Raw genomic sequence first — 121,896 nt, 5'->3', positions numbered from 1 at the left:
GGCTTTTGCTTCTTTACTAAAAAAGGGAACTCTGTGTAATTTTCAAGAAATCCTTCCCGGGTGACTTTGGGTTAATTTGGAATCGGCATGTTTAGTAGCGACAGTGCGGCTGAAGCGTCTCGCATCGCTTGCCCATCTTTCTCTTTTATCATTGGATAAAGAGTTTTGCCTTCTGCTCTGTCCTCGTCCTCTATTGGTCGGGAGCCTTTTTGACAGCCCTCCGGTGTCCTCCCCTCTTCAACGGGCGAAAAAAAAAAGTTCCACTGGAGTGTGCAACCGTCAGAGCCGTGCATAGCAAGACGGCAAAGAAGAGACGCAAAAGGGGGGCAAAGGCAGAGATACCTTCGAAACAAACTCCTCTGACAGGTAGGAATGGCACCTTCCCATCACAACTGATGTGGCTCCATTGCCAGGCTGAGTTTCTGGATTACTTTTTTTGGAAACGGCTCTCGTCCCTTGAATTCTGTGCAAAGTTTTTGGTTGACTTTGGAAGGAGACTCTTTTTTCTCTCTTGGAGTGGCCGTATAAAATGAGTGACAGACGACGATCTGCTGCTGCTCTCAGTTCCAGAGCTCACGCTTTTTCAGTAGAAGCCCTGATCGGATCAAACAAGAAGAGAAAACTGAGAGAGTGGGAAGAGAAGGAGTTGGATCTTTCTATGGAAAATCTCAGCCCCAATGGGCAGCTAGTGGAAGGGGACGACCCAGCTCACTGTCTCGATATCCAGCCCGGTTAGTGCTCACATTTTAGTCAGTATATGTACATATGTCATGTGTACTGACAAATACGTACTTCTCCAATATGACCCAGAACCCTTTAACCCTTGGACAGAAATTAATTGCAAGTTGCTGTCCTCACACTGTTTTGATTGCTTTCTTGAACAAATGCACCATTTGTGATCAATAGGTTTTAATAACATGTTGATGTTAAGATACAGCAAATCAAATAAAGATGAACAAAATGTACCTGGGATCCAGACCATATTTGATTTTTTTCCGTTGGTTTCCAGAAATATATGCTATTGTCAAGTTAGCATTCATCAGTGCTCGTCATGAAGTGACTCCGAGTATTTTGTAAATTAAACGTTGTTATACGTCATTGTATGCAGCGAACGATGTTTTTCACATTTTTGTAAGTTGAGGCACTTAGGCTTTCATGTTTTTTTTCCCGTAAACAATTTACTGAATGATTTATCCATTCGCTGATTAAATTGCTAACAACGTTTAAACATATGAAATACACTCCTCACAAGCTCTGGATCAATCTCCTGAAACAGCTTTCAAATGAATTTGCCATCATAATTTTTGTTCGTTAAGTAGAGACATGCAACTGCCCGTCGTAACCACAAGTAACAAATCTGTGATCATTTTCTCAATATATATAATCACAGAATAACATATAAATATGTAGTATGTTGCGATTTATTTTGTTCTCTTTTCGATCTTGGGTTTGTTTTAGTAAGCGGTCTGTTCTTAAGGAACCTACCCTCCTGCTCGGCTCCACTTTTGGAAGGAGATAACGCGGATGTCAGCCCTGCCGTGATTTACTCGGTTAAATTCGCACCTAGCGGGTTGTTACTTGGTTTAGAGCAATTCGGAGAGTCCCGTAAGCCTGATTTGCATTGCACGATACAACATTTCGGCGAATTTATGGTCAGTATTTTCTGTTCACGCTGAGATGCTAAAGAGATCGCCTACCCAGATTATTATGTGTTACAGCAATCGCTAAAAAATTGGACAAGTGCCGGGACTCTTCCATTTGCGTTGTCGAACTTAAAGTCCCATGCTAAAAAAAAATGCCACCCAGTGCTAATTGTTGTTGGCTGTGGGGAGTCGCCATTAAAGTGTACACCGAAAGAATAAGATCGAGACAAAAATAAAGTCAAACGTATTCACGGAGATCATGTGTTTATAGTTTTGCATGGATATATAACTTAACATTATCTAGGGCTGTTTGGAAAATAGTGTTTATATTCAAAATATTACAGTGGGACATAACCTTATATTATTGTGTGCTGTTTGAAAATAAGCAACTTGAAATGTATATTTATGTATTATGGACCTGTTTAAGACGCGTAAAGTAATTCGGGAAATTAAAATTACTTTACCAGCCTGTAAAATCTTAACAAGAATAATATAAAGTGCATATTCCAAGTTTCGTTAACCAAAGGAAAACAAGAGTAAAATAAAAAATAATTTAGGCTGATCATATTTTTCAACCTAAGTGACAGAAGATAGGCTTGATTTTGAAGTCATGCACACTTTGTTTTAATGACCTGAAGTGTTCACTGCTATGGCAGATTATCTACTCTATAAAACATCTTAAAATACGATATTTCTGTGCAAAGTGCTATCTGCGAGCTTCCGCAATCCTGATAAATATTTCTGCATAAAATCTTAAAAGTGCAATTAAATAATTCCTCTTTATTCCGCGTTTGCCATTAAATATACTACACTCATATTGAAAATGACTTCCGATTTGTACAGTGAATTATGGATCACGGTGTTTCGTTATACAAAAGTTTACTTGGAAAAATAAAAGAATCACGAGATAAAGAATCATTCTTGAAATATACAGAGGCAAACTTAAATCTCCTTGGTGGCCGTTTTTCTGTCTGTATTTTTAGAAGGCCTTATTGTATAATTTTATTCCGGCTAAAGTTAATTTCGAAATCAATGCTTTACTCATAAACTTTAATATTATTATTGAATTGGATTATTGCACAAATGACATCTGAATTATTACAATTTATGCGTCTGCCGCGTATTCCGTGTGTTTCCTCTGATTTTTGGAATTGAGCTTTCCTGCCTGTAAAGAGCCATTGAGACATTTCAGTCGGTTAACACACTTATTCAGAGATTAAAATAAGCATCAAGAAAGTGTCCTAGTCCTAGATTAAGATTTTTATTTTTAAATTAATTTGATTTTTTTACACTTAGTTTTAATAGGATTATATATGTATATAATATATGACAAACACCTTCGGGACTGTGGAACGTCTTCGTTGTCAAAATTCAATAATAAGCATGTTTGTTTTTATCCTAATTATAACACCTTACATTTTATTGTTCTACTTTAGATAGATATATATCACACACATTCTATTTTAACAGCACTAAATGCTAGTGTGCCTTATTCGCATTTTCTTTTCGTTTTACAGGTCAAGGAGATAATAGCTGCAGTATGTGCCCCAAAACTGCAGTCGTATCGAGTATAATTAACCGTATATTACTGAGTTAACAACTCCAACTGCGAGAATGATCGTTTATTAAAACTCGACTTTCGACTCTGCTCGACTCAAAGCCCGATCTTTCAGCCTGTTTAGCCGAGAGTGTCTGCCCTGTTGGCAGTATAGGACTGACTGCTTCACGCAGCGCCGGAGTACTCAGGCAGGGAAAACGACAGCGCGCTTTACTCTGACTGAATGTGCAGAGATGCAGTGATATGGACGACACCATCCCGTCCAGTGCGTGGTCCTCCTCGCGCTCGATGCTTGCAGGGAATTAAATAGTGTAAGGCGATGGATGATTGAGCAGAAGAAAACGTCAATCATAAGCGTTGCCTGCTCTGAAACAGTTTTACCAGTGCGACGATCTTAGGTTATCAGCTACTTGGGGGTGAAGTGATTTTATTTTTGACATTATTTTTGTATTTGCCACACCGCTATGTTTTATTTAAATTTACTTAAGTTTCCATATATAATAATGAATACAGAATATAGTGACTGCAGGTATTTTTTATTGCCATATTCGTTTTTCAAATTGGTTTTTATCACACTAAACCTACCTTCGCAGTTTTTTTTCTCTCTTTCTAATTTCTCTTTCCCCTGTATTTTAAGACGCAGAAAATGTAAAATGTTGGCTTGCTAATATATAATCCACATAATCCATCTGGCAAATTATGTGCCGTAATAGTGTAATCTGATTTTTCTTTATCGAATTATATTTTTTAGATAGTAGGGGGAAAGAAATTTATGAGCATGTAACGCCTAAAAGAGGCAGAGCGAAACTGAAGCAGCCAGTGTGAGCTCAGGAAATGTCTTACTTATAGAGGGCACAGAAGTCTGACCTTTCTTTACATTTCTTTCTTTAGGGCAACTTACATCAGGTTACAGTGTACAAAACGCACAGGGAAACCCTATCCCACCCCTCCACCCCCCAAAAAAATGACTGGTGTGGTACTCGCCAGTAGAAGTATTGCGATTTACATTAAGGAGTCCTCATTTAGAAACAAAATTAATGATCCTGAGCGAGATTTGTTTAGATGTGCATTTTTAAGTTACTACATGAGGCATGACATATTACATTTACAGATGTAAGGTAACCGTTTTCGATTTCTTTTCTTTAAAAAAATATTCTTACTGGCTATATACACTGTGTGTGTTAATTATAAACTGTGATACAAATGGACTTAATTGGTGTTCATATTTATCAGTTTGTTATAGTTTAATTTTAAAAGTCTTTATGTACATATATATAATTCTAATACTGTGCAAGTGCACAAATAGTGGCTAGTTTCATTTTAAGGTGTGTTTCTTTGTTATGCAAATGAGCCACTACAGTAAATTGAGAACAAGCTTATGAAGTTTAAATTCGTTTAGAATTTGGTTAGTAAACCCTTTTTAAATAATTGAATTTATCAAGCAAAACTTCTTAAGTCAAAGATGATGGTTTGGTGTGCTTTTCTGCTTAGTGTGATGCACTCAGAAAAGTCCATGCTGTCATTTACAGTTGTGCGAATCTGTTAATCAGCATTACTTATTCTTTTATTGTTGAAACGTGCAAAAGATATTCTTGATGAATTTAGCCCAAAATATTCTTGTTGAGTTTCTCATATTGAAACTATAGAGAAAACTAGCTATAATGTAAGGCACTACACTTTCCTTTGTCATGCAGCTCAGATTGGAAATTATTCATGATGTCTGTTTCAGCCCTTCTAACTTTAATGAAGGTTTACCAGTATGTTAATGTTAAAGCCTACATTTACTTAAACTAATAATATAACTGAAATGAGTTTCTGATAGTACTTTAAATTTCACATTTCCTCGTTTACATGATGTTACGTTTACACTTCATTTGTTTGACGATTATTCTCAAGTTCAAAATCGTTCTCCAAGTCTGGGAGTATTTGCCATGTTCTTTGTGTTTTTGTGCTTTCTTATAATTTGGTATGCATAGAACAAGCAGTGCTGTGAAACAACGAAACACACACACACACACAGAATGCACCAACAGGCCCGCTTTCTCACACTCCTGTCTCAACCACAATCCCTTAAAACAGAGTTTATCCCACAACTCCGGCCCTGTCTCTTTTGAAACAAACATTGTCTGTTTCTGGTGGGACAGATCAAACGGATCTTGCTCCCCCTTTTCTGAAATGACATTTTTTTTTCTTAAAGTTCTTGATATATTTGGTGGCAGCTTAGTATTGAGTAAAAGAAAAAAAATGTCTCTTTTTTAACTCTTGCATTTCCCACAACTCCCTTATAGTTACAAACCTCAAAGATAAAAAATAAAAAGAAAGAAAAACTTTCTTTTAAGATGATGCTCAATGAGTACAAAAGCAGTTATTTAGTAGTAGTGATATGAATCATTAGAATGTTAAAAAAAAAAAATCTTAAAATTACAAATTAACTCTTTTCTGCAAAATGACTGAATGACATATTTGGCAGTTGCTTCTGAGACTGCGAGTTCACTTCACACCGTATACTGGAGCTGCTCCTTGTACTCCCTCGAGACTGTAACTCTCTGCTGCTGTTTACTGCACTGAACACAATTTGTTAAAGTGTATTTTAATATTTTACTCGTCAGATATTTTATTGAGTAAGCTGTTTTTAAAGGTGCCAATTCACAGCAGATAGTGCTGCTTGCTCGCAGATCTAGGATCCAATGTTCAAATCTCGGTTGTTGTGTATGTGGTCTTTGCATGTCCTCCCTGTGTCTCTGTATTTTTCCTTTTGGTATTCTGATTTCATTCCCAAAAAGGATCTGTGAATGGCCCCGTGTAAGTGTGTGGCCTTGTGGTGACCTACACTCTTAAAAATAACAGTTCTGTAATGGTTCTTATTGGGTTGTGGTGTTCCTCATAGAACCATTTCCTTCTGGGATGGGTTCTTTATGTATAAAGTTGGCTCTTTGGGTTTTGAAAAGGTCCCGAATTTGTAGACAAAGCAGAAATCCTGAATGTATTGCCTTCTACCAGGACACTGACAGAGCAGTAAAACCTGAACTTAAAGCTGTTGTTGAATGCAGCCAGAGACCTTTTAAAACCAGGAACTCGCTTGTATGTCACAGATCCATTATCTTCTTTTCTTGACTATTTATGGAATCTGTTATGGATCTAAATAAATAAAGGGTCTTTCTGGAGTCTGCATGTGGATGGTTCTTTTGGCAACCAAACCTGGTCCCCCTATATGGCATTGCTCTGAAGGACCACTTTGGCACCTTTATTTTTAGGAGTGTAGTGCCCTGTCTGGGTTTGGTTCTGACCGTGTGTCCATTGCTGCTGTGATAGACTTTGGCTCCCTTTGAGCCCAAATTGGATTAAGTAGCTTTGAGAATATTATAGTTTGTAGATCCATTTTAATTAACACACTTAAAGATTAAGGACTCTATATAATCATCTAAAAACAAAAGATCATTTTGTGCTTTAAAAGGCTATTAAAGATGTCCACATCCTAAGACAGCAGCAAATTCTATTTTGTTTTGTTGGGTCGTTCGTATAATGACATGTTCTAGCTGGGGTGCCTTCTTGTGTGGAATTTGGATTTTCTCAGTGTGTCTGCATTGGTTTCATTTAAAACTTCATTTTCTTCCTCTTACAAGATGTGTTGCCATTTTTTTTAATGATTCTAAATTGGCCCAGCATAAGTTTGTGATGGCCTTGCATCCTGTCCAGGGTAGGCTTTAGTCGTTTTAAACCTGAAGAAGGCTTTGGCTCCTAGCAGCCTTTCAGTTTATATTATTACATCTTGCCTGAAGAAGGGGCCTGAGTTGCCTCGAAAGCTTGCGTATTGTAATCTTTTTAGTTAGCCAATAAAAGGTGTCATTTTGCTTGACTTTTCTCTGCATATCAGTACAGTAGGAAGATATTTATCATCTGTAAGGGCATTCTTGATCCAGTTATATAGGGCCACAGGGATGGTAAGATGGATATGAACATAAGTGTTTTATTTTAAAACATTTTAAGTCAGAGATATTCTTATTTTGGTTATCTATTACCAATATTTTTTCTTAACATGTTAGTATTATTTTTTTTCAATTATCCTGCACCCCTGAATTAAACTGACAGCATTTAAAAAATCCAAAGTGTTTTTTTTTTGTTTTTTTTTACACAATAGATTTAAGAACTAAATTTTGTGTTTGTAACTCATTTTCATAGACACAGACCCTGTCCTGCGGAATTCTTGTGATAAATATTGAAAGAAGATGTCTTGAAATTACATTTCCTACACAGCAGCTAAATTAATCTGTTACTTCAGCTCAAACTATAAGTGGCCCACTCCCCAGATAAATACATGTGTATTTGGTACTTTACAGATAAATATATTTCATAACATCATAATAATTTTCTGGCTTTCACTTTGTTTTTGGCCTAAACGTCCACTAAATAAATGATGCTTAATATCCTATGTTTCTAAAAAGCAATGTGTTGGTTGGCTTATGATGGAACAAATTTACATTTCTCTGTTAATAACACAGACATTATCTGAATTAATATTTTATGCAAAACTGACCTTTCGTTCTATTTCATGTAAATCTGAAAATTTTAAAAATGTGATTTTTATGTTAAATCATACTGTTATCTAAACTTGTCGGGTTTGGTCCCTGGGCCTTTCTATTCGTTTAAATTAAGGTTAAGATGTTTTCCAATAAATTATATGACTTCCTGCATTTTAATTCACCACTTCTCATACATGCCGGCAACATATATGCTTCCATTTAATTCTGATGTTGGAGTTTAAATATACATTTGCAGTCAATCTGTTTAAAATATGTTAGCTCAGGCCAACTCTGTTTGAACTAACAGTAGGTCTTTTGTTAAGCTCACTTCATGTAGATTTTGGTTTATGGCCTGCTATTAAAAAAGGGGAAAATGCCTCTTATTTCATGAATTGCCAATAACATGGTAATAAAATAAATAAATAGATTTTGGGGGAGTTGGAGGGAGCAATACTCGTAACAGTTTCAGTTTCTGAACTCGGCACTACTAGGCTGCCTCTCTGTGACCAGAAGGTCCAGAAGGATTGCTAGAAGGAATATTAGTGGGCCAGGAACTTAAGGATAAATTCATTTTTTAACCAATTATGTCATTCAGCACTGCCTTTCATTTTTTTTCAAGGAAAGTTTAAAGTCTCTTCAGAAAATACAATAAAAAACAAAGTTTTCTTTTCTCAGGATATGGTGTTTTTTTTTAAGGTGCAACTGTGAGCAATTACTGGTGACAAAAATTAAGCAACACTATCAAAACCAAAAGGCATACAAATCAATTAGAAAATTAATAAATTGGTGGTCCGATATCTTAAGACATGAAAGTTTAGCGCCTGCTTCCTCGTTTAATTACGTTCACTTCTTTTTAATTAAAAACTAGCATTATGAATCAAAATTGAATTACGAATTCGCTGTGTGTAGATTTTTTTAACAGTTTTCTTCACTCCCAGTTTTAGCGGACGGTCGGTAAATTGTTAACAAGCTATTATACTATCAGTGACTCCACGGTCTTCAATGCAATGCGGTTAGTACTGCGGCAGTGACCTTTACCCGGGCCGGGGGTCAGAACTAAGAAAGTCTGTCTTTTGAACAAGTTCGTCCACCATTTGTTCAAATGTACCAATGAAACAAATGGCAGTTGACTCAGTGCTGCCGAAAATGTGACAGGGGCTTTGTCACGGGATCGCGCACGCGCGCACACAAAACATGCAATTTAAACTCCCAATCAGCAAGCAGGCAAAAATAAATTGATCTGAACTTCGGTGATTATTTTATCCTGAAGTCCTAGTTGGATTTTCTTCATGTCTTTATCATAAATAGCCCTTTAGGTTCCCTTTGATTTTATTTATAAATGTAATGAATTATTATTATTATTATTATTATTATTATTATTATTATTATTATTATTATTATTATTATTATTATTTATATAGATAAACTGTTAGCCATAAAAAGCGATTCGAATACCTTTAATTGAAAGCGTCATTATCATCATGATTTTTTCATTTTCTGAATTCCAATTCAGGAACTCGGTGGGCCTCTTCGACCAACAGCGGAAACTTATGTCTTGCAGAAGTTATTATTAGTACAATAATAAAGCCGATTTGTTCAACCATCCCAAAGATCCACTCGCACAATAAATAACACTCAGAAGAAGACTTCCTGGAATTTTCGTCGTGACAATAATTGTAATTGCAATATTTGTAATGTTATACTGTGTGAGTATAAAAAGCCTAGGGTACCAAATACAGCATAACACCCTCACAGCCGCTAAATCCGATTCAGGGTCACGGTGGGCAGGAACAAATCCAGGCAGCGGTGAGCGAAAGGCAGGAGCTCACTCTGGACGGGGCGAGCTCACACACGGAGCCAGTTTTGAATCTGCATCAACAGCAGGTTGTTGGAGATGTTGTAGGATACCCTAAGAAGCCAGAGAGGAAAGTATGAGTAATACCGATAACTTGCAAGCTGTGATTCGATCCCAGGACCCTGATCAGTGAGGCAGCAGCAATGACGTGGCGGGCCGTTATATATCTGAAATAAAAATCGGTAACATTTGATTAACAAGTATGAATAGCTGATAACCTGTGAAACACCAATGGGTTCATAATTTAAACGCACTCTTTCGGCATATAATCACGCAGTTTAACTTCAGCTCTTCTCGATCCGTACGGTTAGTCCACATATTAGGAGCCTTTTCAAATTCTAAAGAACCCCACCAAGAATGAAAAGGTTCTTTGTCAAGCTTTAGTTCTACAATTAACTACACACCCCAATAAAGTGCCATTTTAGAACCGTTATTTTTAGGAGTGTATACTCGCAAATTAGAGAAAAATAAATATATCATATTTTAGTCCCCATTTGTAAATATGAATCTATTAAATAACTGTGCACATCGTGTTCTTTAATCAAAATTACATTTTGCTGCATTCCTGGACGGATAATTTTGGATTCCCGTTTAATGATGCGTTATGTGTCTTGTGCATGCCTTTATTTATTTACATTTTTGTCTATTTTTCCTTAAGAACACGTAAAAAATACAATATTTCATCTGTTACTGACAGATGCTCACTAATAAGCACAGAACATCCTGTAGTTTTGCCATTTGCTCACTCCCCGATTATCCGGAAATGCTTTGTTTAGACACAAAGAAGAAACTATTTAAGAAGTAGCGAAACGAATAGAAGGAGATTAAACATTCTGATTGTTTGTTTTATTAACCATACATTAGTTCAAAATTCAATTAATTTTATCTGTTTTCATGGTGTTAAATTCTGTATAAATTAGCGTTAATTGTAGGGTGCGTTCGGTACAGAGAGCATGAGGATGTATGCCATGCAATGTTCGGAATGAGTGACTAAGAATTTGAATTTTAAACCATTAAAGTTTGGTTTATTTCCTTTCCATGATTTACTGTGTCGCCATTAATGAGTCGCTAAACCTGCCTATGGTCCTACAGGGCCAAGTTTTGTATTATGGTGGTTTGTGCAAGAAGTTCTTCCTAATTAAACACTACAATGAACTGATTAAAAATTGCGCCTTTTATTGTACCTAGTAGTATCTCAATTTCAACCTTAAAAATGACCAAGAATGTTAACAAACAGTATGCTGATCTCTTGGTACAACCCCTGCTGATGCTCTCTCCCTTGCAGAATCGGAGGCCAGCCCCAGTCCTAACAGTGAGGGTCTCACAGAAAGAACATCTTGTTCATTCGGCTCCCGCTCTGACTTGGCTCACACTCCCTCAGATGCCTCCCCGCCCTCCTCCATGGATGACATCCAAGTTGAGCTGCAGTGCGCGGACCTTTGGAAGAGGTTCCACGACATTGGGACAGAAATGATCATCACTAAAGCCGGCAGGTAATATGAAGAAAGAGTCTTCTGGTCATCTGGCCTTTTAAGGCCACCTGTACGCCGAACATGAATAATTGTTATCTTGGTACAGCACATCATTGTAGAAGGGTCATTAAATGTGACAAACAGTTGTGAGTTTTAGATATCATATCAGCCCAAAAAAAACAACATCAAATTGAACTGCATATATTAATAGACCCCATAAGTCTAGATGGTTGTCTTTAAATTGCGAGTGCATGCGAACCGCCCTCCCGATGGAAAGACATCCCGGCCAGGAGTACACCTCTTATCCTAGAGCTGCCGAACTCCCGCTGCGACCTTAACCATAATTACAAAAAATAACTGTTACAGTCAGAGTAGGATCTTCCATGACAGACTTAATGCAGACTCATTGTGTTGTTTACTTATTGACGTTTATAAAATTTAAATGGATAACATTTCTCAGTGACACATTCCCAAACTGGATAACACTTGAACAACCACTTTCCCCGGATTTAATTAACTTTCAACTATAATTAATTCGTGTATATCATACCAGTAAGATTATGAAGCAGAATGTGAGATAGGAGTTTTATTTGTTTGCTTATTTGTCAAATTAGAAATAAGTAAATGGCGAAACTCAACAACGACCGTTTTCTCAGTGGAGTTTGAGTGTTTTTTAAACCGTCGTTAAGAAGGATGTAGCCGGATGATTTTATAGAAGGGAAATGGAAAAGAGAAGATAATGTAAATGCTGTAATTACAGTTTTTACTCAACAAATCATATCTATCTATCTATCTATCTATCTATCTATCTATCTATCTATCTATCTATCTATCTATCTATCTATCTATCTATCTATCTATCTAGAGCGCAAACCCAGAAATTGCAGTTTTAGATTACTGAAGACTGAGTTCACAAATCTTCTAGCGCATTACGGGCTGTATGAATAGCTTATGCTTATAGCAAATGTTTCTCATTATATTTCACTTTTTTAACTTTCATGGGCAGTTGTTAATTCCCATGGTATAATGTAAATGGCAGGCATTTCTGATACCATTCAAGTGACCCATCAGTTATCTATCTATCTATCTATCTATCTATCTATCTATCTATCTATCTATCTATCTATCTATCTATCTATCTATCTATCTATCTATCTATCTATCTAATATTTTCGTGTAACATCCATTTTAAGAATCCGCAGATAGACACATTGATTGCAATACCAATGTAATAGGCCTACTGCAAGTGATAAGTCCTAAAAACACATAATATGCAATGAAAGAAATTTGTAATTTATACAGATAGTTAGATGTTTAAGTCTTTATGCGACGTTCTTCACTCCACCCTGTTTTTTTTTTTTATAATAATCTTATAATGCCTTCATAACATCATTTTTTCGGCCGCGTAAAATTAAAAATGCATTCACTTTTGTACAAGTGAAAGTGACTTTTCATCCAGCATTGCTTGAGTAAAATCTGTGCTCTGATGATTTGAATTAGCGAGAAAATAATAAAGTATCCACATGGAAAAGCAGTCAGGTCTAGATGAGCTAGGAAGCACGTAACACCTCACTCCGAGCAGGCTTTGGTATTTTACGCACAAAATTAATATGTACAGTTTGCTGTTTTATTATCACTTATTTCGCAGACGCCTTTAGCCACAGGGACTTACAAGATTAGGATGAATTACAACTAGCATGGCTATTGGGTGTTTTTTTGTTAGTTTAACTGCTAGAGCCCAGCGAGTTTTAACGACTTGCTCAGAGCCACATAATACACCGAAGGCAAAAACTGAACCTGCTGCCTTGTGGCCTAATTACCATAAAGCCTGTCTTACTCATTAAACTTTATGTATATTTGAATGATCTCTTACACTGTCGATGTAAAATCACCAGATTAGTTAAAAAGTTTATGGACTTGACTGGTACAAAGCAGATTTCGATAACGGATTAAAACCATTTCCCCTTTTTGGTAGTTGTTTTGCATTTGCTGTTAATACACTTGATAATTAATAGAGCCCAGGTCAAGCAGCAAAAGATGTCTTCGTCTGCATGAACTACTAGTCTTATATTTGACATTTGAATAACATTGTTTTATTTATTTCAGGTTATCGCGATTTCAACTGTTAGGAGTTATACGTTTTCACCTTTGTTTGTTTTGAAAAACCGTGCTTTATTCCTAACGTCATATTCAATTTTGAAAATGTATTACTAATGTCTTATTCAATTATGTCTAACTGTATTTACTCTGCAAAGAGTGATAACCAAGGAGCTGCTATTTATTTGGTTAATCCTCCTTCATAATTTATGGACGGTGTTTCTCGCATATTATTTCCGCTGGCAATGTACATATAAGTATACACTCTTCACAAATATTTATTACTGTTTCATTTTAACGCTGAGAAGAAAACAAAGTTTCTTGTGGGGCAGCCCCATCTATTTTTGGATGTATAGATTAAAACATATAAGACAACCAGAAAGCCAAAATCCATGCCAGCACTGAACAAGCAGAGTACAGAAGTACTTGTAAATCATCCCTTAAGCCAAAAAGCAAATGCTGCGTATAGAGCCAATAGTGTCTGCATGTGTTTTCATTAGAGATGGCGATTCGTTTTAACTTAATTTGTTCAGCAGAAATTAAGATGGCGACAGACAAGTCTTTAGCTTGATAAACTAGCTGTTGTCGCAGAAGTTGCATATGTAAGAATATATACTGTGTACGTGTAAAACATATAGATTTGATTTGTATGGACACCTGCAGCATCACATTCTCATCGCTAAATCCAATGCGAGAGGGGAAAGGGCGGAAGGAAGTTTTTCTTCTTTTTTCTTTCTTATTTTTTCGGACAGTTTAATTATTTCCTTTATGATTCAGACAAATGTATCTGCAAAAAACTGTTCGATGCTTAGGCAAAGCTTTTGTTTATTTTTACATCTTTTAAATCGAATATGCTAACAGTCACCTTTTTTCAAACCGTTAATCAAAATCCTGCGAAAAAGAGAGCTGCGGAAGGCATCACTGGACGCAGGGGATGTGCGAACCCAGCGGGCGTCAGTCCAGAGCCGGACGTGCCCTTGAACCCCCCACATTCGCGCTCTCACAACGGGCCAATTAGCAGCGAACAGCCTTAAAGTCTGCGCGATGTGGGAAGGAAAACAGAGCAGCGGGTTGGGGGTGGGAGTCGCAGATCCGCTTAGAAGGTACAAACTCCGAATTACTGATAGACTCTGGTGAGTCTGACTTGATGTCTCTGGACAATAATGAAAAATAAGCTACTGAATACAGTTTCAAAATTCGGACTTAATTGAAGATTGAAGTAATATAAGACCTGACACAATTGCCTACCATTGACTTTTTTAGGTGGGGTATTTTGAAGTCAGTGGTGAGAAATCACTCGGGTGCACAGAGAGGATTAAAGGCTGTGGTTTTTATTGCCAGAGGTCGGTGAGAGCTGAGACAGCATGTGCTCAACAGTTTCTCTCATGATAATCACAGCCGTTGCTTCCAAAAGTAACTAAATCCAACAGAGAAAATGAATAGGCGGACTAACGCCGCAATATCAGGTCAACACAAATACTTCCCTTCTTTCTTTAGAGGAGAAAAGGTTTAAAGTAAAAGTGCTGAACGTACAATTGCAGTTACGGAATATGAATAATCATTCAATTGCGCAGCAAAATACATTAGCAGTAACAACAAATAGCAGTTAATTTTAACTGGTTTAATAGATCCAGTTCGGTTCACCGATAGCATATTTCAACTGTAATAATTTATTTTAAATTTCTCTGAAAATTAACTTACACTGTGAAAGATTTATTTCTATAAACTAATTATTATAATCGCCTATTACTTTAATGTTTACACGCCGAGTTTTTGTTATATCTATATTAATAATGTATTCCTGTGTATTTATCTTAATCATAAACGTTCTGCGTCTTATAGAAAAAAGTACATGTTTGAGTTAGAATTGGTGAACGAATTCGTTGAAAGTTATTCTACTTTTGCTTTTAAAAGCAGTCCAAATATCGTTGTCATTTACATTTCTAACGTTTAAATCCTTAACACCAGTTAAGCAGAAAGGTTGTCTTTAATAATAATAATAATTTTTTGCATTTATATAGCGCTTTTCTCACTACACAAAGCGCTCAGCAATTGTAGGTTAAGGGCCTTGCTCAAGGGCCCAACAGAGCAGAGTCCCTATTGGCATAAACCAATCGTTCGTTTATTTATATAACGCCTTTTCTATTGAACGTCATCACACTTTTCATCAGAACCACTGTGATAATTCAATTAAATAAATTGACAATCTGCTCCATCTGTATTTGTAAGCACCACGGCTGTAGTAACGGTTTAGGGCTCAGTCCAAGAGCCAACCGTTAACTTATTCTAATGAGTTAAAACTGTTTTGTAAAGTGCGCTCTTAAAAAATAACGATTCTTTAATGGCACTCTATTGGGTTGCGTGAATCCACGCTGAAGCACTGCGTGACAAAGAATCGTTTCATTCTGGGTAGGGTTCCTTGCATATCAAGTTGGTTCTTTCCGCTTTGAAAAGGTTCTTAATGCATGAACAAAAAGGAAATATTTAATATATAGTTGTCTGCCTAGCGGGGAAGAAAACCTGAACGTAGTCTGTGGTTTTGTATGCAGCAAGAGTCCTTTTAAAATCAGGAACTCGTCAGTATTTCACAAATCTGCAACCATCTATTCGGGGTTATTTATGGAACTTTTTACTGAGTAAAATAAATAAAGGATCCTAATGGAACCTTCGTCCATCCATCCATTATCCAACTCGCTATATTCTAACTACAGGGTCACGGGGGTCTGCTGGAGCCAATCCCAGCCAAACAAACAAACAACCCCCGGGCAGGGCGCCAGCCCACCGCAGGGCGCACACCCCCACACATCAAGCACACACTAGGGACGATTTAGAATCGCCAATGCACCTAACCTGCGTGTCTTTGGACTGTGGGAGGAAACCCACGCAGACACTGGGAGATGGAACCTTCGTGTAGATGATAAATCCTCAATGACATCGCTCTGAAGAACCACTATGGCACCTTTAGTTTTAGAAGTAAAGCGCCCGTTTTCAACACGAATAATGCCGTTTCGAACACCTATTGATAAGGTTATACATTTCAGTTATGTCATTTGTGAAAAAGTGGGCATGTTTTTATTCATTCGTCCACCACTTTGAATTTGCTTACTTGTTTGTTGTTCGTTTATTTATTTTAGTCCTAGATAAGTATTTGTGCGGTGAATTAAAACCCGTGCTTTTTCCGCCAGATTTTCCTGTCTTACTGTATTACCTTTTCCACGCCAGCACTCCCTTGGATTGGATTTCTGATGACATTAACACATTTACATTTGCACTGCAGGTGTCGAGATAATAACGAAGAAGTAAACGAATTAAGAAGCTCTGTCGCACAATGTCGCGGCAGCTTCTCTTGCCCAGTCTTTCATTTCCGCTCCTTCACTCGTCCCACAAATTCAAAGATTTTTTCGCTCATCTAAATAACTGCGGGTGTAAACACCCGAGGGCTCCGTTTGGCTGGCATGACACCGTGAACCGTGAAGCCTTGTCAAGACCAAAACTACCCTTACATCTCTCGAACAATTCTGGCCTTCCTGATACATCTTCACATTTTTTACAGTTTCAGTTCGCAGTTTCTGTAATGATCGGTGGCCGCATCGCAGTTTCCTCATATTTTCTTTGCCTTACAAGACTTAGGCACTTTGAAAGGAAAAAATACATAATGTGCGTAAAGGGAAAATACTGTGTAAAGGTTTTCATATACCACTTGTCATTTATAACTAAAAAAGGTCCTAATTGCATAAGCTTCAGTTACATTTTAAAATATAATCGTCTTCTGTATGTGTGTGCTAGTGAGATTTTCTTTATGGAATACATTCTTTTTTCTTATTTACATGATTAACTGTTTTGGTCAGAGTCTTCCTTTTATACTGAAGCCTTGATAATCATGAAGAATATAAGCTCTTTATTACTCATTATTTGACTGATGCGTTTATCAAAGGCGACTTACAACATCTGAGATACAATTGGTTACATTTCAAGCACACACTAAGGACGATTTAGAATCGCCAATGCACCTATCCAACCCGCCTTATTCTAACTACAGGGTCACGGGGGTCCGCTGGAGCCAATCCCTGCCAACACTGGGCGCAAGGTAGGAAACAAACCCCGGGCAGGGCGCCAGCCCACCGCAGGGCACACAGACACACACCAAGCACACACTAGGGACAATTTAGAATCGGCAATGCACCTAACCTGCATGTCTTTGGACTGTGAGAGAAAACCCACACAGACACAGGGAGAACATGCAAACTCCAGCAGGGAGGACCCACCGTGCCGCCTGAGTAACAGAACACTGAGCGTTTATTCTTGTTGTCACTTTACTTGATCAAAATCAAATATTTATTTTTCATCTTAGAAAAATGGTGAGACAGGAATGCGGTTATACCTGTGCGTAAAACTAACAGCAGATGCCCGTTTTTGCAGATGTCGAGTCTGCACGTCTTTAACCCGAAATAGGTCGGTTATCAGAGGATTGGTGGAGGAAGAAACATTTCAACCCATGAATGCTGCGCCATTATTCTTCGTTATATTTTAAAGTGCTCGAAATAATTTTGATAAATATATTTCAGACAACCACGGAGACTAGCGAGCCAACTTTACTTTAAGCTGCTTTACCAATAAAATGTATACAAGGATAATATGAATTAATTAATGCCAGCAAATGCAAGTCATAGAGATTGGATTCACATAATATATGACTTGCATAATCAATTAATTTTTTTAGTCGAATAGTTCTATTTTTAAAATTCCAGTATCTCACAGTTTTCGTTTAACCGAATGTTAACATTATAAGGGTGATTAAAATAATTTCGTGTTTCATTATTTTTAAATTAAATTGAACTTTTCTGTTTCATCGAAAAACATCGAATCTAAAACAGCGTCATCAAACTTGATAGACTTGAACCAGCTGTGATCAGGGTGCCAGTCCATCGCAGGGCACAGTCACCCACACTCGCCCGTTAGCTCCAGATTGTGGCAGTAATAAGAACAAGAAGACAAAAGAAATATATTTCAGATAAAAAACCGAGAAAGCAGAAGAAACTGCAAAGTAACACCGGGCAGGGAGATGATAAAGGAGAAGGGATTCGAAATCGAGTGGTGGCGCAGTGGGTAGCGCTGCTGCCTCGCTGTTAGGAGACCCGGGTTCGCTTCCCGGGTCCTCCCTGCGTGGAATTTGCATGTTCTCCCCGTGTCTGCGTGGGTTTCCTCCGGGCGCTCCGGTTTCCTCCCACAGTCCAAAGACATGCAGGTTAGGTGGATTGGCGATTCTAAATTGTCCCTAGTGTGTGCTTGGTGTGTGGGTGTGTTTGTGTGCGTCCTGCGGTGGGTTGGCACCCTGCCCGGGATTGGTTCCTGCCTTGTGCCCTGTGTTGGCTGGGATTGGCTCCAGCAGACCCCCGTGACCCTGTGTTCGGATTCAGCGGGTTGGAAGATGGATGGATTCGAAATCAATCTCTTCGAGCCCTGAGGCACTGTTTATCATTTGAAATTATTTAAAAAGTAAAGAAGCTGATAAATAGCTGATTGCGTTATTGCTATTTTGATGCCTACTTGCTTGTTTGAATTATATAATCCTGCGCATTAAACTAATTCAATTATAAAGCAGTTTCAAGTTAAACGACTCTTCGGATTTCAATTTGTGCTTATACCTGACAAATCGGCTGCAGCCACATGTGTATGTGAGACACAAGTATCTGTATATGTCATATTTGTCCTTTTGAATTATGGCGTCTTTTAGAAATTTAAATAGCGAAACTATGACAATGCCAGGTTAGTGTGTAGACACCGCCAGTCTCTTCTTCTTCTTCTTCTTCTTCTTCTTCTTCTTCTTCTTCTTCTTCTTCTTCCCATTACATATTTTAATTTGAAAATATACCATTTTGAGGAAAACAGAGACTTAAATTATATCCATCTATTCGTTTTGTGAAACGGCCACAATCAGGACACCGCTCGAAATCAGACTGTCCCTCGCCTGGTCGTCCAGAGTCACAAACTCACAGAAACACGAAAACAACACATACGTGACCCCAAACCAGGGGTCCTGCCACTGCGAAGACAGCTGATTCACCTGCTCTCAGTGCCTTGCTGTCCCATAAGGTGACATAGCTCTGCAAATGGCTCGCGCCCAGTCCTGACTTGATTGCATTGTTGCGCTCCTGCGTGTTATTAAGTTACATTTGAACGAGCTCTTATGCCTCCACCTAACAAGCAATTACCTTCAGTACAATGCAAGCTGAATTCAGGGATACAGTATGTCGATGTACACGGAATTAGATACATTTAGACGGAGATTAAACTGAAGTGCAACAGAAGGGAAGGGTATGGAAACAGACACGAAGGCACGAAGTTCAAATTTGGTTTTGTTACATGGTTGCCGTAAATTTTTATCTTTCAGAGAAAGTTGATAGTTTTCGGTGCAACCTTTCCAAGAGTATAGATTAGCAGATTATACCTAGATAACATTTTGCCAAGAGTGTATTTTTTATTTCTATTCATTACACATTTTCCTGCTGCATCAGTTTGTCAAAACGCATTTCTGTGAGATCATTTTCCTAGATGTTACTTTTTAAGGGTGCAAAAAATGACAATACACGAGCTGGAAACGATTTATCGGAATGTGTTAAGTGGACGCTTCCCAACTCCAGATTTCTGGTTTCAAGTCTAAAAGGGGTTTAGCTCGGTTTTCAGTTTATTAATCCTTTACAGAAACGTTTGGCATTCATTTTAGACGCGCATATTAATACAGTATTATCCGATTTAAACGTGATGAAATTCTTTTGACGTTCGTGGTTTAACCTTATCTAATTGTAGCACCTTAATGTATAACTAACCAGAACCCAGAACTGCTTTAGCTATCACAACGTATTCTTAAAAAAATAAATAAAAATGAATAATCCAACCTTATGGTAGCAGCGGGATGCCGGGGCCGGTCCTGTTAGCACTGGGCCAAAGTAAGGGGGGCAACCCGGGAGTGGACGCCATGCAGTTCCTGGCAGCGCTACTAACGCGCCCACTCTCAAGGGAGCTGTGGCACTCTGGTGAGTGCTTCTGCCAGTGTCTTGGGTTCAAATCCTGCTGTCTGTCTCCACGTGAATAGTGTTTTTTGTGAATTGGCTTTCCTTTCACCTCCTATGACAAGTCTATTTTTAAGTGGGCTTTTGTAACTAAATAAAGGTTGCAAAAGAGAAGGGAAAAGGTTTGGTAGGTTTGCTTATCCCTAATAAAGAAATTTAAGTTTGGATCTTTAAAATGCTGCGGTGGTTTGGCACCCTGCCCGGGATTGGTTCCTGCCTTGTGCCCTGTGTTGGCTAGGATTGGCTCCGGCAGACCCCCGTGACCCTGTGTTCGGATTCAGCGGGTTGGAAAATGGATGGATGGATGGATCTTTAAAATGTAAAAGAAGTTTCAAACCCTGAAATAAACAGAGGTTTTTAACTTACTATTTTTTCAGTCATCATTGATGAGCTGAAACGCCTTTCCCCCTTCTTTACCTAATCAACCATGCCGTTTAAAAAATGAACACGGTGGTACTTCAACGCTCAAAATATTTTGATACCTTCTGCACCTTTTACGTTTGCATGCATGAAAATAAGAGCCGTTTTTATTAGGTATCGCTTACAGATGTTGGCTAAATTCCACATACAGTAATAGCAAAAAAAGTGGACTTCAGTGTTTTTTGATGATACTCCTAAATAACGCAATTTTCTGTCAAGCATGAATAACACTGAACAAAATGTGTAAAGACTTCAAAATATGTGACTAATTTCAAAGGTGCTTTATTATATTACTTGCTTTTAGAAAGACACAATCTGACGTGTTCTTAACGGAAAAACACATATCCACGATGTCCAGATTCCCCAGCATTTTGAGAGGGTTAACTTAGATAAAACAGATCAGGGAGAGCTGTAAACGACAGCATTTCATTAAACAATTTCGTTCTTTGAGCTATTGCATTTAATGGATTCTTCCCTACCTAAAGTCAGTGTGAAATCATTACAAGTTTTCCTAAAAAACAGTCACTACTTTTTGAAGTGTTGTTTTATTAGCTATATTATCCATATTACGAATTAATCAAAATCTTATGTGATTTGCAATTTTACATTTAAAAGTGCTGCGGTGATCAAATAAAACTTCACAGAGCTCTCAGTGGCTGGAGACTCGCAATATTTTACTGTTCACAGTAAATCCGTTATTCGGGATACGCAGGGCACCTCTAAAATACCAGCCTGTGATGCTGGGCAGGCGTTATGTCTATTCAATAGGTTACTGTAATTATTTCTTAAGTCTGCCTTAATTCGTCATTATGTTACAAGCTCCTCGGACCTATCGCTCGACCTAACAAGTCTTCTGCCTGTCTGTCACTCACCTCTTTAGGGGCGTGTCTGCCACGTCCATGTTAAGATCTCCCCTGCAGATCATCAATTAAAGTACTCCGCCCTTTCTACTTCCTCGTACTTCATAGGTGGCTGCCTGTACTTCATTTAAAATAACAAATCGTATGAATTTAAATGCTGTAAAAATATTTTTTGCTAATGTTTTCGCAGGTGGGAGTACTGTAAGCTTACGTGGATCAAAAGGTTTAACACGATTCTATACGGCGAATCATTAAGGGGAAAAATGAGAGTGGATCTGTTTTGTAACCCGATTATGACATTTAGGGTGGAGGAGAGCCGGAGCCTGTCCGGAATAGCATTGAGCACAAGGCGGGAGGCAACTTCTAACAGAGTAGCTGTTAGTAGCTTTACACTTCACAATCATAAGAAACAAAAACATATTTGATCGTCGGGTAAGGGAATGGATTTAAATGGTTGCCCGTTAGGTTCTGTTTTTGTTCATGTATTCAGAACAGATACAAGCAAAGAAAACTGAATTGAACACTTGATCATAATATTAATATGTTCTTTCTTTCTTTCTTTCTGTCTTTCTTTCTTTCTTTCTTTCGTTCTTTCTTTTTTTCTTTCTTTCTTTCTTTCTTTCTTTCTTTCTTTTCAGGCGGATGTTTCCAGCAATGAGAGTTAAAATTATGGGCTTGGATCCCCACCAGCAATATTACATTGCCATGGATATTGTGCCTGTTGATAACAAGAGATACAGGTACGTCTTATGCATGCAATTTTTATTCTGAATGGACAGAGTTGTGTATAAGTCTTTATCTATCCAGGAAAATTATTTTTAAAGCAATTTCTTATAAAAACACAAGAAATGTCTGTTACCATTTCTTGTATTACTTTTACAAAGGTATATTGAGGTTAAATCAGTAAATAAACACTTATTGCCCAAATGATTAGCTTTAAAGAATAATTTTCTTAGGCTTGGCTATAGACTTTTGCCCAGTATGCACTATGTGTCCAGTTTGAACCTTCTGCATCACAATAGCCTGTGCTTGCACATCCTTACCTGGTCATTTACATTTCAAATAGCGTTTAATTAACTCAAATGAAGGTAATCAGTTTTTTAATGTCTTTTGATCTCTGGGTATCTTCATTTCATTGTATGTTGTTTTCTGATGCAGTGCAAGGGCCTTTGCAGTTTTCTCTCACTAGCTCCATTTTCCTTCGTAGCTTCACTAGTGCATTGTTGTTACTGTGTGTTATTTAGTGCTGTATTTTGCGTGTTTCCTGACTCACTGTGTAACGGTGCTTTCCGAGGCAGATATGGCAGCTGCAGCACCCCCTCTTTCCACACGTTGCTCCACAGAATAACTGAGCTGCCTGTAGATCAAAGGCTTGCAGTGAAATTCTGTACACCTACCACAGAACATCTTTTCACATCAATGGTATAAGATTCTATATAAAATAAAGATTTATTATTTCAAGCAAGTATTAAAGTTATACATACTGTAGAAATGCATATGAGTTTAGCCACATTTATACTTTCTACAATCCAGCTCAGTAGTTATTTTTAATTTCTTGGGGTCCTACAAGGTTTGAGCATTCAGCATTTTCATGCTCCTTTATTTTATTCTTTATGCAGGGAATGGTGTTCACTCTTTGCTGATTGAGGTAACATTGTACAAAACTCTATGATACAAATAGAATTCACCTTTTTCCCTGTACATGTTTGAAATGTATTCATTTTTTCTACATTTTACTTGTTTATAATCATCCACTATCATTGCAACATATCAAAGAATGTTTGTTCTCATTTTTTGTGTTAATTTAGGCAATATGGTGATGACAGTTGTTGACTTGTGCATCCACATTCAAGTGCCATTTTCCAAGCCTTCATTTCCTCCCCTTTAGTTGTTTTCCAGAGTTCTTCACCACAAATTTCCAAGCACAATCTGCCAAGGCCATAGCGACTGTTATACTCGTGTGCTCCTACTGTACTTTTCTAAACTTATTTTTAGCTTTTGGTTTAATGCCTCACATATTTTTTTGTTTGTTTTGAATTAGAAAATAGGAATGTCATCATATTTTGCAAGGAATAGAACTGAGGGTGGCAAATACCCTTACATTATGCTTATTCAATAGCTCTACAGGACCATCCGTGCAGACGGCGTCAGTGTGATTTGTGAAAGGCACACATTTCTCCAGAGGTGTGACACAGAAACTCCTATCTTTACTAATCGGGCTAAGGCCATATGGTAGATTTATGAAAGATGAAAGAGGATAATCAAATTTCCAGTTCTGGTTTTGGGCTGGGTTTCTCCTGTAACACTTTTTTTCTTTCTTTTTTGTGCTACACAGGGCATAACCATAAACAGAACTCTAGGCAGGAAATTATCAAAATGCCAGAGATTCTTAGCAGGGGATCATTTGATGCATCGAAAGAAAAATAAAAAAAAAAAAAAGAGTGAGAGTCTTGACAGGTTTTCCCTCTAGTGATGGTTCTGCTTAAGAGTAGAGCGGAGTGTGTAAACTGTAAGATAGACTAGAGATAAAGTTTAACAGCTGCTTTGTTACTTTCATTCTTATGAACTGTGAGAGGAATGCTTTGCTTTGGTGTATTTCTTTTTCTACCCCTTGTGGAATATTATTGCTGTCGCGTAAGTGCCAATGATGACTTTACACTCCTTGTTTGTAGCCTAGAGCACTAACCCAGAAATGGCAGTTTTAGATTACTGAAGACTGAGTTCACAAATCTACTAGCACATTACTGGCTGTATGAATAGCTTATGCATATAGCAAATGTTTCTCATTATATTTCACTTTTTTAACTTTCATGGGCAGCTGTTAATTCCCATGGTATAATGTAAATGGCAGGCATTTCTGATATCATTCAAGTGACCCAGCAGTTACAATGAAGGTTTAATCTCTATCTATCTATCTATCTATCTATCTATCTATCTATCTATCTATCTATCTATCTATCTATCTATCTATCTATCTATCTATCTATCTATCTATCTATCTATCTATCAGCAGTGTAAAGAAAGTAAACACCCTGGCTCCACCCCCATTTAATTATCTGCATATTTTTCAAAATTAATTTGTTTGGATGTTTTGTTTGGTTGTTCTTTTGAAAAGAAGAGAGTTGGAGGAAAATCAAAAATAATGATGCAGGGCAGTTTTCATTTATTATTATTTTTGTTGTACAATTAATTAAACGTGAATCAGATGTGTACTCTTAATAGAGTAAAAAGCGCTTTTCCTTTCTAGTGAACTCGACTTTGGTTGACAATCTATCCTGATTTAGTTTTAGCCTGTGTTACATAAGTTCAATACACTTTAGCTCTTTTCATCAGAACAAAGTTGTCAGCATACTTTTTACAGAGACACGCCATGCCACAATCAAATGAAATTCATGAAAACATTTTGAAAAGTCAATGCTATTTTTTTTTGACTGTAAAGGGTTACAAATTCATTTATAAAGCTTTGGGACTGTAATGAACCACACTTTAACCGGTTCAGACTAAACTGGAGAACGTCTGGGACAGTATTCACTCTTCTTTGACATAGCTGTTCAGCCAAAATCAAGAATTTAGAACTTTTCAAGAAGTTAGAATTATAATGAGAAAACCATTTCGGTATTTCCAAACCCCTCTAACCTCAGTTAAGATCAGTGTTTATGGCTTCATCATCAAGGAGACCCTTAACCATTATGTCTGTGTCAAGGAAGTAATGATACATTTTTACTAATTAAAACTCATTGCAAGTTGGTTAATATGTATAACCTCTGTGAGTTTTGGAGCAATATTCTATGGACAAATAAATCAAAAGTCTACTATGTTCACTAAAATGTGCCTGTATATTTTTGTAAGAAAAAGCTAAGATTTCATTCCATTGTGAGGACCTCACACAAACAGTGTAGTACTGGTGTCATAGATTTGTTGATATTTTGCTAGGTCAACACCTGCAAAGTTACCCATAATTCAAGGGACCAAGAATCATACTTGATATTGAGACATTCTTCCAGGTACTTTTATGTTGTCTGTGATCTGGACTCACCCAGTAAGACAGCAATCCAAAACCATCATCTAGAATATCTAAAGAAGTTTAGAGTTTTGGACTGGAATTCAAAAATTCTACATCATATCCTCAGTGAGGTGTTCTTAAGAAAAGCCGTTCACACTTGAAAATATCATTGTGATGAATCGGTTTTCCAAGAAGCAGTTGACCAGAACTCCTACTCACCACTGTTAAAGACTAATCAGTAACAATAGGAAATGTATGTTTGCAGTTATTACTGCTAAAGGCAGTGTAACAAGCTACCACATGCAAGGGACCAATTAAAGGAAGTGAGATATACATTAAATAATTATCATTAAATAATTATCAATCTGTTATTTATTTAATCAGGTTCTCTTTGATCTGTTACTAAGTTTTCATTGAATATCTAACACAATTTACTGTATAACTTTTTCAATATGCAGAAAATGACATGGGGTGAATACTTCTTACACAGTACCACTTAAAAAGATTGTAATCCCTCACAGTAGTTCTTTAAATATTACATTTTGTACTAGGGAATTCTTGCTTCATCATAACACCTGTTTGATTTTTTTGAAGAAAGACTTTATAGCCAACCACACTATGTGCTGTGGAGAAGGTTCTCATTGCTGTATGTGGATTAAGTTGTGCCTATACAGTATGTGAGCAGGGTTAAATATTTAACTCCACCCGTAATTCATAGACATCATACAGTTTGGTCTTGTCAAGCTCCACACTAGACAGGAAAGACATGGCCTGCATTCAAATAGTGAAAACTGCACGTTAATATAACTTACTTTACTTGACAGTTGTCATTATTTGGGTTAAATAACCCTTCCACAACTCTAATCTTAGCCATAGTGTAACCAGGGGTATCACCCGTTACAGTCACTGCAGTCTGAACGTGTCACTTCCACCATGCAATATGTGGCATTATGCATGTGGACTATGGGTGGAGTTAAACCTTTAACTCGACCCATGTTTAGCCACGCCCACTTCACAGGCTGCAGCAAGGGGTACTTGGTGTTATGTAGGATAGTAAATATACACAATTGAAAAATAAATACATATTTATATTTACCAAAAGCATAATAGCAATAAGGATTATTAGCTCAATAAACAATTTAATTATAATAAGATGTTAAAGTAATATCAATCAATCGATCAACTGAGGAGATTGTTCCTCCCCCACACTATGCGACTCTTCGATTCCACCCGGGGGGTAAACGTTAACATTATACAAAGATATTGTCTGTCTGTATACCTGCATTGTTATCACTCTTTAATTTAATATTGTTTTTTATAAGTATGCTGCTGCTAGAGTATGTGAATTTCCCCTTGGCATTAATAAAGTATCTATCTATCTATCTATCTATCTATCTATCTATCTATCTATCTATCTATCTATCTATCTATCTATCTATCTATCTATCTATCTATCTATCTATCTATCTATCTATCTATCAAAAAGACAATCAATGAGAAATTTTGAGAGGGCCTCAACATTATTAAAATAAGAAACTTCATAATAGCGATTTTACCTATGCAGATTAATATACTACTGTAGATTGGGTCATGAGATCTCTGACAGTCCTAGGAAGAGTATTATAAAGGAAATATTTTATTGAAAAGGAAACGTGAAAGGTGCTATAAGTAAAATGTGTTATTATTAAATGTCATTTGTGTGTCATTTACAGTATTTTAGTGCTTATCATCCAAAAAAAACATCAATACAAACATACAGCATAAGGACAATAGTGATCATTATTCCCATACAGCTGCTCAATTTAATACAAACACATTTAGACTTATTCATCAAACTGTTCTATATGAGTCTTAAGTCAAGACATGAAGTCCATGCATTGTCCAGCTTGTCAATAATTGCTGGCTGTCTTGGTTTTGTTTGTCCTTAGTCATTTACTAGATGGAGTGAGCAGAGGGTTAATGAAGAGCAGCATGTCAAAGTATGATCTGAATTCCTTTATTCTTCAGGATCTCAAAGTCAAGTAAATCTTTACTAAACTTTTGCAAAATATTACATAACATTCAACAGTCTATTGCATCATAAACAGTTTAATTATGCAGGATTGAACTAGAAGTTGAGAGCCTTCAAAATAGTTTTACAGAACAAGAAAATATCAGATTAGATACTTTAAAAAAGGACATGGTTCTCATTATTAAGTTTGAAAAAAGGCTTTGTGGGTGTTCCTATAGATTATAAGAAAAGTTCTGGAACATTTTGAGACAAGTTGCTCACAGAGAACATTTTTGTGATGAAGATTGGGCAGATGTTTCCAACACAGAACTATCCAGTCATTATGGGAAAAATGTCCGGTTTTTATAATAACAATCAAAAGTTTTGCTGGCACTTACTAACTTCAATTTTTTTAATGTTTTTGTATAAGGCAGTTCTTTTACTCTTATTCCATTTCCATGCAATAATTCCAATGAAAATCTTTAGTATTTATGGATATAGTAATCATTTTTTAAAGATTCTATGTACCATAATCTGCGGTGGGTTGGCACCCTGCCCAGGATTGGTTCCCTGCCTTGTGCCCTGTGTTGGCTGGGATTGGCTCCAGCAGACCCCCGTGACCCTGTGTTCGGATTCAGCGGGTTGGAAAATGGATGGATGGATGTACCATAATGTGAACTAGCGTTCTCAAACCTTCTTAATATAAATTAGGATCACAGGGGCCAGAAACAATGTTTCCTCTTTATTTATGTGTTCTCTAGTTCTTTTTTTATTTGCACACATTGCTACACTATTTAAAATAACAGCTCTTTAATGACACTTTTCTGGGTTGTGTGATTCCTCGTTGAACCCTTGATTGACAAAGAACAACTTCTTTCTAGGAAAGGTTATTTACATATGAAATTGGTGTGTGTAGGTTCCTAACATGTGGAAAACTAAGAAATCTTTAATGTCCAGTAGGCTACCATGCAAAATACCAACAGATTCATAAAACTTGAGCATAGCCTTTGTTTACTGTCCTTTAAAAATCATAAGGGCACTTGAATTTTTCAAATCCATTGTCATCTTTCCACGATTATTTATGGAGCTTGTTATGGATATGAAGGTTTTCTTAGGAACCTTCTTGTGGATACTGTAGTTGTGAACCAAAAATGGTTCCCCTATGGCATCACTCTGAAGACCCACTCTGGCATTTCTGATGGTTTTTATAAAATTTCCTTTACACTTGAATGCACAATGTACATAAATTTGTATGTTGCATAATTTGTACATCATGAAACTCACACTGTTATTAAAACTTAAATGTAGAACCCATTATGAATGAAACTGTTGAAAGTACACACAAATTAGATAAAAATCTTAGAAATTATTTTAACCTTCAGGCCTTTACTTTGAAATAAAATTATGAGCAGTTAATTACACTGGAAAACAAAGGCCTTATTTCTTGAAACATTTTGGGTTTATCCTATAGATTTTGGTCTACTGATCACAAACATCCCCATTAAATCATTTACTGTTTTATTACAGTTACCCATTTTTATGATGTCCTCTCATATTATAAATATACATTTACAATACAACATCTATAGCTGGACCATCTGTGGTGATCTTAACATAGTTGCACTGCTACTAGGAATGCAGTTCAGATACACCAAGTGCTGCAAACTAATAAGAACTGGCCGCTCTGTAAGTATTTGGTAACAGGACAGCAAAGTGTGGCACATAAACCAGTGATCAACCCAACAAACATATTTTTGCCATCTCTTCATATAAAACATGGGCCGATGAAAAATGTCATGATAGTGATAAACAAACAAGGTGAAAGATTTACTTGTGAGACTGGAAGAAATCACATGGAAGGCATTTAACAACGTTTTTGAGAGAACCGGAGAGAACTACAGAAAACCAAATTTCATCCAACTGGTTGAACACATGCTTCAAGCATACAAAACCATCAAACGCAACACGTTGCTAACAATTCATTTTTTGCATTCACATTTGGACTTCTGCAGATAGTGAAATGCACGGTGAAAGGTTTTATCAGGACATTGCAATGATGGAAAAGTGAAATCAAGGCAAGTGGACTCCATCAACGCTGACCAGCTATTTTTGGACACTGAAATGAAAAGCGTCAGATGCTGAGTTCAAACAAAAGTCGGCAGCAAAACATTTTTAGCTCAATTGAACTAATGCAATGAGTCAACATTATTCAGCAATTAAACACACTAAAAGTTAATTTCATGTTTCTATCTGAGTTTATATTTGTGTTCAGCCTGAAATCGATCATAATCACCAGAATTTCTTCTAGGATGAAAAAGTTTAAAAAAACTAATTGTTGTCCAGTGTTATTTATTGACATTGCCACAGACAGTGTTCAGTTATTTTAAAGTTTAAATTATTTATTCATCTTAAAATTATCATTAATAATTTTAACTAATAAGATTACAATGTAAAAATGTGAACTGAAAAAGAAACCTTTCCTGTATAAATTAACAATGAAAAGAGGAGCACCAAATAATTGGATAGAATCATGATTCAGTTTTAATGTCAAATTAACATTAAAATATTTCAGCATTGCTTTGAAAAACATTTTCTTGTCAATAAGACAAAATGTAATGACAAGTCTTAGGATTTAAACATAATTTTAAAATATGAAGTCCTTCAAGATATTTGCTCAAATGTTTGTCTGATCCTCAAATATTGTGAAAAGATGAAGTGTAATTTGAAAGTTGAATTAAAAATGAATGCATTAAGTGATAATCAGTTTAGGTTTATATAAGGGTTTTAGCAAGAAGAATTCAAATTGAAAGTAGCACAAAATGTGTTGTTTTTATTGTGTATATTCAGTTTTCATTGAACTCAGCACTTGATCGCGAACTGCAGTGAATCAGAGGAGAAAACAAGCTGTAAAAAACAACAAAAAGGGATTTTGCTAAAGTTAGCTGGGAGGAAATTATGCAAATTAGCTTTTTATAGAAATAGTAAAGTAAACGAATGGAGTGTCTGCGTTTGTGTATCTTACAAATATTTTCAGGTGGCTTTAATACATAGAATTTCAATTATTTAAAGATTTACTTGATCTACTTTAAGGTGAATCTGTTTCTACTGCAAACAAGTGAGCTCATTGCATCACAATATATTAAACAAATAGTCCATTTTGATTTGCCTGAACAATGTATTTCTTCTTTCCCAGATATGTGTATCATAGCTCCAAATGGATGGTGGCAGGTAATGCAGACTCTCCTGTTCCTCCTCGGGTTTACATCCACCCTGACTCCTTGGCCTCTGGAGACACCTGGATGAGACAGGTTGTCAGTTTTGACAAACTAAAGCTGACAAACAATGAGCTTGATGATCAGGGACATGTAAGTTCAATTTCGTTATGTACAATATATTTATATTTTAGGGAATGCATTGTGCATGCATAAATATTGTATATGTATATAATCTGTTAATGTTAATGATCAGGTTAAATACAATACAGTATATAATTATGAAGATAAGTGATAATCATCCAATATACTTGCAAAATATGAATTTTGGGTCAAATTTAAATTAGTTTGTAATTGCAACATGTTTATGTTTCCAGTTCTTCAGCTTGCTTAATTAAATCAGAGGTTTGCATTCCTACCTATCCTTCCTGTAGTGGGATTTTGATTTAATTTCTTAGTTAACTTTTGAATTTCTTGCTAACTTTTATAATAAAAGGTATATTCATCATATTTTTTGTTAAAAAAAATGCATCTTGAGAACAAAAAAAAATTGTAACTGTGACATATTTTTATTCCTTTGTTTTTTTCTAAAGGACCAGCACTGTGGTGCAGTGATTTGCCTTAACTGAGTTTTACACTTAAAATGTATATATTTGTTTTTTCAGTCTTTGTGGTTTTTATGATTTTTAAAGATGAAAATTGATGTGAATGGTAACAGACTGTAATGTAAACTAAATTAAATAAAGGTGAGCTAAGTGAATAGTGGATGGATGTATGCAGATCTGTTCAGATTACAAAGAAAATTAGACTCTGCCAGCTCTGGTAAGTGGACGGCACAGTGGCACAGCGGTAGCACAACTGCCTTACAGTAAGGAGACCAGGGTTTGCATCCTGTGACCTTCCTACATGGAGTTTACATGTTCTCCCTATGGGCGCTCCAGTTTCCTCCAACTGTCCAAAAACATACACATTAGATAAATTAGTGAAAATAAATTGTCCGTATTGTGTGACATGCAGCTGTGTGTGTGTGTGTGTGTCTGTGTGTGCGTATGTGTGTTCATTCCACAATGGGCTGGTGCTCTGTCCAGAGTTTTGTGCCCTATGTTGGCTGGAATAGGCTCCAGCACCTCCTGCAATCCTGGCTTGGATTAAACAGGTTAGAAAATTACATCACATGAAAAACTGTCAATTTTGCTTGAAGTAGGCCAATTAGCAGTCCAGCTAGGAGAAAAAATGGGAGACAATATAATGTGGTATTTGGGATTGCATTAGAAAGTGGTTCATGTATATCATTATGTATGACTATGCCACATACATTAGACTAATTGCACTGTATTATCTGAAGAACTGGTATTTCTAAATACTGAAAAGTATGAAAGGTTAAAACAAGTTATTATATATATATAGAAATGATCATTTTGAATCTTAATCAGAAGCAATGTAGAAATTTAAACACTGAAGGTATAGGAGCATATATCTTATGTCTAGTTATAGTCCTTACTGTGGAGTGCTAATGGTGATGGTCATAAAACAATTCAATTCTGTGCCATGTCCATGTGTTTTATTCAGCACGTCTTTAAAAATAAATAGAGGAGAAGTTAAGTGTCATTTCAATAGCTTCAATTCAGCAGTTACAGTTGTCAAATGTTGTCTTATAATTTGCAGAATTTCCAGCCACATATAGGACTTTTGTTCCTTAGGTTTTCATATATCTTCATTAAAGCATTTTTAAAATAATACAACCAAACAAATTTTCTATGGTATTGATAAATTCAGCTGAGTGCCATATACATATGATTATATTATAATCATTTTGTACTAACTTCTCAAATTACAACACATTTTTTCCCATTTTTTAAATTTATTTTGTTTATTGTTTGTGTTCTTTTTCATCAAATTTGCAATGGCCTCATTCTGTTGCATTGCATTTGCCACACTTTGATGCTTTTCTGTGGCTAAATTGTCTACATGAGAATTAATGGATGAATGAAGGGCTACAGTAATGTTTTTTAAAACAAAATAGAAGATTTTTGAAATAAAGAAATAATTACTTCAAATTTGCTACATCCTCCAGTTTTGTGGATTTTGATTTGTGACTTTTATTCCAGTTAGGAAAGTTCCTCCAGTCTAACCACTTTAACTTGTCCTGTGGTATGATTTCTGTTATATATATATATATATATATATATATATATATATATATATATATATATATATATATATATATATATTATATATATATATATACTTTAACTTAAACTTTAAAGTGCCATATCATTCTAAAAAGCTTAATATCCAATCTATCTTATTAAAGATATATCTGTGTGTTGATCAAAAACTCTCCATTGATTTTGCAAAAAAGCTCTACAATAAATACTGTACCATTACATATTACACAAGTGAAATTCACATTCAGCCAGTGAAAATTTATTGTATAATAGCCTTGAGTCAGATGATAAAGAGTTTAGTTGAGCAGTAAAAACAATGTCAAGGACCAATGAGATGTTTAAGCAAACATACCATAGTAGACTGATGCAAGTGCAACACTCTGTCTCTTAATGTAAACAACACAAGAGAGATGATTGCTGACTTTAGGAAGGCCCATGCTGTCCACACCCCACTGCACATTGTGGGTTCTGTGGTAGAATTGGTCAAGAGCACTAAATTCCCTGGTATGCACCTGGCAGCTGACCATACTTGGTCAATCAACACCACCTCGAAAGCCAACAAGCTGCAGAAACATCTCCACTTTCTTTGGCAACTGAAGAAGGCAAGTCTACTTCCCCTGATTCTCACCACATTCAACACTGGCACCATCAAGAGCTTTCTGAGCAGTTGCATCACTGTCTGGTTTGGAAACTGCAGTGTCTCTGAATCTAAGGTCCTACAACAGATAGTACACACAGCAGAAAAGGTCATTTGAATCTCTCTGCCCTCCATCGAAGTCATCCACAAACCCTATAGCATTATGAAGGACCACTTCCATTATGAAGGAAGTGTCTCTTTGTCCCACTTCCATCTGGGAGAAGGCACTGTAGCATCTGAACCAGTTCTGCCATGTTCTGTAATATCTTCTACCCTTTGGCTCTCCAGACTCTGAACTCTGTGCTGCCCTCCTGCTCTCAGATCAGCTCCTAGTAACTTATTTATCTGCAGTACATTTGCAACACTTCTTAATACTATTGTGTTTTGCTGTTATGTATTTATTACTACACTGTACATAATTCAGACTATTACTATCTATTCTCTTACATATTATTTATTTATTTATACATTTATTTATTTACAGTATAGTTCTTTACCTGTCTCACAGTTGTTCAGTGTTTATGTATATGTTGCTTTGTAGTCGTGTAGAATATTTCAAGCCACTGCATGCTGCAATACTGTGCATGGATGGTACAGTTTGACAATAAAGCCACTTGACTTGACTAGATCAGTGCTGAACTCATGAACACTATAAGAATGAAGCAAAAAGTCTTGGTTGAATGTTTTTAGGTAAAATCTATCTATCTATCTATCTATCTATCTATCTATCTATCTATCTATCTATCTATCTATCTATCTATCTATCTATCTATCTATCTATCTATCTATCTATCTATCTATCTATCTATCCACTATGTTTCCTGTTTTTATAGTACTGTATATAAATCATAGTTGAGTAAAGTAAGACCATTGGAATTTACCCCATTTTAAATTATGTACATAACCATAATATCTTTACAATAATTTTCATACTCTTTGCCACCTCATGGTCATTTACAATTTTGTGTTTGAGATCTTCACATAAATCATTTTTGATTGGGTATGTCTGACCTCTATAAACCCGTATTCTACAGAGTAATGTGAGGGTGACACTTTTATATATAGCTGGGTACTTGAGCTTTCCTTCCAGTTAAATGAATTAGCAACTCAGTATGAGAGAGCCTTGGTCTAGGATCTGTTTCTGCCAAGTGTGTTGTTCTGGCAGGATAAGTTCTAGCCCATGATTTTGAGATAGACAAAACCAATAAAAAATAAATACATGATTATACATATTGAGGAGGGCATCTGAAACACACAATTCTAACAGATTCACAAATTGTTCCATTGCCATTGTAAATATGTTTTAAAATCCATGCACAAGGCACAACTTCCATCTACTTATTGCAATTTTGGATTCCTGAGCCTGGTAGTTCAGATGCACAGTACTTTTGCATTATATTTGATTATATTTTTTAAAACCAATTACCCTAAACTTTGCGCAAACTCTTTTTGCCTTGAACCCCATCAAAAACATATTTGGAAAGCCATTTGGAGAATTACTCTACAAATATGGTTATGACAAAGCCTTGATCACACATAGGTGTTATTATCTGTGAATAAAATATTCTTTCTTTTTAAAAAAGCTTTAATTATAATGGCAGAAAATATTGACTAATAATTTAATGGTTAAAGATGTGATCATTATTCAAAAGATAATTCAATGACCAGCAATTTGGCAGAGAAAGTGCTCTTGACTTACCGCGACAGTGATTGTGATATTAAGTGAGTCAATTTGACAGCTTAAGCCTGTATTGTAAAATGAAGGAAACTGGTGTCTGTGTGTGTAGTCTGTGATGCTCAAATATTAAAATGGACATAGTCAAGCATGCTTCTCTATAAGCTCCAGTGAAAAATGATGACATGGTCTGCATAAATGAAAACAAAACACATTTTCATTGAATAAAGGAATGAGATGACACCTCAAGAGTTAGCTTCTTTCTACAGAAAATGTAGATGCAGATTCAAGAGAAAAAGAGCTGACATTTTTAAATATTATGGAAAGGCTTTGTGCATGACATAATAAAAAACTAAAATAAAGCACAAAATCAAAATAAATTCTTGCATTTGAGTACTGAGAAAAGCGCTATATAAATGTAATGAATTATTATTATTATTATTACTGCAAATTAAAAAAATGACTGAATGCTTTTTGTTTTGATGATTACAAAGCAAAAATTAATAGAAAGATAATAAATCATGTCATTATTTACCAATGTATTTTAAAGAGATGTAGGGGCCATTTGTCTTATTGTTTGTTTTGTAGGGTAGGTCACATCTCAGTGATTTGGGGGTGTTTTGGTGTTTATCTGTTTTTAACTGCACAAGTGCAGAAATCTAATTTCCAGTGTTTAGTGGTCTAAAGAACACAGCCTTTAGTTTTTTTCTGCTTTTAATTTAGTCACTGCTTCTGGAAGTACAATTGTGAAAAGCACAAATGACAACTCTGTTTGTCTTTACACCTATAGACCTTGCTATAGAAAACCGGTGCAGATTACATAGTCTGGGGCATTTTTGAATAAAACTGGAGTGAAGTTCAAGAACATACTGGCAGAGTATTTAAATTAAGATACAAACCATACTATTCATATGTGTGGAAATAACAAAGAGAATTTTTTTTTTCCGGAAGAAAACAATCTGGCACAGCAGCTGGACTATATTTACTCTGCAAAAGTCAGAAAGTCAAGCCTCTGGCTTGGTCAAGACAAGATATTTTTGTTTGGAAATAAATAACCTTGTGTGTGACAAATTTGAATGTAACTTTTGCATCTGTGCAAAAAAAAAAAAGAACAAATAAATGCAAACAGATTTTGGTAAATAAGAAATTCTATACTGTATATTCACTGGGAGAAAGAGAAAGAGAAAGGAAAACTTGTAATGGTAAGAACTGGACTTCTGTTTTCTTCTGCTTTTTTAACTTGCGTTTTCTCTATTTAATCCTCCTTCTCCTACTACTTTTCTGTATTTATTATTTAAAATAAAGACAACTGTTTGGACACTTTTGGTCTCATTGGCATTATAACAGAGAAGGAGGCAAAAATTAATGAAATTTGAAATGCTTTCATGTCAAATGTAATGTTTGTGTATTCCTTGCTTATTCGATGTATTATCATTAATTAACAGAGCTGTCTACTTAAATAAATGGAACGAATGTCATATAGGATTAATATTTGATTTCAGATATGTATTAAAGCCTTCTTAGAAGTTAACTGATAGCAGCATTGTTACAATAATGGTGGCTAGAAAACTTTGTACAGATTTTTTACCTTTTGTATAGTAAGTTTAATAAACATGTCTTATATGTATTTTAAGTATTTAAAACAGAACTGCTGACTAAACTCTTAAGTTTGCGCCCCTATGACACAGCTATACTTGGGATGGCAATTATATTAAATTTAATGTCATTATTTTTATATGAAATTTAAAATGTTGAATGAATATTCACTTGTTCTTCCAAAAATGTGTATATTATGTTTGCACATTCCTTGCTTATTCAATGTATTATAATCAATGAACAGAGCTGTCCACATTATGTTTATTAAAAAAGAAACTGAATGAATGCTATATTTAATTAAAATTTGATTTCAGATATGTATTAAAGCCTGCTTAGAACTAAGTGATAGCAACATTGTTACAATAATGATAACTAGAAAACTTTGAGCAGATTTTTCCCTGTCATATAATAACTTTAATAAACGTGTCTTACATTTATTTTAAGTATTTTAAATGAACCTGGGGACAATATAATGTTTGGGCCTCTATGACACAACTATACTTGGGATGGCCACTATATTAAATTTAATGTCACTATTTTTGCTCAACTTTAAAATGCCTTTTTCTTTGACCTCTTGCACCTTGCCAGCACCAAGGGACATGTGCTCAGTTTCCATCTAATTAAAGCCAGAAATGGGGCTGCAGGGGAACATTTCAAGAGTGCAGGTCTAATGTGATTTTTCAAGCATGAAATGCTTAAATTAAGCACCCAAAAACCTACACTTTAAACTTTTCTTTGGTTTGTTTTTGCTGTTTTCAAAACATCTGAGCAATTCCTTTGTTGATAATAGCATATGTTAATTACTGTTCTATTAGTTCTTCAAAAATTTAAAAATGAGAAATAAAAGTATGTATTTACTACACATATTTTTGAAGTTTTTCATGTGTTCAAAATATGTGTATGCATATGCAGCCTATTCACATGTATATATATTATTATAGAGAAAGAGAGAGAGAGTATATATGTGCATAAGTAAGTTAATACAAAATTAGTAAAATTATTTTTTACTGTTAAATTTTGTAGATCATTTTGCACTCTATGCACAAATACCAGCCTCGGGTCCATGTGATTCGAAAGGACTTTAGCAGTGATTTGTCTCCAACGAAGCCCATACCTGCAGGAGAAGGTGTTAAGACTTTCAACTTTCCGGAGACTGTGTTCACAACTGTAACTGCTTATCAAAACCAACAGGTGAGTGATGAATGTTATCTATTTAAGCTGAAACATAAAACGTAATTCATTCTCTGGTGGCTCAAATTTTGCCCTGAAGATATACCCACTTAGTTCAAATCTTATCCTAGCAGCATTGGCACAAAGCAACTATTAACCAGTCCATTGCATAAATCAATCCACACACCCATACTCGCACAGGGTCAGTTTATATTTCCAAATTAATTTAAACTGTATGTCTTCAGCTATGTGAGAGGAACTCTGGAGTACCTGACGAAAAAGCCTTGCAGACACAGGAAAGTGTGAAGTTTCCATACAGTACTCAACCAGATGTGGGATGCAAACCAAAGACCCTGGATCCATGCAGCATCTGTGTTAACATCTGTGTCACTATGCTGTATTTTAAATACTTTTTCAATAATGTCTTTAAAATATCCTAGTTGCATAGCTTGATGTCGTAATTTGAGCAGCCCAATGTAATCATTTTGCTAAATACTGCATAAGAAAATTGTATATATATTTTTTTAAAAGTTAGTCAAAACTGAAATATTATTTGATAAGTTACTCCTTAAATATTTAAGTAGGTATGTAAAATGTTTTCAGACAGCTGATGGAGTAGTTGCAGGAACTCTTCCTATACAACATAATGTCGGAGTTTGCTATCATTACAGCTAAACTCATGGTGATAGAAACTTAGTTGCACATGACAATAGGAAGCTAGTCTTACAGTACACTCTTCAAAAATAATGTTTCTTTAATGGCACTATATAATTCTTTACTATGCTGTACTCTTCCTTGTAGCCCCATTGCTTGACCAGGCACCATTTAGTTCTGGAAGTGGTTCTTTGCATGTGAAATTGGTTCTTTGTGCTTTGAAAAACTTCCTTATATGTAGAAAAAAAACCTTTAATGTATGGTGGGCTGCAGGACACTAACAGATTAAGAAAACATCTTCTTAGCCTGTGCTACTGGACATGTTCAACGAGTGTCCTTTTAAAATCATTACCCATCAGTATTTCACTAATATGTTATCATCTATTTGTGGTTATTCACTGTATAGAGCCTGTTACAGATCTAAATAAACAAAGGTTCTTTCTGGAACCTTCTTGTGGATGAGTCTTTTGGGAAAAAAAAATGGTTCCTCTATGGCAGTGGTAGTCAACCTGGTCCCTACCGCCCACTAATGGGCGTTCCAGCTTTCATGGTGGGCGGTAGCGGAGCAACCAAACGCCGCTGCAATTACATACTATTGTTGCCCAAAAACTAGCAGTTCGTCGTTTTATTACCCCGTAGACAAAGAACTCCATGGTTCGATGCTTCTTTCTATGACAGAAACTGCCGGACAATGGAGACACCAATTAACTCATATTTTCGTCTCGATTCCCGGATTTTAGGGTAATAGGGTGACATTCTAGGAACCCCCCCTTGGACTGCCAAAACTAGCCGATGTCTCGCTACTTCGCCCCGATCGATTTATAAAACGCACAACCACGGATATTCACTAACTTAGTCTCGTCTCGACAAACTCTCGCTCAACCACGACACTTGTAACGTCTGGCAATCCTCAACTTAGAGGTACCCAGCATTTGTTACTCTGTCAACACATTCATCATTTCAACGTACGAGGAGCTACAATTACTACATCCCGATCCTGACTCCCAACGGCTGTTGTTGGACCCACATATCATTCAACATTACGGTCTGACAAAAACCTCGCGGGATCGTGATAGCCAGCGCCTTGACTGACCATCCACGTCCAACGTACGCTGTGCTGTCCAGCGACCAGAACGCCTGATCCTGCCTGACCAACGCCAGGAGATGAGAAGGATGTCTCGCATACGAATCGGAAAAGCGCGCAGCCTTCCAAAAGTCGCGACCACGCAACAGACTTCAAGCGCATAAGTTTTGTTCACGTTACGTAAGTGAAGCTAAATCGTTACATAATCGAAACTAAAGTCAGTACGTAGTTAGATTTCTGAGATCAAGCACGTGCTTACAGCTTCAAACAAAATATTGTGAAATATCATGAGCCCATGTCTCAAAAAAAGAAATACGCACGCGGCTATTCACCAGAGTATCTGAAGATGGGTTTCATAGAATCTGTTGCAAATAAACAACATCCAATGTGTTTATTGTGCCATAAAACATTATCCAATGAGGCAATGAAGCCAAGTCGATAGCAAGAACAACTTTCTACAAAGCATCCAAATGACAAGGACAAGCCCATTGAATATTTTCAGGAAATATATAAAAAATTTCAAAATCGTTCAACTATTGTTGCATCATTTAAGAAACAACATACAACAAACGAAGATGGATTAATTGCCACTTATCGCATTTCACAATTAATTGCAAAAAGTGGTAAAAGCTATAATATTGGAGAAACTGTAATAATCCATCCATCCATTATCCAACCCGCTGAATCCGAACACAGGGTCATGGGGGTCTGCTGGAGCCAATCCCAGCCAACACAGGGCACAAGGCAGGAACCAATCCCGGGCAGGGTGCCAACCCACCGCAGAACTGTAATAATACCCTCTATAAAAGAATTTATCTCAACAGTAATGCATCAGGATATACCTCAAATTTTAAAAACATTGCCCCTAAGCGATAGCACAGTAAAGCTAATGAATGAATTGATGAAATGGCAGTTAATGTTGAAAACAAACTTATAAGTATTCTCCAAAACTCTTCATTTTCCATGCAATTGGACGAATCTACCATTGCAGATAATGATGCTTTATTGATGGCATATGTACACTATTTTGATGAAAACAATATATTACGAGAAGAAATGCTATTCACAATAAATCTCATCACAGATACAAAAGGATTATCTATATTTAATACTGTGAGAACATACTTTACAAAAAATAATATTCCTTTGAATAATATTGCTGCATGTGCTACTGATGGAGCACCATCAATGGTAGGTCGCTATCGTGGATTTGTTGCTTATTTGAAGCAGGAAGTGCCAAATGTTTTATGTATTCATTGTGTGGTGTACAGACAACATCTTGTAGGAAAACATCTAAGTACAAGTCTCCATTCATCATTAACTATAATAATTCGAGCCGTAAACAAGATCAAATCCAATGCAAAGAATGATAGAATGTTTCGGCAGCTTTGCCAGGACAATAATGAAGATTTTATTAAGTTACTTTTGCACACAGAAGTTCTGTGGCTGTCAAAGGGTACATCTTTGGCTAGATTTGTAGCATTATATGATAGTGTCATACAATTTTTTGAAAGTAATAATGAGATCAATCTGTGTCAACAGTTAAAAACAGTAAAGAATGATGCCTTTTACTTCGCAGATATTTTCAAGAGATTTAACGATGTCAATTTGCAGCTTCAAGCAGCTAGTAAAACTCTTATAGGTTGCCAAAGTATTGTGCTATTATTTATTGACAAACTTGAACTACTTCGTCATAATCTATTGAAGAGAGAATTTCATCAGTTTCCTCAATTATCATCTATAAAAGATGATGTAACTCCAGAGGATATTGACAGATTCAGTAGCCACCTCAACGAACTTAAATTAAACGATTTGAAGATATTTTGAAATTGAAGGTATATGACTGGATGAAAAATCCTTTTACCGCAAATATTGAAGAAGCTGATACAACTTGCCAAGAAGAACTGTTGGAAATTAGATATGATGAAGAAAGTAAACATAAATTCGACAGTGATGGATATGAAAACCTATGACAAAATAAAAAAAATGCCGGTCTTATATCCAAATATGTTGAAAATGGTATTCAGTTTATTGATACCTTTCCCTACCTCATATCTTGTGGAATCAGGATTTAGTGCTGTTAATCATATTATGACCAAAGAAAGAAACCGCCTGAATATTTCCGAAAGGGGAGACCTTCGTTTGTTCCTCACAAAAATTGAACCGGATATTCAATATTTAGTTTCCCAGCATCAGCCTCAGGGATCCCACTAATAATTCAATTAACTAATGTAATTTCTATGTATGCAAAGTATAAATAAAAAGATAGATTTAACTATAGTAAGTTGTTTTATAAAGATTTATTCTGCCAAACTTAGCGAAAATCCAACATAAAGTACTTGGTAAGTAATTATTATTATATGCTTTAACTTGCTGTAACTCTGATTTATAAATTTTATAAAGTAAAGTTACTTCCCTACTTTATAAATCACCATTACTGTGGAACCGGTGGGCGGTTAGAAAATTTTACTACTAACAGAGATATAAAAGTGGGCGGTAGGTATAAAAAGGTTGACTACCCCTGCTGCTCTATGGCATCGCTCTGAAGAACTACTCTGGCATCTTTATTACTTTCTCATATATGAAGTATAGGGAAAGTATTGGAATCCTCAAAAAATTCAGTTTCAAGATTTAAATGAATCCAGACATTTTAGACCTCCCTGAGTCAGAAAATATCGTTTTTGGAATTATGTCTGTGTGTCCCTGTGTGTGTATGTAAATACGATGACTTGAGTCCACTTTCACTTAGGTCAGTCAAATTTTGTATACAAGTATTAGGTACAAAGTGTAGATTTTTATCAACTTTTGGGCTATTTCCGTTAACTGGAATTGGTACTTAACCTTTTATCCATGCAGCTGCAGAGTCTGATTTATTCAACTTTACTTTTATAATAATTGTTCAATATATAATTAATTTGATTTGACTTGTTGTCGTTGGTTCTTTAATGTACATAATATAAAACTATAATCATTGTCTTGCGGTTTACTCCTTAAATATCAATCCCCATATCTAAGTACACAAGAAAATCGAGGGGAGACCACTCCCGATTTTTTTTTTTAAGAGTGTATTTGGCATCAAGCAGTGCAGTCCTGTAGAGAATAGCCTTTGAACTGCTATTTGCTTGAGGAACCTGCACATTACACACATACACATATGAACATGTACCTTCATGTTGGAATTGAAATTAAAAAATGTATCCAAAGACGAAATCTATACATCATTACATACAGCTGTTTGCACCCAGCAGGATCAGGAGGTGCTAAACATAAGTGAACTGTAAAATCACATATTATATTGAAAGTAATATATATAAAATAAAACTGACGAGTCTCCTTTTCAATAAAAACATATGTAAACAAAATGCAACCTACTGTATATAAACATTTTTATGTAGTTGGAACCATTCTGCTAGATTTACATTTCTCCCATGATTCAAAACGCTCCAACAAAAATTCCCAATCATCTCTACCACTCTTTTTTATCAAAGCTTTTATTCTTTCAAGTGAGTTCTTATACAAAAAAGACTTTCACAGAGAGTAAAATCTTTAACTTTAAGAGGAGAAATTCAACTCACAGCCTACAAATGTGCTTCTTTGTACACACTATTGCTAATAGCGATCCACTTTTTGATCACTACGTCTATCTTTTGAAAAAAATTATGCTTAACAAGCCAGAAAACTTGACTCGGCAAACAGATAATGTCTTTCTGGAACAAGTGGACCAATAATTGCTAAAAATAAAGTCATTATGTGCTTTAATAATATATGTAATATACTAGTAGTACTAGGGTGTTGTACCGTGTTAGCCATTATGAATGTAGAGAAAAGCCAAGCAAAATGACACCTTTTATTGGCTAACTAAAAAGATTACAATATGCAAGCTTTCGAGGCAACTCAGGCCCCTTCTTCAGGCAAGATGTAATGAATTCGGGGCCTGAGTTGCCTCGAAAGTTTGCATTTTGTAATCTTTTTAGTTAGCCAATAAAAGGTGTCGTTTTGCTTGGCTTTTCTCTGTAAAATACTAGAATAGAGAGAAAGTGGTGATCAGAAAACTAGAAACAGCAGGCCAGAAAAACTTTACTGATGGAGAGTCCCAGAACATATGCATAAACACACCTGGTACATTCAGCAGGGTAAGAATCCAAACACAGACCAACAGCATAACACATTCGAGGAATAACATATAAATGGTGTACAGACATGGAATTGGACATGCCAATAGTTTAGATTCTTCAAGGAAAAGAAGACATTTTTAAAAACTGATTTCAAAGAGACAGAGGAAAACAGAGGGAAGGCTTACATGTTTTGAGAATATCCTATCCTTAGACCTGGATGGAAATACAGTATATTTTTGAACAGTTTTGAATGTAGACTAATCCCCATGCATTTACTGGTACTTTCTGAAGCCTAGCCCAAAGGTATTTCACTGCTTAATGAACAGTTTATTGTGGTAACTTATATTACATTACTACAACATCATCTTATCTTGTTCAACTGAAGGACAATAACATACTGGTAAAAGTCCTGTTTTCCTGAAAATTAGAACAATGTCAAGTGATCTCTTCAAAATGTTTTAAAGAATATGGCAGATATTTATTAAAGTTGTTCTTAATCAGATAAGCGGACTGAACCTCTACTAACACTCAGGATTTCTTTATATATAAAAAGTGACAATTTCACATCAGATCCTCTGATTTTTCCTCTTTTGATAGGTAGGTGAAGGGACGTTAAATTTCACTTATATGCATTCTTTATCATATAACAATTTATGACAATGTAAATTCAAAATAAGTTTATAACTGTAAAGTGCACCTTTGGATCTCAGTGTATTGAGAGTCTTAAGAGGAAAATTTAGAAGGAGTAATATATTTGCTGAAATAATAGTTTCATTGGTTTTGGTCAGCCTGAATCAGATTGATACTTTCAAAAATGTGCTCTAAGTCCAGATGAGTTAAACAAATGTGTAATCCACACATGTTCCAAGGAGTATCATTATCAGCGCTCAGACACACATTTGAGCACAGTTCTTAATAAAGAATGAACACAGAAGTCAGGAGACGTTGAGAGGTTAAGTATTTTGTGATTTATAACCTCTTTTCCATCACTTACATGTAAGCACAGTTGCAATAGCAAATACTTTTTCCTTGCTTGGCAATATCACATGAACTTTTAAAGTGGCACTTTGTGTTTGGCGGTAGGGTTGCCAAGGCTGAGATTTCAGTTACGATGGGCATTCCCCATGAGTTCAAACTGGAGTAGTCACTCTCTCTTTCCCTCCCCATCTTGTTCTCTCTCCTTCTGCAAGAGGGCACACAAAACATTCATTAGGCTTGGCATTGGATCAAAGCGTTGCATTTGTTGGCAGGCACTGGTGGAACAGTGCAACCAAGGATGCTTCAGCCATTCCCTTCCCCAAGGTCCACTTTCATAATAAAAATATCCCATATTAAAGCTTGGAACTTCACACTACGAATAGCAAAGTAATACTACAACATACATTGCTAGTAGCACTATAATGAACGATACAGTACATGGTTTTAATGGTGAATCTGTTGTTTTGATTTCATTGTAACTTTGTACACACAAAACCTTAACAGCCACAGTAGCCTGTTTATCTTAGTGGGCAATGTAGAAACTGAAAAACATTACTAAGAATGCTTACAGTTTGTTTAACTTATTCTTCATTAAACAAAATTGTGTATATTAGATGTTTACATTCATATAAACGTTTACAGGGTCTATACAGTACATACCATACATATATACAGTCTATTTATATTTTTAAATGTTTATTTATTATTTTTTAAATAGAAATGTACAATGTGGGTGGTGAAACATAAGGATGTTTATATAATATCACTATTATAAAAAGAAGAAATCTATTCATGCACTCATCCTATATTGATAATAATAATATTTAACAAAAAATAGAACTGCAAAGAGCTCAAAACCATTCTCCAAAATGCAGTGGAGAGTCTCATAAACTCTTCTCATGGATGTAAAACTGTAGAGGAACGGGCTCATTTCAGAATTCCAGAACACTTGACAATATGTGGAAGGTAGCATAAATATATTAATTAAGGTTAGCTGTTCTTGAAATATACACCATGAGCAATGCTTATAAAAATAATAAGATTCCTTCAAATTAAACAAGTCATTGCTTGTTCTGATAAGTGCATCAATTTTAAAAATTAAAAATGAACATTCTGAAACACACTTAATTCAATTCCATTGTTGTGAAGTTCTGGAGCCTATCCTGGATGTGGTGTGGTCCATTGCAGAGCCCACTCTCACCCATAGTAGGCCAGTATGTGACCACCAATTAACCTAACAGGAGAGTGTGGTTGGGATGTGAAAGAAGAGACCCAAGCAAGCACTTCTTCAAAGCACCATAAACGTTTTGTGTCCTTCATCTTTTGGTCGTTCTTCTCTAAACGTGTCTATTAGAGTCTTGTTTTTAATCCCATTTTAAGGTTGCTTTAAAAAATTACGTTTTTGTTCTCTAAAATACTGCAATAGAATTTCCAAATGGGAGAAAAAGTGATACAAGTTTGTAGTAACTTTTAGAAAGTCCTCAAATACATGTTCATTCATGTCATCTAAGCAAATTAAACAGTATGTTGTGAAATTATGATAAATTGTCTGAATATTTTACATTTTGCAATACAATTCCAAACATACTTTTCAGCAATGCAAGCATTAATTGTTTTAATTTTGACTATTTTCAAACCTTAAAACAGAATGAAGCTTATTTTATGCAGGCAATTGTATGTAGTAATACAACTATACATATAAGGAAAGTAAAACAATGAATACATTTTACATAAAGAAAATAATCGGGAATGGTAACCATGTAAAGTATATATTGAGAGGGACATTTTTATACTAAAATTTAAAAGTTGCCAGCAGTTAAGTGTGACGTGATTCATCATAATTCCTTTTATTCTATGCACATTTCAGATATGCATTTGGCTCCGTGACCTTAATGACTATGTTTTTGTTTCTTCCTTTAACATGGCATGAAGCAGGGGTCTCAATGAACTTGTGTAATATGCTGTAAGAAAGGAAACCGAAACACAAAGATTTGGGGCACCTGTAGGCAAACCCCTTATAACTGAAAAAAAAATTTAAAAAAATGGCGTTGAAGAAAACACGTCTTTTCAGGCGATAGTCTAAATTTTGACTGCACAAGATAAGTGGATTTTCCATCTTTAAGGACTTCTGGCAGAAAAAGTCAGGTCCAGATGAATGGACACCAGAAGTGACGCCATTGGTGTTAAAGCCATCAATCTTCTGGTCTGCAGTGGGAGGAAGAGAAAAGGCGTTAGTACAGAGCGCCAACCTGTGGAGTGGTGGGGAATTCCGATCACCAGAGCCCTTAAGCTGTCCCCTGTGTGCATGCGCAGGACCGTGCGGTGGTGTTTTCTTTTTGTTTTTTTCATTAATTTCATTTAAGGGCACATTACATTTTTTTTGGTTTCTCCCAATTGGTATGGTTAAAATAATGTTAAAATGAATATAATGTTAAAACTAATAATTAAAGAAAGAAAACGGTGACTTAGGCTTGGTTTTTCTTTTTGTCAAAATAATAAAGAGCATTAACTCATTATGGCCATGACTAGCATAAGTGATTCATGTGTTTGTGTTACTTTTAAAACTAAATTTCTGACTAGCAATAGCAGAGATTTCTTTTTTCATAGTCAATACCCTGATTTTTAGGCTTTAAGTATGTATGTTTATTTAGTTAATTGTTTTCATTGTTTATCCTCAGATCACAAGGCTAAAGATTGACAGAAACCCCTTTGCTAAAGGATTTCGAGACTCAGGAAGAAACAGGTACTAAATCAAGTGTCCGTGTGCCAACCTTCCATTGTCAGCCTGCTATTATAGACGTATATGGGAATTATTTGTTTAGCACATAGTGAGGAACAGTTTGACTTTATTAGTTTTATCTTGAATTTGTCTTGTATTTGCATAAATTGACAAAAGAAAATAACTTATTTTAGGATTTCAAGTGGCCACATTCAATGTATTAATTCACAAATTACTCAAAGCCATACTGTGAAGAAGTGTACTGTTTATAAATTGTTTTTATAATGCATGCACCAAGTAAAGACACTCTCCTGATGAGTTTTTTTTTTTATTCATTTTCCGCTCTTTACTAGAAGAATTGTGTTTCCAAGTCTATTTACAAAATTACATATTGTTTGCTATTTATTATTTATTAATTTGGTTATGCCTATAATTGAAAATTCCCAGTTATTCTAATCTGCAAGAATTCCACTTCAGTACTTGTTCAGTTGTTTTACTCTGTTTTGCGACATATGACTTTGATAGCAATCTAAATATCTAGATATGCAAGGTATTTAATATGTTTTATTGTTTTATTTATTTATTTTTTTGTAAAGTGAATGACAGTGTGTTAAAAGTAACATAATTATCATAATATTTACAACATTTATGTTGCATATTTGTCTTGCAAAATATGTGCATGGCAGGCCACTCTTAACGATCGTGGGAACCAGTCAGGCCCATTTTGGTGAAGCCTCCTGGATTTGCAAATATTTTAATTAATAGGTTTCAAAAATACATGCTTTAAAAAAATGCAACCAACTTAATGATGCTTAACAACTGTTGAAGAACAGTAAAATGTACAGTAAAAAATGAATACAGAAGTATAAACTGTTGAATAAAAACAATTAAACAAAAGTAATGAAAATTAAAAGTAAAATAGTAAAAGCAATATAAACCCAATCAGAAGAGTCCCTGTAAGCGTTGCCAGAACTGCTTCTTGATGGAAGGAAGATTATTAGAATCTTGAAACACAGAAAGTTGTAGGAGGTTCCACATTTTAGAAGCAGACAAGAAGAAGAAATGTTTGTGCCTATTACTGTGGCTGTTCATCAGCTTCACACAATCAGTATGAGAAGTTGACATCTCCCGTGTATCATATGGCCAGGGTAGAGGTGACAGTACATGGGCAAAGGGCTTGTTACTTTTCAAAACCTGAGGTGACAATCCTAGTGTGAGTTCTACTGGGTCAGATAGTTGAAATGTCCTAAGGTTGGCTCTGCATCTTCACGTGAGCGTACCCAGCGATAGATTGACTCCCTAATTTATATTTGTTCCATCTTTAATCAGTAAGTCCTCCAACTTACAGGGAAAACTTGGGGGTTGGTGGCAGGTTTGGCATTCCAGACACTGTAAAAAAAACCTCACACTGTTCCAGTGTGGTGCTGAGATGTCCCCAGCTCTACTTGGGTCCCAATCCAGGTGGTTTGTTGTGTGGTGGGTGCAGCAACGCGCTATCAGCACATGCTCCCAACCTCTCCTCCTCTTTATGCCCTATAGCTACTCATTTTCTGCATGGAATGCTCACATTGACCATTTGTTTTCCTCCAGTTACTTACTTGAGCTCTCCTTTCATATATCTAAAGACATAGCTGGGTTGATTAATGACTCTAAACTGACTCCATGACAGTGGATGATAGTGTTATGCCTTTGGTTGTTTCCTGCCTTGTTTTCATTGTTGCCAGGAATGCTCCCTTGAAATGCATCAAGTAGGTGAGAAAATATACATACTGTATTCATACACATATACATATACATACACATTATACATGTACCTATACATACAGTACATGTAAACATAACATTCTGAAACCTGCTTAATCCAGTTTAAGCTTATGGAGAGCCAGTATGTACAGTATTCCCAGGAGCACAAGACACTAAACAACCACATACTGTACATATAGGATATCATCATTTACAAGGAAGAAACAAATCCAAACTAGAGCACCAGCACATCACAGATCACACACCTACACCTACAAGACCAATTTAGAGTTGCAAATTTACTTCATCTGCCTTAATATACACAAGAAAACAGTTTAAACCCAGGACTCTAGAAAGGAATGCCAGCTGCTCTAACCACTGCGTTACCACACCACCTTATGTTCATGTTCATATTTACTGTCATGTGTCCAGGGTATTAGCTATTCTTTTGATTTCTAGCAGTTACACTTACCATATTAGCAATGCTTTTTTCAGTTTCTTTTTCAGCTCTTTTAATTGATAATGCTTAACTCATTTTCTTTTGTCCAAGATTTTTTTTTCTTGAATTATTGTTTAACAAAGGAAAGCACTTCCATCTGGATAAAATTATCAACACAGATATTTGAGACATCTTTTTTCATTTTTCAAACAACACAGTGTCTGATTTATGAACCATTATTACATTTTTATTGCAGAAAAATGCTGAGATGAAAAGATATTTTTAAAAATTTGATTGTTTTTAAAGAACGACTTTATTAAATATTCTAGGCCAAAATGGGATTGAAAATTTTCAGGATGTCCTCAAAGGCGACTAATGAGAAATGCTTTGGCAGATGAGCCAATTAATTAACATTAATAATAAAAAAAACACACACATATTTAGACATAGCGATAGTGTTATGGTGAAAAGTCCAATTTTATATGACAAGACAACATCAAATGTTGCCAGGATCTCTGTGAATCAGCAACTGAAAGATTGCAGATGCCTGATGCTCAAGCACTTAGCCTTGTGTTCATGCACGACAATTTTACGGCAACGTCCATGGAAATGATACGTTACTCAGCAACGCTCCGTGAACTGTTTTCATGCTAAATTTGTTGCACCTGCCAAGTGTTCTCCACCCTCCCTGTTGTCAATGGATTAATACAATTACCAGAAATCTTATTTACAGCATACATTTTAGGTAGAACTGCAACGTTTTCTGTTTTGTATAAGATAAACATTAATCAATTTTATTAATATGAAGGATGTGGAGTTACTAAACTAGCAAGTGATGCCTGAAGACTAGTGCTGTTTAAATTCCTCAGCTTGAAATCTTGTGTTGAGCCTGGGAAACATCCGTTAAACTTTCATTATAAGAGCACATATTCTTATTTCAAAATACTGGCATACACTGTTCACAGGCCACTGCTAAAGCAAAACTGAATTAAGAACCAGAAACAGAAATGGACCAATGAACAGATATTCTTGTGGAACAGTTCAGGATGGTGTTTACATTGAAAAGTGCAAATTATCATGAACACTTACTGATTATGTAATCAATTGACTTCCTCTACGCCTGTTATTGAGTAAATTAAAAGGGAATTAATATCATTCTTTTTAACAAATAAAAAATAAAATTTGCTGACACTTTGAGTCTAAATATAAAATTTAGTTTTGAATTTGAAAAATTAAAGTGACATCGCTATAGCCATTCAAAAAGCATCACATTTAGACAGAGCTGGCTATTTATGTCAAGGAGATTTCTGTTGATATATTTGTTTAAAAATATTAACCTATGCTAAGTTTGGAGAACATTTTGTAATATGGTTGTTTTAAAGTGTTAAGTACATTTTGAAAAGTTGCGTTTAATAATCTTATCTTCATATTCTTATTCCTCTGAATTGTATTATTGATTAATTAATTGATTGTTATTATAGTTTATAGCCCTAGCCCCCAAAGATTCTGGTAGTTAGTGTTTTTCTTCAGTCAGTGTAAACCCACCTAGAAGAAACCTTCAATTTAAATATATGCAATTTTAAAAATCACATATCTTATATATTAACATCTACACGTGGAAGTGTGTGTGTGTGTCTGTCTGTATGGCCCAGAAGTGAGAGGTGGAGTCAGGGTAAGGGCTACACCTCCGAGGATATGCAAACGAGGCTAGCATGTCGACAAAACGAAACCTTTGAAGAAAGAGTCACTTGCTTAGCTGCTTATACAGAAGCGTGGCGAGCACATCGGCAAACCAGTATCTCCTTTACTATTTCTCCTGCTGCTAATACACAAGCAATGTGAGCATGCTGGCAAAACAAAACCTACAAAGAAAGACAGTCACTTAGCCGCTAATACACAAACGATGTGAGCATGTCTGCAACACGAAACCTCCTAGGAGAGAGATGCCCAGAGTAGGTCCTTTCAATTACCTGACATCTCTACATTTCAATTTTTTTTCTGACGATTTCAATAGTTTCTTGGACCCCGTGCTATTTACAGCACGGGCTTACACAGTTAGTTATATTATATTATATTATATTATATTATATTATATTATATTATATTATATTATATTATATTATATTATATTATATTATATTGTCCATTTTCAACCCTGCTTATAACGAACAGGGTCATGGGGAAGCTAGATAGATAGATAGATAGATACCAATAATATCATATTATCCTCTTCCAGAGTCTTGGGCTGGACCATGTTAAATTAAGCAATTAATTCAAATTAATTCAAATTAAATTAAGCAGGCTTCAGAATATTCGTTCAATCATTTTCAAACACTTATCCGAGACCAGTTCATGGAGGCAACAGTCTTACCAGTGAGGACCAGAAGTCTCTTTTTCTGGCTATACTTGCCAACTCATAATGTGGGATCCCAAGGTGTTCCAAGGACATCTGAGAGATATAATCCTCCCAGCAAGCCCTGGGCCTTTCCTGGGGTCTCTTCCCAGCTGGTCGTGCCTGTAAAACCTCCACAGGAAGGCGTCCAGTAGGCATTTGTATCAGATGCCCAAACTACCACAATTGGCTCCTCTCAATGCAGAGGATCAGCAATTCTACTCCGAGCCTCTCCCGGATGTTTGAGTTTCTCACCCTATCTCTAAATGAGAGCCCAGCCACCCTGTGGAGAAAGCTCATTTTGGCCTCTTGTACTTGTCCTTTCAATACTTACCCAAAGCTCATGGGTAAATGAGAGCATGGACATAGAATGACTGGCAAATTGAGAGCTTTGCCTTCTGACTCAGCTCCCTTTTCACCACTACAGAGTGGTATAGTGACTTCATAACTGTGCTCACCACCCCTATCCATCTGTCGATCTCACCATCCCTTTTCCCCTCACTCATGAACAAGATCCTAAGGTACCTAAATTCCTCCACTATTCAGAATATTTCATAATAAATAATATACATATACATACAGTATAACAGCATATAATTATATATATATATGAACACACATGCACACACAATGATATAAAAAATCTCACTCACTTTTGCAAATATTAGATTTGTTGATGTAAGCAGCTAAAACAAGACAAATCATGTCAGGCTTTATTCATATTTAATGATATCTGAAACAAACAACATTTAAATGAAAAGTTAATCAATCATATTTAGAAAAAAATCTTCAATTCCTTGGTTGCACATTTAGTTTTTTTAAGGTTACAAATACAGTACTGATATTGTATGTAGATTGCAATATCAAGTACATTAAGATACAAGAACTTCAAGCCTTTAAAACTGTAGAGTACAGTAGGTTAGCACTGCAATCTGTTGAAAGCAGATAACCCTTCCTTGACTTTAGAATCACAGTATCAGCTTATCCTTGTTACTTGTCTTGAGTGTTTTAATATAATTGGCCTTGAATGAAGCAACACCACACTGAATTGCGTGTGTGTGTTGGTTTTGTTTTGTTTGAAACTCATGTACTGATTACTAGCTTAAAGCTCACTGTTGGTCTTTCTACTTCATGGTGTCATACATCTGCTATTTAGGAATATATTAGTAATATGCTTGCACTTAAACTAATTTAAAAGCATTTAATCTTTTTGCCTAACACTTTCACTTATAATCAATTTCATCTTATAAAGTGTCTTATAATTTTAGGGAATAGATAGAGAAAAACCAAGCAAAATGACACCTTTTATTATCTATTAGAACACATAGATCAATAAAGACAGATATCACTTCATTACTGTTTAAGAAGCAGCCACTGTGTAATTACTACAAACACTCTCATACTGTTACACCTTTTTATTTTACTGTATTCATGACCAACATTTCCTCTTGTAGCTCTATTGTAAATGAAGCCAGGTTCCCTCATGTTACCCACCATGGCTTACCTCAAACCTGGAATCAAACACCGACAGTGCTGACATCACAGGTCCTGTGACCAGTAAAGTAAAGAAAATTGTATGCAACCCAGGCTTTAAAATGTGTAATATGATGTGTTCACTGCAAGTGAGCTGTGTCGAATGCTGAACATACTGCCTTACTGTCACGTGCTCGGAAAATGCTCTGGCCACTAGAAACGCTACAGCAGAGGCTGGTGTACTGAATACCACAGAGCAATGTCATTTTTTAAATTCTGCAGTTTGGTGAACTTATTTTATACAAAACCTAGCTGTATCAGAGATCTGAAAATGACTCCAACCATTGACCTTACTACTAACCCTTTCTACAGAGGTTCAGCACAAGGAATTTAATTGAACAGTATGAACAGAGTCAGACAAAAATGATTTAGAAAACTGTAGCAATATGCATCTGCAAATTTGTATTAGTTTCTAATTTGTTTTATTTCCTCTGTGTGAGAAAACCAAACAAAATAACAGGTTAGGAGCATGCACTGATACAGGGCATTGCAGCACCCACCACATGACAAACCAACTCATAATCCCAGATTAGGACCCGAGTGCAGCCATGCAATGGGTGACACCTCAGAACCACACTAGTTCAGATGGAATGGAACCAGTGTGAGGTTTTTTGTGGTGGCTGGCATGCCAATCCTGCCACCAACCCCCACGTTTTTCCCTACAGGTTGGAGGGCCTACTTGCAGGGCTGGATGCAGATTAACGTCATACCCAGGATGGAGCAATTGCAGGTTAAGGGCCTTGCTCAAGGGCCCAACGAAGTAGAGTCACTTTTGGCATTTACGGGATTCAATCCGGCAATTTTCCGATTGCCAGTGCAAATCCTTAGCCCTAGAGCCACCACTCCACCCCTATATAATACATGTACTGTAACATTTCAAAATGAACTGCAGCATCAGGTGAACATCATGGGTGGCACGGTGGTGCAGTGGTAGCACTGCTGCCTTGCAGTAAGGAGACCCAGGTTTGCCTCCCGGGTCCTCTCTGCGTGGAGTTTGCATGTTCTCCCCATGTCTGCGTGGGTTTCCTCCGGGTGTTCCGGTTTCCTCCCACAGTCCAAAGACATGCAGGTTAGGTGGATTGGCGAATCCAAATTGGCCCTAGTGTGTGTGGGTGTATGTGTGTGTCCTGCGGTGGGTTGGCGCCCTGCCTGGGATTGGTTCCTGCCTTGCGCCCTGTGTTGGCTGGGATTGGCTCCAGCAGACCCCGTGACCCTGTAGTTAGGATATAGCGGGTTGGAAAATGGATGGATGGATGGAGGTTAACATCATTGATTTATCATCATTTGATTTCCTCATTATGACTTAAAAATTCATGCAAACAATTATGTACATGATCAACAAAATTTCAGAGAGTTAAGAATGGAAAGATTTACATCACTCAGTGCTTGATTTTATCTATAAATGGGAATGAAATACAACAGGCAGTTAGAATCAGCATGAATAATAATGAGGGCTAATTTTTGTGAGATGCATATGAAATCAAAATCAGCCTTAATAAGCACATGAATAGTGAACACACTAATATTAGAACCTGCATTAACATACTTGAACAACGGGGGCCTGGAGTTTTAACAGCTAAATAGAAGAGGCCCCTGCTGGTTTAACAAAACTGCTGGAGGGTTTACTTCGAAGACCTATTTTATGAATATGAAAACACTCAAAAGACATCAAAAGTGAAGTTTTGCTCCTGCTGGGCAAGGTCTTTCAAATGAAGAGCAAAAGAAGGAGACTCTTTAATTTTTAGACACACATCATTTTCAGCAGCATAAATGACACTTTTATAGATTTGCCTCCTAGAGAGCAAATGGTTATCCATTTCCCTGGCCATATTTATCTTACAGATTTTATTCTAATTCATTCTGTAGACATTTTTGGCAGCACATTGGTCTTACTGTTCCTGGAGGCTGGATGTGAATCCTTAACAGAGCAACTGCATATGTGCAGATGCCATGTTCCTATATCTGTAAGAGTTTTCCTTTGGTTATATTACTCCGCTCTCATGCCAAAGATGTGCAGATTAGACTGTCTGGTGACTCTGCATTGGCCCTGGATTACTGGGAAAGGCTGTGCTCATTGATATGCCCTGCAGAAACTGGTGGCTTAGTCTCCGTGAGCTTGAGTTGGAGGAAGCAGAAAAAAGAAATGGATGGTGGACTTCCCCAAGCAAATGTATGTCATATCTAAAAGAAGAATAAGATGAGAAAATCATTCTTTAAAACATAATTGTAGGAAAACATAATACCATAGCTATTAGTTAGTATTGAAGCTTCGCAGTTTTACAAATCTAATTATGAATCCTTGTCGAATCATTATTTGTGGGGTTGCTACCATCGCTGTGGGTTTTCCTCTTGTTTCCTTCACATATCTCAAAAACATGCATTTTAGGAAACTTAAATTTTTTTAATTTCTTCTAAAATAATGGGTTTGATTGTGTGAGAGAATGCTTTCTGCAACTGACTTTTGTCCTGGACTGTCTGGTATTTATCTTTCAGCCAATTCAGCATTGCATTCAATCACTGATCTGAACTGAGCAGGCTTGAAGATGGATGGCTGGTATTTATAGTGAACCCCCTGGTCTTGCCAAAACAAAACAAATATATAGACAGCTGAAGCCAAATTGTACAATGCGTAAGGCCCTACTTATGTTATATTTTCTATAGCAAATAGTTGTGCAATCCTTTTCATTGGGCCAAAGCAATAAGCCAGAGAAAATCACAGTAAATCAGTAGCTGTCTGTTGAAGGAGTTAATCATAACTGGACTTACAAACCCTTGGAAGATCCATTGAACACAATACGTGGCCTGCATTTAGCTGTGGCATTTCATAGCTTATTTTGAGAAGTGCAGAAATATTACACCTTTTATTGGCTGAGTAGATTAAAATATGTAAGCTTTCCGAGTAGCTTGGGCCTTTTCTTTAGACTCCTTGCCCTAAAAAGGGGTCCGAGCTGCCTCGAAAGTTTACATATTGTAATCTGCTCAGCTAGCCAACAAAATGTGTCATTTTTGCCTCACTTCTCATTGCATCCTTAACAGGCTAACATGGTACATTACTCTGTTACAGCATAGCTTGCTTTATATATTTCTACATTTAGAAGATGAATGCAAATTTTGAAGGTATTCTTTTATGCCATCTGTATTGACTCATGTAATTGGATAGACACTGTAAATAACTTGTTATTAATACTTAAAGGAAAATGAAATCTCAATAGATGATGTGTGTGTTAATATTTGAATGGGTGTGACAATACAAAAACAGAGCTTACTTTTACATACCACCTTTACATCATGAAGAACCATCTTAATGTTCTTTACAAGTACAGATACAGTATATCACTCAGTGGCCCCTTTATCAGGTACATCTATTTGATAGCAAGTAGGATCAGCTTCTTCAAGAACAGCCTGCATTCTTCTAAGGTTCAAAAAACAACCTGAAACATTTCTCAGGGATTTTGGTCCATGCTAACACACAGGCATCAAGCAGTTCCTGCACGTTTTTCAGCCACACCTGAATGCTGTGAACTTTCCTTTCCACCTCATCTAGACATTAGTGTTGGACATTGGAGTATATTGAAGTCATTATCATGTTTATGGAACCAAGTTGATCTCTTGCATATTTTGTGACATGGTGCATTATCCTGCTGGAAGTGTTCATTTAAAAAAGAGTAGACTATGATTATAAAAGGATGCACATGATCAACAATGTTTAGGTGGACAATGACATTCAGGTGACTCTCTGTTGGTATTTGGAAGCCCAGTGTGTGCCAAGAAAGCATTCTTCACAACACTGCACTACTATTACCAGCCTAAACCACTGACACAGAATAGATACATGAATGTTGGTTAAAACAAATTCTGACCTGTCTTGTCACAACAGAAATGAAGAGTTGTCAGACTAGGTGACATTTTTATAAACGTCAGTCTTTTAGTCTTGATGATTTTGTGCTTGCTCTAGCAACTTTTCCCTGTTCTTAGCTGATAAAAGTTAAACCCAGTGTCGCCTTCTGCTGCTGTAACCAATCCACTTCAAGATCTGATGTGTTGTGCATTTAGAGATGTACGACTATGCTAAACAGCTGTTTCCTCTGAGTTTCCGCTACCTTATTGGCTGTTTGGAGGAGTACATTGTTTTCATTTATTATTTTATTACGGGAGTGTAGCCAATTTAAGTGACTTGTTCAAGGTTACAAAGTAATTCCGAGGTGAAGACTGAACCTGAAACATTAGGGTTTCGTTTCCAGTGCCATAGCCCTTAGACTGAATTACCTACAGTGTTTTCTGTTAAACTTGAACAGATAACTGTCTGAAGTGGCCAAGGATGAAGTGTACTTATACTGTCGTCATCTGTTTACATAACCCACCATTTTTTTCAGTGTCAGTGGCATAATTGAGGGCTGACCTAGCAGCGCTAAGTGCAACGCAACATGAGCAGTCATTGGCTGGGATGTTGTGGTAGATCAAGGTGTGGTTACAGTTATGCACATGGACTGCAGAAGGCATTCGTAACAGGGAGGCCGCATGGTGCCCAAAGCAGGTTGAGTTCTGATACACTGCAAGAGGACTGGCTGTGGCATTTGGTAATAATATAAAGAGAATTAAAAAGCATTCAAAGTTGATCTAAAATTACTACAGATCACAAACCTGTATTGGCATCAAATTAAATAACAGAATTGCTTCATCACATTATAAACTCAAATAAATGTCTGTCGGCAAGAAACAGATAATGTTACTAAATACTTAAGTTAACTCAAACATAACATTCTGCCTGTTCTCTTTCTCTTTATCAAAATCTTAACAAGTGTGACTCACCATACATTATGAAAAATTGCTAAATGGTTTGTCGCATTTATGCTATATTGCATAATCTTTGTGTTTCTTCTCAGTATTTTTCTTATTGTACATGCACACTTCACACCACAGAAAGTGTGTAATGTTTAGTGAACTTAATGGCCACATGTAGATGACCATAGATATTTGCTCTTCAAAATCTAAGGTTTTAATATTACGACAAATGCAATGTAGTGTAATTAGTTCAGATTTATTCTCACATGTGCATAGGGCATTTTATTTGCATGCTTGACCAATACACACATGTACTACTTTCTAGCATCGTGCCCCATAGGTTATGTAAATATAACAACCCAGAATACAATATGCCAGCAGTAGTCTAGGCCTGGGTAGCCCCCGCAGTTTCATGGACCCTGGTTAGGCATGCTCAAAAACTCACACAATGGAAATAAAAAGATATTAATTGATTCTTTAGGATATCTGGGAAACCAGCAGTGTCAGTGATAGCAAATGAGAACAAGATGAGAACATCAAAACTCAAGGAAGAAGAATGAGAAGAGCACATACTATATTTCATTTGCCTAATTATATACTCCCAGAGGTTTAAAGAATGCATTAGCAGGGCTAACAGAAATATTTTTGCTTTCCTTTTAATGCTAAGTTGTGAGTGAATTATTACCTGAATGAAGAAACAAAAACAACATTTCTAGCTTACAGTACATCTCCCTTGTGTGTGGAATGGAGCGGCCAATAGGGATTGGTTTCAAAATAAAACATTGTGAAGATTTATGTGTGCAGTAAAATTGTCCTTGTTAACAGTTCCCTTTTGGAGCTTTCTCTGTAACACTCTCTTTCTGCATTGCAGGACTGGTCTCGAGGCTATCATGGAAACATATGCTTTCTGGAGACCTCCTGTTAGGACCCTCACCTTTGAAGATTTTACCACGATGCAAAAACAACAGGGTGGGTATTTAAACGGGCACAATATTTTAGTATTTCTTCAAAGGTAGTTTTATTGATACATGTAAGAAAAACTGTAGCAGGGTCACCAAAACATTCTGTAGGAAGCACATATCATAAGGTCTGCATTCTTGTCTTTGAGCTCCTAAATTTAAAGTATCTTTCAACATTTTATGCTATATTAAACCTATTAATTTGATCCTGCTGGTAAGTTATACATCAACAAGAATGTCTTTTGTGAGTTTCACACCATTTCAGCTATTTGATATGGACCTTGGCTGGATTCTGTTCTTTGTTTTGTTGATGTCTATGTGTTTGCAGCATTACACCTCAAAGACTTCATCAGTGGGCATCACTTTTGTGGGTTGCCATGCAAGCACAAGTGATCTTATGTATGCCAGGGCTATAATTTAGGAGCTTTGTTTCAACGATGGACGCAAACCATGTCCTCTTTGTCATTTTCCTTATGTTTTTCTAGTTCTGTTTTCCCTCTGTGGCAGCTGTGTATTTTCCTTCTTGGTGAATTAGTAATGTCTGTAAAGCATCTGTTTGGCCTACGGAGGCTGTTCTGCCTTGCTGAGGTGCAACAGTCCTGGTATATTGGGGCATAATGTGTCCCATTAATTCTAGGAGTACACGCTACTATGTTTTAATTTAAAAACTGTGTTTTTAACTGAAAACAAGCAGCTTTCCAGGAACTTCAATGTATTCTGTCCAACTAACTGTTGATGATCTTGAGTTTTGCACCTTATACTGTCATGGTTTTTGCTTTGTATATACAGATTATGAACACAACTAACCAGCAGGTAACACTGTTATGTCTGTGCCCAAACTAAGAGGCCCTAGTCCTTGTTCTTGTATTTCTCTGCAGTTGGCTAACTCCCACCAATCAGCAGCTGTTCATTTCTATTTATCTACACAGCTGGCCTGCCCACATGGGTTACATTTGATTTATGTATTTTTCTTCTCTGCCTATTGCTTACCGTGAGCAAAGGTGATAGATAGATAGATAGATAGATAGATAGATAGATAGATAGATAGATAGATAGATAGATAGATAGATAGATAGATAGATAGATAGATAGATAGATAGATAGATAGATAGATAGATAGATAGATAGATAGATAGATAGATAGATAGATCTTTATTGTCATTGTCACTTTTACAAAGGAACAACGAAATTGAAGGTGTAGTCGACTCAGCGTGAGGAATAAGAGTTAAAAAGACAAGAAGAGAGAAAATAATAACAAACCGAATAGTAATAAAAGTACTTTACAAAATATATAAATTGCACTTGTTGACTTAAGGTCTATATTGCACATTGGTAGAATGATATGGAGCAGTTTTATTCTGAGTTCAGGGCCATGATTGCTTTCAATTAAAAGCTGTTGTTAAGGTGGTTTGTCTTAGTTTTCATTGCTCTGTATCTCTTGCCCGATGGCAAAAGCTGGAAGAGGCAATGACCGGGATGTGATGAATCCTGTGAAATGTCTATTGCTTTTATGCATCGGGAGGTGTAGATTTGTTCCAGAGTGGGGAGGATACAACCAATTGTTCTCTCCGCTGTCCTGACGACCCTGTGGAGCGAAGTGCAGCTGCCGTACCACACACACAGTCCGTACGTGAGCACACTCTCGATGGAACAGTGATAAAAAGCAAGGAGCAGATTTTTGGGAGATGGTTCTTTCTGAGAATTCTCAGAAAATACAGTCTCTGCTACGCCTTCTTCAGCAGCTTCTTGGTGTTGGCGCTCCAGGTCAGGTCATCCTCTAGCTCAATACCCAGAAACCTGAACACCGGGACCCTCTCCACACAGGCCCCGCAAATGATGAGTGGCTGGATGTCAGTTTTGTTTTTTCTAAAGCCAATAACAAGCTCCTTCGTTTTTTTGGTGTTGAGGAGCAGGTTATTGCTTGTGCACCATTCTGACAGCCGCTCCACCTTGTCCCTGTATGCCAGCTCACCCTCCTTGCCCGAGATGAGTCAGACCACTGTCGTGTCATCCGAGAACTTTATAATCTTGTTGCTATGGTGAGTGGGGAGACAGTCATATGTGTATAGTGTGTAGAGGAGCAGGCTGAGCACACAACCCTGAGGCTGAGAGCAGTGGATGTGTGGAGACCCAGCCTGACCCTCTGGGAGCGACCAGACAGGAAGTCCCAGATCTGCCAGTTTGGACACCAGTCGTTGTGGGAGGATGGTGTTAAACACCGAGCTGAAGTCTACAAAGAGCAGTCTGGCGTAGCTCCCTTGCTGCTCCAGGTGGGTCAGGGCAGCATGAAGGGCTGTGGCCACAGCATCCTCCGTGGATCTCTTTGCTTTGTAAGCAAATTGAAATGGGTCCAGGTCTGCTGGCAGGCAGGCGATGATATGACTCCGCACCAGTTTCTCAAAGCACTTCATGATGACAGATGTGAGTGCCACTGGGCGGAAATCATTCAGACTGTTCGTGATGTATTTTTTCGGCAGCGGAACAATGATTGAGGACTTGAGGCAGGATGGGACAGTGGCCTGGGACAGGGACTGATTGAAAATCCTAGTGAAGATTCCGGCCAGTTGATCTGCACAGTCTTGCAGCACCCGTCCAGCCACACCGTCAGGTCCTGCAGCCTTCCTCGGGTTCACCTTCCTCATCACCCGCCTCACCTCACACTCTTCCACTGTGATATTGCTGTTGTGAACAGGCTGCTGTGATGGACCTGCTGTTGGTGTCGCCTCAAAGCGGGCAAAGAAGATGTTCAGCTCCTCTGCCAGAGAAGCGTCTCCCTCAGCGGCCAAGGAGTTGCTGGATTTGTAGCCGGTGATGTGCTGGACACCCTGCCACACCTGCCTGGTGTTGTTGCGCCTCAGATGGTCCTCTATCCTCCTTCTGTATGCTGCCTTGGCCTCTTGGATGTCTCTCTTCAGGTTCGTTCTGGCTACACTGTAAAGAGCCCCATCCCCAGACCTGAAAACAGTATTCCTAGCTTTCAGCAGACTCTGGACATCCCTCGTCATCCAGGGCTTCCTGTTAGGATAAATCCTTATGCGTCTGTCCCTGATGACATTGTCCATGCAGAACCTGATGTAATCCAGGACTGCCGTATTGTGGTTCTCCAAGTCTTGGTGATAGAAAACCTCCCAATCGGTTCTCATGAAGCAGTTCTGCAACTGTTGGGAGGCCTCCTCGGGCCATATGGTAACAGTCCTGGTCATAGTGGGAGCTTGTTTCCTGAGGGGAGTATATGCAGGGATTAGAAGCAAGGACGTGTGATCAGACTGGCCAAGGTGTGCTAGGGGTTTAGCCCTATAGGCCTGTCTGATGTTTGTGTACAACTTGTCCAGTGTTTTTACTCCCCTGGTTGCACACTTTATGTATTGATGGAATTTGGGGAGAACTGCTTTCAGATCTGCATGATTAAAGTCCTCAGAAATTATGTGAACAGCCTCAGGATACTTGCTCTGTTTACTACTGACGGTGTCATGCAAAAGCCCCAGAGCCGAGTTAGCATTAGCATTTGGTGCTATGTACACAGCAGTTAGCAGTATAGCATTGAATTCACGGGGGAGGTATATGGGTCTGCATTTAATTGTCATAAACTCCACGTCTGGAGAGCAGTGTCTGGTGACTATGGTGGAATTTGTGCATCAGTTATTGTTCACATAAATGCACAGCTCCCCTCCTCTTTACTTACCGGAGCGCTCTGTCCTGTCTTGCCTGTGTGTTGCAGATCTGTTTAGGTGGCTGCACAAAAAAAGCTATTGTGGCCTGAAGGGGGCACACAGCTCCCAACACCCAAGATAGACAGACGCAGATACAAGTTTACGAGCACAACACAGGTTTTACTGTGTTGTGGCAAACACTTCCCAAGCCCACCTGCACAGCACAGTACATTAAAGCACCAAGCACAGTGAAACAGAACAATGGCACTGTCTTCTTTTCTCTCTCTCTCTCTCTCTCTCTCTCTCTCTCTCTCTTCTTCCACCTCCACTCCTCCTCCAGCAAGCTTCGTCCCTCTTCTCCTGACTCTGGCTTCTGGAGCAGTGGCAAGGGGCTTCTCTTATCCTGAACCTGGGAGTACTTCCGTTGGCCTTTTGGCGTGGTCAGGAAGCTCCACAATCCATACAGCACTCCCTGGTGGCACCCACTGAACCTTACAGGATTGTGGCGAAATTCAACTCCCATGAAGCCTTATGGGAATTCGAGGCACCACTGCAACCCAATGGGGCTGCCATCTAGTGCTCTGGGAAAGATAATGCCCTTTGTCTGTTCTCTCCCCAGGTCCTTCCTTTATGAAGGCGTCACAGCCACACTATGTAAATATCATTGTCTTGCCCTGCTGTCTCTACTTATATCTTTGGTTTCAACTTTGTTTAAGAGATATTGCTTTCTGATGTGTAGTCCTCATTTTGATCCATATTTGCCACATACAGTGAGTTTTGCTTGCTGTTCAATTAATGTTAATTGTTTTGAAAGGCTTTTTTCAATATGAATCCTACTTTGCTTCTGGCAATGATCCTGTCTAGTGCATAGTCACCTGATCTCTGCCATTGTCATATAGTAGAACTCAAAGCGGTGTCACATGTACAGAGTACACTGAAATTCTTATTTGCGTATCCAAAAACATGCAACTCATTACCACTCTTCACATCATGATAAATAAGAACATATTAATAGGTGTAACTTCATGTTATTTAATAGAAAATACAGATAAGTTGGGGCGGCATGGTGGCACAGTGGTAGCGCTGCTGCCTTGCAGTTAGGAGACCTGGGTTCACTTCCCAGGTCCTCCCTGCGTGGAGTTTGCAGGTTTCCTCCGGGTGCTCCAGTTTCCTCCCACAGTCCAAAGACATGCAGGTTAGGTGCATTGGTGATCCTAAATTGTGTGTGTGTGGGCTGACGCCCTGCCCGGGATTTGTTCCTGCCTTACGCCAAGGTCAAGCTGGCTGGGATTGGCTTCAACAGACCCCCATGACCCTGTGCCAGGATATAGCGGGTTGGAAAATGACTGAATAACTACAGATAAGTTTAATGAATGCACTCCTTACTCTTGCTTTTAAGAAAAATGTTAAAACTCAAGATCAGGAATAACATAAGCAATGCACAAAAAAATATGTAGAAAATAAAAAGTGTTATATTTATATAACAACTGCAATTTAGTTGGTGTAAAAGAATATATATATATATATTTTTGACATAAGCTCCCAGATACATTTCTCGTAAAAATATTCTTTAAATTGTATTTTTCCCAACAAGCTTGCTTTCAGTTCAGTATGCATATAAGACTGATATAGAATTGTATTAATGCTTGAAGAGGGTAGAATGGCATGATTTCTCAAATTCTTATACATGTTACTTATAGAAGAAATGAGGGAAATCCTTAGGAAATACACATAAGAACAGCATTTCTCAACCATTAAGTATTTGCGACCCGAGTTTTCATAACAGTTTTAATTGCGCCACCCTAATGTTTTTTTGAAAGGAGCCCACTAATACCAATTTGTTCTTTTTAAATTAATGATATATCATAGATGCATATTTTATTATACCTACTTAACTTTTATCAACATTTATCTAACTCTATATTTATTTTTCTAGTATCAGAGTGTAGTTTAAGTTAATTTGTTTTGGTTTCAATAGATGTATTTTTCATATTTTCGATTCTTGTTTTCTTTTTTTCACATCTTCACGCCTCCCTTTTTGTTACTTCGCGCCCCCCTAGGGGGGCCCACGCCACAGATTGAGAACCACTGCATAAGAAGATGACATTAAACTGCAATGTACTTTACTTTGTATGACCTCTATAAATTGTGATCTCATCCCAAGACACTCTTTTCAGTTCTGTACAGAGCAATTTTCAAAACATTTCTACAACTGGAACTTTGTCCGTCTATGAGATTTGGTGTGGTGGGGCTGAGCCGGTGATCTAGTGATGGGTGAAACAATTTGTGTGAAATTGAATTATGTTTCACTTCCAGCAAAATTTGTTCCATTCACACTGGAACAAAGGAGTTTAGTTCTTGTCTTGGATCATTTTCAGCCATTAATACTACATGCATTCACCTGTCATGTTACTTTTCTATAGAAATCTTTGCTAAAAAATAAATCACCAGAAGCGTGCATATCATCTACTAGGACAGGGGTAGGCAACGTCGGTCCTGGAGTGCCACAGTATGTGCAGGTTTTTGTTCCAACCCAGTTCCTTAACGAGAACTCAATTATTGCTGATGAAGCACATATTGCTTAAGTGACATTTTAATGCTTCATTTTAGTGGTCTCGCTTGTTAAGGTTCTCCAACCTTAATTGCTTATTTCAATCTTAAACTGCTGCATTCAGTGTTTTAATTGCTCTTTATTAGCAATAAGATGTAAAAGACAAAGCAGCCAGCAGTTCTCCAGCTAGCTTTTTTCCAATTACATCTGTGTGTGTTCATCATGCACGGTTTGATTTAATAAAACACTTAATAGAAAAATGTGACAGACTGAAAATGATCTGTTTTAGGCTTCAAATCATTTGGATGATATCCTTGGAAAGGAAAAAAATCTACGATATAAAAGCCTTACATTGCACAGACTAACAAGCCATAAAATTAAATAAGGTCTGAGATTGGCAATGATTGGTTTCTAATTAAGCAATTGGGTTGAATGAAAACCTGTAGCCACTGCGGCTCACCAGGACCGACATTGCCTACCCCTGTTTTACATCTTATTGCTAATAAGGAGCAATTAAAACACTGAATGCAGCAGTTTAAGATTGAAATAAGCAATTAAGGTTGGAGAACCTTAACAAGCGAGACCACTAAAATGAAGCATTAAAATGTCACTTAAGCAATATGTGCTTCATCAGCAATAATTGAGTTCTCGTTAAGGAACTGGGTTGGAACAAAAACCTGCACATACTGTGGCACTCCAGGACCGACGTTGCCTACCCCTGTACTAGGAGGTGGGTTTTGACATTTCTGACTTTGTGAGATACGGTGCTGAGATTTCCTTTGGAGAAAATGCAGTAATGTGCACAATGGGGTGTTTTGGTTGGTCTTTCTATTGAAAATCTGCAGCATGTCACATTTGATGTGAATGAGTATCATAAACAGAATTGATTTTACCAGCAAATAGCTGCAGAAAAGAACACAGGTAATAAGCATGGAAGTGTGAACGAGGCTTTAGGGTGCAATATTCCTTGTTTAAAAACCTTTCAAATCCTAAAAGCTCTTTTTAGTGAGTTTTGTGCTTTGCAATTACAACATCACCTGCAAAACAAAAATCAGTGTCAGTTTCACAAAACTGTATGCGGATTGAAACTTGCTTGTTTCACTCGTCACTACCTGCAACCTTGTGGTGTGCAATCCAGCGCCTTAGGCCACAATATGGATAACATATGTCATAAAAATGTAAAATATGCAGTACTTTTTTTTTTGTATTACTTCATATCTCATTTAAATTTAACTAGTGGTCCATCCTGTATTAAATTGTGTCTTATTCATGGGCCTGCTGGACTAGACTGGGCCTCCCTTTAATATAAGATTTGACATAGTGAAAATGAATAAATTAATTTTTACATAATGTTCTTCTATCAGCTAATGACATTGCTCTTGTAATACAGTATATATTCTTTTTGTCTAAGACAGTTAAAAGAAAATAAACATTAGAACTATAACACCCGTGGCCTAGTACAGGAATGGCAGCTCCATACAGTAAGAAAATTTGGGGCACCAACCAGGTCGTCCCATTTTTTTGTCCAGGGACACAAAAACAAAACAAAAGGAATCACTGCTTGGCGTGTATTCTTCATGCTACAGTATGTGGTTTGCCAACTTAAAGAAAATGGGGCTTGCTGGGTTGATTAGCCAAGGTCACTGTGGTAGCAGAGCTCCATCCGGCAGGTTGCTCGTGCCAATAATGATGTGTTCTTCCAGGAGCCTTGGGTTTTAATCGAGGTTGAACAAGAAGGGTCAGGTCAGTTGCCTTCACTGGGTTTCTTCTCGGCAGTGTGGAGAAACAAGGAGATGACAGTGTTAGTGATAGCACCCCCTCTCGTCTCAGTGGGTTATACATACCTCAACAGAGCCATGCCTCTGTGACACACTCTATTAGGGTAAAAAGTGGGAAGTCATAGGTGCTTCTTTAACGAAAAACATGTTTTATAATTCACCCTCACACTGTATGTTCTATATTTGTTCTGCAAAAATGCAGTTACCAAACCCATGCTGGTGCAGTCTTATTCTAGGAAATCAATCTTTAATCCCAGTTAATTTATTTCATTTTCCCCATAATCCATCCATCCATCCATTGTCCAACCCGCTGAATCCGAATACAGGGTCACGGGTTTCCCCATAATGCATTTCAATATTTTTTTCACCCTACTTATTTGTGAAATTAATCAAAGTAGGCAAGCATAACAAAAATAGAATAACTGCCTTTACAGAAGATACTATGTTCACGGGGAAATTGATGTCTATTTTGTTTGCTGCACAGACTTCCTGAGATTCCACCCCCTTAACAAAAAAAAGGCATGATAAAGGCATAAAACTTTAAAATTCACAACATTACATCATCATAATATTCTAGTCATGACAAAATACAGCTTAAAGCTATTATTGAATGCACATGGCGCAAAGAGCAGAAAAGCCAAGTTTTGAATTATTTAATTATGGCGGTATCTGAGTGAAATTTTGAACAACAAAATGAAACTCTGCCAAAATCTCATTAATAAAAATATGTGCATGATTTCCCACAGTGTTAGTATAGTTCCAAAAAGCTGACACGTCTAGCGAGGGGTGAAGCCAGCAGTTGTTTTCATATACATACACGCATCCATGTGCATTCGCTTGCAAATGCTCCTGATGTAAAGAAGTATTTACAGTATGAGCAGAATCCCTCAATTGTATATAATCAGTAAGCTGCCATTCTAACAGCAAAATGTGGCAAAGCAGGACTGCACTGAATGGTATGCCAGTTTACCAAAGGGCAGGCTCACTCACAATGTGACAGTCAACTCAGAATCTCTGTTTGAGGAAACTGGAGCCCTCAGAGGAAACTCCAATAAATGCAGGGAGCACATGCAAACTGAAGAGAGGGCAAGTTAACTGGGTCAAAGGATTACTCGCAGCACCACTGTGCCGTTCGTTTAAAATGACACTTAAAATGCAAAAACATGCCCCAGTCCTAACAGTATTAAGACAGCTTGACAAATTCTCTTACTCTTCACTGAAAACAGTAAAAAGCTTTCATTGCGCTCCCTACCCTCAGTGAGAGTTTTGAAACAGCGGGTGCTCTTCAGCCAGAATAATGTGTCCTGTTTCCTTTTTCCTGTGAGTATTTACAGCCTTCACATTGGTGGAAACACTTCACAGAAATTATGAAAGAGAACATGTGAAACATATGCTATTATGACTAATTTAATGAAATTATAACTTGTATAGTTAGCACTGCTGCCTGATCCACACAAAAATCCTGCATTTGAATCCGACACCCTGTCACTGTCTATGTAGTTTGCATGTTCTGCTCATGTCTCCTGAGCTTTCTGTGTGTAGTCCAGTTTTTCATGCACAACTCAGAAGCATGTCTGATAACCCACACACCTTCCATATGAATATGGAGACACTGCCATAAATGCCAGTGGCATCAGTTGCTGGGTAAAAAACAGGAACACCAGCTTTCCAGAACAGCTCTGTAGTCGGTTGCTTGTGAATCGCAACTGAAAGAAATGTTGGTGAGCTCATCAGTTAGGAGTGCATCACTGCTTGCACACAAATGAAAATGAATTCTATCACAAGCAGATAGGCAATCTTCTGAAATGATGACCTAATGTATCGGTAGGGACAGGGATTTGCAGAGAACTAAACAAAAGTACATAGATTTGATTGACATGTAATCATTTCCTAAAATATCTTTTTTTGAATTATTGAATAATAATAATAATAATAATAATGTTCTGTAATATAGTATATATTTAAAATGCTAAAGGTGGTATCTGTCTGTTATGTGATTACTTGCGACACAGTGAGGCTAGAACCTTGATCTTAGTCTTATTCAAAATCTTATGACCTGATATACACCAGTGAAGCAAAAAATATGGTTAGTGACAACCTCCATGAACTTATCTGGGTCTGCATCTTTCTTTGCAAACTGTCTAAGAGGGTGACTTTTCAGAAAGGAAAAGAACACTGATGGCATTTACTGAGTATGAGGCATATTGCTGAGGCCACTTGTAGGAAGAAGAAGACGATGAGCAGCAGCACCATCTGCTTAGCATCAAGTGCAGGATACAGAAAACATGCATGACAAAGACAGGCAAATGTCTGTGCAAACTGCTCCTGTCCTCACACCAAAATACAGCACTACACACCGTGACGTCACGAGAAAGAACTCCAGTGGTAACGTCTCCTGAGCATGAAGCCAAACACGGGAGATGCGTCAGTGATGGAGAACAACAAGACGTAAGTCTGAACATTGAGCCATTGAGCAGCTGCCAAACCTACACCACAATACAAGATGCAACAACAACAAATGAGAACAGCATCAAACACTCTCCACTTGGCCCATATGCAAGCATTGCCTGTACATCTTTACATTAATGTTTGGTTTAAGAGCACAACGTATCAAAGTTATATCAGTGATGTGTTGACTTTGGATCAGTATTTTTTCTATCCATCCATCCATCCATTTTCCAACCCGCTGAATCCGAACACAGGGTCACGGGGGTCTGCTGGAGCCAATCCCAGCCAACACAGGGCACAAGGCAGGAAACAATCCTTTTTCTAATGAAAAAAAATTTGTTTCTTAAATGGAAATGTTCAGAGTGCTATATACAGTATGAACCGCCTTTATCTGAGGACCTTAGGTGCCTATGTTTCCAAGTAATATAATATAATTTTCCTCAAGAAAAAAAAATACTATTTGTAAAAAGCATCAGGGTAGAATAGATTCAAGAGTGGCTGGAAAAATGGTCAGATAAAAAAATAAACCTATTTTTATATAGTGCATTTCATCTGTAAAAGGCTTCCCAAGCCAATTTTAGAATACTTTTGTTTCCATTTTCCTACCGTGAGATCGAAAGGGGCGCTCTCGAGCTGTCTTTGAGCCCAGAATAAATGTTAGTAAAGCCAAAGTTATGAAAAAAGGTATTTCATTACAGAAAATAAAAGCACAATGAAGAGAGTTAAACAAGAACTATAACAAAATATAAAATAAGCCGACTGGCAGTAAATCCTAACAGCACCACCCAGCCTAACTGAGCAGATTTTAATCCTCTTTTCTTATCGTGCTTTTCCACCTGATACTACAAAAAAAAAACCCTCTTTACTAACCTTTTATATGCTTTTCATCAATATCTGGCTTAACTTTTTCCAAACTGTCATAATCTGTGTTTTGAATCTTAACTGTTTAATTTTTGATATTATTTTTATTTTATTTTTTGTTAATTTTCATATTTGTTTGTGAAATCACCTGGAACCATTTTAAATTACCATTGTACAGGCCACTGCCTTTTCATGTAAGCCCACCGTGGCTTTGTTTACAGTAATGGCACAGTTGCCAAACACTTGACCATGGGCATTACTGTGTGTGATATCATCAGTCTGTGGTTTTAAAAGCTGGTGATTCATGGTACTTTGTATCATAGCAGTTCTTTTCACTAAGAAATCTTCTTCTTGATTGGTGTATGTTTATTAATACGTTTACAAGTTTACAACTTGCCAGTATTTACATCTTCCATGTACCAACCTTTGCTTGTGATTTTAACCTCCTGCTCTATACAAAAAAAAAAAACTTGGACTTTTCCTAATCAATTCTTAATAAATCATAGTGAACTACTTTCCGCGTGTTCATTGCACCATCCACTCAACTCCAAGTTGAAATAAGGTATTTCCAGGAGATGTTTTTAAGCCTGGACCAGAGAATACCTATTAGAATACCTGGAATACGTTCTGAGGTCAGAACAGGGCTTTGAATCCTCCTAGCACTCCATGATCAGCCCCAAGTGTTCGTACTTGTCTGTGTCTCAGGCCGCCAGTGTAATGCCCATTATCATGAGTAGCAGGGCGAGACGTATAACACAACAGTACTTTCTGCTGTTACCCAACCTATTTCTACTGCATTAACTACAGTCCTTCATTTTTCTTTTAATATTTAAGCACTGTGGTGACTATGTTGCCAGGAGAATACAAATTATCACCGCCAGTGTATTCTTTAGGTGTGTGGTTTGCAGTTGGTCTCCTATCCTAAACCCCATAAAAATACCTGCACCCATGTCTCCTACTTTTATATTAAAGCATAGTTAGCCTTTGTGACTTGCTAACATTGGGTATTTGGTGAATAATCAGTTGGATGTTTTTCGGATTACAGTCCATTGTCTTTACTATTATGCCACAAAAAGACAATTTAACAGTTAGTCGTACTTGTTATATTAGACTTTGGTTGGATGTTTCTTTCAATCCACACACCTCAGACCATTGCATTGTCACTGGTGAGAAGATGTAAAACTTGATAATAGGAAAACCTGTCTTTGCTGCTCAATAATTATTTAACTAGTCAGAAGTGGTTCTCATATACTGATATGTTTGCTTTTCAGGAGGAAGCACAGGTACATCTCCAACAACATCTAGTACTGGAACACCTTCCCCATCGGCCTCATCCCATCTCCTCTCCCCTTCCTGTTCCCCTCCTACATTTCACCTGACACCCAACACATTCAATGTAGGATGTAGAGAGAGCCAGCTATGCAACCTCAACCTCTCTGAATACCCAGCCTGTGCCAGGAGCAACATGGCAGCTCTGCAAAGCTACCCTGGCTTAGGGGATACCTCTTATGGAAGGCTGCCGCCAGGGAGCAACTCTGTTAATCAATCTTCTGAAACATTCATGCCCCAGAGGACCCCATCTTTAATTTCTGGAATGCAAACATCCTCTGCTTCTCTGCCTGGTAATAATAAGATGGACGCCTATGGTGGTCAGCTGGGATCTTTTCCCACCTCTCAACTCCAGTATGTCATGCAAGCAGGAAGTTCTGGTCCAAGTTCCTCTACTTCCCATATGTTCAGTAGTGGCCATATGCAACAAGGATCTTACAATGCATTCTCCCTACACAATCCATACAATCTCTATGGATACAACTTTCCAGCTTCACCTAGACTGGCCACAAGCCCGGAGAAACTAACTGCCTCACAGAACAGCATCCTGTGTTCATCTCCACCAAATGGTCCATTTGTAGAAAGACAGTACTTATCTTCTGGAATGGATGGAATGCACATGATAGGCAACTCGTCTGCAGGACAGCAGACAGTAAACGCCTGTGATAGCCGTCAATATGGAGCTGTGTCAGGCCCCACTTCACAAATGTCCGTACACATGGTGTAAAGCTGATTTTAGGCTCAGTGATCCGAAGAAGCAAAGTCAGCATTTTTGGAAGCTAAGCTACATGACATGTTAAGATGGAACTCAGAATCGCATTTTTGATTTTTGTTGCCTGTGTTTGGAGGATGGGCATCTGAATAAAAAATGGAAAAAGAACAAAAACAAACAAAAAAAAAACACTTATGTCAATAAATATTTTAAAAGGACCTGTAACATTTCATGATGATTTGCACTGGTCTATAGTCTTTTACATCAAGCAAACAGGACAGAAAATGAAGGAAAGTAAAATCAGTTGGCTCTCGGCCAAGGACAGACTTCAGATTGCTTGGATGAAAGCGAAAATCTTGGTGCAATATTTCTGGAAGACGGATTTAAGACTTGGACACTTTGAAAGTAAAGGTATATAAATATACCTGCCAGCATCATCCCCTGATGGTAAAATTTTTATCAACAAGAACAGACTAACATTTTTGCTTTTAATGAGCAGAGAAAATTAAATAAAAAAAAAAGAAAAATGGGGAATGAAGTCTGAAGAACTTAGTTTAAATTTGAAGATTTCTAATAAGAACATTTTTTTTAGCTTGACAGCCAGAAACTGGGAATAGGACAACTAAAGAGAAAAAAAAGCACTTAGCATATATTTATATATAGCCAAAATGTTGTAAAGCATATGAAAGTTTATTACAGTGAAGCCAAGAGCTCAGTGTCATTGACGAAAGACAACTTCTGATCCTTCGGATCTCTTGTTTCACCTCATGCATAAAGGAATTGTCCAAACTATAGTTTGGTGAAAGCAAAAGATATGAGTGGTGTGCAAAAAGAAAAGAGTTATTAGACTGAATAATTAAGACATGTTCTGTTGTGTTGTAGAGAAATATATTTATGTGGCTAGCAATAATACAGTACAAAGAAAGAAGGCCAGTACGATGTACGTTATTTGTAACAATGAAGAAACCCAAAACAGAAGCAAACCATGCCTGTATAAAAATGCCTTTGAAATAAATGTGTAAGTTCAAAGCACAAATGCAATGCTCAATAAACATAATAATGTATGTACAGTATTTTTGATCCAGTGTTTACGAACACAGAAACAAAGTGCAACTGGCAAACACTGCTAATAGTTCGCAGCCTTGAACCCAATGTTAACCCAGTGCTGCTGGGGTAAGTTGCGGCTGCTTGCAACCCTAAATTGGATCAAGCAAGTCTGAGACTGTTATGCTCTGTATCAAATCACACGTGTACAGCCGACATCACATTATGTGACTTCTAGTCATTGGGTATGTCAGGTTTGCCAACCACAGTTGCTGACCTCGTCACTGGACTGGGTCAGTTTACACAACTGAAAATTGCTGGTCACCTCAAATTTAGCAACAGTGCCGTTTTGCTTCCCTTTTTTCTGACAGCCACTAGTGTGCTGCCTGACGGAACTGGTGCTATACAAAAGGTTAACCAATTACAGTGGAACCTCAGGTCACGACTGTAATTCGTTCCAAAATTCTGGTCATAACCCGATTTGGTCGTGAACCCGAAGTAATTTCCCCCATAGGATTGTATGTAAATACAATTAATCCATTCCAGACCGTACGAACTGTATGTAAATATATATTTTTTTAAAGATTTTTAAGCACAAAAATAGTTAATTATATCATAGAATGCACAGTGTAATAGTAAACTAAATGTAAAAACATTGAATAACACAGAGAAAACCTTGAACAGAGAAAGCTAACATTGCAAGTGTTCACGCTACAGCCTTACGAACCGCTCACTGTAAACACTTTTTTTAATGAGTTTTAAGCACAGGGAAAAAAAGGAACATTTGAAAAATCCTTAATTTATACAAAAACTAACCATAAACAACCAAGAAAACTAACCTTGCACGAGTCGAGTTCTGGCATGAAGGAAGTGAGGAGGAACTGCGTGGAGAGGAGATTACAGTTTTGAGGTAAAGCCCCTCTGCGCGATGCACGTCTGGCTGAGAACAATGTACTGTACAGGGAGAGACTGAACATGTGTGAAAATCACGGGTGCGTATGAACCGGAAGGGAAACGAAACAGAGTTCACAGCAAATGCACAGGGAGAGACTGAACACATGCGGAAATCATCAGTGCGTACAAACCGGAAGGGAAACTGGCTTGCTCGTCACCCGAGTGTGTGGTCGTGAACAGATGCAAACATTTGGTCGAAACTCGATTTGTACGTGGTCCGAGACATTCATGACCCAAGGTTCTACTGTACTGTCAATTCAGCTTCTTTTTTCCTTGTTGTTGGGGTACATAAAACATGAGACATCGAGTAGACAAACGTCTCTTCTGTTTGCCAGGTCCGAAACTCCCATCCTTCCTTAATCCTCATCATTGCATTACATGCATTAAACTTCTTGATGAGCATTCATTTGTTGTCAATTCTTATGAACACAGAACCCAACCCTACGACTAAAGACAAAGTTAGACCTGCTTGATTTTTTTGGGGTGAGTAATGGACTATTTGGAGTGATTGTTGGGTCATGGTGTTATATTGCATGATGGCCTTCACAGGAACACCCTGACAGCTACATCCATTTCAATATGATTATGTAAATGAAGGCTACAACTGAATATTCCTGGAAAAGACGTCCAATGTAACATGGCTTTAAGTCACTTTTGTTTTGGTGGACTAGAAAATTGCTGGTAATAGTAGTAGTGGAGTTAGTTATAGAAATGTTTTTTCGTGAATGTTTTAACAACCTTTCCTTAAGAAAGTAACTCACTCGGGCCTCAACAAGCTGGTTCCTTCCTTATACCTAATAATTCTGGGATAAGCTCTGCATCCTCATGACCCTGCAGAAAACAAATAGATGAATGACAAATCGACAAAAAAGAGCAAAAAAAAGTAAAGAGAAATGACATTACTCTGTGCACTCTGACTAGAACCAGTAGAATCTTAAAGCTCTTACATTCAGAAAGACAAACAAAAAAAGACACTACAGAAATATAGATTTTATTGCCATGCAGACACTTTGGAGTTATTCCTGGATTTTGGGGAGCTCAGACATTATTATGCAAATAAACATTAAGCAAAGAAATAAAAATACAAGGTATCTTTGTTGAGCAGGGCACATTGAAAAGAAGGGGCTCCTCTATTTCATGAATAGATCTTCCACAAAGGCATGATCACTGAAATACTTTGGTCCATCATTTTTCTTTTTTTCATTCAGATGTTACTCATGAAGCCATTGGAATGACAAAGATATAAGATCAAGTAAATGGAAAGAAACCCCATCTTCCATGCTCTTTTTCAGTAATAAACTAGCAAAGACAATGAAGACAATAAAGGGTCCCCAGCACCCCTCCCTTGAACACACCAGAACACCTGACTCTATGGGATGTTCTAAAAACTGATGGCAGCCTGGCCATGTTGAGAACATAAAAAGAAATATAAAATACTAAATGTACGTAAGATCAGTTTCAAAGTACTGACACCTCTTTCCCCATCAAATTGCTAGAAATTGTCAATGAAAATATTTACCTTACCTCATTTTTCCCATCAAGTTAATCAATAGTTTAATAATATTATTGGTGATTATATGAAAATGTGCAGTATCAAGTTTCAGGTACATTAGACAGAATAATGAAGTAAGCCAATGGTGGTAGGATATCAGGTCTTTGATATTCTAGTGGAGACTACAGATTCAAAACACAAGCATGCTTAAAAAGTTGTACTGTATACCAGCAATACAATAAATATTATGAATAGAAGATAATTTCTTATACTTAAAAAGTTAGAAATGTATTTGACAGAAAATAAGGTAAAGAGAAGCAAGTCCCAAAAATGCATGCCATGCTTGAGCAGAGATATTAAAGGGTCTGCAGTAAGAAGCATTATGTATTTTCTACAGTTGTTCATGTCTGTATGACTACATAATGTACTGGTACTGGCTGCTTGTAACAAAACCTAATCTTCTTGAAGTTGGTGTCCAAACAGACTAACTGACAATTGGAAGGAAGGTCATCGTTTTTTTGTTTAGGAAAATTGGGATTGAATTATCGATTGTATTAATGAGAAATAGAGAGAGTAACTAATGGGAAGGATTAAGATATGGCAAAATAGTAAAACGCCATCCCTAATATGCTAAAAGAAAGATGAGGGGGGGGGGGGGTCAAGGAAAAGTGTAATAGGGATTGTGTATGTCTAGATATATCATGAAACCTAAAGCATTGAGTCATAAGGAACTACTATAATGGTATTGAGTTTGGCATTATAGCCATCCATCATAATTTTGCATCAGATAGGTGCCATATTTGGAAAGTTTAGAAATTCTTCACTCATAATATAATTTAATACGTATAATATTAGATCAAACATTGGAGTTACTCTCCTCTAGGAGAGAATTAATCAGTATTGCAAAAGATGCTTAATATATGAATCAATGATATACTTGCAGGGAGATAAACTTCAACAATGGAGGTAAGGTGTCCTACCTTCCCAAACACAGTTAAGCACTGAACAAGTTTAAGCAGATGTGGCAAGAATCAGAATGTCAATAATATTAACAGTGTAAAGTTCCAGCCAGGTATGCAGGAAGGCATATTAACAGAAAATGGCCCATAAATTCTATTATTGAAAGTAATTCCAAATGCTGTAAATAAAGTTAAATATGTGAGAGATCGGTGGGAGCAATGCCAAAACATTAAAAAAGATGTCACCAAGTTGGAGGTAGCATGGGAGGAATTTTAAATCATAACAGGTTTAATGTGTTCCAGACTTCAGACAACTACCGCCAGAGGCTCATGTGAAAGGGCAAATAAAATTGGAGAAACAGGGCAGGTCTGTCAAGTGTTTCTTCCAACTGAGAAGTAATGAAAATATGAACATTTGTTATCATACCTGCTGAAAGGGTTGTATAAAGCCTATTAACCGCATTTTTGTTACCAGTACGAAAGCACATACACTGGTGGTGCATCTGCTAGTACTCCAGAATGTAACTGGTGGAATATCTTTGCATTTTGCACTTTTTAATTGTTTTTTCAATCTAACATCAAACATTTTAATATGTAACTGGGTATCAGTGTTCATTAAACAGAGTGGCTTGTAATATGGACACTGGAAAGGGGTTTTGTTTTTCTTTGGTAATAAGGTGATTACTACAATATTAAAATGTCTGAACTAATGTACAGTAAGTCGCATGAATTTGGGGTATTTGTAAAAAAATGTAATTATTTACTTCAAGTACACAATAACTGAGAATAGTTGCATTAATTATTTGAAATAGTAAAATACTTCACTTTAAATGTATAAAGTCTAAATATTCTTGGTTGTAATCAAAATTTGTAATTTTTCACCCTCTGAAAGAGGTCCATAGAGGACATTACATTTGTAATCACTGACCTTGAAATAGTCTCATGCTAATGTTTGAAATTTGGCATGTCTGACCATGTTGCTCTTAGAGGACTAGGACCACCAGACAAGAATCAGATATCAAAAATATTACCAAATTCATGTTCAGCAACCTTGAAATGGCATAAAATGACACCCACAAGCCTACATTACCAATCCCCACTTTTTCAAAGTTTTTTGAAAAAGAGTAACTTTGACCCATTGAATCCCATTAGGGTGTGAACCCCTGGGGTCAGTTGATGTGGCATGCATGATTTCAAGTCCTTCTGTTCATTTTTGCTAAAGACACCTATTTGTTTACTTCTTATCATAAGGGTGTAATTTCCTGCACAAAATATAGTCCAAAAAAGGCCTACAAATAAGTTTTGTTTTGGGTCTAGAGCAGTGTTTCCCAAACTCGGTCCTGGGGAACCCCTGTGGCTGCAGGTTTTTGTTCCAACCGGATTCCTAATCAGTGACAACACCTGATAGCACTGATCTCATTTAATTAGCTGGTTTTTTTTTTTTCTTTTATTCGACATTCAGAAAAGCACAGCAGCATGATTTTTACATTTATAAGACATTTAGAAATATTTCTGCTTTTGCTATAGATTTAAATGCTTAACTCTCTTTTGTTGATTTCATTATATTTTGCCCTTTCTCTGTGCAGTTTTTCCCCCTTTGTTGTATCTTAATAATGACAGTTAAAAATGAGACGAGCAGACACGCAGGCAAACAACACTAAATAATCAAAGGCTGCAACTACTTTAGAGTCAGACCCACTAATTAGTAAATAATGGATTAATTAAACAATTAGAAGACCTAGAAAAGTAAAAAAGTAAAAATCAAAAAAGTAAAAATCAAAAAATCAAAAAAGTAAAAATCAAGATGAAAATACTGTTAAAAAGAAAAAAAATACACTATTCCTATATAACTGCCTGGTACATTTTAATATTTTTTTTTAGCAAACTTAGTTTTTCTAATTTCTATATTGTTCCCTAAACACAGAACTTGGGAAATATCAGTTCACTTAATTAGCCCAGGAGTCCAATTAAAAACAGAAGCTGGTTGGAACAAAAACCTGCAGCCACAGGGGGTCCCCAGGGCCGAGTTTGGGAAACACTGGTCTAGAGGGTCAAAAATAAGTGGAAACCCCTAAAGGTTCAATGTCTTGCGTAACTAGACATGAAGATGCATCAAATACAATCTGATATGTTTGGGTTTCTCGTATCAATGATGCAGAAGGTGTGGGATTTAAAAAACTAAAGTGATTTCAAAATGCTCACAAGTAATTCTTACAAACACAATACTAAAGTATTCTCTTGCACACCAGAACTTTTCATGAAGAGACAATCCTTTCTTTTAAGTAAATCAACTAGAGATTTGACCTTTGGTAACTTTTGGTATAGATGCACTAATAAATAATCAGTTATAATCACAATAATCACAGATTAGGGTAATGTTTAACTGCTTTGTTCCATATACACATTTGGAGTAACAGAAAGGTACATCAGCAATGTGGCATTTTTGTTCTTTACAGACACCTTTGAAAATTTAGGCTCTTCCTACAGGAATGCGGAACATTATGTATGTGCCCATTTTTCATTTTTCTTGAAACAGTAAGGATATTTGTAGAGCTGTTCCTTTAGTGGACACATTTTGTCCTACTGGACACTCATTTCATCTCACAGTGATGTGGTTTACAGGCCTGGTCACTGCTGATATGCAGTTTGCAAATTCTCCATATATTTGCATGGAGTTTGCATCTTAGCACTCCAGTTTCCTTATCCCAAATATGTACATGTTACTTTACTTGGCCACACTAACCCTAACACTTTATGAGCTGATGTGCCCTGCACTTAACTCATACCCAGTCCAGGTTTAGCACCTACCTTGTCCACAGTGCGGCTGAGACAAGGTCCAACTCCTTTTGATCTTGAACTGCACAGAACAGGTACTGAAGAGGGACACAGAGGTGTTACATGGCATAAACAATCTAAGCAATCGCTTGGGAGCACATCACCAGGGGGTCACACAAACTCACACAGAGAGGACAATGTCTCAGCCTCAAAACAGGGATTCACCTTAGAGCCCCAAAAAAGTTCTAAATGAACTGCCATTCTGATATTCCTTAGAGAGCACATAGTACGCTGTGGAGCCCACTATAACAGGGCCAGTGCAGAAAAGCTTTACACCTCAGATAAGAAAATAATTTTACCCATTCCTTTGGTTGACACTCCGTGCAGGATTTTAACATGTTGTATGACTCAAAAAACATAATTTAAGGCAAACAGAGATAAAGAGGTGGTATGACTGAAGGGTTTAAAATTATGAAAAGAATTAGTACAGTAGGGCTCAGATGTGATTTTAAAGTAAATTCTTCAGCCAGAACATGGGGGACATAGTTAGAAATTTATTAAGGGGACATTTTGTACAAATGTTAGAAAGTTTTCTTTAGGCAAAGACACATGGAATAAATTACCAAGTGGTTTTGTGGAGTGTAGGACTTTAGGGTCCTGCCATTCTTGACCTGATGTTATTTTGGACAATGTAGGATGGACAAGCCTGTTGGGCTGAATGGCTGTTTTTTGTCACATTTGTTCTAATATTGTAACTGCTCTCATCTCTCCAGTGCATTAGCGTTTTACATGATGTCAAATACCAGACCCAGGTCCAACAAAATCTAAATATTTCCAAAAGCGAAGGGCAAGGAGGAAAAGATCAACATTAATTATCTAAACAATGACATTCTTGAAGGTTATAAGCCTTGATCATAAATAAATAATTTCATTTATTTATGTTCAAGATTATTTTCAATAAAAAAAAATCTAAAAAATGTATATGACATGAAGTCAGACTTTCAGAAACTGTAAATCCAGGCATATGGTATTGATTTGTTATTGTGAAAGAGCAGAGTTAGAGGGATCGAAGAAAAGCAAGTTTCTTTCTTTTTTTTAACAAATTGAGTCTGAATAAAGCATTCGTTGTACCAGTTCTCACAAATCTAGCAGACAAGAAAAAAATAACATTTTTATTTTGCTGGCATTGCAAGATTTCTGTTTATTTTTTAGTAGAATAGTTTGGTTTGCTCTTTATTTGGTGGCACAGAGGTAAATGATAATGCAGTATTTAGCACTTTTGATTTACAAATCCAGTATTCCACATTCAGATCCTGTGCCTGTTTGTTATCGGTGACTGAGAGACTTTTCCTCCAGGATTTCTTGTTTACTCAATGATTTGCGAGACATGCTAATTGGATATGAAAACTTGCAGTCACAAAACTGAAAACAAGGTCAAATACAGAAATTTTAATCTTAACCTAGGGTGTTTGATCACTGACAGAACCAACCTCAAGGTCAGCAACATGCTGACACCAAAATAAATAAATAAAGGTAAATCATAAAATATCGAGCAGAGACTTTTGCTCCATTGAGGTATATTGACTGACGAAGGATTGACCCTAAAGCTCCTCTAACCTGCTGTTCAGAAAAGACATTCAGATTTAAAAATTTGCTTTGTTTTAATGTTTCTTTTGTATCCTTGTTAGTTTATCTTTCTAGAAGATCTTTGGAACTGAATTGATCTTTATTGCCACATATGTATTTGCCACAACTTTTTTTTGTAGTTACGGCCATAGTACAATATATTATACATGATGCGACCACAATAATGTACTGTATATACCAGAAGTAAATTATAATAAAATGCACAATAAATATAATAGTATGACAATCCATAGAATTGCACGCATGCAATCTGCTCAATTAGTCTTTAAAAATAAGCATTTTGGTGGAAAGAAGTGGCAGACGATTTGGGGAATCCTGAAGTACATCAAAACCAATGACTGGATACATTGAGTATATTAGAAAAAAAGCTTCTTATGTGCTGAGGGGTTCCTGCCATGAGTGACTGGTAACATTTTGTTTTCCTCTTTCATTTTTCCTAATTTGTGCCTGAAAAGTAGTAGTGTGCCTGAACACTAATCAAATAATGTACAGCATGAAATATTTTCAGTCTGCAGAATGATACCCATGACATTATACAACATAGAAATATGTGATCCAGGACATACCCAATGGCATTTTCAGTGCACAATACCATACACAACAAAACAGAAAAAAAGGGAAAGAGATATATGAAAATAATACATTAAATGGGGAAAAAAGCAAATAGATACTATACATAAACAAATAAACAATATTATAAATAATCAAATGTATAGTATACATAAGCAAATGCAAATACATTATGCTAAAATGCCTGCAATTAAGGCCAGATTCCATTTATTGACATTACTTTAAAATGTAAGTTAACAGAATGACCTATTCCATTTATATTGTCACCATGGTGGAGATTTAATCCCCTGCCAACATAATCTGTGTTAAATGGTATATTTTGATAGCTCATCTCTGTCTCTGTCTTCTACTCAACCCAACAGATCGACACATCATCTGTTGTTTTCTGGACGCTGTTCTGATCTCTTGTAATGAAACAAGATCTCACTCAGTGCTTGTTGACAGACTATGTCTCTCAAATGGCTTGGGAAATCCCTCAGGAGGAGCTGGAATTCATTGCTGAGGAAAAAAGATGTGTGGCCTGCTCTCCTCAGCATGCAGAACCGCTGACCCCCTCTTGCAAAAGCAGGCTTGTGAAAATGGATTGACAGATACAAAACGAAGCATTCATTCTGTCCTTTCAGGGCTCTGAATTTTCTTCTGGAAAACGTGCCTGTCACACCGATCAAATTCATACTGGGCCCATGAGGACATTGAAGGTCTGTTCTTGTTTAATGAAAGGCAGGCAAATTTTGACAGTCTGAAAACATTGCAAAAAGTGCAACTGTTGGATAATAATATCTACAAAAAAGTCTCATTCAAAATATTGCATATTCTTGAAAAAGAGTGAAGGGCTAATTTCCTAAAAGTGATGATGGGGAAAAAATACACAACATGATCAGATGGGTCTATTTGCAAATGAGGTCTAGTCTTCTTCCCACAGTCTTTAGAACACTTTCAGAATTTCAGTTCATGAATGTGCAGGCTACCTAACCTGGTAGCATCAGGTACAAGGCAAGAAAACAATCCCTGAAAATATTTAAATGAGTTTTAATCATTTAAAATAATATGAATATTTGTTCCTTAATGTTATAATGGAAAATGAAAAAAGATAGAAACAGCAAATTATTCAGATTCTCTCATTAGTGCTGCATGTCAAGTGTTGTAAGACAACACATGGTTGTGGTTTGCCTATCTTCTATCAGCCAGTGGTTTGTGGGCACTGGGACCCCTGAAACAAGAGACAGTCGGTCTTTCTTATAATTTGTAATGTTTTGATTTTATTGCTACTATCAACCCCTCTATTCTTCCACTAGGAACCAGAAACAAGCACACGCAATGACTCAAAGAGTAAACCTACCTATCCAGCCCTTTTACAAACAAATTTATTTAAAATGATAAAATCATTAAAACGCTCTCCATGCAAAATTTACAGTCCATAAATAAAGGTCCGTGTCCCCAAACTTTTTTTTTGTTCTTTGCAAAGAGTTCCACACAATTAGGGAGAAGAAATACACCCAAGATAGACTGTTAAGCCCTCTGTCATTAACTTAATAGCAGCATCTTCATAAGAGAGTAGGCTGCAAAAACAGATAAGAACTCAAAGGGGAAAAAAAATCTAAAAAAATCAAATGTAAATAGCAAGGTATGGCAACAATTACTTGATCCAAAACAGGGTACCGCTTTGCCACTATAGGTAGTCCCGTCCCAAGCCCAGGACCAATTATAACACCCAGTCAGTGCTGAGAACAGACCCTTAGGAGTCCAAATCGCCTCAGTGATTCTCCTCCGGCCCCTCCAGCCTCTGCACAGTCTCTCTATGACCCTTTTCCTCTTTACAAAACTGATTCTCTGTGCTTCTTTGTGCCCCCCTTCTTCATTCTCTCTGAAAAGTCTCTTTTTGATCAAACTCACACCCTAATTAGTTAACACCACAATTACCAAAACAAGTGAAATCAATCAATTAACTTCATGCCCAGCACAAATCACACCGAAAAGTACAAATCTGTTTCAATCCAGAGGCGTGACCATGGGAGGGGCTGGGGTTGGCACTGCCCCCCCAGAGACAAGCCGTGCCCCCCCTGTGAAATGCTCTGTCTGTCCAATGAAAACTCTGGAGAAGAATAACATTTGATTTTCAAAACTGAGTTGCTTTCCAATTGTCCCGTTTGAATTTGTGACGTATCCGTCAGTGTCTCCTCCACTGGACAGGCACCATGCTACTCACAGTTCACTTCGCTGCACATTTTTCAGCATGTTTTGAACCTGTTGACTGCATTCTTTAATTAAAACAGCGTATATGTTCCATTCTTCTTTTATTTTCTGGTTGGTAACACAAAAGGCTATGCATAGGTGGCTTATTAAAAAGCAGACATCTTCAACCTCTGTTCCTCCGCAAGCTGCTGGCTCCACGGTTCAGCCCAGCACCACTGCTACCAACACGGAGCACAGAGCACCCACGTCAGGAACAGAAACTCCAAAAGATATAGATAAGCCTACACAATCTTCCAGCTCTGCGCCCGTGTCGTGTACTCCAAACCTCTGCCTTCAACAAAATATACAGTCCGGTCTGCCTGACTTAAATATGGATAGCCCATCCCAGCCCATTTTAATTAATTATCCCAAGCGCGCATTCAGAAAGACACTCAGATGTTTTAGTGCAAGCTGGTATCAGTCTCGACCATGGTTTGAATATTCTGTTGTCCGTGATGGCAGCTTTTGCTTTGCCTGCCACAAATTTAGTGTTTCCAATTAGGACCGTGAGGACATATTCACCAAACATGGCTACACTAATTGGAAAAAAACTGTAGAAAAAGACGGTGGCGGCTTCCACAAACATGCATCTAGTATCCCGCACGTCAGAGCCATGTCTGCATCATGGCACTCATCATTGGTGTGTCTTCAGCTGCATGCGAAAGCATTCTCACTCCACTCTGCCGAACAATGCTGCATTCAAGGAAGAGAAATTTAGTCATTCTGGCACATGAGAAAAACATCACAGAAAATCTAGACATGAATGAATTTATTTCAGAATTTGCCAAGAGTAACCGCAGACTGGTCCTGTAGATAATATCCAGGTTAAACACTGGAAAGTGATGTCCTATAGCCTCCCATGACTACAATAAGCCACATTTCTGTTCTTGCTCTCATATGTTGTACACATTTGACTTTATTGATATTTACCTTGTCGATGTAGTTCTATATTTGTTCACAAAAAATAATAATACAAGTTCCATTGCCTCTGTTAATTTTATTGAACAATAGGCTATGATTTATGCCACAATTTTTGCTTTTATATGTTATATAAAACTATGTTGTTATTTATTATTTGACCCCCCTACAAAAATGGGGATAGATGGATGGATGGATATTTTTTGCCCCCCCCTAAGACAAGCCAAATGCCCACCCACACATGATGTTCTGGTCACACCTCTGTTTCAATCTACTGGAGAACAACAAATAAGAAAACCCTCAATACAACGCGAACACGGTGACATTCACACTCTTTTATTAATGTGACAAGAACAGACCAGTTCCATCTTCTTTGCAGATTATCCCAACCTGTGGATGTTCAATAATGTTTCACCTTGTCTGTGTTTTCATTTATTTCTTAATTTCTCTGCACTTTATCGAGCTATGGGTGAATCTGTTCATAATATTATACTTCAGCACCCTCGTACACATGGCCTCTAGATGTTACTGGATGAGGCAGATTAACTTGATCTTCCTTTTAATACAAATCCCATTCCTCCGCTACCTCTCTGCACCTTACCTTCAGGAAGCATGAAACACAAATCACTGCACTCCATTGGAAGAAACACAACACTGTTTTCAATATACCAGTGCAGCAAAAATAGCTTCACACTGGCAATAGAAATGTGCACTATGAAACAGCAGTCTGGCATTTACACCAGGATGTTCTGATGGCCTTGACAGTATAATATAAGTGGTATTTATGCCAGCCACATGATATCAACAACCCTAACAGAAGGGATAGCCAGTGTGACTCTCATGTAAACTGGCCAGTCAAACTACAACATGCAAAAAGTCTTATGCGAAAACATGACGCAATACAAAACAGCACAATTACAAACTCTTTTTTCTTGTAAGTTTCTTGGCAGCAAAATTCTTTCTGTTTCCTGTGAAATGCAGTTATCAAGGGACATCAGTATCAAGGGACATCAGTGTTAGAACGATGAATCTTTCCTGCTGCATGTAAACATAATATTCCCTAATGATTTGTATGGTAAAGCAGACTGACATGAAAGCAGAGGCTGTAGCAGATGCTACACTGTCCCCAACTCTGATACTCTGATAGCTTCTTTGTCCTCCTGCCTCTCACCAACTATGCTGTGCTACTTGGCAGGTGCTGCACTTTGCTGATCATTGACATAAAACTAAAATTGTGAGAGAATCTAACATGTACAAGTTACATTTTAGTCCGAACTAAACTTATACAGTACTTACTTCTTGTTAGCTAATTTTAACTCTGCTCTACATGTTTGAAAGTTGGTGTTCTTGCAAAATAAAGCACAAAACATTTTAGTTTAAATTAGAGCAAACAAAACCAAAACATTTTCTAGCTATGCAGCTTTCTTGTTTAACACTGGTCACTAAGGCCATGTTTCTAAACATTCAGCTTATTCTTCACCTTTGTGATTGCCACCTAATTATTCTTTACATTTTTGTTATTATGAGTGCTCTTGGTGTGTATTCGTAGTGTGACAGACGGCTGCACAGTCAGGATGCCTGAGACATGGAAGGACCGGGAGAGGGCCAATACCTCCCCCGGGACGCGAGAGGGCTGCCATCCTGGGGTGCAGGGGAGTCACAAGATCGGAGCTGGAATGTTCCACCCTTTTGGGGCACATGGCCACCGCCGGGGGGCTCCCGAACGTTCCAGGAAACATGGACTGCAGCACTTCTGCCACAACAGGAAGTGCTGCCAAACCAGAAGACAGATACACCTGGTGTGCTTCCTGGTGCTCTTGTAGCACTTCCGCCATACCCACCATACCTGGAAGTGCTGCAGGAAGCTCATCAGGAAGCACCCGGAGCACATCTAGGTACTGTATAAAAGGGGCCGCCTCACTCCATTGGACAGTAGTAGTATGACAGAGCTTGAAGAGAGAGGAGTGGAGGCGGCAGGAGAAGACAGTAATAAGGACTGAATGGTTTGTGCTGTACTGGAAGGAGAAAACACAATTAAAGAGTGTCTTTTGGACATAGCTGTCTTGGTGTCTGTTCATGGTCGAGGCCGGTCTTCACAGTAGGCAATCACAGTAAACACTGAGCTGACCACTTCTTCATGCTATTCCCATTACAGTTCCTCAACATCTTTCATTTTCTTTCATGTTTCTACTCCTAGTTGAAATGATTTTTTCAGCCCACCTCTCCTCCTTTGTCTGTTTTTTTTATATTTGCTTTGGTTGATTTAGAATGCTGTGACTAACTGCAATATGGGCCACTGGTGTCATGTCTCTCTCTTTCTCTCTCTGTCTCACTCTGCTTCAGAATTTGTAGCTTCTCAGCAAGGCCAAAAGAGAGAAAAGCCAACTTGGAATTGTCCTGTTACTCCTGATGACCAGTCCATCCCTAAAGATATATCTGGAGGGTCAACATTGAGGAAACTGAAGGTTTCCTTTTCTTCGGAAGTTGTTGAACTGCTGTTAAAGAAACTAGCCATTGCATTTTATTTGTTCTTGTGGTGGAGCCCTAAAGTTAGTCGGGGCCCTACGCTATAACCTAAGATAGCCTATACATTATTTTTTCCTGGTTTCTGGTAATTCTCAATCCATCCATTCTTATCTTCTCCTCCCATGTCATTTTATTCTATAATTCATTTTCATAGGAGAGAGTCATTGTGCTAACTGGCTGACCAGGCTTGCTATCCTTAGCAATCTACATAATATTATTATATTATAAATCTTCAGTTTCACTTTAGTAGGCATTGTGTCAAATGCTGTCCCTAGTCACTCCTCTTATATAGTGCTCATCTATGACCCTCTCCTGTTATCTTATGTTGATTGTCCGTTAACACTTTAGATTAGGCCTTACCTATAATGCAACAATTATTCACATCATGTTATTTAACAAGACATTAATAAAAGCTTCTTTTGGCCTTAATCGCTTACAAGAAATTACAGTAAAGAAATTATTTATCACTATGCAATGTGGCTTACTAAAATAACTTCACCTTGGTGGCTTAAGTAGGTGATAATATGTCTCTCGGTATTTGCATACTTTATTAAAACTCTTGCAAATCTTTAATTAATGCTTAATAAGATTAAATTAAGCTCTCATATTCCCAAGAATTCACAAACTCTTAATATACCACACTGCACGGAGATGAGCGACCACTTTACTGATAGTTTGTAAATGGAGAAGAAGTTCTATGCCCAGCTTAGTTAATTGAAAGAATGCAAACTCAGGGCCTAAATAACATGCAACAGCAGCACACACATTCATTCTGAGTGCCTTACTTTAAAGGTACGCTAGAATACTGGATCATAGGCCAGATGTGTATCACTTGTGTAGACTAAACTGTAGAGGTTCCATGACCAGTGAGCCATCAGAGTTTGGTTTATTAGGAACTGGAGCATCACCTTGGCCCACATACACCAAAACAGGGCTTTGGGGAAACATTGCACAAAAATAAAAAAAACAAAACAGATTTTTGTTTCATTGGGAAAAATTGCAGATTTAGTTTTGAAAGTAAAAGAAAATATAGAAGTTTGCTTTTAACTCTTTGACAAAATTAATATTTGAAGAGGGAGAATTGAAAAAAGCAAACAAAAACATTACTAACCCATAGTGGAAACAGAAATGAAAATCAATAATAGTTCTTGCTGATTCATATAGTGCAACCTCTTATTTTTATTTTTCTTCAGAGTGTATATAGCATGAATAGAATAGACAGAGTGAGGCACAATACAGATACAAAGCATTCATTGTTTTGACAAGCGTAACAATTATCAAAAAATCTAAAGTACATTCATCTATTATGTTAATGTATTTTTTTAGTCAAGGAAACTGTGGGTGAATTAAAGCTACATGCACTAAACTATAGAAAAAAATTCACTTAGTGAGTTGTAATTCGGCAAACAGGAAGGCGTCTATTAATTTAAAGCAATTGAATTGAATCCATTAACATTCAGATGTTATGTTTGACATTGATTTAACCTTTATTTGCTACTTTTCTGCATTATTTCATTTTGTAATATGAAGGTATGTTTCTTCATACTTAGGCTATGGAAACAAGCAGTTTTCTCTGTCAAAATACTTACTACCAGTTACTACTCTTCCACTAATTCAGAACATGATGAGGATAACAACTAAACTTCTAAGGTATGACTATACTGATTTTTAAACACTGGCTTTCTGGTAATTAATTTAAAGCGAGTTATAAATACAGATTTCAAGAGTTAAAGTCATTAAAGATTTCAGCCATTTTATATTAAAACACAAAATAAATTGAGTATTCACCCCCTTCAAGTCAGTATTTAGCAGATGAACCTATGGCAGCCATGACAGCCTTGAGTCTGTGTGCACAGATCTCTATTAGCTTTGCTTGTCTGGACATTCTTCAATTGGTGAGGCACCCAGGCAACAGCTGTTGTTTGTGCAGTCTCTCCAGCCTCAGTCACTGTAGCTTGTAGCCCCTTCACTGTTATCATACTGTAGGTCATTTGATGGACTCCGTTACTAGTAATCTTCTTGCACAATCACTCAGTTTTTGTCAATGGCCTGTTCCAGGAAGATTTAAAGCCTTGGTATACTCTACATTTCTTAATGGTTGATTTAACAGGACACCAAGGGATATTCAGTGGTTTGGAAGGCTTCTTGTCCCCATCCCCTGACTTGTGCCTTTCAATCATCTTATCACGATTTTCTTTTGTCTTCATTGTGTAAGTCTGGCCACAATACTGACTCACCACAAGTTTGCTCTCCCAGATACAGAAATGCATTTAGACTCCAGTCAATTGAAACCTCAGACAGGTGATCTCCATTGCACTAATTCTGTGACTTCTAAAAACTAATTGACTGCATCAGTAAAGATTTAGGTGTGTCATAGCATGTCATTTAAAGCTCATATTACAAAGTTGCCCAAATCATTTTTCTTCCATCTTAAAAATGTTGGGAAATTAAGGCGCTTTCTAAATAAACAGGATTCTGAGAAATTAATTCATGCATTTATCTCTAGTAGGATTGACTACTGCAATGCTGTGTTCACTGGATGTTCAAACTGTTCTTTATACAGCCTCCAGTTAATCCAAAATGATGCTGCTAGAATTATTACAAGAACAAGAAAATACGAACACATAACTCCAGTTCTTAAATCCTTACACTGGCTCCCAGTTAAGTTTAGGGCAGATTTCAAAATCCTCCTTTTAACATATAAAGCATTAAATGGCCAAGGTCCGGCTTACTTGTCTGAACTTATCATGACTTACAAACCAGAGTGCACATTAAGATCTCAAGATGCTGGTGTGCTTATGATTCCAAGGATTAATAAAATAACAATGGGAGGTCGAGCTTTTAGTTACAGGGCCTGTGGAATGGTCTGCCTGCTACTATAAGAGATGCCCCTTCGGTCTCAGCTTTCAAATCCCGGCTGAAGACTCACTACTTCAGTTTAGCATATCCTGACTAGAGCTGCTGATTAACTGCACAGACTGCATCTCTGTTGTTAGTCATTAGCACTTAAACATAAGTAACATGATAGTTATAATTTGGTACTAACCCTCACCTATTCTGTTTCTCTTCTCAGTACTCAAATGTGGCACTTGGTGCCACGGCCCACCTGCCAAGTTGTTTTGCCTGCCTAAGGTAAAGTCATCTCTGATGGAGGATCACAGGAATCGTGGAGTAGAAGGGTCTTTTCATTGGATTGGCTGGCCCAGAGCTATCTCAGCTATGGAATGGCCAAATGGGGGAGGCAGCTTGATGGCTGAGGTCTCCAGGACTCTAAACAAATCCAAATCATATTATGGGATATCATCTACTGTTAAATTCTGTACTCTGTACTTGTAATATTTTTATTTTACTATCATACTGTATTGAGGATTACTTGTGTTCTGTTATGTGTATTGCATTGTATTGACCCCCCTTCTTTTTGACACCCACTGCACGCCCAACCTACCTGGAAATGGGGTCTCTTTTTGAACTTCCTTTCACAAGGTTTCTTCCATTTTTTTCCCTACAAGGGTTTTTTTGGGAGTTTTTTTTTTTCTGAGAGAGTTAAAGCTGGGGGGCTGTCAAGAGGCAGGGCCTGTTAAAGCCCATTGCAACACTTCTTGTGTGATTTTGGGCTACACAAAAATAAATTGTATTGTATTGTAATGTATAGTAAAGGGTGTGAATACATACTGTATGTGATCAATTATTCTGTGTTTTAGATTTGCAGTTAATTTAGACCGATATGCAGCAATCTGTTTTCACCTTGACATTAAAGAGCCATTTTCTACTGATCAATGCCATAAAAATCAAATGAAATCCACTGTGATTCAATGTTGCATACTTTAATCTGTGAAAACTCACAAGGGGCAAATTCTTTTTATATGGTATCTATCTATCTATCTATCTATCTATCTATCTATCTATCTATCTATCTATCTATCTATCTATCTATCTATCTATCTATCTATCTATCTATCTATCTATCTATCTATCTATCTGAATATATAGTTATGTTTTTGTGGTCACCTAACTACTTTGAATTTAACTGGTATTGGTTCAAACTTCAGGATGGACTTAACGTGAGAATAATAATGTGGTTGTAGATGTATTGTCTATAGTTTTCATTTATAAACAGGACACATAATACATTTCAGCAGGTAAAAGCTTTAAAGAAACACCTAACTTTTAAAATAAGGAAATGAAAATAGACCACAGCTAAACTTAATAAAAGTTGCTTTTCTAAGTCTTTCTTCTAATAAGCATGGAGTCATAAATACTTGTGTCTAGATTATTCCATTTGCTTAAATATTACTTCATAAATCATCATAATAAACCAGCTTGGTTCAGAATTATTTCTTCAGATTGAATGCTGCTTGTTGTGAAATGTAGTATGTTCAGAAAAATGAGGTCACCTACATGAGGAGGGAGGCCTTATTAGACAATCATGCTCTTTCATGTTGCTAGTTCTAAAATTTTCTAAAGCCAAATTTGAAATTAGAAACAAAATGATTTTGCCACAGTGCGGTACTGGCTCCATGAACAAAGTCACTCTATGTTCATGGGTTTTCACCAGGACTCTAGTTTCTTCCCACATGCCACAGATATGCAGGTATAAAATGGGCTGTGAAAGCTAAGTGTATGTGTGTGTGAGTTTGCCTTGACATGGACTAGCAGCCCAACCAGAGCCGATTCATGTCTTGAACTCAAAGCTGTTAGGATCAGCTCTGGCTCCCAAGGAATAAGTAATGAAATAAGTTGACATTGAGCAAATGAGTTAAAGAGTGAACAGACACATTCAAGGTTTATTTCTCTCTGTAACAGTAAATGGTAAAACACTCTAATGTGTATGAAATGAGAAATTCAGTGAAATTCCATTTATTGTCACACAGTTCTCTTCACTGAGTACAGGGTTAAAGTGCAGAAGCCAATTTACAAATATAATGCAGTGACAGTAAAATACATAAAACACAGAACACTTACAGAGAGTGATGAGCAAAACAATTTGCACAAAACTGAATTTGCAGTTAGAGTTTCATTTTGCAAAAAAATATATATATATTTATGAAAAAAACTGGGCCATTGCCACATACACCGTATTATTACATTATAAGCGTGGTGGAATTTTTTTTGATGCAGAGTGTGAAGAGCGGTATGTGGCAAGGATCTTGGCTTGGATTAGTTTATGAAGTGGTGAAAGTAAATGCAAATGCTACCACTTACCCAAAATGAGCAGTGCAAAGTAGAAGGAGGCAGATGAGCGCATGTAGAGCTGCATAGAAGGAGCAGTGAAAATGGCAGCAGCATTGGAGAAAAGTGTCACAGTTCCTGTCTATAACAGGACCATTCTTGCAGTAGTTTCTTTGTTTGCCACACAATAGAACTTTACAAATTCCCAAAACCCTAATTTTAGTGAGTTATACATTTTGCAATTGGGAATTCAAAGTGAATTTTAGGAGCAATTTTGTGAAACTATATGTGAAACAAAATGCTCATCATTGCTTAATAATAATAATAATAATAATTCATTACATTTATATAGCGCTTTTCTCAGTACTCAAAGCGCTATCCACACAGGGAGGAACCAGGAAGCGAACCCACAATCTTCCACAGTCTCCTTACTGCAAAGCAGCAGCACTACCACTGCGCCTTATATACAGTATATTAAAGGAATACTCCACCGATAAATTAATTTTTTAATAGATGAAAATGTGAAAATAAAATGTGAATTTCCCCTTGGGATTAATAAAGTATCTATCTATCTATCTATCTATCTATCTATCTATCTATCTATCTATCTATCTATCTATCTATCTATCTATCTATCTATCTATCTATCTATCTATCTATCTATCTATCTATCTAGATTGCCTACCCCATGCAGTTTATAGTGATGGCCAAGAAAAATTTTTAATCTCATGTTTTTGTGGAAAACAGACATAACAAAGTTTCTAATAGAATGGGACCCAATAGTGACCAATGCTGGACAACAGCAAATGATATTAAAAATTTCCATGAAAAAAATCACATGAATGCTCGTCACTTGTGTCACATAATTCTCACATCAAGTCATCCAGTTGTATGCTCACAATGTGCAAAGCACATGTATTTTTTTTGTTAAAATGTTAAATAAGTAACTCTGGAAAATGAAAGTAGTCTATCAACAGGAAGCCCCATCACATGGGATTGTGCTTTTGAATTGAAGTCCCTCCTTTGCGCTTCATTCATTGGTCACAAGTCTTGTGTTTAATTCAAAAGTGTTCTTTGCCTGTTGTGAGCATAAGACTTGATGGCTTGATATGTGAATTATGTGACACAGGTAACTGTGACAGTCCAGGTTGGCTTCCTACTCCCTGGTTGCATCCGGGAGCCTCTCAAACCTGGAAACGATAGTCATAAAGCAAGATGAGCCTTGCAAATGAGGACACACACTTTTAAGTACTTTTGCTAAAAACCAAACAGCATTCAAAAGTGCAACACAAGATCTTCATTAAATATTCAGTTAAAATAATGGTGCCATGTGGAGGTTAAAATCCAAATAAATAATCCACCTAAAAAAGTTTAAAATCCCAGACAGGATTTTCTGTTAAAACAGTCCCCAAAACATGAACCACAATGCCTCTTGGTAAAATCTGGCATCTCCTCAGCTTATCCCATCAGGACTTTACAGCATGAGGAGACACCTGTTGACATGTGCTGTCATCCACGTATCCCAGGTTCAGGGTTCTACTGCTAGTCTGTCAGTGTCTGTGGGACTCCCCACCAAACCCCATACACGTCTCCCTCAGAAAGTCCATTGGCAGCAAGAGGGAAATGACTTATAACGAGCTGCTCCTACTAATCTGCACTGCTCTAAGCTCTTTTTCCAACTTTGCACTCAAGCGCATGACTGCCACTCACTTCCTTGGAGCTTACTCTTGACCAACTGCCTCCTTTCCTGATAACATGGGCTCCTCACTGTTCTGCCTCTCTCTCTCTCTCTTTCTATCTCTCTATCTCTCTCCCTCTTCCTGAAACCTCTGTTCACTATCTTCTCCTTGATCTGATCTCCTTGTTCTCCCCCTTCCCCCCATACCTGCTGGGCACAATCAGACATGCACCCCAATCAACTCCGGAGCAGCACTGGCATGTGTACACCCACACCCATTCAGAGCCTGCATGCTCTGGGACCCGATTATTTAAAAATCGCACTTCACCATTCACCTTTTGCCACAGTAGCATGTGATTTTTTAATTGATGTTTTTGAGATTTGATACAGTTGAACCTCGGTTCACGAATGCCTCGGTACACGTACAACTTGGTTTACGACCAAAAAGTTCGTCAAACTTTTGCCTCGGTTCACGACCACACACTCGATATGCGAACAAGCCAGTTTCCCTTTCAGTTTGTGTGCGCTAATGATTTCCGCACGTGTTGCATTGTTCTCGGTCAGACGTGAACTGCTGCAATGTAAGAGAGAGAGAGAGAGCAGGCAGGCTCGTGTGCTGATGAGAGAGAGAGAGAGAGAGAGAGAGAGAGAGAGAGAGAGAGAGAGAGAGAGAGAGAGAGAGAGAGAGAGAGCAGGAAGGCTCGTGTGCTAGAGAGAGAGAGAGAGAGAGCGCGTGCAGCTGAGAGCGAGCCTGTACGTGCAGCTGAGCAGGGAGCCTGGGTGTTTGTCAGTGTTATTCAATGTTTTTACATTAGTTTACTATTACACTGTGCATTCTATGGTGTAATTAACTATATTTGTGCTTAAAAATATTTTAAAAAATATATTTACATACAGTTCGTACGGTCTGGAACGGATTAATTGTATTTACATACAATCCTATGGGGGAAATTGCTTCGGTTCACGACCAATTCGGTTTACGACCAGAGGTTTGGAACGAATTATGGTCATGAACCGAGGTTCCACTGTATTTAGGACTTTAGGGATTTTCAAAACTAGATTTGATGTTATTTTACATCAAGTCTACAATTTTACATTTCATTTTATTTGTTGGGCTGAATGGCCTGTTCGTGTCTAGATTGGTCTGAGCTAATGTTCTAATATTGTTTGCTATTGTCTGGCATTGGTCACCATTAGGTCCTGCTTTGTCAGAAACTTTGTTATGTTTGTTCTCCACAAAAACATGTGATTAAAAATTTTTCTCAGCCATCATTACAAACTGCATCAGTAAGACATGAAAAACATCCATCCATCCATTATCCAACCCGCTATATCCTAACTACAGGGTCATAGGGGTCTGCTGGAGCCAATCCCAGCCAACACAGGGCACAAAGCAGGAAACAAACCCCAGGCAGGGTGCCAGCCCACCGCAGGGCACACACACATGCACACCAAGCACACACTAGGGACAATTTAGAATTGCCAATGCACCTAACCTGCATGTCTTTAAACTGTGGGAGGAAACCAGAGCACCTGGAGGAAACCCACACAGACACGAGGAGAACATGCAAACTCCACGCAGGGAGGACCCGGGAAGCGAACCCAGGTCTCCTAACTGCGAGGCAGCAGCGCTACCCACTGCGCCACCATGCCACCATGCCACCCCATGAAAAACATATAATTATTAAATGGAGTATTCCTTAAATCCCATATCAAAATAAACAAATAGTATAAGAGAAATTAGTTTCACTAGTTCAATATAAAGAAAACAATGCAAATGTACTCTAAGTGTCCATTAACATAAATATTCAGATAATGCCATTTGACAGTGGAGAAGAGGAAAAAAAATGCCAGTTGACACCATTAGTGAAGAAAACAAAGTTTGTGGTCCACAGTAATTTGCAAAAGGCAAAGTGACAGTTCTTCTCAGGTCAGGTCAGGTCAGGGAGTAGGCACTGGTACATGGTGTTGCCGTACCCACCACATGAGAAAAACATCTCACAACCCTGGTTGGCAACCCCACATGTGGTCTAGTACACAAAGTCAAACCAACGGTACCCAAGGATTCTCTGATGAGACACAGTACTGAAGTAGTCCAGTATTCATCTCAGTTCAGTGGAAGGTCCAAGTTTTTAGAGTCCTGGTGCTTCCTGTTATTACTATATGATTGCAAGGCATGGACATTTCTTCTGATACTCCACAATTTCACATGCATATGTAAAGTCCATACCTGTATAAAATGAATTAATATAAGATAGCATGGTGCTGTGCTAGCAAGTGTTCAATTCAAAGATTTCTACCTCTCCATGGGCTGGAGCAGGATCTTGGCAAAACCAGTGGCGACATCAAGTGACCCAACAGTGTTTTGAGAGGAGAAATAAAACAGAAAAGGACATGCAATGTCACACAATGACTACCATGCTTATGTTTAAACAAATAACTGATCAATAATGCAATATGAACGGCCTAATTATCAGCTCTAGTTGGAGTACACAAAACTAAAGTAATGAATCTTTATCCTGGAGTAAAAAGCCAATATTACTGGGGACATCTCTTACACTAACAGTCAGCTCATTCCAGTTTTTGGGGTCCTTTTGTTAAAGTCTGGGACAATTGTATTTATTGTATCTTTTATTAAATTCTATGTCTCTCGTCTACTTTGTTTTATTCCCAACAGTTATGTCCTGTATATGGATCTTACATTACAGTCTCTTTTATTCTGGGAACTCCTTTATCTCTGGACAATCCACAGATGTGCTATAAGGTTGATTGCTAACTAGAAATAATCTCAGTGTGTGTGTTTGTGCACACATGCGTGAGTGTGTGTGTGTGTGTGTCTGCAAAATAGACTCTTATGATGAACTGGCATGCCACTTGATAGCTGCCTCCTGTGTTGTGCCCAGTGTTCCTGGCACAGGCTCAGTTCCTAGTAACCTGGAATTAAAATAAGTGGTGTCAGAAGATGGATGTATTGATTTAAGGATGGTGAATTTTCTCTTTGCTTTTAGCTAGTAAAAGGAATAAATAAAATCACGAGTTCTACTTATTGTAGAATGCAGCTTTACGGAGGCATTGTTTCAAGATGAAGCTGTGCAAATGACTGTACTGACTTCCTCAGGAAGAAGGATTTTCACTACCAGCTCTTTGATTCTTTTTTAAGGCTTGTTGACTGAACAGGTGGAATTGATATAGCGAACCCCCCTCCCCCCCCCTATAAAACATACAGACTACCCTTTGCATGAATATTACCTGTTGAGTACAAAGAGTAAATCATGATAGCATGGTGAGTGATTTCCACCTGTAAATTAAAATAGCATGCCTTCCATTTATGCAGGGCAGATTATTACTTTAATACAATTGCACGTTGTGTCCTGGCCCGCATTACTTCTAAAGCAACATCACCAGGTTGACTGCTAGAAGATTTGACCTTCTGTCCACCGCAAACCTGGATTGCATTTTAGTCCTATGGAACCATGCTGCTGAGGAAATTTGCACTTAAAAAGAGGTCTGGCTCTCCTTGGAATGACATACAGATGTTGCAGGAGCCCCACTGTGTCCAGATATAGCTAAACAGGTGTTAGATGTGTCTACAAGAAGAAAAAAATTGCACAAATGTTTTATTGCACATTTGAAACCCCACATTATAGTTTATTTTTAAAATGAAATAGTCAGTATTCAACATTTCAACGATCAGGTTTTGTGTATATTGCTTTGGCACTCTCCTGGAACAATGAAGACTTTGTTTGTTTGGTGGCATTATGTTTTGTTTCATTTGAAAATGCAGAATAAAGTCACAATAGTGTAGCAAGGAGAAATAAATAGTTTTAACCGGGCTTGAACCTTTGATCTGCGGTGGGTTGGCACCCTGCCCAGGATTGGTTCCTGCCTTGTGCCCTGTGTTGGCTGGGATTGGCTCCAGCAGACCCCCGTGACCCTGTGTTCGGATTCAGTGGGTTGGAAAATGGATGGATGGATGGATGGGTGAACCTTTGATATCAAAATTCATTTAAGCAATTTGTTGTGTATCAACTACACAAAGGACAGGTGACTAATATTGATTGGTGAAATTGCCTAAAGTGTTTCTTGCGTGAATATGTTGTATTCAATGAATAATTTCCTGGAAATTAACTGTGCGGCCAGCTTAGACAAAACGTTTTTCCCCGTGCCCCATGACATCTTTGAGCTATAAAAGCAAATATTTGATGGGACAGTCTCCCAAGTATATAATGCTGATTGTAGTGGCAAAAATCTTGCAAATACTTTTAAACATAAGACACACAAGCAGAAGGAAAATGGAAATGCGTTGGTGTATTTGTGTCTTAAAGGAAGATCCTTTTGTATGGTCTTTGTATGTATTCCTTTAATGTGGGTAATCCTTCACATCTTCTACACCTCTTTGATGGTCAGTGTGATTTTTCTACGCTGTAGTGTGCTGCCATGTTAACATCACTTGAAGAGAGGCACGCTAAACCATCAAACTGTTTAAATGGGCAAGCTCAGTTATGGGGCACACTGTGGACCCCCTGGCGGTAGTAGTGAAGGAGAGAATTACAACAAAACTGAGTGCCATTGTGAACAATGCTGCACACCCTCTCTCTGTCACAGTGAGTACTTTCAGCCAATTAATTAATCATTAGAATTGTGTCAGAAAATGCTACGGAGGCTCCTTTATACCCCTAAATGCCTGCACAATTCTCACTGTGACTGTGATGACCAAGTGAGAAGTTTTACTTTCAATTTTTTTTTCTTTAGTAATTCTAGTTTGTGTTCTACTGTAAAGAATCTTGGTGTCATTTTTGATTACTCCCTCTCTTATTCTGCCCACATAAATCACATTAAGAAACTTTCTTATTTTCACCTCTGTAACATATCCCGTGTTTGCTCCTTCCTCTCCTTCTCTAATGCTGAGAAACTTGTCCATGCTTATATCACATCCCGCACCGATTATTGTAATTCCCTACTGGCAGGTGCCCCTTCTAATCTTATATCACAGCTCCAGCTTATTCAGAACTCAGCTGCAAGAGTCCTTACTCGAACCAGCAGCAGCGAGCACATCACACCCATCCTGCTTTGCCTTCACTGGCTCCCTGTGTCTTGCAGAATCGAATATAAAATCCTACTACTAGCCTACAAAGTCTTAAATAACCTTGTGCCAAACTACATCAGTGACCATCTCCATCACTATGTGCCTTCCTGCCCACTAAGGTCCTCTGATTCTGGCAATCTTGATGTGCCCCACACTAATCTACACTCCATGGGTGACAGGGCCTTCAGCTGTATAGCGCCCAGACTCTGGAATGACCTACCGAAATTAATAAGGTCAGCTGACTCCATGAATTCTTTTAAAAAACAACTCAAAACTCATCTGTTCAGGAAGGCTTTTAGCTCTACTTGACTTTATTACCCTTCTCTTAGTTTATCTCTTGGTCAAGATTCTCATGTAACCTGTATGTGTGTGTGCTAGACCATCAATTATGTTGACTGTTAAGCTTTTTTCTCTGAATTCACTGTCATAATCTTCTTTATTTATTTATCTGGTTTGTACAATGCTATATACTGTATACCCTGCCGCTCTTTCTTATATTCTGTAAGTGCCTTGAGCATGGGAAAGGCGCTATATAAATAAAATGTATTATTATTATTATTATGGTAGCATCTATCATAACCATCAGTCCATGACTGAGCCCATTTGGGCATGCACTCATATTTGTACCCACAATCACACGAGAACAATTTAAAATCACAAGCTTATCTAACACACATGTGCAGACATGAGGAGATCTTTCAAAAAAATAGACATTTTTTTTCCAAGTAATTCTGGGCTCTGGATGGAAAGAGTGAAATTTTAAAATCAAATGCTAATGCTGTTCATTGAAAACTAAAGAATATACACTGAATGCTGAAAATAAATATAGTTTTGACATCATTCAAACCAGTGTCTTGGGTATGACATTAAACTGCATGTGGTCCTGCAAGTGCTTGGGGTTGGTGGCAAGATTGGCATTCCTGCCATCATAAAAACTTCATGCAGCTCCAAAAGGGCAGACAAGACTCCTTTCTGCAATCCATGGGAGTAGCTCTGCTGCAGCCACCTACAGGAAGGCTGCTTGCATTAAGAAGGGGATGGGGAAAAGCTCTTGGGAGCCTCATCCCATGAAGGGTCAAAACCACCAAAGAACCAATGGGGTTAGGCCTTTTGAGCAGTGGAACTGGTGTGGTAGTGAAGCGTCACCCGTTGCATGGCAGCTCTCAGGTCACAATTTGAGGTGGTGCATCCAAGTGCATGCATGAAACCTCTTGTCTCTTCAACATGATGATCATCTTCCTCTGCTCTCGGAAGAGCTACGTAAACTCTGCATTTCATTGGCAGCACTCTCTGAAGTGTGCAGACCTGGGACAGACCACATTTCTGTAGGTGGGTACAGCTGTTATTGGTCTGGTTGCTCTGATGGCTGTCATACTCAGAAAGTAGCTGTTGCTGTGGCGGATCACCTCCTTTCAATGCTGTCCAATGTCACTCGTTTCAATGAACATATTATAAGACTCAGATTACATCACTCTCTGGGTGCCTTGTCTTTTGTCTCAATGTAGTGAGCCGTTTGTTGGACTCGGCACTCCAATATTGGTGGTGCAGTGAAGGAGACTGATCACATCCTAGTGGGCAGACACTGGAGGCTCCTCCAGAACTCCAGGTTCTTCAGAAGTGCCCAGTTTATGAATTCTGACCACAGGCCTGTTATTGCTACTCTGAAGATCCAGCTTAGGTCCAGTAGGCTACCACCTAGTAGAAGAATGAGGCTGAACATGGCCAGACTCCAAGATCAGGCTGTTTCTAATGAGTTTGCACATAGTTTGTGTAAGGAACTTGCAGACTTAGGTGAGATTGTTGATCCTAATGTGATGTGGGAGACTTTCCATGACAAGACACTGAAGGTTGCTGAGTGTTGTGTTGGTGTTACCAGTGTTCCCAGAAGGGGGTATTTCATTTCACAGGGCACCCTGGATATCATCCTTACAGAGGAATCAAAGCATTAGTCATGTCTAAATCTGTTCCTTGGAGAGTTGCAGTCAGGGCGGGAGATGGAACAGTCCTTATGGATGATTCTGTAGTTGTGACCAGGCTGGCTACTTTGAGCAGCTGTTTAAAGCTGATCCTTTGGCTTGGATATTGGACATCTCTGGGTCCATGGTTCTTGAGGCAGATCCTTTTATTAGCTGTGAACCACCCAATCTCTCTGAGCTCAGGGTAGGGAAGGTTGCAGGGATCTGTGGTATCTGGGGTGAACTTCTCCAGGCTAGTGGTAAGGCTGTCCTTCTGGCATTGTAAGTAATTTTTGCATCCATTTGGGAGATGGGCATCATCTCAACTGACTGTAAAATGGGACTTGTCATCCCTATCTGGAAAGGGAAGGGTGATCACCTAGATTGCAGCAACTACAGGAAGATAACACTGCCATCGGTACATGGTAAGGTCCTTGCTAGGGTAATCCTCAATAAGATCCATGATCACTTGCTCACCTACCAGCAACCAGAGCAGTCATGAATATCAAGTTCCTCTGCAGCTTTAATTGATTTTAATAAAGCATTTGACTCAGTTGATCGAGCTTCTCTGTAAGACATTCTGAGACTTCACAGGATTCCCCCGAAGTTGCTGAATATCATGGCCGGCCTTTACACTGGTACTGCAAGTGCTGTGCAGAGTGAAGTCAGAACCTTTGCATTTTTCGCAGTTGATTCTGGGGTTCATTAGGGTGTGTTCTTGCTTCTAATCTGTTCAGTACTTCCATGGACTGGGTGTTGCGCAGGGTTGTGTTTTGCTATATGGTTGCGAGACATGGACGCTATCACAGTGACCTGAGATGAAGACTGGACTCCTTCGGTACTGTGTCTCTTTGACTTTGTGTTGAACGAGCAGATGCTCATGGAGTCCTGATTGAGGCACATTACCTGCATTGTGAGGGAGCGTCAGATACAGCACTACAGCCATGTGGCATGATTCCCCGAGGGAGATCTGGCTCACAAAATCCTCATTGCTGAGGACCTGAGTGGTTGGACCAGGCCCAGCCATGTAACATTTCCGGAAGGTGGGACTGGACCATGTGTCTGCCTGGGGGGTTGCTAACCAGGATCCTAAGTGGTGGGTGCAGCAACGTATGGTACAGGTGCATGCTCCCCAGTCTGACCTGATCATGCAAATAATCACCCAATTGTCCAATTCTATTTTTTACCCATATAAAAACCACAACCAAAAATTTATTTTATTTGCTCGTTTTCTTAACATAGACTGCTTCCATTATCCTTTGTTTTATTGCATCCTATCTTGTGTTGCATATGGAGACACGAAAACTTCACTGAAACACAGTGTAATTCTTAGACAGTAACACACTTTTACTGATAGTGTTTACATTGTGAAGGCTTGTTTAACTGTCAAGAGACTGTCAGGACTTCTGCAACATGATGGTACAATGATTCAAGGTCAGGGGCCTCATGTATAAAACATTGCTTAGATTCCATAATGAAATTTTACTTGCGCTAGAAAGGCAACAATGGCGAATGCACAAAATATCAAGGTTACAAAACTATTTGTTTGCCATGCCTCACACCAAGTTCCTTTATAAATCTCAAATGAACGTAAAAGTACGTGCTTCTGCACACCTCCTGCCAGAAACCATGTATGACTTAAAAAAAAACTCCAGTCTTAAATATTCATAACATAATTACCATATAAATCTGGCCATGTTTCTGAATGACGTCTTTACTTTCAAACCATGGGAGGCCACAATAAACTCAGTTACTATGAACTTGAAGTTTTACTGACATTTGGCGTAGTTTAAGGATTGATCAGAGAGGCCTCAAACCCGCATGGATGCACCATGTTATTAAAATATCTCTTGAATGAAGGGTATTTTTCCTTAATTTTTAAGACCACAGTTAACATAAATATGTTATTCAATAAAATAGGCTACATGATGACACAGTTGTAGGGCAGCTGTCTCATAGGAAGGGGACTTGGTGTCATACTCCAGGTGCTCCCTGCATTGTTTTTGCATGTGGGTTTGCTTCAGTTTACTCCCGCAGTCCAAAGCCATGAAGGTTAAGTGAATTGGTGATGTTAAATTTCACCTGATGTACGTTTGTGTGTGTGAGCGTGTGTTCAACCTGTGATGGGCTGTCTCCCTGTTCAGTGATTTTTCCTGTCTGCTCATGTTGCTTGCTAGGATACGCATGTTTCTGGCCATTAGAAAGTTTTAGACATAAAGCCCCTGGTCTCCTTAGGCTTTCAGGGGATTCCAGCACATGTACAAGGCATACTGCTCTCTAGTGGTCAAAATGCTGAATATGAAAGACCTCTCCCTTCTGTCAGTATGGTGCACCCTCTCTCTCTTCTGTAGTCCTAATGTAGGAGTTAAGATGTTCTGCATCATCTTGATGTTTCCCATTGACAACCTCTTTCAAAAACAAAGAACAAAAACTGTATACTGACACACAAATGATTCACAGAAATTCATATAGTGCAATATGTTTTTTAGTCTTTTTATGTATACTAGACACAGGCAGTCTTTCTCTTGGTGCGTGATTTGGGGGAAGTTGAAAGAAGTTTCAAGTCTTCATTTTAATGAGCTTCCTACACCATCCCTTGCAATACAGTTTTTCCTTTAGACAGTGTCAAAGATGAGACAAGAGCCACAAAAAAGAGCTGGGGCAGGCACCTGTATAATTTTTCCTGCTTGCAAATGGATGAATTTTTAATACAAATGTGTACAGGTTTGAGTCCAAAACAGAACTAACTGGTGAGGTTAAGATGGTGGGCTTTTAAAATGTGTCAGAAGTAGTGAGGTAATTATGACCGGGACCGGACGTGACGTCATCAGGCTTCTGACCAGAAGGGGCATCTTCTATACCAGAAGTAATGTCATGATGCTTCTGGCCGGAAGTGGCATCATGGAGGCCAGGCAGAATTTCCCATAATGGGTCTGCAGTGGAAAAAGAGAAAGGATCAATACACCTTGCCAACCCCTGGTCTGGTGTGGAATTACCTTCCTTTGAGCCCTTTAACCACCTCCCATGCACACGTGTGTGACTACAGTCATTTTATAAACCAGCTTGCACCAAAGATATCCCAGCTCTTCCAGGAGTGGCATGAGGCTTCCAGGTAATTTATGTAATTCTGGCTGCACTCCAGAGATCCATTCCTAGTACTTCCCAAATAAGAAGACATCATCATCAGATTCTAAAATCACTTTAGCTACTTCCTTTAGACACAGAGGAGCAGCCAGTCTAATCTGAGGTCATCACTGATTGCCAGACTACTTATCTTGTTATGGAGACAATCCCAGGGATGATTAACTGTATTTGTGCTATTTTATCCTGGGTACTATCAAATTCCTTCTATTCTTATTATGTCACAGAACAAGCCATCATATTAATTGGTACAAGCACATGTCACACACAAGCACAATTCACAATTCAAACACATTCAATTCAATTCACAATTCAAACACATGTCACACACAAACACAATTCCAAATGATAGCTGAGTTCACAAAGGCTTATAAAATAATAGTAACCTTACTTCATATAATAGATTACACCCGGTGCCTCCACCTGAAATTAGATTTTTAGATAATAACCCGTGATTTATTATCATAGGCGAGGATAGGGAAATTCACTTTTCAGCAAATCAGGGGTTTTGAAAAAAAAAAGTCTCTTATATCTTCACTACTTTACAATACTAGGTCCTCACTGTCCCTTGGAAAGGACTGAACCCAGGTATCATTGGAGGTTTGCTGTTGGGAGATTTGTGTTCCTGTGGGTTACCATTTAGAAGAAACGGGTCTGAAGTAAGGGGCCAACCAAACAACGAAGTACATTTTTCAAAATTATTCAGGATTTGTGCCAACAGGGCTCATTGAGAAACAGATATATGGAGTTGGCATATGGTAAGCAAAAAGTGGTGTGTTATGGTGGATAAAACGTGATGCCAGGTGTGTGATATGGCAGTTCATTAATGGAATTCAATGTTTCCCACAGAATGTTTCTCCTCAGCATGGGTATCTTATTGGTTGTTCTCTTAAAAACTTTCACTGTTTTGGTCACATGACCATTTCCATTATATTTTGGTGTTCACAATTACATTTTTTGTAGATTTATTCAGACATGTATTTTAATGATGATTTTTGCTATTTGCATAGTGCTAATCTGTGAAATTAAAAACAAACTTTTACAATTATTTTAATAACCTTAACAATAAACAACAATTGCATTAATAGATAGATAGATAGATAGATAGATAGATAGATAGATAGATAGATAGATAGATAGATAGATAGATAGATAGATAGATAGATAGATAGATAGATAGATAGATAGATAGATAGATAGATAGATAGATAGATAGATACTTTATTAATCCCAAGGGGAAATTCACGTACTCCAGCAGCAGCATACTGATAAAGAAATAATATTAAAGAGTGATAAAAAATGCAGGTTATGTTAACACATAATAAATAACAATAAATAAACACAAAAATAATTTTTTTTATGAGGGCCCAAAATCCTTGCCAGTTTGTCAGAATCATGGTACCAACTTGTTTGATGTTGTTGTTGTTATCTATCTATTCTTATTTAGTATAGTTTGGTGGTTATTTTTAGGTGGTAATGTTGCTGATTTTAAGTCTTTACATGTGAAATGATAGATAAAAAGAACAGGTCACCAATAATTTAAAAAATCATAAGGATTTTCTTAGGTTGAGAAATGTCTGTTTGCAAAAGTAATTTTACCTTTCAGTCATGTTATTAAATTTTCATTTTTAAGAAAGAATATCAATGGAACTTCGGTATATATCTATAATAGGATGCTATAATAAATCACAAAATCTCTTTATTCAAACTGAAAATGTAAATAGCTCTTGCTAATCATATTTCCAGGGAACTGCTGTCTATGCATTTGCAGTTTTTTCCTTAGTCAGAAAATACCTGATTTTGTGAAAATAAGTTGGAACCAGACTATTATTTGTAAATATTTTGTCTCTTCTCTCTGTTTCTCTCTTTTTCAGGCTCTCTCTTTCTCTAAATAGATAGTTGAAGTATCATATTCTCTTTGACATGACATACTGGCTCTGCTGAGGGATCACTCAGTATACTTGTGTTGTGCTGAAGTAGCTATCAAGTATATTTTTATGCTTTGATATTGTATACTCTGTCTGTCTCTCTTTATTGTTCAATGTTGTTTCAATGATTTTTTGTTGTTCATTCACCTATTGCATACTCTCACTCTCTGCTCAAGAACTACACTCTTAACAATAAAGGTCCTCTAAAGGGACATTAATGGGTTGTGTGGTTCCTTCTAAAGCCATTGCTTGACAAAAAAAACATTTCCTTCTGAGAAGGGTTCTTTGTATGTAAAATGTGTTCTTTGGACTTTGAAAAAGTTTCTAATACGTAAAACAAAAGTCTTTAATGTATAATAGGTGACTTAGTAGGATATAAGAGATGAAGAAAACCTGAACGTAGCCTGCATTATTGTATGCAGCAGATTTTAAAATCATGAACCCACTGGTATTTCACAAATCTGTGATCTATTCATAGTTATTGTGGCGGATGGCTGGGGGCCATGCCCAGCCGGGACGCCTGGAAGGACTAGGAGAGGGACTATATCTCCCCTGGGCCATGAGAGGGCAGCCGCCCTGGTCTGTATGGGGGCCACGGGAACAAAGCATAGAAGCTCAGCCCTATTGGGGCTCATGGTCACCACAGGGGGGACCCCTGCAGGATTGTGGATCCCTGGACATCAGAACTTCCGCCACACTTGGAAGTGCTGATAGAAGGAATTCCAGGGACACCCGGAGTGCTTCTGGGTATTCATGTGGCACTTCTGCCACACCAGGAAGTGCCGCCGGAAGATCGTCAAGGAGCACCTGGAACAGATCTGGGTGCTTATAAAAGAGGCGGCCTTTCTGCACTCAGTAGCCGGAGTCGGGAAGAGGAAGATGAAGCTTAGGAGGAAAGGAGTAAAGGCGGAAGGAACATGAAGAGTGAGTGAAGGGACTGAGTTTGGGTGGATTGGAGCAATGTGTTGGGTGCAGGACATTTGTATAAATAAAGAGTGTGTTTTTGGACATTCAGCGTTTGTCTGTCTGTGCCCGGGGGCTGTCTTATCACATTATTTATAGAACCCATTATCAATCTAGATAAATAAAGGTTTGTTCTGGAACTTTAATGTGGATGGTTCTTTATTGAACCAAAAATGGTTCCCCCATGGCATCAGTCCGAAGAACCACTTTGGCACCTTTATTTTCAAGAATGTACTTTCTGTTTTTGTGTAGTGCCGACTGCTCCTGAGCAATAACATCACTAGTTTTTCTATGGTTCCCCAGGAATGCCTAGGTGGGGTCTGAACAAATTTTTAAGCTCAGGGGCTCCCCACACCCATAAGTCACACAACCATTTAGTGTGATTTTAAACACTTTCTCAAATGGAATCTGGAATCCACTTTTAAATCTAGTAATAACACTGCACTTTATTGCATTTACTGTAGTTTTTTTCCACAATATTTGCAGTAAGCAACTAAAAAAGCACACTTTTCATAATTTCAAAAACATTGCCACAGTGCAATAGTGTAATCAACTCTGTTTTGAATACATAATAAATCTATTTTCCATGCATTTATTATAAATATGATTAATCAAATAGTTAAAACAATTTTCTCATTTTAAAGAATTTTGTTTGCATTCCCTTCAAATCCAATATTAAAGAAACAGATCATGTCCCTCACTGCCTTATGACGCAATGTTTACTTCTTAATCTTAACATAAATTGTGTTTAGACTTAATGCAGAACAGAGTGCAAGTACACGGTTGCCATAAATTTTAGTTATCCAATACAAACAAAACTAACTATGAGCAGATGGCTGTAAAGGACAAATAGGCCTTATCATCATTTTCTCATTGTCCTAATATGTGTGTATAGATGGCAGCTGTGAGAGGGTCATTGTCAGTCATATCTTGAATGATGGAGATTTCCCTTATTGCACAGAGGGAAAGTGACAACAGAGATAACAGCATAAGACAAATGTGATGGAGAAATCAGTTTAGCAATGGGAAAATATACTGTACTACAGAACGGCCCTGGTAGTATTGCACATCCAATTATAGAAGACCACATATCACCTACAAAATATGATTTTTTTTTTACAATATCATTTTAAGTGTGCTTGTTATATACATAGTTTTTAAATTTAAATGTAATTTGAATAGAGACATTCATTGAACTTCATAAAAAAACATAAAATGTTTTGAAGACAGAAAGCTAAAGGAGTAGCTGGCAAGAGCTGCATGAGTAGATTAAAATCTTTTTCTATGTATTTTAGTTGTCATACAGGTTGGCATGAGGTAAGCAATCTACATATACTGTATATAAAATTATAACGGATGTCTGTCTGTCTGTCTGTCACAAAAAAGTTGCATACCCTTGGCCTTTGAAGCTTAATCTTGGTCTCAATGAACAGCTTATGTTATGATATTTGCAATGCAACTCATGATTTTGATGTTTGGCTCATGGTGGCTCCAAAATTTTACAGCGCACATCCCCTGTCAAGAAATTAATGGTCATGTGCAAGCATAACTGAGACACGGGCATGTGGTGTGCACACATGGACTGGCAACATCCACAGCAAAGTGACGGCGGCATGTTCACAAAAAAGCTCTTAGCACAAAACAAACTGACACACACTGCTACAGTGAGGCGCACTCAACAAGCCAATGACACATGCAACAACTGTGGGACACAAAATGCAGGCACGAAAGAACTGTCAGTTGAATGACAAACGATAAGACAGCAAGACACTGCCACATATACCAGAGCAAAAGATCAGCCTGAACCTCTGCAGGAAGTGCAAGAGTAAACCATTTAGGACACATACACAGTACCAACCGCTCCTTATCTTTTACATCCATGTGAGCTTCCTTTCATAATCCAGCCCGTCTGCCCAACCAATCACTGTGAAATCAGAGGGGCAACCTGGACCCTCCCTGTCCCTATTTTTAGCCTATACTGACGTGCCAGAAATTCCAGCAAACTCACTCCGCAAAAAATGTTTGCAAAAACAATCCCTAAATTATGGCATTTCTCGAAAAGTTGAATTCAGGCAAATAATCCTGAAACACACGTATATAATATTTATAACCCCTTCACCATCCCCATATATTCATCTCTTCTCCAATCTTGTGACAATCCCAAAGACTACAATTCTAATCACACTACTCACCAGACAATTTGATTAACATGCACATAGTTTCACTAGCAGCATCGGCAAAAACGTACCATCAAACATAGCAGATCCTACTTTTTTTTTTCCTCAACAACTTTGTTATAACAATTTCATTGCCTCACTGGATTACAGCTTTATTTTAGAGTACATATTTTTCTGTGTTTAGCCAGACTATATTTATAACAGACACCTTCCTCCCCTTTTTTCATCTATGTCATTTTAGGAGAAATGTATGAGTCTCAGAGTCCCATGCACTGATACTCGGCACACCATCATACACACGGTGAAGAGTGCACTTCATTTTACTGTATACGCCACATGTGACATAGTTGAAGGTTGACATAGAGTAGCTGGGCACAGGAACATTTGAATGTAACTGAAAAGTGAGCATCAAAGTTTTGAATAAAGTAACATTGCGAAACAGCTAAACTTGTGTTTTCAAAACATACATGAAGGAAAATGTGTGAGTAGTAGGCAGCAGAAACAGAAGGATGAAGACTGTCTTTTCTTGAGGAGGAGAGATTGTCTCATTTATGTCATAAGGGGCAGAGTAGTGGCAGGTGATAAGACAATGTCCCCTTGGGGATTAACAAAGTATATCAAAATCCAAAAAAAGGTTTCTTCTTCTGAGGAAAATTATCATTGTGACAATACACCAAATGTGTGTGACCATTCACAACATGCAGTTGTCATATTAAAGCCATTTTGGATCATGGGTACAATAAGAGTTCATCAATTAAACTGAACAGCAAGAGATAAATATAATAAATAAATAAAAAATAAAAAGTGCAAAAAATTCCGTCTTTTGGTTGAAATAGCTGAAATGCACAAATGGGCACAAGTCTCTCCTTCCATTCATCCCCTTATCCATTTACTGAACCTAATCTATTCAGTAAAGAGTTTAGGATTTTGTTGACCATCCTGGAAGCCTTGCATTTAAGGCCAAAACCTTGGATAGATAAAATGTTTATCCTTAATCAGGTATAATCATCTGTGCATACCAGTTGCAGCTCTTGGTATTGTTAACAGACTATATGTGGCTGACAAAAATAATACAAGAATATACAGGGTGACACAAAAAAAACGGGAACTTTTTTACAATCCAATGAAACTGGAAGTGATAAAAGAAATAAATTTTATTCATAGTAATTGAAACCTTAAAATTTGCTATTTACGAAAAATTGATAGAATTTATCATTTTTTAAAAATTACGTCTTTTAGATGGCGTCCTCCTGTACGAATACATTCTTGAAATCTGCTGTTGAGATTCTTCATTGACCGCTGCAACATCTCAGCTGGGATACTGTGAATTTCATCCCGAATTCTCTGTTTTAACTCATCCAGGGTTCTTGGTTGAGTCGTGTACACTTTACTCTTGAGGTAGCCCCACAAGAAAAAATCACAAACGGATAAATCTGGCGAAGTAGGGGGCCAGGGAATGTTACCGAATCTTGAGATCACACGGTTACCGAACAATTCTCGCACAGCTTCCATTGATTGCCGTGCAGTGTGTGATGTCGCTCCATCCTGTTGAAACCAGGTTTCTTGAACGTGTGGAAAGTTGTTCAATTCAGGTGTAACGAAAGTTTGTAACATCTCCACGTAACGATCCGCATTGACAGTTATTGTGTTTCCCTGTTCATTTTCGAAAAAATGCGGTCCGATAATCCCATGTGATGAAACACCACACCATACGAGCACTTCTTGGTCGTCCTGTTGGTTTTTTCTTTAGGGCAGATCCAGTCTCTTCAAACTTATTAATCCAACCTTTTATCGCGTGTTTTGACGGAACGACACCATGACATACTAAATTATAAAAACGTCGAAACTCCCTCTGCGCAGCTTCCAAACTATCATTGTTTTTATAAAACATTTTTATGGCTAACGCACGCTGTTACCCGTTCCACTAATCCATGATTACTAAAATGGCAGAGTGTTTACTTGCTAAATGTCACTAACCCGCAGTGCTACCACCTGCTAATGGCTACCAATACGCATTTCAAAAATTCCCGTCATTCTGTGTCACCCTGTACTAATATAATTCAAGAAAAACCTCTTTCAATCATAATTAGACCTGTTTAATTCAATTGGGGTGGTGAGGTATGCAATCTATGCTGGAAGCATTGGGCACAAGACAGGAACTAACACTGAATGGGATGCCAATCCATCATAGATGCACACTTTCACTCATACTTAGCTAATTTCTAATTGCTAATAAGAATGAATTTTGGATTTAGATGGAAAACTAAAGGAGCTGAAGAGAAACCCCAGCAAACAAAAAGAAAACATATAAACTTTGCACAGGGATGGGGATTTTACTGGGATTTTTACTGGGATCTTTATTGGGATTAAACAGCTTTTTGAAGCTGTGAAGCAGTAGCACTTTCCAATCTACCACTCGATAGCAAACATTAAATAAATACATAGTGTGCTATTAGAGTCAGTCCATTTAAATGCTCAAAATGCAGAGGAGAAACTAGGAGACACAATGGTAAACAGTTACTTCAGCAAAGATCCATAATGAAAGGTGGAGATGCATCTGCAAACCACATCCATCTTGAGAATAGTTAAGTTCCATACAGAAGACACTTAAACTGAGAAATGCATTCAAATGTTAAAAATCAATGTAGCATGACAAACTGAAACATGTAGCTATTTACAGAAACATCTGTTATTAAATCCTTTCTGAGTTAAACAGGCTCAAGATGAAAAATCTACCTAAGGACAACAAAACTTCAAAATAAAAGACCATCAAACAGAATTGTATATGAAAATGGCTGGAAATATACCTGAAAGCCTTATAAAATTGTGCATTCTGAAAGGTGTTTGCTAGCTTAACAACAGAAAAGTTGCTGAAATTAACATAGATATGTTTTTAAAGAACCTGGAAGGTCATTCAGAAAACAGAATGAGATCAACTTTGCCTCTCTCATCAACAGAATGGATGTGCCATTCCAGAGTTGTGATGAACAGATAATCACAGATGTCAAAGTGCTCAGACTGATGGGCCCCATGAGAGATGGAATGTTGGAGTGAGGAGACATTTGTGTGTGGTGTCAAAGTTCAAATTTGAAGGCACAGGCTGTGTTGAAGCATTCCGTGAGTATATGGAGAGCAGGGTAGCATGTAGGCCTGTGAACATGGAGCCATGGGTAAAGTTATTGAAGGGACTGAACATTTATTGAGCAATGTGAATATCATTCTCGTTTTGAAAAGAAATGCACTTGTAGTCAGTTGGCTTTCCATTCTTGTTTCTAGGCATAATCTCTTCCACAATTTGAGAGTTATGTAAAAACAATAAAAATTGCAAAATCATTAGAAAGAGAAGGAAAGATATATCCAGTCTGGTTCTTTCAAAAATATGAAACTGAAAGTTATTTTTTTCATGTAAAAATTTGCATGCACTTTGTCTAATCCTAAATTCCTGTAAAATGTGTAAGTATTCCTCTCTGTCAATTGAAAGAATGTAAAAAGCTAGAAAAGAAATCTAATCCTTACGAATAATAATGAGATTATAAACCAAAAGGTTACAGGAAAATGATTTGCTGCAGCTATGAAAACAACTGGAGAAAAAAATTGGTGACTTCTGACCAAAGTGGTGTCCTTTTTGCATCTTGTGCCATTATGGCTTCCACCCAATAGCCCTGTGCAACAGGATAAGGAAGATGAGTGGTGCATTTATCCCACTGTATGCTGGGAGATGTAGTTCTACAATAGAGCTGCTACAATCTTTATATGAGCGTGCTCTGTGATTAATGGAATAGATGTCATCTTACTACACTACCAAAATAATGACAGAATTAGTTATTGCCAAAAACTGCTCTTTTACGGTTGCCATTAGCCATTTAATAGCCTTCTTGATGGTCCTTCTCGCCCAGTGATAAATTGTGGAGGGTAATTTTGATCTTTTCAATGTCCTAATAGTCTCATATTTCCTACCCTTTTAAAAGATTTACAGAATGTGACTCTGGGGAATAAATAAAGTTCAATCTATCTATCTATCTATCTATCTATCTATCTATCTATCTATCTATCTATCTATCTATCTATCTATCTATCTATCTATCTATCTATCTATCTATCTATCTATCTATCTATGATGGTCATTACAGTGCCCTATACTATTATATGCCTTCAAAATACTTGTATCTCTCTTTATATTCCACTGATCTTTACCTTTTAACAATAACATCTTGTTGATCTTTGGTTAGCCCCTTGAGGGTCTTGATTATTGGTGCACTATGTAACCTTCAGGGAAATCCTACAGAAACAGGTAATTTTATTTAGGGTAAATAAGAATCACTTCAGTCAATGTTAGGTAAAGGTAAACATCAGGGCAATGTGACTGGTTAAATCTGAACACAGTCACAACTCCCATTATGAAGAGTGTTTATTTAAAGAATCAGCCCATTTTTAATCACTTTTTGCAGAAAAGTAGGTTTTGCTGAAAAGTACCTTTTTCAGACCACTTCATTTTATTGTGTTGTAGATTTAATTTTAAATGGATACATTTGTCTTTTCTGCATTGGGTTTTAAGTATCTCATGGAAAAATTACAGCAAACAGGGAGTAACTGACTACAAGCTGGAGTGTCCAATTAAAGAGTCTACTGTAAATACTTCTAAAAATCGTTTCTGTTTTTCATTTTTAATAAATTTGCAAACCTTTCTGAAAGTTTTCACTTTGTAATTATGAGTTATTGAGTGCAGACTAATGGTCAAAAATTGCAAATCCCTTTAAAATCTATCCATTTAAAATGAGATTTACAACTGCAATAAAGTGCACAGAAAGTGAATGGGGTCTGAATGCTTTCTGAATCCACTGTAATAAAAGGAGAGAACCATCAGCAAATGCCTTTTCTTATAGTACTATAACTAATCTTATAAATATTTTGTAAAAAGTCAATGGTGGGTTTCATTCGTTACTCTAGTGTTTGAGGAGTAAGCAGAATAGACAGGGAGAAAGGACAATGACCATGAACCTGCTGCATAGGAAGGAAGTTAAGCGGCTGTCTCTAAATGGTATTAGGCGTATATCTGTAAGCTTCATGTTCTAATAGCTGCAGAATGTGACTTTGTCTTGCAAGAAAGCCATTAAAGAAAGCAGATGCAGTAATCCAGGCAACAGGTGTATCAAAGAAGAACTGAATCATAGACAAACAGATCTGGGCTGACTATAAAGATGTTTCATGCTGACAAGAAGAGGTTTTTGGAATAGCTGTTTTGTGTTAGTTAAAGAAATCATAAAAAATGACTTCCATGCTTATCAAAAAGTGGAGTACAGTAGTTGGTAGGATCTGCAATTTATGACGTAGTCAGTAATTCAACTGTAGCTGGAGAACCTGTAATGTAAAGAGGTGACTGTAAAGTGCAATCTGGCATTTGCTCATTTAAAGAAAATCTATGTATATCTATATATACTGTATATATATCTATGTTTTGGCTAGTCATTTCTTTTACCATTAAAAACAAGCAAAGACTTCTACTAGGATGATGGATTTATTTGTAAGTGAATGGTGTAAAATTAACCCAGTTTGCTATTCAGGTTTAACACTTTAGTCTCTAGTTATATTTGTGTTTTCTGAAACTTTTCCTTGATAACTGGTAATAAGAAGGCACAGTTCACAGTTTTCACCTATGATTGACAGTTTGCCCTTAGCAATCAGAGAATGATATGTACATAAAGATATGAAATTCAGTTCCTTTTAAAATGCCAAATTATTACCATTTACATGAGATATTTTATTCAATTTTTAACACTATATTAACAAGACATAAATAATTTTCTTATTCTTTAAATTCCAATTGCCACTGTGGTCCATCAATATTCTCAACATTACGTAAGCAATTACTTGTCCATCCAATTTATTAAATTAAATTTCCAAATACTGTGCAAGTAGATTATCTAAACACACCTGACGCGAAGCAGGAGCCAGCTCTGGATGAGATTCCAGCATACTACAGAACACACACAAACATATAAAATTCAAAATCTACTCACACCAGAAGAAATTAAAGTCACAAATTAACCAAACTTGCACATCGTTGGCATTTTCTTTAAGAACACATACAGTACATGAACAGGGAGAATGTATGTACGTTATCTAAGGAAATCGTAAAAATGGCTCCCACACACAATGATTGGACCAAGAATGGAAACCTTTATTTCTTCAACTACAAGGAAGCCAAACTAATCAATATACTACCATGTAATCTGAAAAACAATCACTTAATCTTTAGATAATATATAACTTCAGTTGAATTGTGTTACTATTCCACAGAAGTATAGATAGATAGATAGATAGATAGATAGATAGATAGATAGATAGATAGATAGATAGATAGATAGATAGATAGATAGATAGATAGATAGATAGATAGATAGATAGATAGATAGATAGATAGAGCTTTATTTGTCCCCAGAGGGAAGGAAGTAAATCAAAAACACATTTACAGTGCAATTATCATTGCAACATTAAATAGATGCATTGAATTACAGATTTCTAGCGAAACACAAAATCAGACAGGTAGACATGAAGTAAACTGCAAGGTGGTTCAAAAATAATCGGTGCTGGACTGATGATTGAACCAAAAACTATCCACTACAAATTGTTACTTACTGTCTTATGACATAGAACAATGGATTGCTTTTCTTGTAGTGTTATACATAAAGTTGCCATCATAAGCTCCATCACTCTTATTCTTAGAATGGATTAGGTTGGTTAGATAATTAATGGCTGGATGCATGTTGATTTATTAATCTTAGTATACAATGTAATTATATATTTATGATGTTCTGTTAGTGAAAGAAGAAACTTTTTATGTAACACCTACACTGTTTGCTCTTCAGTCTCTGTCTTATATCCTTTCTGATTCTGTTATTTTTAACTAAACAGTACTCTAAAAAATGTGCTTAGTTTATCCATCCATCCATCCATTTTCCAACCCGCTGAATCCGAACACAGGGTCACGGGGGTCTGCTGGAGCCAATCCCAGCCAACACAGGGCACAAGGCAGGAACCAATCCTTGGCAGGGTGCCAACCCACCGCAGGCTTAGTTTATGAAGTAGTAATTTATGAATGATTGTGTGATTGTCCATGATAACCATGATAATAATTCCTATGTTTGTTTGATTTTCAGGAATGGTTGCATAGTCTGGGAAATACACTGTATTCCAACATTAAGATATTTTATTTGGCCAGCAAGCTATAAATCCAACCTTAATGACATTGGCTATGAAACATTCTGTGGCTTTGCCAGCTTGACAGGGCGTTTCCTTGTGAGGTTCATTTCTTGGGTTGTCATTTTATTTGGAATTTTGTGAAATTCCATAGAGCACATTTTTTGCTGGAATATGAATATTAAAGAACTCTAGCGATAATCACCTTTTTTGTTTATTTCCTGTACTACAACTCAATGTTATTAATTGAATGATCACATTTCATTTGCTTTTTAAGTTTTACTTTAAATAAGCTCTAAGATGTTTAAAAAATATTTTGCATGAGACATAATGTTTAACTTAAAGAGTAAATCTTGATATTATTTTATAGTAGATAAAAGGCCGTTAAGGACTGCTGATGGTTTCATAACCATTGCTTTGTTCTATTAATTTTGTATTTCCTATCTATTTTTTGTTGCTTTTTCTGTGCCTGTTTTAGAGATTCAGTTCAGGTAAACAGTGCTAAGCCTAAAGAAATTTCACCCTCTTTTACTGCCATCCTTACGCCTGTCATCGCTGTCAACACTAGTCACTGGGAAATGGTTGATTGTCAAAAGAGGTGGCAAAAAGGAGGAAAGTTTAAAAAAAGGAAGAATTTATCTGTTGAAATACAAACAGCATAGAAAAACAGGAGGGTGCCAGGGAGCCATCACCACTGTGTTTTCAAAAGGATTTAGCTGAGAGCAGGTCACAGGATCCACATGACTGACAGAAACAGATGTCTGGCCTTTGCAGCGATTCCCTCACATACTGTAGGTTCACACATCGCTTTGTAATGTTCTGTGTAAACATCTAAAGGGAGGTAGTGAACTGAAAATGAAAAAGAATTTCTTAAAATGTTAAGGTATTGTATTTACTGCAGAATACATTTACTGGAACCTCACAATTATATATAGCACTGCAAAATGAGTGAAATTATTACTAAAAAGAGAATATGGCTTATTATCATGGATATTATATTTGAAGCCTTTGAAGCCTACCCATGTGTTCATCCTGAACTGTAATAGAAACTGAAACTGATAATAAATTAAGCATTTTTGACAGATAAATAATTCGAAAAAGAGTTTAAAGGTTTCTCCAACACTGAAAAATGGAAAAGAAGATAAAAGATGCAAAGTTTGCAACACAGCCGAAATAGTGCCTCTCTTACTTTCTTTTATTTTTTTCATTGTAGGAATAACCTTCACCCTTTTCTCCTTTTGCAGATGCACACTGACGTTAATGCTTCACTGTGATCTGTGATTATTCCATGATGCCTCTCCTGACTTTTCGTATCAGTGAAATTAATCTGTGGTGACTCAGTAGTGTATTGGCAAGCACTGCTGTCTCAGAGTTCCTTTGGACTTGGATTCAACTCCCAGCCCAGCCATGATCAGTATGGAGTTCACACTTTAAGGGTCACATAATCCCTTGCTCACTGTGGACAACTCAATTATAAACGTTCTCGCAAATTTTTTCCAACACAAGGCAGTAGTGGAAAACAGGGAGTTGCTTTTCTAAAAAGAGCATCCCCACAAAGCCGGAAATAGATTTTCTTCTTGTCTTTCAGAGAGTCAAACTCCAAGGAATGCCAGTGCATCCAGTGGCAGACACTGTTGGACAGGGTGAGTGTAGAGTGAATGGAGCAGACAGAGTAGTACTCACTGAAGTGTGAAGTCTGTTTTTCTAGTTTTTGGATTTCTAAAATTTGAAAAAGTTTGCTTTTCTAACTTTTTGACTGTCTAAAAAATGTGATTTATGAATGAAATGGAATAAAGCTACATTGATTTTCCAAAATGCCCACTTTGGTCACAACACATTATTCAAATTTCAAAGATGAAGCATCTTATGCTAAGGATAAATTTATTAAGCTGTCCCACCGTTGATGAAAGTGCACTGCAAAGGACTGGTGATCTGTTCAGGGTTAGTTTCTACCTTCTGCCTGTCAGTGTTATGAAATGAGTTTGCCAGGCCTCCCAGCACCCTGTGATGAGAAGAAAAATGGGTTTAGATGTTGAATTAATAGATAGTCTTTTTTTGGAAATAAAGAAAAATGTCAATTGCTCATATTGTCAAGATTCAGATGGCACTTAAATTTCAATGATATACCATATGACTTCCTGAATGAATACAGAAATGGAGACTTAAATGTCTATTTGTGATTATACTTTTAAGGAAAACGGGTACAGGAAAATGACACTGCAGTCCATCCAATTCAGTGATTCCCCCATCCTCTCCATTTACTGGATCTCATACTAATTGATCACTATTGGGATAGAATGGATCAAGGTAATTGGATCGGAAATCATTCAATAGTTAATTTTAGTAACTATCAGACAAATGGGCCAACATCCCTTTGCCATATTTTAAGTATCAACTTTAGCCCCACATCAAGACAAATTCAACCTCTTCTGAGTATCAAATGTTTACACAGGTGTACCTAATAAATCAGTCAACTGATCAATAAGATTACTTTATAATAATTAATAATTAAGTCTGCTAAACTTAACTAAGAAAGCAGAATAAGGTCTAGGGGGTCTGTACATTGTGAAACGCCTTTCCAGCTCTGAGGAAGATTAAAGGATGTTGAATCTCTCTATATACTGTATCAGTCTGAAACTAGAGGATTTCATGCACTTTTCATTAAATATCACAATAATGATATCTCCACAATGTTTAGGAAAGAGGATATTATACAGAACCAGTTAACAGCGCACTGCACGATAATTGACTTGAGCATTCATAGTTTTCATCCTCTTTCTCTGTACGTTTAGTATTTGTTTGCTCAGACGTTGATGCGCTTGCTGCTTCCTGAGCAGCTCTTCTTTTCTCCACCCTAGCGGCCCACTTCTTGTCTTCTTTCGTCGGCATCTTTTCGCGTTAAAACTGATTGTCAGTGTTTGTGTTGCAATTACTTAGTATGTTTTCCTTAATTTTTCACTTACAGTAAGCTGGCACTTAAGTCTTCAATCTGCCTCAAGAATGATTTAAGATATGAAGAGGTAGGGGAAGTGATTTCAAAGGTGGTGGGGAATGAGAATGGCGCACGGCTGCCCTGCTGGCTGCTGCCGAGAGTTGATTCTGCAATAAATTAAAAATAAAAAGAAGAATAACTTTGGAGGTCAATCTTCACCCTGAAAGCGGATAGTAGACGTCACATAGTATATGTGTACCAAATTTCAGGTCAATAGGTCAAACGGTTTGCGAGCTAAAATCCTGGACAGACAAACAGACAGCGTATTATATAAGAAGATATGCATTTTTTTCCATCCTCAATCAGAAAATAGGCTTGTGCTTCAAGTATATTTTATATACTTTACTTTTTAGGTTCAACAAACATTGCCTTGATGTTCATTTCTGCCACTCTAAATTATCGATTCTTTCAGAAATGTCCTGAATCAGCTTTTTCCATTACACGTTCTAAAAACAGCCTGCAATACAGTATTACCAAAAATTATTTAAATATAGTAAGATAAGAGTTTTCCCATGTACAAAACAAAAGAAAGATGCAAAGCAAATATTAATCAAAAAAGAAACATTTGTATGGACAAGGGCAAGCTTCTCCTTGTGTCAGTATAAGCAGATAAGAGCCACCACAGAAAAACAAGCTACAGTATCTCTGTAAAAGGTGCCAGTAGTTTTTCAAGATGAGATACAGGGGCTATGTCCACACTACTCAATGTTCATTAAAAAATAGCATTTTCAATCGACAGTAAAACAATCTCCATCCACACTAGTATTTTCACATTTACAAAAGTACCACTAAATTGCTTAAAAATGCATATGACGTAGACATTTGCCAATGCTGGGCATGAATGCATCAGAGGAAAAATCTTTGAAGGAATTGAAACTCAGCAAGCAATGGGATTATTGTAAAACTAAAGCAACTGGTAAAATATTTGCGTTTTGCGAATGTATGGAGCATTCAAACTGTACAAATGCAATTCAGATGCATACAGGTAAGCAACACAGCAAGCTATGTTGAAATATGATTTTCTTCCGCAAAGGGTGGACTTTGTAATTAGCAGGATCCAATCAGGGAAGGGCTAAAAAATAAGCATAAACAAATCATGATTTGAGTTTGCGTTTATGAAAGTCTGTGTTTTCACTCATTGTCACTTCAATGCTGAGCTGGCATTTTTAGAAGTATGCAGCTCTGGAGAGCATTTTTAAGACTGTCCATTTTTGGGGTATTAACAACAATGGGTTAGTGTGGACGAAAGGTGAAAACGGAGACTAATCTCTGCATTTTTAAAGAAAAACATATACGTGGATGTAGCCTAGAATGAACGACAAAAATATTTTCTTAGATGACAATGAACAGTAGGCAGACTCTCTATTTGGATGTTTTCGTTATTTTTACGTGAGGGTGGGCAGGTGGCCCATAAGCAGCAATGGCTTTTTTATCGTTTCTAAAAAGAATCCCTCAGGAATCTTGTTTGTAAAATATGAATAGCATGGAGCCCCTGAACCCAGACAGCGTTGCACCACAGAAGTGATAGCTTGTGTGTAATCTCTGAGCAGAGTTTAAACTCTTTTCTCTGGAAGTAGAAAAGGCAAAGAGTCACTAGCAAGGACTTGGTTGGGGCAGTGTAAAGAAAGTGAGAAGTGAGAAAAGACTTGAAATATGGTATCAGGCGGTGCAAAAATGGGAAAGCAACTTACTTGATTAACAGAACAAAGCCTTCTCTAGTTAAGCACAGGGGGTTGCCTATCACAGTCATTTTAGCATTAAACATTTTTTATTTTCTATTACTTTGACCACTTTACATGCCCATTCTGCTCTCAGCTTGA

General features: G+C 37.4%; 1 protein-coding gene across 1 annotated transcript; it reads left to right on the top strand.

Annotated features, from left to right (window-relative positions):
* Positions 1-272: 272 nt before the first annotated feature.
* Positions 273-73,746, top strand: tbx15 (T-box transcription factor 15). Its single transcript, XM_028800754.2, has 8 exons — positions 273-731; positions 10,862-11,069; positions 22,134-22,235; positions 30,682-30,853; positions 37,800-37,967; positions 47,456-47,520; positions 59,257-59,354; positions 71,904-73,746. Exons 1-8 carry the CDS (start codon positions 530-532, stop codon positions 72,686-72,688), a joined length of 1,800 nt encoding a protein of 599 aa, XP_028656587.1. The 5' UTR covers positions 273-529; the 3' UTR covers positions 72,689-73,746.
* Positions 73,747-121,896: the final 48,150 nt, after the last annotated feature.

Source organism: Erpetoichthys calabaricus, chromosome 4, assembly GCF_900747795.2.
Source record: "Erpetoichthys calabaricus chromosome 4, fErpCal1.3, whole genome shotgun sequence".
NCBI classification, from domain to species: domain Eukaryota; kingdom Metazoa; phylum Chordata; class Cladistia; order Polypteriformes; family Polypteridae; genus Erpetoichthys; species Erpetoichthys calabaricus.
This window is presented reverse-complemented; position numbering and strand designations above follow the sequence as displayed.

What these genes read in the sequence shown, in the direction of transcription:
- tbx15 (XM_028800754.2), top strand. Translation starts at nt 530, where the DNA reads ATGAGTGACAGACGACGATCTGCTGCTGCTCTCAGTTCCAGAGCTCAC. An exon ending in GTTGATAACAAGAGATACAG is followed by an intron (nt 22,236 to 30,681) that starts GTACGTCTTATG and finishes CTTCTTTCCCAG; the next exon opens with ATATGTGTATCATAGCTCCA. An exon ending in CTGCTTATCAAAACCAACAG is followed by an intron (nt 37,968 to 47,455) that starts GTGAGTGATGAA and finishes GTTTATCCTCAG; the next exon opens with ATCACAAGGCTAAAGATTGA.